This window comes from Onychostoma macrolepis, chromosome 01 (assembly GCF_012432095.1).
Source record: "Onychostoma macrolepis isolate SWU-2019 chromosome 01, ASM1243209v1, whole genome shotgun sequence".
NCBI lineage: Eukaryota > Metazoa > Chordata > Actinopteri > Cypriniformes > Cyprinidae > Onychostoma > Onychostoma macrolepis.
Genome location: NC_081155.1, coordinates 36,409,312 through 36,553,490, shown reverse-complemented (window position 1 = coordinate 36,553,490; position 144,179 = coordinate 36,409,312). Strand labels below are relative to the sequence as shown.

At 37.3% G+C, this 144,179-nt stretch overlaps 2 protein-coding genes, 1 long non-coding RNA gene and 1 other non-coding gene across 7 annotated transcripts; 3 read left to right on the top strand and 1 right to left on the bottom strand.

Moving 5' to 3' along the window:
• Window positions 1-90,569: 90,569 nt before the first annotated feature.
• On the top strand, window positions 90,570-102,107 carry LOC131542710 (uncharacterized). Its single transcript, XR_009271773.1, has 3 exons — window positions 90,570-90,799; window positions 92,044-92,080; window positions 101,782-102,107. It is a non-coding gene; the product is annotated as an uncharacterized LOC131542710 (long non-coding RNA).
• Window positions 102,108-104,594: 2,487 nt separating this feature from the next.
• Window positions 104,595-119,372, top strand: noctb (nocturnin b). 4 transcript variants are annotated; one of them, XM_058791337.1, is made up of 4 exons: window positions 108,095-108,212; window positions 108,424-108,694; window positions 115,846-116,118; window positions 117,145-119,369. In XM_058791337.1, the coding sequence occupies exons 3-4, from the start codon at window positions 115,854-115,856 to the stop codon at window positions 118,002-118,004; spliced, it is 1,125 nt and encodes a 374-aa protein (XP_058647320.1). In that variant the 5' UTR covers window positions 108,095-108,212; window positions 108,424-108,694; window positions 115,846-115,853; the 3' UTR covers window positions 118,005-119,369. The 4 variants fall into 4 exon arrangements, with proteins under 4 accessions (XP_058647346.1, XP_058647320.1, XP_058647337.1 ...); XM_058791363.1 differs by lacking the exons at window positions 108,095-108,212; window positions 108,424-108,694 and adding an exon at window positions 104,595-104,636 and having other exon boundaries at window positions 117,145-119,372; XM_058791354.1 differs by lacking the exons at window positions 108,095-108,212; window positions 108,424-108,694 and adding an exon at window positions 114,548-115,685 and having other exon boundaries at window positions 117,145-119,372.
• trnaa-agc (transfer RNA alanine (anticodon AGC)) lies at window positions 105,814-105,886 on the top strand. The gene has a single exon. It is a non-coding gene; the product is annotated as a tRNA-Ala (tRNA).
• A 1,705-nt stretch (window positions 119,373-121,077) lies between the features above and the next one.
• elf2b (E74-like factor 2b (ets domain transcription factor)) lies at window positions 121,078-143,455 on the bottom strand. The gene is given in 10 exon segments (XM_058776497.1): window positions 121,078-122,306; window positions 122,309-122,787; window positions 122,865-123,221; window positions 123,349-123,538; window positions 124,134-124,214; window positions 124,375-124,551; window positions 124,664-124,774; window positions 130,573-130,777; window positions 132,600-132,719; window positions 143,111-143,455. Coding segments are annotated over 9 exon segments (1,857 nt in total). The 5' UTR covers window positions 132,675-132,719; window positions 143,111-143,455; the 3' UTR covers window positions 121,078-122,124.
• Between the last annotated feature and the right edge of the window lie 724 nt (window positions 143,456-144,179).

Below are 144,179 nucleotides of genomic sequence, written 5' to 3'. Positions count from 1 at the left end.
GGGAGAGAAGCCTCTGGGGGGCTTGTGTCTTGACATTCTCCCATCGTCAGTGGTACTTTGGGTGGATTTAATTAATATAAGAACAAAGTCGAATGATTCCAACTCCCCTCTCTCTCTCTCTCCTTCACACAGATTCACATTTCTCTCTCCTCTCACTCTCTCTAGGTCCTCAGAGAGTGGGCTTCTATTTGATAGCTTCTCTACCCTCATTCCCACTCGCCGAGTCAGATCAGAGTTGCACAACTTTTCCACCAAATTGTGATTTGTTTTGTTTTTGTGATATACTTTTGGGTTTCTCTGCGCCCATCTGAGCTGGTCTGAAGTCAGATATAAGATGTGTCTTATTTTGGCATATCAGCCAAATAACCATTAATCCAATTTATTTGACCAAAAAAGTCTATATAATCAATTTTAATTTAATTTTAAATATGTGAATATCACAAAACTTGTCAGGAACCCATATGGGTCACCACAAAATCAAAAGAAATAAATGACATACATATTTTGTTTAAAATAAAAGATCTATCTATCTACCTATCATCTACCCACCTATCTACCTATGTATCTGTGTGGCACGTGAACTGGACATTTTTTCATGATATTCAGACCTATTCAACTTTTACAGTCAGGAGCAGGGTATTGACTTTTTGTTATATAGAGTATTTGCAGTCAGAGTGGTGCATTTGTCATTTTGAGTTAGTGTGGAAGGCTTGCTGGCACTGGTTTAGTATCACAGGAAAGCAACTAAAAATCTAAATATAACTTAGCAGGCTTTTAATTTATGATGTATCACATTTGTTATGATCCACAAGGTCAGGCCGAGCACTGACCGGACTCATAAAAAGAATTTGTTATATCAATCGCAGAAGGATTTGTGAGCTTCCATTTAAACCGCGCCACAGCACAGCCTAAGCGTACGTATGTGTGCGCGGTATAATCACTGGAGCTCAGAGCACTTCTGGTTAGTAGATTAGTTTGTGTCACCAGGGGTCCCTGCTTTCCTGAGGTGCCTCTGTTATTTCTGTCTGCTCTGTTTAGTTGTGTATTGGTTTCCTTGTTTATTATAGATGCTCCAGATTGTAAAAATGTTTTGAATATAAATGCCGCACAGACTTTTCAATATTCACCTCAGGTGAGGGGCGATAAAATTCGTTTCATTCGGCAGAATCTCTGAGACGCTGATTCTTAATCACCTAATATCATGCCACAATGAACAGATCTGAGAGTTGCGAGTCAAGACCGCCCAAGATGAAAAAGAGAGAAGGAGAGAGAGAAAGCAAAAAGTGTTGCTAATTTATAGCTAAATATGATGGAAGTAATTGGGGAGGACTTCAGCGAGACAGGGAGAGCAAACATTGGATGCTCCTCAGATGGAGCGTGATGGAACTTTTGTTCTGCCATAAGAATTCCAATATGCTTCCTCGTTTATGAGTTATGCCAGCTATTGTGTCTCTCATGGGATGCAATGTTGAAAAAACTAATTTTAAAGCCCCCTGCATTAGTCTAAAATGCCCAAACAAACTCCTACACTAAAATGTTGGCACTCTCAAGCCAAATGAACTAGTTGAAAGAGAAAAGAAGGTTAGAAATCGCCCCCACACACACTAAGGTTCAGCATTTTAACAATTGGACCTTAAGCACAGTAGCAAATATTGGTGTAGGATGATTTTGAGGGCCTACAGCACATTGAGTTGTAGAAAAACATGTTTCCGTCCTACTTAGGAACACATTCAGCTCGAGTTGAGAAGCTAAACCAGTCAGGACAGAGTGGGAGAGGAATCTGTGGCATTAGCTGGAACTACAGGCTTTAACTGGCATTTTCATGCAAATTCAGTTGGCACATAACGTAAAACTGTCTACCAATGGGCTTTGAAAAAGACATGAAGAATTTAAAGGTTTTTATGTTTCAATTCGATAAAGGCATAGACGTATTTCTTCATGCACAAAACAACCTTCAATTTCCAGCCATTCAAAGATTACAGTGAACACAAAAGGAACAAAACAGTGTGTTGTATAATAACCTGTAAACAAGAAAACCCTTTTGGACTATTGACCACCGCATGAATGGGGAGTAATCCCCAGAGCCAGAGTCTATCTGTCAATAATGTGTTGAGACAGACTCTTGATAGATTTTAACGGAGGGGAACAAGGAAGGTAAGGAGAACAAATCCACAAGCAGCATCATTTTGCAAAGGATTTATGGAAGACCTTGCCTTGAAACTTCACAAAGACACTCATTCATCCTGTGAACGCTGCCAGGTCCCCGAAGCACAATCCATCTACAGCTGCAGAAGTAAAGCCTCAGAACCACAACTGTGTCAGTTGACCCCCTCTGTATAACTCTGGCCTTTTTTTTTTTGACAAACAAACAGCCATTTTGGCTCAAACAGAATGTTGAAGAACAGTACACGATCCTTACGTATACAATCGATACAGAGCACTGGAGGGAAGATTCTCACACATCCTTTTATTGTGGAAAGCAGACAGACACACACAGTAGCAGGGCAACAAAGTTGCCAGATCTTATGAAAGAAATGACCCCGGGTCTAATCAGAACTAGCCGAAACCAGGCCAAAGTCAGAAAACAATATGTTTGCTAAAATTTTTACTTCAGGCATTTTTTAATAGAAATGCAGGTATGTAAAAAGGATATGTGGAAAAATCTATCTAAAGATCTGAGGGCTAGATTTCATCCATCAGGAATTGACTGGAATATGAAAAGACAAACAACTAAGGCAAAACATTATGAACAGTTTTTTTTTTTTTTTACTTGGAACAACATGCACTGATGAATAGTGTACAATAAGAGCAGGAATGTGTATTAACATGCACAATAATCAAATTCTGTCTAATGCTGATATTCATATTTTGAGATTAATATTTTTTATGCTATGGCCGATAGTCAATAAAATTATAAAATTTAAAAAAAAAAACTATTTTTTAATCTATCTTTTCTATTTTATGTTACATTAAAAATAAAACATTTAAAACCAAAATCAACTGAATGGAATGCTTCAAATAAATTCAGGCACCACAACATTATTACAACATATTCATTTAGAAATTTACCAATGATTAAAAAAGTAAACTATTATTCAGTATCTGCTGATAAAAATGCAAAATTAATTAATCAATCAATCAATCAATCAATCAAATACTGGCTGATAACAATATTGTTCTGACATATTACGCATAGCAGTACGAATGAAAACAAGTCATTAAACACTGCAGATATGGCTATTAAACCTAAAAATAAATATGTATATATTTAGAAATAATTAAACTTCAACATTTTCTAGATATTGCAACAAAAGTATGATAGAAAACAATGAGGCCAAAGAAAAAAGGTAACATTAGTTATATCAGATAAGCGGTGCCCTTCAAAACTGCATTTCATGTGTTTACTTCCCTTTACTACCTCTTTTGGTAATCACCGTTATGTGCCTTTCAGAGTGCTTCTATTGGAGTAACTCTTTATTATCAGACAAAAAGAAGCCGTATAAATGGACAGATACTGAAGCCAGGCAGAAGTGCTCATTGCCAGGTAAAGACAATGAGGTGTGGAGATGTGCATCCATTTGGCCACAGCCACAGAACTAACACACAAAAACAGGAGAAAAGAGGAGAGGGCTGGACAGATGAATAGGATATGTGAATAGGAAGATAAATATATATTTATGGCGCATAAATGGATGAAAATTGAACAGGAAAAAAAAAAAAAAGCTTAAAAAAATATGAAGAAACCAAAATCTGTTTAAGGAATACACTCAGGCTACTTTTTCTAAGTAAGGAAGATGAATTTGGCATTTACATGGCATATTCTTAATAACACATGGAAGTAGTGGTTCTCAACCTTTTTTACTCCAAGGCCCCTTATTCTCCACAACAATATTTGAAGGCCCTGTGATTCTTCCAGTTGTTCAAGTATTTTGTACTCAAAATTCCCTCATAAAATATCTTATAGCTTGCATAACTAGAAAAATACATATTCGTTATAAAAATGCCCATGTCATTTCACGATTCATTTACTTGAATAAGATTTCTAGACTTTTCAGGCCAAGAAATCACCCTTTTAAAATTAGGCTTCCTCAAATATCCATTTTTTTTTTCAAAATTGTTGTTGAGGGGGTGAATTAAAATAAGAACTATATTAATTTTTATGGTAACACTTTAGAATAGGGAATGCTTATTCACTATTAACTATGACTTTTCCTTCAATAAATTCCTAATTTGCTGCTTATTTAGTAAGGTAGTTGTTAAGTTTATGTATTGGGTAGGATTAGGGATGTAGAATAAGGTCATGTAGAATAAGGCATTAATATGTGCTTAATTAGTACTAATAAATGGATAATATTCTAGTAATATGCATGCTAATAAGCAACTAGTTAAGAGACCCTAAAATAAAGTGTTACCATTTTTATTTGTTTTAGCTTATTTTAATGCTTGTTTTGTCTTATTTATAATCAATTAAATTTAATCAATAAACACTACATGGGCAAAAGGATGTGATGGCAGCATCTTTACCATGCTATACGGTTTTTCTCAGTCGCTTTGGTGCATTTCTCGAATCGTCCTTAATATTTGCAAAAAAGTATTTGCACTTCTCAAAACAATTTGTACAAACAGCACCACACAATGGATTTCCTGCAAAAGCCAGTAACTTACTCAAAATCTTTAGTTCATCTCTCAAAAGTAAGCATTTATGTCAATGAACATATCAGTGCCATCAGAATGAAAAATCCTTGTATCTTTGTTCACAAACAAGATAGTCAAAATGCTTAGTCATGTTGTCAGTATAACAGTACACCCTGTTAGTATTACCTGATGTAAACTATGGCAATAGTTTAGATGACAGTTACTGTATTGAACTGCAGAAGGCTGCACTTCTTATGTATGCTATACATTATATCTATTTCAAAAGGACAAATTTACGTATTACTGTATGTTGGATATTAAGAGACTGTTTCAAAATGTTTGAATTATTGAGGATATGGTCGATTTCCCAATATTTAGCTGCACCCTTCAGCCATTGTAAGGTCATGATTGACAACATGGTCCATAATAATGGCCCTTATTTCATCTGACATGCGTCTATGTCCTTGGCCTCTTCTGCCTCTTCCTCTGTTTTGCCTCTGTATCCTTCCACCATGCATCTTTACTCCTCTTCTTCCTCTCGGCAGTTGACCCTGATCGTTTCCTGGATGTTCATCCATGGTCAGAATTTGTAACTCTTGTGTTGTCCTCTGTCTATATGCTTTCCAATTGAAGGTTCATGAGATGCACCTTTGAGCTATTTCAGAGAACTGGTTTATAATTGGTTGATCTATATTCTCTTCATTAGTGAAAGTCAAGATTCATGGCAAATTTACAAAAAGTCTAATGGAAATGTGTAGAAAATATGCTTGACAGTTTATGACAACTAGATCAACCATTTTGCATTTAATGACTTATACGATGAACTAATGACTAGATGTTTTGAGGGGTAAGACAATTGCACAGAGAACTATATAATACATTTTGAGCAACATGATATTAGCAACTGATAATGTAGGAAACCGCAGACAGATGTACATAATCAGTTGCATGAATGTACCAAAACAATCGCAACTTGTTCAAAAGAATGAGAAACTGCTTTTATGATGTGCACAAGTGACTAGATGATGTGGAGGTTGAACAAGGAGTTTTGAAAATTTTATTTCTGGTCTGAGAAATGCACCAAAGTGACTGAGAAAAACTGTAATAAAACCATGACATTCATATAACTAGAAGATCATATGAGAGCACCGATGTTGGCCAATTATAGCTAGTTTGTTGAGCTCACACATTCATCCAACATGTGGTTGATTGGGTTGAGGTCATGACTCCAATCAGGCCAGTCAAGCATTCCCTTGTTAATTTTAACTAACCATGTTCTGTAAAGACTTGTGAACTGATCGTTAACATGTTGAAAAAAAAAAAAAAAAAACGAAACGAAACCAAAAGGATTCTATGATGGAAACGTGAAAGGAAGCTAAAAGCCCTCCCTGACAACACAGAAAAAAAGTCCATTATTCATCATCAACAAAATCTGACAGTTGGCACACCACATTTGGGCAAGGAGCATCTACTGGTAATTGCCAAACCTTCATTTGCGTGCCAGAAAAGCATACTTTAGAGAATGACAGTGAGCTTTACAAACACTACAGCCAAAACTTTCTATGGTTTGTGGTGTTATTCCACTGGAAACCCATTTTGCAAAGCCGTGATTGGTCCGTTACATAAGCTAATGCGGCCTAACACTTCACAGCTGTTGCTGCTTGTAGATGTGTCCAATTCTCAATAACAGCACTTACGGTTGACCCAGGCAGCTCTGGCAAGGCAGAAATTTAACAAAATTACTCGTTGGAAAAGTGGCATACCATGGAGGTGCCATGCTGAAAGTCATTTAGCTCTTCTGTATAGGTTATTGTCTTGGCAGTGGGATAGCCGACACCGCTAATTAGAAAGAGTGTCCATTTGGCATTAGCATTAAGAAACAGACAGATGAATAACATCCAATGGCATCCCAAATGCTTGTGCACATGAACATGTCTTTCCCTGCATTTCATACTACTACCTCAAATCAGAATTATGAATAAATGAAAATGAAAGCAGGATTCTTAAGTCCCTGAGCAAAGCTCTGTTTCGTTCTTTGTTTAGGGATAAAAAGAAGTTTGAAATACCTTTGCAACAGTATACGAACATCCCAACGACGTCACGGCAGTTCGCTCTTTGATTTCACTTGAGGTATATTGAGGCCTTTACACCTGCTGTAACATACATGCAACTTTTCAACAGATATTTAAAGATGGCATAACTCGCATAACTTCTATTGAGTCTTGACTCAGAGGAACGTATCAGAATAGAACAGCTTAGAAGTGTTAATCAGTTGTACATGTTTTTTTTTTTCACCACAGATGGGTGTTAAAATTCCTCCTGCTACTTTCTTTTACATTGTTTAAGGTGTACAATTCATAAGATCCTATAGAGTGAGAGAACGAAAAGGCTGCTGGGATTTCAGTGAAAAGAGATGATACACATTATGCCCCTGAGCCGCCTTAAAGAGAGTCGGAGAGAGGAAACAGAGGGAGAAATTTTTGACATTTACCGTTTCAATTAGCACCAGAAGAGCTGTGTGTATGAGTGTATGCGTTTGAGGTGGGAGGACAGGTGCACAAACCTGAGGGCATTGACTTTGCCTGTTGCAGATCTCACTTGTAGTGTGACAGTTGTGCTGTAATCAATCACACCTCATTTATTTTTTTTGGATCCCCATTAGCTTCCACAGAGTGGTTGCTAGTCTTCCTGGGGTCCTCAACTCAATCCAAAACAGACAATCGTACAAATAGATAAAAATTAAATTAAAAAATTGACATCACATCACAACCTATACATCTCAGCAGAAGCAGCACTTAAAAATATACATCTACATATTTATAAGCATATCTTCACATTTTCTTCGAAATACATATGTACAGTTACTCTTTCTTATATTTATGGGAACCATATTCCAAGCAACAGAACCTCGATAAAGTACAGTCTTTTTCATCAAATTTGTTTGTGGACATGGTAAAAAAAGTTGATCCCTACTCACTTGACATGTTTTATAATCATGTCTAAGTCCCACATAAACAAGATTTTCAAAGAAAAAACAAGGAGTATGATACTTGAATACCTTATAAAAACATACTATTTTTGTTACTAAAAACAATACATTTTTTTTTCTAAATTTAAAATCAATTTCTTAATTCGAACCCACTTCGTAATTGTTAACAACTCATCACTTCAATTTTCCTGAAGCTCAGTTAATGTATGTGCCGCAGAAAACATTGTAGAATCATCTGCATAAATAACCATATTTGCCTTATCAACAACAACATCACTGTGAGATGAAGACAGTCTCAAACATCAGTGGTTCAGAAAGCCAGTTCTTTTTTTCTTTTTTTTTGTAGATTTATTTAAAGTCATTTTAAAAATAATCATTGATTTTTACAAAACTGCTATATATGTTAGAGGTCATGAGGTATTATTTTTGTTTGTGCGTGTTTTCACATGATCACAACTTTAATCTTGACATACAGTAACAAAAGTTGTTTTTCTCAGAGTCTCGACTTTATTTTCTCACAAGAAATGTGCATCTGCATTAGAAAAGCATAACTTTGTTATGCTGAGATCACAAAAAGGTTAAGCTGTGATCATGACAAAAAAAGAAAAAACAAAATTAATAATGCATGGCCTCTTGAAGGACTTGTGTAGCTGTCTTTGTTATTGATGATAATTCATAATTCATTTACAGCCTGCATATCAAAATATAAATCTTTTTTTTTTTTTTTTTTTACAAGAGACAATTAAGTTCAACATTTACAGATTCATCATTACATTCAGCAACAAATTGTGATCAAAATGTCCATCTTTTTTTAAAAAGAAGAAAAAAAACCTTTCATTTAATCTTCAGATATGCTGCATTGAGGTTTCTGTTTAAATGTCTGCCTTTTAACTTTTCTAACATAAAATTTTACTACGTCTTATCTTGAGAAATGGTAGGCAGTTAATTTGATATAATGGATAGAATCTGTTCGCATGTATGTTTACTGTGTGTCACAAAGTGTCAGAATATATTGTCTCAGAATTCACTGGTAAAAGCTTTTTCATTGCACAATGATACCTTGTGCGATAAGAAACACATTGTACCTCTCATAACCCTGAGGGAAAAACAGCCTGTTAGATGGTCTGGACTTGTTTTAGAGGCATTTTGGAAACTTTTCAAGAGGTCAGACTGGGAGACCAGTTAAATCGCCTTAAACCAGTCCAGCAAACCACCTTAGACTGTAATAAAGTGTACCTTTCAGCTGACCTGTTTCCCATCTGCTACACTCTCAGAAATAAAGGTACAAAAGCTGTCACTGAGGCGGTATCTTTTCAAAAGGTACACTTTTGTACCTATTAGGTTCAAATATGTACACTTTAAGTACTAATATGTACTTTTAAAGTACCAAAATGGACCCTTTAGGTACAAACATGTACCTTTTGAAAAGGTACTGCCCCAGTGACAGCTTTTGTACCTTTATTTCTGAGAGTGTAAAATGACTGAGAAACAGCATTTACACTTACTGTGGGTTATATATATATTTTACTGGATAATTATTTGATCCTGGAAAGTCCAATTGCAAATGTCTTCCAACATGAACTGGAACTGGTTTGAAGATGTATTTTGAGTGTAAATTAATTTAGTTTGTTGATACATAAACTAATGTTACCATACAAAAATTTGTGAGCCCCACAATCCACACATGAGTGCACAATGGATGAAACACACGGATGGAGCAACCATGAAACTGATCATTAATTGCCATATGGGGAGAAGAAAGCAACAGACAATTCCACTGCCTGCCATTACCATCATCACGGAAGGGAATGATTCCCTATTCCCTGATCTAAACAAAGAGAAAAACAAACAAAATCCACTTCAATATTTACTGTGTAAAAAAAAAAATAATATTATTAATTATTACTTTTTTGAAAACCTGCAGTTGGGGTGTCATTTTTTAATGTTGATGAAAATTTCCAGGGAATTTTTCCCCCTAAAAGTTGGTGCAGTTGTTAGCTAAGGTAAAAGCAGTGAAGGTCATGCTTGAGATAAAGGTAAATATCACAGAACATCTTTTAAAAAGTGTCATTTTTTAACAAAATACAGTAAAAACAGGAATATTGTGAAACATTATTACATTTTATAATAATTGTTTTCTTTGTAGCTGTAATTGAAATGATGAAACTGTAATTTCTCAAGTTCCTTTAATGAATAAAAAGTTCAAAAGGACAGCATTTATTGGATTTTTATTATTTAATTTTTTTATTTTTTGTATTAATGTAGATGTCTTTTGCTGTCACTGTTGATCACTTTAATGCACCTTTGCTGAATGAAAGTATTATTTTCTTACCTAAAAAAAAAAACAAAAAAACATCTTAGACTTTTGAATGGTACATAAACTGCTAACAATGTCAATAAATGTAATTTTCATCAAAGTTGAGATTTCAAATGACAGATATTCTCCTGTGATATATGCATATACTCAGTCTGTAGGACATTGTTAGAGGACATATTAAACAAACTAGTAAGAGTGTGAAGAGTGTTTTAAAAGGCTTCGTTTTCCAGAAGTCCTCAGGGTGCAAAAGTGCCCATAGTCGAAGAAACACCCACGTATGACTCAAAAACAACACTGGTGATTAAACACCATCCAAACAACGATTTCACTCTCAAACTATTACCTAAAGCCCACTCATTCCCCAGACATGATGAATGACACAGGTGGAGAGTCATTTAGCCAAGTGCAACACCAACTGATATTCAGGTTTTAAACTTCACAGTGATTTACTAATCTTGTTAATTATGATAACACACATACACAACACACTTAGTCCTGGACAAATTAGAAATTTTAACTAGTTTGTATTACCCCCATGTGAAGATATTTATAAACATCATTTGTCTGTTCACATTTTTAAGAGCGCCATCATTAAGCATGTCCAGCTTTTATTTGGGTTTGCTCTGAAGTGTATTGCGCTCTAACAAACGATCAGCTAGAAACACTCAATAATTTTTCAGTTATTTATGAGTTCATTACAACTGCTTTCACCTGTTCCCAATAAACTCCTGTGCATGCGTGTGCTTATAAACATGAAATATCATGTCACAGTCAATGGGTCAAGCATAGATGAATTAATCAGAGCAGAGCAAATATGATCACATCAAATAATCACAGCAGAAAGTGGGGCGATCGAAGGGAAAAAGAGAGAGTTCTAGATTCAGGGTTATTATGTGTGTACTGGACATATGCGTACATTTAAATATGTGTGCTAATTTAAATCAAAGCTATACATGGTCCATAATATGTAATATGTAAATGAGAAAGTGAGTGCAGTTACATCTATATTGTGCTTTGATCCAGAAAGCTGGTATTATAGCAGGGGGCCACCCAAAAACACTGGACAGTCAATCATAATGTAAAGCATACCTCATCTATACAGTATATTCTGACCAATCAGAATTAACATCAAAGTTGTAACCGCTTGTATAAATTACATTTGCACATGTAACATATTACATTATAAAAATCTGCTTCACACATTTATCCATCTTGGTAAATCAGTGCAGGTCCTCACTATGCGAAAGGTACACAGGTAGGTCACCCTGAACTGTCGTGGCCTCCTTGCTCTTAAAGACGATTTAATGACTAGGGCTGTGCAATTAACCAAATTTTTATTTAGTTTTTATTTGTTTTGTTTTTACTTCCAACGATTATGAAAACATAACATAGCGTTTCATTCCTTTCCTTTATAGAGGTGCACTGTCGCCCTTCCTACATAATATCCAATTCAGAAAAATCTCATAATATATAATATAGTGTCCTGCCAGATGTGCTTGATACTAAAAGACTAAAGAAGACAATAAAAAAAAAAAAAAAAAAAAGAGTTAAAATTTAAAAGAACATAAACAGTTGGGAAAGTAATCAAATGCTTGTCAGTATATTAAATATGTGAATTCAGTCTTAAAGTGACAGCAGCCATACACTGGGGATGGTATGATTCCCCAATTCACATCAGTGCATCGGCATAAAAGTTAACGATGTGACGCATCGATTTAAAAAAGTGTGCATTGGATACAAGATGCATTGTGATGCATCGTTTCGAACAAATATGTATCGGTGAAAATGGATTAATTTATATATAATTTTTGGTAGATGCGCTATACTTTTATTATTTAAAAAGTGACCAATAATTTGTGACCAATATTTTATATGTAGATTGATTTCTCCTCTCTAAACTGCACGTTCTCTCATCACCACTGCTGCTACGTGAAAAATGTTGTATCACAACACTACGTAGGCCGAGGCGTTAGAAGTCAGAAGGCACTTAAAGGGGTCATATGATGTTGCTAAAAAGAACATTATTTGGTGTATTTGGTGTAATGCAATATGTTTACGTGGTTCGAGGTTCAAAAAACACATTATTTTCCACATACTGTACACTACTGTTGCTCGGCTCCACCTTTCTGAAACGCGACGATTTTTACAAAGCTCATCGTTCTGAAAAGCAAGGTATGCTCTGATTGGCCAGCTATCCAGTGCATTGTGATTGGCCGAATACCTCAAGCGTGTGACGGAAATGTTACTCCCCTTACCATGTTACTCCCTGCACACACTTGAATATTTGCGTTGTACTGTTCTGGAACAGTGTTGTAAATATAACTTAACCACTGATTTCTAGTTGTGTACTCATTTGGAAGGCCTAACAAAGTACTTTTGCTTTCACAACAAAACACACAGCGTCTCCATGACATGGCGGCAGCAACAACAAAACTACAGTGAGAATAAAAGTTATGCCTTCTTCCATTGCATATACATATGGGTGGTGTTATGCAAATCGTCCCACACCGTGACGTAGACATGTGGGGGCGTGTTTGAATGAGCCGTTTTAGGAAGGCGTGGCAGAGTCTTAACTTTTATAAAGAATATATCTTTGGGTTTGAGATTTTAATCTTTGCAACTTTACAGATCTTATATATGCACAAACAGCTTGTAACACTCCAAAGACAAAGGAAAACATGAAATTGCATCATATGACCCCTTTAAGTTAATTCATGATTTGATGTCTGTCTGAACCAAAGAAAGAAAAGTGAGCTGTATCTGTACCATATTGAATTGCATGGAATTTTATTTTTTCCATTACATCGTATTGCATTGAATCGCATAGTTGAATCGAATCAAAATCAAATCGCACTGCATCATAATAGGGGTGAATCGTATCGCATCTGATAGGTAGCTGCTTCATTTGTATCTTTAATGTATCATATCATTGGCTATGTATCGAGATGCATATCGCATCAGCCTCAGTTATGGAGATGCACATACCTAACATACACACAAACAAACAAAGTATATTTGTCAAAATGTGAAACAAATGATTAAAATCTGGACCTGCATATCATGACCTTGCTCAAGGCTACTACCTATGTTTCAGCATAACACCTTTAAAAATGTTTAGAAAAGCGGTGCTGTTGAGATGGTCCTACAGATCAAGCTTTGAAATCATGGGGTGGGAGTGGGGGTTTATTTAGAGATGTTCAAAGTCTGTTATACTTTCAAGTCTGACATCTTGACTTTAACCATCACTTCTCAACCCGGCAGCCAGAGATGCAAAGAAGATAGAGAAAGAAAGAGAGACAGAGAGTCTAAATCAAAGTCAGAAATCTCCTCCCACCTGTTATCACCCGTGTGGGTGGAGTACACACACACACACACACACATGTGCAGAAGCTCTCAGTCTCCAGGGTTGGAACTTGTAATTCTGTTTAATCAAATGCCAAAAAACTCTGACTCAGAGAGAATGAGGAGGAGAGAGAGTGACTAGCAAGGGAAACAGAGGGAGAGACAGGCGGTTAATATTCGTGCGGATGCCCATAAGGCAGTAAACTTTGTGTTCTGAGGTCAATGCACTGAACAGCGGGTAAATTTATCATATATTTCCACTATAAACTACATTTTTTTTCCCCATATTTACATGATTATTCAAACATATCATATGTAATTTATCTGCCAAGTGATTTTGCATTTAATCTGCCCCCTGACTTGTATGTAAATTCAGTATTTATATATGTGATTATTTGCAGTTAATGTACCATTTACATTTTGTGGATAATTAGCTACCATGTAATTGATGTTATTAAAATTTGTAAACAAATATATACAATTTTATACACTATATTGCCAAAAGTATAGGGACACCCCCTTCTAATGAACAGGTTTGACTACTTTAGTAATTTCCAAATCTTAATGTTTAAGCATTTAATAATATTCTAGGGAATTGTGTGCTTCTAATTTTATTGCAACAGTTTGGACAGAACCCTTTTCTATTCTAACATGACAATGCCACTTGAGTATAAGAAAAGGTTCAAAAAGAAATGATTGATTGAGTCAGTGTGGAAAAACTTGACTGGTCTACATAAAGCCAAGTCCTAATCCCAGCTGAACACCGCTGATGTGACTTTAAATGCAGACCTTGAGCCTAAAACTCATATATGTGTGTGCTATGACTTAATGATAAAAAAGACAAATCACCTTTTTCATTCCTAAAAGCATCGATATTTTTGAACAAATTGGATGACTAAACGATCCAATAACTTTCTCAGTCATTCAGTCAGTCACTACCTGCCATATCAATGTAACCTGCAGGAGTCATTATTCCTTAATTAGTTGCTAAATTGCCATTTTGTTCACCAGAAAACTTCAAGCAAGCTCTACAAAACATAAACCAGCATGGAATTTAAGTAGTTTAAGTAAGAATTTTAGGTCCCACTTTATATTAGGTGGCCTTAAAGGGTTACTCCACCCCAAAATGAAAATTTTGTCTTTAATCACTTACCCTCATGTCGTTTCAAACCCGTAAAAGCTTCGTTTGTCTTTGGAACATAGTTTAAGATATTTTAGATGAAAACCGGGAGGCTTGCGACTGTCCCATTGACTGCCAAGTAAATTTCACTGTCAAGGCCCAGAAAAGTATGAAAAACATCGTCAAAATAGTCCATCTGCCATCAGTGGTTCAATCTGACTGTTATGAAGCGATGAGAATACTTTTTGTATGCAAAGAAAATAAAAATAACGACTTTATTCAACAATTCATCTCCTCTGCATCAGCTTAGTGCCATTTTGGAGAATATCCACTGGACGCAAATAGAGTAATCTGTGTCAGCCACATCACAAGGATACGCTGTCTTCGTTCAAATCAAAGCGTAGAAAACAGTAAAGGTGCAGCTGACACAGAACAGCATATGCTATTTGCGTCATACCTTTCAGAAAATATAATTTGCATCTTAATTTTGCAATGAAAACGTATTTAACAGTAATTCACTGTTAAAAAATATATATATATTTTTTTTGTAAATTGAACTTAAAACTTTAAGGTAACCAGCTTCAGCAGATTTTTGAGTTTTCTCAACTTATTTTTTAGGAGATTTTTGAATAAAATCTCTTTTTTTGTATAAACTTAAAACAACAAGTTGAGAAAACCCAAAAATCTGCTGTAGCTGGTTGCACAGTGCTGTAAAAAAAAATCAAACATTGAGAGAACTTAACTTGTTGTTTTAAGTTTATAAAACTTAAAAGTTGAGAAAACTCAAAAATCTGCTGAAGCTGGTTGCCTTTTTGTTTTGTTTTTTACAGTGTTTTTTTTAAATATCTTATGGTTTATGCTTTGAATAATGGCCCATAATTTTCTAAAAAAAAAAAAAAAAAGAAGTGTGGGAGCTCAGCTAATATGTTTCTAATTAAGTGACTACTATTTATGATATGACATAAAGCGAATGGGAAATTAAAACCAACATTTTTGAGTATTGTGAGGGTTGAAAGGCACTCTATGGTGATATACCCTTATTTTATTTTCCCTTTTTTTTTTGTCCTATAAATACATATGTTGTATGTATATAGCATACAACATATTTTTTAGCCAGGTGCTGACCAAAAAAGTTGAATCCCAAAGCTGCTGGAAACAGTAAGGTAGTCAATGGAAGGTTTCTAATATCCAGTCAAATTCTGCTACATCACAGTTGTTTCCTTAAGCGAAGCAGAGAAAATGCCCTTTAACTGCCCTACCGCAAATCACTTTGGATAACAGTGTGTGCTAAATGACTAAATCCACAATGCACTCACTTATCAGCACAAATGGTATGGCTTCTTTCAGACAGTGGCTTGACAGTGATCTCTACAGCCTCCAAGCAGTGTCACTGGAGCTGAGAGGTGCTTTCGGCTATCATTAAAAGAGCTAAATCATGAATATGTCAATTCTATGCTTATTAAGATGTTTAAGGAGAAATGAGACATTAAAAAGAATCCATCTTCTTTAGGGTCATGAGCATTTTGTTGAAGTTTTCTCTCCAGCATCTCAAAGTTCAAAGATTATTTTATGCATGGGATGATTAGTGGTGCTTGCTAATATAAATCATTATTACAGCTGTTTATAGGATTGGTGTTTGAACAAAAATTTAACTTTGGTGTGTAAGGGATGACGATGAGAAAATCATATAGACTTTGATGGTAACCATCTTATCTTGTCTTACCTTACCTAGACTCAATTATATGCTCCATGCACCCTTTGTGATTTTGTCAACATTGGGAGTCTCACTTTGGGAGTTTTAGTTTGCTTAAAAAGAGTTTATATTCGGCTGTAGTTATACCTTGACTCAGCAGGAGTATTTCATTTGCAACCGTTCAAGACTTTGGCTGAGATGAAGTTCAGTTTTCTATTTGTGCCAAGTGATGGATGATACGTTTATGTCAGAAAACATGAGGATTGATACAAGACCTTTTGTAATGTAAATATGGAAATCTTCAGCTGCAGGAATAAATGTATTCATTTTATTAATCTCTCTTTTTCCTGGTTTCTTTCGGACCCCCCCTAAAAATGGCTGCTAATGCAAATGTCACAACCAGCTGCCAAAAGCTTTGCAAACCTGCATTCCAGATTCTTTCATCTCGCCTTCCCTTTTCTCCCCCTTTCTGCTCGCTTCTCATCTCATCTCATCCTCTCTCCTCTGGTTTTGGCTGCTGTTTAATAAACCTCTGATTCATTCTGCAAGCTCTCAGACGGCCCCAAAACACCTGCAGCACACCCCTTCCACAGCAAAAGTGCATGCATCTGAAAGAGAGACGGTGAGAGGCAGAGAAAAAGAGAGTGCTGATACAAATACCACTTAACATAATTACCACTGTCCATGGGAATTCAAAATTCGTGGCCAGAGCCAAATTCTGTGAATCTAAAAGAGGTTTCGCATTCAAAGAGAATACGTTCAGAGTGTCCAAACTATCGTTTCCCTCAGGACTCCTGAAGGAACAGAGTGAGACACATCTACACACAAAATAAGATGTTTCAAATGAGTTTCACTCCCCTTTGTGGCATCCAGTGTTTTGTTGGCCAGCACCGAGAGGCTCTTGAGACCGCATAAATGTAACCAGTCTGTGGTGGTTTGAGACCACGGATGCATGTTTGGCAGTTGAGCACTCTAATTTTGAGCCTAAAAGCAGCAGTGCTTTCAGGCAGCAGAAGAGCGTATTATCCAGTATCTGAGAGCACTCCTCTACCTCCACACACACAGCGCAGACTGGACAGTGTGGCTAACTGATGATAGACTTCAGCTCCGCAGCCTCAAATCCATATGTAGTGCCACAGCCGGTCAGCCAAGGCTGAAATTGCAATTAAACAGTAAATTGCAAGTAGAGTTGCTGTAGTTTGTGTGAGGTTTTAACTTTACTGTAACTTTGAACTAAAACTTTGTAGTAACCTTCAAAAGCGACATGTGGGACAATCCGGGGCAAACTTTAGTCCACAATTTCTGTGTTAATGCAAAGGGTACACAGACTGAAGATACCCCATTTATCAATGAACAAGAAAGCACAAAGCCTATTTGGAAAATGAAACAGGAAAAAAAGGAAACCTTCAGCAAGAAATTTGGTTTCTCCTTGAGAAAACATATTGCAGCTGAATTATTCAAAGGGTTGAGGTACAAGCAGTCACCAGAGTGTCACTGTTGATAAAACATTGCATAAAGTGTATTTGCACGACTAATATGCATGCACATTGTTCAGAAACTTTGAAGTGACAATCAGAAAGATTAAGAAAAAATTAGGTTTTGATAGCTTTCTAGCAAGCACATTTGTATGCAAATTGATGCTTCAATATGTTTAAAGGCAATAAGTGCAAGTTTGTGAGTAAGAGTGTTTCTTAATCTATTTCAGGTGGTGTGCGAGGGAGATTTGTATTGATTATATCAATTGACAGGCCTGTGGAAAACTAATGAGAAAATGTAAGCAAGTAATACGTTTATATTAAATTTGGTTAAGTCATGATATTAATTTATAATTATTTTATTCTAATGACTGCTATAGTTTTCATCAGTTTTATACATTTTACAGTACTCTTAATATTGGGTAATTTTAATTAAAATATTAAATTTTATTTCATTTAATATATGGATTTAATATTTTTTTAATACTAATACTACTAATGATATTTTTCTTTTAAATGAATTATTATTTATTATTATTTAATTCATTTTTAATAAAGAATTTAATTTAATTTAAAGGGATAGTTCCCCCAAAATGAAAATTCTGTCATTAATCACTCCCCTCATGTCGTTCCAAACCTGTAAGAACTTTGTTCATCTTCTGAACACAAATTAATATATTTTCGATTAATTCCGAGAGCTCTCTGTCCCTCACATATACAGCAAGGATCCTACCACGATCAAGGTGGATATTCCAGCTAACACGATCATCAACTATTCGTCTCCTCCGTGTCACTCTATAGCACCATTTTGGAGAGTATCACATACATAAATAACGTATGCAACGTATGTACGCGGATTCATTTTCATTTGTATCATTTACGTATTTGATACTCTCCACAATGGCGCTATACGGTGATACGGTGGAGACGAACTGTTGAATAAAGTTGTTGTTTTTTTCTCGTAAAATTACGGTTGAACCACTGATGTCAGATGGATTATTTTAATGATGCCCTTGCTACGTTTCTGAGCCTTGATCGTGTTAGGATCCTTGCTGTCTATGGGAGGGTCAGAGAGCTTTTAGATTCCATCAAAAATATCTTAATTTGTGTTCTGAAGATAAACGAAGGTCTTACAGGTTTGGAACAACTTGAGGGTGAGTAATTAATGACAGAATTTTCATTTTTGGGTGAACTATCCCTTTAAATATTAAATTAGTAAATATTTTCCAGAAAACATGTTAATATTTTTCACATATTTGTAATGCTTCTTTCATAATATAAATGGGACTTTATATATGAAAATACATAGCAACTTAATTTTTAGGAAGGAGGTCCCTTGCAAGGGAATCATCCTGTTTGGGGGTCCATTGTATCCAAAAAAATTTGATGCCACAGCCCTCATGTCAACAGTCAACATAAAGTGGCTTACACTGCTTGTCAAAAAAAAAATGTGATGCAAGATTTTCAGATTTGAATTAAGCACTGAAATATCTCAAATTTTGTGACTTAATGTATTTAAACTGTATGACTGTCTGATTGAAAGTAAAAAAAAAAAAAAAAAACTGAAATAATTATGTACATTGTTTAACACTGTAGCCTCAGGCAACCCATAATACTTTACGGTAATATGTCCAATACGAGGAAGATATGTGTTTATTATTCATTCATCCCACCATGATTAATAAATGGAGAGCTCCTGTTGAGCTCCTGTACTGGAGACGCAAAGAGAAACATCGCATGTCTTTATGGGTGAAAATGCAAAACAAACTAAATTCTTAATTACGACTGCTACTATGGGTACAAATTTGGACATTCACCTTGGATGTTACTGACAGTAAAAAAGCGGCTTAAAGACACAATCCCCATCTTGTTTGAAGAAGTACGAATGATAGCATATATAGTTAGTAGTTTGTAATAGAGTGTACATTTGATATCTGTATGAAAATTAGGACATTATAATAATAATAAGTTTTCCTCAAGAGATATGATACTAATGCATGCTGACTCGACCTGCTGTGATTATGAACTATCCGTATGATAACCCACAGTTATGGCTCAAATCTACTTGGGGAACAGCAAACAGTCACCATATTGGCCAGTGTCTAGGGACTTCAGAGTGGCATGACTCAATAAGATATGCACACAGACGCACGTCCACGCAGACACATGCATATTGAGATATCATGTACATATTTCATGAGGAACATGCTGTATTTGTCCTTCCTGCGCTCGATAAATGTTACATGAGATCTCAGGGCTCCCTAATCAGAGCCTGGGCTCCATACATATTCATACCGGGAGAGAAATTTACATGACCTGGAATCACATGCAGAAAAACGTTATTGTGTTTGCACACAAGCTCTCTGTTGTAAACAATTCCCTCACTGTGGTTCTACAGAATCGCAGATAAGATCCACATGCGTACTTTGGCAGTTAAAGCACTCTTGACGCTGTTGAGGGGATAATCTGATGCCGGAGACATGGCTGATGAGAGGATCCATTAATCTGCTAGAGTTAGTTGTGAGATGCCGGAGGCGCTATTCCTCTATCAGGTTTTCTGCATTTTAACACATAACTATTTGACAGAAGTCCATTATCATTCTTCTAAGGAGACTTAAGAGAGCTCAGCAGATGCACAATGTGAAATCAAACAATGGAGAAATTAGGAAAAATTCTTACTGTACTATATACTGTAATTTATATATAATACTAAGCTATACTAACATACTAATAAAATACACTATTGTTTACAATTATTCCATATTATTCTAAGTTACATTATGTGATACTATGCTTAAGTAGACTATACTTTATACGATGCTATGTTAAAGAGATAGCTCACCCAAAAATAAAAATGCTGTCATCCTTTACTCATGTTGTTGACAGTAAACAGTTGACAGTAGCCACTGACTTCAATAGCAGCAACCCCATATTATGGATGTCAATGGCTACCATCAACTGTTTAGTTTCCCACATTCTTCAAAGTATCTTCTTTTGTGCCCAACAGAATAAAGAGACTCATATAGGTTTGGAAAAACATGAGGATGAGTAAATTATTTCATTTTTGGGTGAACTATCCCTTTAAGCTACATTATGATATGCTATAATATACTGTGATAATCTAATACACTAGCCTACTGTACATTATGCTCTATGCTATACACTGTGGTTTATTATTCTACTATATATATATTATTCTAAGTTCTATTATGTTATACTTTTCTAAGCTACAGTGTACCATAATATGCTAAGATATACAATAATAGGCTAAGCAAGACAACACTTTACTGTACAATATTCTAAAATTCAATTGTGTTTCTTCAAATGTTTGACTTGTCAAACTAATCTAATCACCCAGAAGTACATCTTTTTAGAGACACGCACATTTATAAAGGAATGGACAGATATTCCAGCTTTTAAGTCAGATTTCCAGAAAACTGAATATTGGCTAAATCTGGTTATTCAAGCTGCATTTATATAGTACTGGTAATATAACCCAATTCTGATTTACTATACAGGAATGTTCCTTGCATGTAAACACAGTCTAAGCAGGAGCTCTTTTTAGTACAAGCAGTGCAGTGTGAGTTTTTAGTTTTTTCTTTGTATTCTGCTCCCGTAGTGTGAATAAGACAACAAACATTGGCCTCGCAATCTGGTCACTTTGTTTTAAAGAACAATATCTCATGAATTATTCCACCGGACTACACCCCCCTAATCCTCATTCACATCTCTGTTCCAGTCTGTTTTCACAGGCATTTGAAAACTTAATTGTTCTTCATGTTCCTTCACTTCTCATCCCTAGGAGCATTCTTTACTGCCAGAATGTTTCTAACGTAGGGAAACACAACAGACCAGAGACCTCAAATATACAGAAGCCATTTTGAACTATCCACCAATGTTTAAAGCAACAGTTTGAAGGTAAAAAGTCTTATTGATGGATTTGTTTCTTATAAACACAGCTTTTTTTCTTCACAAGAAATTAATTGTCGAACTGGAGTTGTGTGGATTACTTGTAATGTTTTGAATTCTCATTCTGACGGCACCCATTCACAGCAGAGAATCCATTGGTAAGAAAGTTATGTATTGCAAAATTTCTCCAAATCTGTTCCGATAAAGAAACAAACTCATCTACATTTTGGGTGGCTTGAGGTTGAGTACATTTTCAGCAAATTTACATTTCTGGGTGACCTATTCCTATAAAGCAGAGACTTACAGAAGATAAGAGATATGTTTTAAAAAAACACTGTTTCTTTCTCTTTTAAGACCAGTGCAGAATTACTACAAGAGAGACAACTGAAATTAATAAATGTCAATAAAAAGCAGAAAAAAAGGGATACAGAGGGACAAGAAGAAAAAAAACATATTTCATTAGCTGGGTCAGGGTGTAATGCTGCTCTCTCTGTCTCTGTCTTGTCCACAGCAGCTGCCTCAGGCAGAGGCACAATTGCACATTCATTTGATATCTGAGAGTCGCCTCCTCGAAATCACTTTCTCCTCAGCAAGCTTTCGCCTGGTCCTTCCCCAAGACACCATCCCTCCATCCTGTCATCCTCCTGTGGCATCCATTACATATGCAAGCATACGAACATCATTGCACACCAAACCAGTGGGAGATTGCTTGCCACAGCGAAGAGTAGGATGCATATTCCCCAGAATGAGCTGGGGTCTCTTTAACCACAGCCACAATTTAATGTTTCATTTCGTTCAACCCCTACCCAATCTCTAGCTTTCCTTTCCCTCCTCTTTCTGCATCTCTTCTGCTTTTATTTTGCCCGTGTCTTGCTATCTCCCTTGCCAATGTTTTGTTTTCTGTTTTGTGACATGTTTTTGCTTTCTCTAATATACCTGGGCGTTATCATGGCATCATCCACAGATATAAAGAAAAGCAAGAGAGAATGATTGTGTGAGAGAATATGGGAAGGAAGCAAAGAAGGCAAAAGAATGAGGGGAAAAAAAATATCCTCTGTCTGGGGGGGGGGGGGTCTGGGGTATCCGTTTTGCAGAATGTTCATGCTGCTCTTCCATACAATGAAAGTAAACAAATCCAAGGGGCATTAAAAAACACAATAAAAAAACACATAAAACTAAATAAAATAAAAAAAAGCATTCTATACACCTCAAGTCTTCAGACAACCCACAGTAGCTTGTTTTCTTGACAGCCATTGTCGCCATTTACTTTTATTGTAGAGAAAGAACAGCTTGCAAAGAATGTCATGCAGGTTTTCAAACACATGAGAGAAATAAATGATGACAGAATTTTTATTTAATATATAGGCTATACACTATTGTTCAAATGTCTGGGTTCAGCCTTTTTTTTTAAATGTATCAATGTTTTTAAATGTATTTAAATGTAACCAATTGTGGTTTACACAACAATTTTAAGGAACACAACTGATTTCAATACTGATAATAAGAACACTCTAAAAAATGCTGGGTTGAATACAATAACCCAGGGGGTATCTGGTGTGACCACCATTTGCCACACGCAGTGCAACACATCTCCTTCTCATAGAGTTGATCAGGTTGTTGATTGTGGCCTGTGGAATGTTGGTCCCACTCCTCTTCATTGGCTGTGCGAAGTTGCTGGATATTGGCAGGAACTGGAACACGCTGTCGTATACGCCAATTCAGAGCACCCCAAACATGCTCAATGGGTGACATGTTCGGTGAGTATGCTGGCCATGCAAGAACTGGGATGTTTTCAGCTTCCAGGAATTGTGTACAGATCCTTGTGTAGCATTTGGACCAATCAGACACACAATTTTGCATTTGATTTAACAAATCAATTAGTTATTAGATTAACAAATAGTCACAGCCCGCTCACCCAATACACATACCCAGTGCCAGTAGGACTGTCAAGGACTTCAGGCCCCCGGTCCCATGGCAACCCATCAGATAACACCAGTTTTATTGCTCAAAGGAATGCAAATGCAGAGCATCTCACTACCTCTTTCCTATAGTAATGACATTATGCCATAAAAATGGACTCTTCTCTAATTCATTCATAGAAAAACCTTTCTTTGAACGAACACACATATCATTCAGGTCACTGTGTATATTATTACTGTTCTTGTATATGTTTTTGTGTATTATATACTGTTTTATGCATGCTTATGATAGATCACTAGTTAATATCACTCTAACTGTAACATGTCTGGTCTCTATCAATTCGTCTTCGGATGATCTAATTGAGAGTGAATATTACATATTGATACCTATGCAACATATTAATGTCCTAAGAATCTTTAATAGTTTGTATACCAACTTCCAATCCAACCCCTTCACAAATTACTATGCTCTCAGACAAAGGGTCATAAAACCCCCCAATATTTCCAAACTCCCGCTTGGAAATTCAGCCTTTCTCATTGGTCAAGCCCATTCTGAGAGGCGTGACTCTTCGCAGACCTTAAAGGGCTCACGCACAGTTCCGCGCGCTCTTCTTCTGCAAAAGCTCTACTGCTAAATCTCCGGATTGCTGCCCGTGTGGAGAGCCTGAGCCGGTACCGGCGTGCCCGGTGGGCTCCAACATATCTCAGTTTTGCGGTTCTGTTAGATCCTAGAAGGATGTGAGCTAGAACTCTTCTGAAACTTTAAGTTTTGCGCCAGACCTTGTGGCCTTGACTTTCCATTCAACCAAAGCTCCTCAGACCTCAGAACCAGAATAACATCTTTGGAATTCATCTCTCTTCAACCCGGAAGAACGTGATCGCGAGTCCAAAACCTTGAAACCATCAAGACTTTTCATCCGAGACTGCATTCCAGACACACGCCAACAGCCATGGAAGTGCAAGTATGGTACATCTAACTAAACTAAACAGAGGTTTAGTATAAGTTATAGACCCCGTTATAAACGGCGCTGATGGTTTTACTCAGGTGGTTAACTGACTCTTTCCATAACTGCATTCTGTTTTCTCTAATGGCTTCATTTATCCACTTTAGCTCCCCTTTTGTATATACGCGTGAGTGTATGTGTGGCGAGGGGGGCGTGGTTCAGCGAGGACTGCAGCGGGAGAGAGAGTGAGACCGACGGAAGGAAGGGAAGGAAGCAGGATGGACGCTGCCATCATGCAGACTCCAACAAGCACGCCGTTTGCAGACGTCATCTCATCCCTTGCGGTCCTCCACCAAGAACAACATCAGGCGCTGCTGGATATGTGGACTGACCAGGAGCACCGCTTCCAGGCCATTATCCGGGCGCAACAGGAGGACTGCGAGACGTTCCGGAGCTGGATGGACCGGGAGGTTCGGGCAGAAACAGCAGCGCGGCTGACCCCACCCCCCCACCTGCTGCTAAACAAGATGGGGGCTCAGGATGACCCCGAAGCCTTCTTAGATCTCTTTGAGAAAACAGCGGAAACCAGGGGGTGGCCACGAGAGCAATGGCCGGTGCGTCTGATACCGCTGTTGTCAGGGGAAGCGCAGATGGCTGCTCAGCAACTGCCCGTGCCGAACCTCCTGGTCTTTGACGATCTAAAAAGAGCCATCTTCCAGCGGGTTGGCCGAAGCCCAGAGCAACATCGCCAGCAGTTCCGTTCGCTGGTCCTGGGCGAGAGCGGTCGGCCCTTTGTGATGGCACAACAGCTCCAGGACTCATGCCGCAAATGGCTGCTGGCTGAAGGAGGCGACGTCGAGCACATCATCGACCGGGTGGTACTGGAGCAGTTCATCACTCGTCTGCCAAGGAAAACTGCAGAGTGGGTCCAGTGCCACCGACCGACGTCACTGGACTCAGCCATCCAACTGGCGGAGGATCAGATGGTGGCGTGCCCCGGGGTCGGCGAACCCCTCCCAGCTGTCTCTCTCTCTTCGCCTTTAATGTCCGCTGTCATCCAATTTAGGGGACAAAATCATAGTGTAAAGGTCGCAGTTAACCCACACCTCCGACATCCGCTGATTCTGGGAACTAATTGGCCTGCTTTTAGTGAATTGTTGGGATGTTTATGTGCAGATGTCTCTTGGGGAAAGGAAAAGCAGGGAAGGGGGGGCTCTCGTACAGGTGGGAGAGGTTGAACGGGGACCACTGAGTTCTGAACCAGGGGAACAGAGTGAAATCGAGAGGCTGATCCTCTCGGAGCGATTTTCCTCTGGAACAGACTCAGGATGAGTCATTAAAACATGCTTTTGAACAGGTCCGTTATATCGACGGTCAACCGCTCCAACCTGCTCATCCGCTCTCCTATCCATATTTTGCAATTGTAAAAGATTGGTTGTATCGAGTGACCCAAGACGCTCAGACAAAGGAAGATACAACACAGTTATTAGTGCCTCATTGTAATCCCATGGCTGGACATTTAGGCCAAACAACAACATTAAATCGTCTCATGACCCAATTTTTTTGGCCGGGCATTCACGAGAACGTGGTGGTGCGCGTATTGTCGAGAATGTCAGCTGGTAAACCCACCGGCCTCCCCAAAAGCGCCTTTGCGCCCTCTACCGTTAATGCAGGTCCCCTTCGAAAGAATTGGGATGGACCTCATTGGGCCATTAGAGCGATCAGCGAGAGGGCATCGCTTTGCATTAGTTCTGGTGGACTATGCAACCCGATACCTCGAGGCAGTGCCACTCCGCAGCATTTCTGCCAAGAGTGTTGCGGATACGCTGTTTCGCTTAATCTCCCGAGTGGGGATCCCGAAAGAGATCCTCACTGATCAAGGCACGGCGTTTATGTCACATACGTTACGCGAACTGTACGAATTATTGGGCATTAAATCAATTCGCACCAGCGTCTATCACCCACAAACGGACGGACTGGTGGAACGATTTAATCGCACGTTAAAAACCATGATTCGTAAGTTTGTTCACGAAGACGCCAAAAATTGGGATAAGTGGTTTTCCCCCTTCGAGCTTCTTTATGGATGTCAGCCCCGAGGGGTTCTTGATGTCCTGAGAGAAACTTGGGAATTCAACAGTGATTGGGCGAGCCCGATAGTCTTAGTTCCTAAAACGGACGGCTCGGTCCAATTCTGTGTGGATTACCGCAAAGTAAATGCTGTGTCGAAATTTGACGCGTATCCAATGTCGCAAGTTGACAAATTGCTTGATCGGCTCGGCACAGCTCATTTTTATTCGACACTGGATTTGACAAAAGGATATTGGCAGATCCCCTTATCGCCGGTATCTAAAGAAAAGACAGCCTTCACAATGCCGTTTGGATTACACCAATTCGTTACGCTTCCGTTCGGCTTGTTCGGGGCGCCGGCTACTTTTCAGCGACTCATGGACCGTATTCTCCGGCCCCATGCTGCATATACCGCTGCCTACCTGGATGATATCATCATCTATAGCAATGACTGGCGGCGACATATGGAGCATGTGAGGGCTGTCTTGAGAGTGCTGACCCTCCGATACAACCCGAGGAAGTGTGCGGTTGGGCGTGTGGAGGTCAGGTATCTGGGCTTCCACTTGGGTCATGGACAAGTGCGTCCCCAAATTAATAAGACTGCAGCCGTTGCAACTTGTCCGAGACCTAAGACCAAAAAGGCTGTATTTGATTCAAAGACAATGAACTGAGATTTCACCAGTCTGCAGTTTCTGAACGTCTGAGCCAGTTCTGTGCAAAAATAATGCCTCCGTCCAAGAATAAAACTGGAAAACTAAAGCAAGACAAGTGCTTCAAAGTCAAATAAAAACACCCATTAAGATGAAACAACTCGCTCAATAGAGTAATCAACACTTTATTCTGTTATCAAAACCTTCACACAACCACGGGGAACATGTTAACAGAAGGCCACAAATTCAACTGCACAGTCTGCACTGTTCAGCACTTCAGTCTGTGGAGATAACTGAAAGTTGGCCGAAACATATTCAGTCATATAACATAAAATAAAAACAAGCAAAATATATTCTATTCTATTCTATTCAATATCCTAAGACCAACAAGGAGGTGAGACAGTTCCTGGGGCTGGTGGGATACTATAGAAGGTTTGTGCCTAATTATTTGGACCTCACCAGCCCGCTGACTGATCTCACTAAAAAGGAAGCACCCGATCTGGTCCAGTGAACGGAGCTGTGTCAGCAGGCTTTTACCCAGGTAAAGGCTGCTCTGTGTGGCGGAGCGCTATTACATTCTCCTGACTTTTCTCTCCCCTTCTTGTTGCAGACTGACACATCGGACAGGGGGCTGGGTGCAGTCCTGTCCCAGGAGATAGAGGGGGAGGAACGGCCGGTGCTGTACATTAGTCGCAAGCTCTCGAAGAGAGAGACTAAGTACAGCACCATAGAGAAGGAGTGTTTGGCCATCAGGTGGGCCGTCCTCACCCTCCGATACTATCTCCTGGGACGGGAATTCACTCTCTGTTCGGACCACGCCCCTCTGCAGTGGCTCCACTGCATGAAGGATACCAATGTGCGGATCACTCGTTGGTATCTGGCTTTACAGCCTTTTAAGTTCCAGGTGGTCCACAGACCGGGTGTACAGATGGCTGTGGCTGATTTCCTCTCCAGAAATGGAGGGGGGGGGGGGGGGTTGGGCTGCAGGCCGGACAGCTCCCCGGCCTGAGTCGGGCGGTGGGGGTATGTGGTAAGGGGGGCATGGTTCAGCGAGGTCTGCAGCGGGAGAGAGAGTTGGGAGACGAGCGGTGAGTAAGTGGGTCAAGTGCCAATGACAAACACCTGTGTCTTGTTCCAGTAAGTGGCACGGGGAGACCGCATAAAGGCACCTGGGAACGACAGAGAGGGGAGAGAGAGACCGACTGTTGACTGGTGGCTGGAGATTGTGCGGGCTTGGAACCCCTTCATTGCTCAGGAGAGCCCAACTTTATATTGCGTATGGATTGTGTTATATTGAGCGCTGGTAGCGCAACTTTTTGTTTTGTGAGAAAAGCTAAATAAACACCAGCAACAGTCAAGCCGCCCTCGTCCTCTTCCTTCCTGATCATTGACTTTGTTACAGTATGCATGTTTGTTTGTTTGTTTAGATTAGTTATGGGTGTTAGCGTTTAGTTAATAAAAGTTGTGTGCACAAATTACATGAGTTTCTGGTTCTGCCTTGCAAATTAATGTCCCTTTACTATTTCGATACTTACTACATGCTCTAATGCATTAATACTTAGGAAAGTATTTTCACTAAAATATCCTTTCTTATAGTTGATATGAACTTACACTGAATGGTCGCTGGACGAACAGATCAGTTGATGGCAATTTAATTCTGCTGTCAGCCGATATAAATAATTGTAATTAATCATAATTAATTGTAATTATTTATATACGATAAGCTATTAAGCTAATTTGCTACGCTTGCAACATGGGGCCGTGCATTATCATGCTGCAACATGAGGTGATGGTCTTGGATGAACAATGGGCCTCAGGATCTCGTCACGGTATCTCTGTGCATTCAAAATGGCATCAATAAAATGCACCTGTGTTCATTGTCCATAACATACGCCTGCCCATACCATAAGCCCACCGCCACCATGGGCCACTCGATCCACAACGTTGACATCAGCAAACCGCTCACCCACACGACGCCATACACGCTGTCTGCTATCTGCCCTGTACAGTGAAAACCGGGATTCATCCGTGAAGAGAACACCTCTCCAAAGTGCCAGATGCCATCGAATGTGAGCATTTGCCCACTCAAGACGGTTACGACGACAAACTGCAGTCAGGTCGAGACCCCAATGAGGACGACGAGCATGCAGATAAGCTTCCCTGAGACGGTTTCTGACAGTTTGTGCAGAAATTCTTTGGTTATGCAAACCGATTGTTGCAGCAGCTGTCCGGGTGGCTGGTCTCAGACGATCTTGGAGGTGAAGATGCTGGATGTGGAGGTCTTGGGCTGGTGTGGTTACACATGGTCTGCGGTTGTGAGGCCGGTTGGATGTACTGCCAAATTCTCTGAAACTGGCTTATGGTCGAGAAATGAACATTCAATTCACAGGCAACAGCTCTGGTGGACATTCATGCAGTCAGCATGCCAATTGCACGCTCCCTCAAAACTTGCGACATCTGTGGCATTGTGCTGTTTGATAAAACTGCACATTTTAGAGTGGCCTTTTATTGTGGCCAGCCTAAGGCACACCTTTGCAATAATCATGCTGTCTAATCAGCATCTTGATATGCAACACCTGTGAGGTGGATGGAGTATCTCGGCAAAGGAGAAGTGCTCACTAACACAGATTTAGACAGATTTGTGAACAATATTTGAGAGAAATAGGCCTTTTGTGTACATAGAAAAAGTCTTAGATCTTTGAATTCAGCTCATGAAAAATGGGGGCAAAAACAAAAGTGATGCGTTTATAATTTTGCTCAGTGTAAACAATTTTTTATATAGTTTATATTTTATATAGCAAAATTAGACTGGTGGAACAAGGAATTCTTGCTAGTTAGTTTAGCCAAAGCAGAACACAAGCATCCAAGACAGACCATCTGCTGGTCTTCTCAGCAGAGACGCTTACCATTATGCAGCTTTGTGCAGGTGGGTCAGAAAGACAAAGTAAGAAATACAGAAAATAAGAGGGAGAGAGCATTACAAAGACTGCTGTGATGATTTTGAGAAAGGTCACCTGGAGATCGCAGTCACACAGGCCCGAGCGCAAACTCACACAAAGGCACGTTAATTAAGAATTGTTTAGGGGACCGCTGCTCTCTCTGCATGCGGGCTGCAGTGTTTCCTGTGTCGTCCCTTTTCTCTATGTGGGATTGATGAAGCTCCCCTGAGCGACTAGTGATGTCTGTTTTTGTGGCACAGTGGGAAACATTATGTGGGCTTGAAGCAGTGTGTATGTGTGCACGTCTGCGCTAGTGAAGGGAACAGTGGGGAGCTGAATGTCACTGTAATTATAATTTCATATGATGCTCTGTTGATCAGAGTTTGATAAAGAGGAAGAAAAAGAAGATCCCTAAGCGTGTTTGTCTGCAGACACATACACACACATATTCACAAGAGACAAACAGATGTTTTATGCATGTGTATATGCGCAGAGGGTGTGTTAACTATAAGGAAGATCTGCTAAGTGGGTCAGGGTGTCTTGCCCTGCTGTGCCAGTACATGAACATATGCATGTGTTTGTGACGTGTGGCTTCAAACACAACAACTGGAAAGAGCGCTCACACTGAAGCCTTGAAGTCTACTCCAGGCAAATATGCGGAAATAAGCAAGAAATTGCTCACAGATTCATTAGGGAGGTCTGAGGCGTTAGTTCACTCTCACTGGCAAAGTGAGAAGATGGAAATGTAACAAGATGGAACTACAGCACAATAGGAAAAAAGAAAACTAAATTACTCTCTCTCACATTCGCTCATTCACTCGCACTAAAAAAGCGCTACGCAAAGGTACAAAGAGGCTGTATTTGATTCAAAGACAATGAACTGAGATTTCACCACTCTGCAGTTTCTGAACGTCTGAGCCAGCTCTGTGCAAAAATAATGCCTCCGTCCAAGAATAAAACTGGAAAACTAAAGCAACACAAGTGCTTCAAAGTCAAATAAAAACACCCATTAAGATGAAACAACTCGCTCAATAGAGTAATCAACGCTTTATTCTGTTATCAAAACCTTCACACAACCACGGGGAACATGTTAACAGAAGGCCACAAATTCAACTGCACAGTCTGCACTGTTCAGCACTTCAGTCTGTGGAGATAACTGAAAGTTGGCCAAAACATATTCAGTCATATAACATAAAATAAAAACAAGCAAAATATATTTTATTCTATTCTATTAAAAACCAATAAAAAACGTTTTAACAAATATATTTAATATCTAATACTCTGACAATTATAAGGTGTTAAATCTTTCTAAGAAATCCTCCAGGCAAATGATTCACGCTGTGTAAAGGGCAATTCCCAGTGAGAGAAAACCCAATGCTTTTGTGTAAACTTTTTCACACCAAGGATGAAATTTGCTCAATAACAAAGGACGTTTTTTTTTTGTCCTGCAGGTCAATTTATTTATTGACTGCAGGATATCCTTGCTCTCCAGGGGCAAGTAATATATAAATATATAAAGCTCTACAGGTAACAAACAAGTGTGTTTGATGAATATTTATACTGAAGTTACAAAAAGTAGTGCTAAAAGTAGTGGTACACTGTTTTATTGTCATTATACCTTGATATATTCCCATATCACACTATCACTATATCACAGCATTAAATTGTCAGATAGATTGTGTTTTGTTGGAATGAAATCATTAGTACACTGTGAGGTTATTTTGTTTTGAAGTGAGCAAAATCAGTTTTTTGTCAAACATCATCTTATTAGTATTCCCACATGTACAGCATGTTTATATTTTCATAAATTAGGATAGACACTGAAACAATATCACTGTATGTATCAACTATAGAGAAGAACAAATGTTTATGAATCTAAAGTTGTTTATGCGTAAAAGGGTTTAAGTTTTCCATGCTGCTATACATTGATTTTGTACACTTTACATATAAATACTTAGAAATGCAAATGAGAGCACCCTGTTTTGTTAGATGTGTTTTGTTTCACATTAAACCAAGTTATACCTTTATCATTCAGAAATTTGCTTTGCTTATTCTTCTCGTTCTGAACAGGCCTTGACAGCTACTTCAACCCATCCAGGCCAAACACTTTCATAAAAGGAATATCTTGAAATGTTCATGCACATGCAAATTTTGCTACTTACTTATACTGACTGCCTTTATACAGGAAAATTGGCCTTGATAAGATATGATAAATGAGAGTGCTTAAAAGAGTCAAGATGACCTAAATTCAGATACTTCTTGTCTAAAAAGCATTTGCACATCAAGCCCATCTACGTGAAATGTCCCTAAAAAAGAATGAAACAGAAGACAAAAGAAAGGTAAAAGAAAAAGAAATAGTAGATAAACTTGTCCTTAAGTGATAAAAGATAACGAAAACCAGGAGACCAAATACCTCTTTTCATAAATGTGAAGAAAACAGGAAGCGAGAGGTAAGAGGAAGAGACAGCTACTCAAGAGTCCTTGAAGGAACAACAGCACTTTAGTTTACACGAATATGTGCACACAGAAAAACCTTGTCACTTTGAACCTAGATGCATCTTACTGAAAAACTCTCCATTAAAGGAACTTCTCTCCTCATGGACGCTGGAAGATATATTTGATTTATTTGAGAATACATGAGCATTAGAACAACCCTATTAGTTCAACACAGGCACAGGAGCTAATATCAGTGCGGATATCTCTGGTCAGAGTATTTCATGGTGCTGTGAGGACTTCAGCGCAAGCCAGGGGTCATATGGGATTGCAGAGCTTTTTAGAGTTTATCTCAGATAACATCTGCAGGATTTCTATGGAAACAAATGACCTTTACAAAATAATATTCCTATAATTACCATCAGCTGCAACATCTGCTGCAGCATCCAGGGATTGCTTGCAACAATAGGTGGTGATCCAACATGTCCTCAATTATTTATAGACAGAAAGCAAAAATGAAGAGTTACAGGATGTTATCCAGAAGTATAAACAAGGTGTTTCAAAACACACAAGCCCCAGAATGCATGTACGTCATATGGCTTTTTTAATAGAAAATAAATAAATGGTATCACCACATTTATTTTTTCTTCTAGCTGGACTTTCTTTTGCTTATTTGTTGGTTGCTTGTGTTTCAGAAAGCCAGAGGGAGAATTTCCTCAGAAAAAAAAAAAGAAAATAAATGATTCGATCTCTCCTGTTGCTTCCAGCCAAAATCATGCTTATTTCCCCCATCCTTCTATATTTCATCGCCATGGGGGAAGAAAGGGAGAGGAAGGGTTATGTAAATAATGGAAAAGGGTAATGGGCCTTTAAATACATTATTGAACTACAGGTGTCTGTGAGAACACACAGACACGCAGATAAGGACACACACACAAATACACATTTTTAGAGGCTTTCTGACTCTCTAGCCCAAAGCTTCTCAGATCTTCAATATCTCTTTATTGTGCTGTTTTCATTTTCTTAGTGGATCTATCTCCAAACAGTCTATTTCCCACAAACATTGTGAGTAAAGGACAATAATAATTTTAATAGCCTCAGTTATTCCCTCAGATGACTTGAAGTAATATTGTGTTGCTATGAATACCAAGTTTTAAAAAACGCAACATGTAATAAATTTCATCATGTATAATGTATTTAGCACTCAACGAATGAACTAACATTAGTTCAATGTTATTTTAGTAATATTTATATAGTATTATTACATTTATTATTATTTTGAATTAGCTTTTTTATTTTTAGTTTTCATTTTATTTTAGTTGAATCTTTATCTGTATAGTACAGTGCCCGCGAGGTGACATGGTCGGTTCACTTAGTTTTGTCGTGGCCACAACATCATAACTCGTGGGAACATGATAATATGTTGTGGCCACGAGATATTAATTTGTGGGAACGTCATATTAACTCATGGGAACGTGATATTATGTCGTGGCCATGAGATCATTTTGTCGAGGTAACGACATCCATTTCTCGTGGCCACGACTTCTTATGTTGAGGGAACGACATATTTTTCTCGTGGCCACGGGTTCAATGCGTAAACAAACCTGCATGATCATATCAACCCGGGATTATCAGATATTATCATAAAACATTTTTATTAACATTAAACATTTGATTTAATATTTGTATAGGCTATTATTATTATTATTATTACATTATTAACTTATAGGGTTATATTTTTTTATTTGTTATATATGCTTATTTCCCTTTTCAATTTGTGAATTGCTTTACCTAGTTAACATTTTGTGTAATTATGCTATATTTGCTAGCCTACCATATATTTTGCAAATACTGTGAACGCTTGACAATTATGCCAATAAAGTTTTGACTTTATGATTGTATTTACGCCCATGTTTGATGATAAATGAGCATGTTGTGTTTTCATTCACAAATGAAATTACGTGTATGATTAATTCCTCAATGAAACACTATATAGTATTTGTAATTATAGTCTATTACCTAGCAGAAATAAAATGAAATATAGCCTATGTTAAATTTAAACTGCATTCCAGTAAAAATTCCAGTCAGCATAATCAAAGCTTTATTGCATGTCGAGCATTTACAGTAGGCTGTTATTTACAATTCAGAACATAAAGTAAAAAGATCGAAATGAAGGGAAAAAACAAATATAAACGAATATCAAAATATAACCAATAATAATAGGCTAATAATAATAATAATATACAAATATTACGGGAAAAAGACGATCAGTTAATGGATTTACAAGACTGGGATGGATAAAAATGTTTTCTTGTGGACCTATTTTATTTTATGCACTTTATGTAACATTTCATGATAAACTTCATTTGAATGCTGACTATGGCACGTAATACAGTCCGGAAGCCATGGTAATAATTTAATAATATAATTTCTATAATAATTTCTTAATTCTAAATAAAATATTAATGAATCCATCTCTGATAATCCACGACATAATATCATGTTCCCACGAGTTAATATGACATTCCCACAAATTATATCTCGTGGCCACGACATATTATCACGTTCCCATGAGTTATGATGTCGTGGCCACGACAAAACTAAGTGAACCCGACCATGTCACCTCATGGGCACCGTAGTATAGCTTTATTTCATTTTTATTTCACTTTTGGTAATTTTAGTAGGTACTTCAACTCATTTCGGTTAGTTGCAACATTTCTAATTTTTAAGTTTAGGTATTTCATCTAATATTTGTTTTATTATAATTTTTTTCAATTACCAAAAATTATTTTTAATACCTTTAGTTTTTGTTAGCAATAATAACACTGATCATGACTCAGTTGCATTTGGGTGTGCATCTCCTAACCAGCCCAAATGAATGAGCTTTGACAGCTACAGCAGAGGGCAACATGTGGATGCAATTTAAATTTTGCTGGGTTAAATGGCTTCAGAAGACTTGAAATATATAATACACAAGTCATATGGACCACTTTTATGGTGCTTTTCTCTCCACTGTCTGTTTTTGTAAATTAGCAGCGTGTAAGTTATATAGGTTTGGAATAACATTAGGATGAGTAAATGATGACAGATTTTGAATTTTTAGATGAACTATCCCTTTACATAATGCATTTTCACTATGCTTTCTGCAGACACACCTGTTTTTGTGTTTCACGGGTAGAGCTGTGATTTGGGCTGCTGTTGATGAATCATGGCCTGTGGATGACCTTGACTCTTCACTCAGGTGGAGAGGGGACTTTCCAAGCATCTCTGTTCAACACCCTCAGACAAGTTCTTCACATCACTCCATCCCTCAGGGGCGCAAGAGATTGTTTTTCCATGTTTCCCGTTTTCCACGTCTTTCCACTTCTCGCTTCCTCTTGCTTTCCTCCTTCAATTAATCCCACTGAGACTACCAAAGAGAAGAAGGAGAGGAGAGAGAAACAGAATGAGGAGAGAAATAACAAATGATGATCTTCCACGACATGGTACCACTCAAGTGGCCATTAGTGCAACTCGCTCAATCTCTTTAATGAACTGATCAGACCTAATGACTCCCAAACACACCCTCCCTTTACGCAGACAGATGTAGTGGTGGCATATACAGATTAAAGACATGTGATTGGTGGAGAGGAATGGAGAGGAATGGACAGGTCTGAGCGATATAGAATAGCGGTTTTGTTTTTCATTTTTGAACCTATCCCCCAAGCAAGGTTCACTTGGATAGTTTGTTTTCATATTCAAGCCAGAGCTGCTCTAATGGAGGTTAATTAGTTTCAAATAATCAATTCCCTCATAATTACCCATGAATCATGGCTAAATATGAGAATGGATATAATAAAAAGAGAGCAAACGGCTCAAAGCTGGCCATTTGTCCAAATCTAGTACATCATTACAGCACATAAGACAGAACAAACCATTTCTCCCACTGTCTATCTGTCTCACTCACTACCAAATCATACTTATTGGATGAAGTTTGACAGTAAACAGTCTTGGTATTAGGATGGATGCTGTCGAAAGTCAATTTCCAGCCTCTCTCTACCACACCTCTGCAATTTCCATCTTCTCTTTGGCCTGCGTATGCAGCTCAGGTTGGTATTCCAGGTGTGGCGGTCATCATCTTTCTTTGGTAAAGAGGATGATGTCACCTTTCTGGGATGGGACTTTTTTTTTGTTGTCCTTTTTCAGGTGCCATTGTAGCAGAATACAACCCGACACTGATTACTCAGCGGCATAGATTATGACAGGCCAATTTCTGTGAGAAATAACAAGAAGACATCACAGTCAGGGTTAAGAGAGGGAGAGACAGAGAGAGAAGAAGATGGAAAAATGCAAAAGGATGGAGCTGAGAAGATTAAGAGGGAGAAGGAGAGAAATTAGAAGATGGAAATGAAATAAACACTAAAGAAAAAAATTATATCCAAGTGAAGTGAAGACGAGAACACAGAGAGGTCACATAAAGGTGATGGAGGAAGAGAGTCAGAAAAGAGTGAAAGAGGTGGTTATTAAAAGACAGGGACAGACATTTCATGAATTACAAGAGATATAAGAGAGATGTTAAAATGCAAATACTACTACAACAGCATTAACATTAAACTGAGACTGCAAGAAGGTGCACTAAGTAATTTTTTGTATTCATGCCACCCTGGACAGAATGTCAGTCATCATGGAAATCCAGCCATGTCAGCCATGATTATTCCATAAACAAAAAGGTAAAAAAAAAAAAAAAAAAAAAAAAATTACTTTAAAATCAGAGTGGAATAAAATCAGAATTTACTCTGCAAAAATACAGTGCCTCTCCTTCACATACACACACACACACGTAATCAGCAGTCCCACATTCTCTGTCTGGACCAATGACTTCATCATCATCTTCATTAACACAGTAGGGAGCTCACAGCAGGACAACTGTGTGTACACTGATGTGGAATTGAAATAAGTAGTGAAAATACCTTTTTTCCAGCATCCTGACTCTTACCTCTCATCTTTTCCTTCCTATCCCTCATCAGTCAATCATTCTCCGTTCATACACACACCGAAACACACATCCTCCTCTCTTCTCCTCTCCTCATCAACCCCCTTCCATCACCTCTAACTGCCCTTAACTATTGTCTCCCCACGTGTTCATCGCCTCGTCTCTCAGCTACGCTTATCTCTGTCCAACCGGTTGGCGTTTCTCCCTCCGCTGCTGTCTCCTCCGGTCCCCGGCTCCATTCATACATCCGGGCTGTGGCAGGCTTTTGGCCCCCAGCAAAGCGGTTTCAGAGCACTCTCATTTTCCCCCTGTCCTATCAGCGCTGATCTGCTGTCAGTTAACCGGGCCCAGGCCGAACTCTCGGGCTGTTCTCGCTGATCTCCTGTCAGTCATCTGGACCTTCCTTTAGCTTCCTGACCATTCCCAGCTGCTTGTTATTCCGCGCAGGGAGCAATCTGTAGAATGCTCAAAATAGCAGAGTAATGGATTCCTGGCGTCACTGAGGCACTTTAATGCCCATAAGCCTGCTGGTGTAGAGAACTCTGGTCATGTACACTGCTGGGGGACACAGTGGATCTCATTTAGCAAGACTGCATAGTTTAAACTCCCAAGGTGGCCAAAAATCGGGATTTTAGAGCCAACTTAAACCTGGAATGAAGATTTCTGCATACGGAACATACAGCCGGCTCATACTTGCGGGTAATTGTTGCGCACGTTTATCGGTCGACTGGTCTAGCTAGTTAAAAATGAATGTAAAAGGCATGAAATGAGAAGAAGTGATGAATTTTAGATAGGTAAGACCTGGCCATGGGCTTAGAGGGCTAATTTAAAACTCTAGAAATCTTTATGGACTAAAGGAACACTTGGCTGTCAGTCATCACCATGACAACGAGTCGCCCCGCCCACTCTTTAAACCTCAATGAGCGAGCAAACGAGACAGCGAGTGAGTAAATAGATGTCAAAGTTCACAAGTTTACAGCCCACGGGGAGCTGTCGGACTCTGACACCTGAGCCTCCTACAGACATTTTGCACACGCCTACCACATCTATCATCTCTCTCTCCATCTCGCTCTCTATCCGTTCACCACGCAGCCTTTAAATCTCCTCAATCACTCATCTGGCTGAGCATAGCCCCCTTTCCCGCTGTCCCATGGGGCTACTTTACATATAGAGCTACGGATTGAAACGGCAACTGTTACGGCACCCCATCAGACGAGCTGGACCCAGACAAGCCTTCCTAATATTTAACATTCCACACTTTTTCCATTTAAACCACCTATTTCCATTTTAACCAACATAATTCCATCAGGACCCATGCAAGCTTTGAGTGCAAAGCTGTAAGGTGTAAAACAATGTAACTCCACTGCAAGAGAATGACAGGATACCAAAAAAAAAACATAATTCTCCAGTAAGTCTCAATACACGAGGTGAAAGAATAATTAAGTAATTAAGGAACTAAAGGGATAGTTAGTAGGTATTCCACCCAAACTTGTCATCATTTAAACACTCTAAGTATGACTGGAAGATCAAGCTGACATTTTGATTAAACAGGTCAAAAGGTCAACAATTTTTTTTAAAAACATTGAAAAGTATACACAGATTAATTGTTCACAATAGATCTATACATTTACAAAATACTGCTGGAACCACAAGAGAAGTGTGTGTTCACTGTTTTACTCCATTAGGTTTTCCTACTTACCAATAGTATACAGTTTCAAGAAGTGAATCTCATAAGCACCACTATCTGCACTTCCATTGGTAGTCACCACAAAACTCACAAACTTGCAGTTTATACTGCTTCATTGATTATAACAGGAGTGCTCCAATTTTGATGCATCACATCGCTCGCTTCCAGTTTGGACGGAGGTTTTTTTGTATTAAAACGAGTTGTGCACTCCAGTCGCGAGAGGTGCTTGTGTAATACTGTAATCCAATTCAGTGAATTAAAAGCACTGGGAAGTTTTCTCTCAGCGCGGCGATAAGAGCTGTGGATTAATCTGCCGAGTGTTTCTGACAGGCAATTTGATAAACAGCCACTTATCTCTGGGGCAGCTGCACAGGAAGAGAACAAATAAATCATCAGAGAGGGAAAGAGAGAGAGAGACTGTATGAAATAGGCTTTGTGTCTATGCTTCAGATGAATGACCATGAACATGTATATTCAATTAAGTATGTAGCACAGGAGCTACCTACAGTTCCTACATTACTACTTAGCCTACTATAGAATTTGTGTGATGAACTGGGGTGTTTGTGATGTATGGGCCACATTCACACTGAAGAGTGTAATTTTTCGATATTAAAATACATTCTCCTATCCCAGCTGAGGCAGCTATAAGTAAGCCAATCTTAAGTCGATTTAACTAAAACTGTAAACACTGTGTCTCTGTGGAGCTTTCAAGATTTCTGTTTGTTTGAGCAAAGGAAGTCTTTATTGCATCCTAGACTCATTTTCAAAATCGTGCCTCTATATATTTTTTGCAAAACACCTCTACAGGGTCAGATTACTGATTAATAAAGACTTATTTTCTTACAGTTAATTTCACAATACTACATTTTGAGCTCAAAACGCACACAAACAATAGTGCATAATTTGTAAACTCATATTTTTACAACCCGAATTCCGGAAATGATGAGACGTTTTTTAAATTTGAATAAAATGAAAACTAAAAGACTTTCAAATCACATGAGCCAATATTTTATTCACAATAGAACATATAAAAAATGTTTAAACTGAGAAATTTTACACTTTTATCCACTAAATGAGCTCATTTAAAATTTGATGCCTGCTACAGGTCTCAAAAAAGTTGGCACGGGGGCAACAAAGGGCTGAAAAAGCAAGACATTTTGAAAATATTCAGCTGGGAGAACATCTAGCAACTAATTAAGTTAATTGACATCAGGTCTGTAACATGATTAGGCATAAAATTAGCTATATCTTGTACTGCAGTTATATTTGCTCAAATGCACATTATTATTCTTTAGCTTGGGTTAAACAAATAATTTTTGCTTGGATGGAACAGCAGCTATGCTAATTATGTCTCTATTTGTTTCTCTGTTTCTGCCACGGGATTAACAGAAGCTTCAGTCTGGATCCAACCCTTAAATGAACTGAGATGACCAAACACCTGAGAAGAGATGATGCCAACCTCTCAGAGGACCTTAGAGGATGCCAACCCTCAGCTAACCCACAATATACAGAATTACCAAATTTTGCCATAAGTTAAATATAGTAAGTTTTTACAATATATAAATATATTGTAGAAACTTAATTTCCTGTAAAGCTGCTTTGAAATGATTTGTATCGTAAAATGCGCTAAACAAATAAACTTGAATTTAATTGAATTGAATAAAAGGGATGTCTTAGAGAGGCAGAGTTTCTCAGAAGTAAAGATGGGCAGAGGCTCTCTAATCTGTGAAAGAGTGTGTAAAAAGATTGTGGAATACATTGCAATTTGACGTTGAGGAACGTTGTTTTTAAAGGCTTTGCAAATCTCATCATCTACAGTGCATAATATCATCAAAAGATTCAGAGAAACTGGAGAAATCTCTGTGGGTAAGGGACAAGGCAGAGGACTTATGATGGATGCCCATGGTCTTCGGGCCCTCAGACAACACTGCATCACTCATCAGCATGATTCTGTCATTGACATTACTAAATGGGCCCAGGAATACTTCCAGAAACCACTGTCGGTAAACACAATCCGCCGTGCCATCTGCAGATGCCAACTAAAGCTCTATCATGCAAAAAGTAAGCCATATGTGAACATGGTCCAGAACCGGCGTCGTGTCCTGTGGGCCAAGGCTCATTTAAAATGGACCGTTTCAAAGTGGAAAAGTGTTCTATGGTCAGACGAGTCCAAATTTGACATTCTTTTTGGAAATCACAGACACCGTATCCTCCGGACTAAAGAGGAGGGAGACCTTCCAGCGCACTATGGCACTATGAATGCTGAAAGTTACATAAAGGTTTTAGAGCAACATATGCTCCCCTCCAGATGACGTCTATTTCAGGGAAGGCCTTGTGTATTTCAGCAGGACAATGCAAAACCACATACTGCAGCTATTACAACAGCATGGCTTCGTAGTAGAAGAGTCGGGGTGCTGAATTGGCCTGCCTGCAGTCCAGATCTTTCAACTATAGAGAACATTTGGTGCATCATTAAACGAAAAATACGTCAAAGATGACCACAAACTCTTCAGCAGGCAAGAATGGGACCAAATTCCAACACCAAAACTCCAGAAACTCATAACCTTGATGCCCAGATGTCTTCAAACTGGGCAAGACAAAAGAAGAGGAGATGCTACACCATGGTAAACATGCCACCGTCCCAACTATTTTGACATCTGTAGCAGGCATCAAATATGAAATGAGCTCATTTTGTGCATAGAATTGTAAACTTTCTCAGTTTAAACATTTGTTATGTTCTCTATGTTCTACTCTGAATAGAATATTGGCTCATGTGATTTTTAATTATTTTAGTTTTCATTTTCACGTTCCAACATTTCCAGAATTCGGGTTGTACATTTACATCCCAAAATCAGCTCAGTGTCTATGGCTTTTCTAACATGGTAAACTTGCTCGGTAGCTCACCTTGGTACACCATTGCATTTGCTGATAAAATATGGTAAAAGAGCTCAAAAAATTGTAGTTTTAGGTTTAAGGAAGGCTTTAGTGTAGGTGGTATGTTATTTTCAATTCGCTAAAGCATTGAACTTTAAGCAACACATTTCCTTTCCAAACTGCTAGCGATATCTACAAGAACCAATGCAATAAAATGTTGCCAGATTCACATTAATTTGTTTAAAATAATAACTGAATGCGCATTTAGAGCTACTCTATAGACACTTTTACTTTGAAAGTGTCAAAAAGCAACAGTATATTTTAAAGAAATGTCACCACAGTCATGTTTTATCAATGAACTTGGGTTGCTGTAAGAAATATGGCACTAAGCTTGTATATGTTCAGGAATATCAAGTTTACAGGATGAGTTATTATGGGAATTCCCCTCTTCTTTTCATTATTCTTCTTTGCTTATTATTGGTTACTATAGTAAATCATTATATAACCTGCATGACTGTATAAGACTGAAAACAGGATGTTATGCAGAAAGCTTGGAGAATCCTTGCCAGACAGAATCTGTTGTTTTTTCAGAAGTTATAATTATCACTACATATATTATCTCTATAATGATGTAATATTTGTTCTTATTGGATGGTTATTACACTGCACGCTGTTTTTTGTTTATTAAAGAAGTATATGAGCTGACGTTTGCACAATAAACTTAAAAGAAGTTTGAACCTAGAAACATTGTCTCTGTGGCCATCCCTCTTCCCATGACTATGCATTCTAGACTGAAGGGGCTGAGAGCATTTTATGGCACTGAGAGATAAGGAAAATAATCTAACAGTTGCTTTAATACCTAAAGGAAGCTAACCGTTAGTGCTTCCATTCATCTCAATGGTCGATGTACGCACACACTTGCAAGCCCTGCACTAGCGACTATCCTGAGCTGTACAGTAACTGCAGTTCATTTCACACTTTTAAGAGCCTTCAAAAAAAACTAACTGGTAAAACACAACATATACAAAAATATGAAATGCACACACAAAATTATTTTGTCAGAATAAATGAATAATTTTTTTAAAAATTGTTTTTGGGCAAACATGGTTTAGTTACACCATTTACCACCAGGGGATAAATTAATCGTGCAAACCAGCCAAACACTGACCACTTTGTCAGTCTGGTTAACTAATGGTGTTTTTATTAGGTGGAATTTTCCGTTTTTTTCCAAAGAATGGCAGATAAGGGCATGTTTGACAAAACTTGTTTGAAAACAGACATTATTTTTGCTGGCACTAATTAGATGACACTGGTTGCATTATGTAATTTCTGTGGTATTCAACAGAATTTGCAAAAATAATATAAAAACTTAAAAGATTAGTTCACTTCCAGAATAAAAATTTCCTGATAATTTACTCATCCCCAAATCATACAAGATGTTCATGTCTTTCTTTCTTCAGTTGAAAAGAAATTAAGGAAAACATTTTTGAGGAAAACATTCCAGGATTTTTCTCTATATAGTAGACTTCAATGGGACGCAACATGTTGAAGGTCATGTATTATGTAGTATTATGTAGAGCCTTTTCTCCCATTGAAGTCCACTAAATGGAGAAAAATCCTGGAATGTTTTCCTCAAAAACCTTAATTTCTCATCGACTGAAGAAAGACAGACATGAACATCTTGGATGACATGGGGGCAGAGGTGTAAAGAGTACCTGAAAACCATACTTGAGTAAAAGTACAGATACCTTACAGTGAAAATGACTCCACTACAAGTTACCAATTCCAAAACAACTTGAGTAAAAGTATTAGAGTATCTGATTTTAACAGTACTTAAGTATTTTATTTATACTAAATATAGGCTCAAAGATGCACTAGTCAAAGAGACGTGCCAGTCAAAAACTGTAATGTTGTGGAGAAGCTGGGGAAACAGGCAGAGGCAAGGATTTATGTGCAGATATTTCATGGAAAAGCTAGAACAAACAATAAGCCAAAAACCAAAGCGAACAAAGAACAGAATGACAGGCAAACAGATAACCATTACATTCAACAACTCACAAAGAACTAAGGAAACACTAGGGCTATATATACACAGGGGGCTAACAAGCTTAACAAGATAAGATACAAAGTGACTACAAACACCACGAGAGACCGGAAGTGACATAAAAATCCAAGACAAGGCACAGAAAATGCAACAAAAAAAATCAAGAAAGAGCTGATTTGTGAGGAGACCAATCATGCTTATTTTCTGAAACTAAAATAAAACTGAACACTTCAAAATTGCAAAAACAAAACAAAAAAACAATATCCTTCAAAACGGTCTCTTCAGTATAACGGATAAATAAAATAATGTTAAAATAAGTCAAATTAAAGTAAAATTAAAATAAAGTAAAATTAAAAAGTCAAAGTATTCTTGCACTGGATGTGCTGGTTTCGGCATCATTGCCAGCTGCAGTCATGTCCTCATCTCATATACTTTCCTGTAGCTCAAATAGTAGAGCATGGCGCTAGCAAGAAAAAAAGAGCTGGTAAAATGTAAAAACTGTAACTTGAATGCAATGTAAGTCGCTTTGGATAAAGCGTCTGCTAAATGCATAAATGTAAATATATAAAACACCTGTGATTCACAACTACTGGCTAAGGATCTCATATTCATGTAAAGTAGCCTTGTTGACAAGTTTGGGTGAGTAAGGGAAAAATGCACAAGATATAGTACATTCAGTGCCCTGTAGTTGGCGATATCACATCTTTTATAGCAGAAATAAACTGCTGCAGAAAAGCTAGGTGTCATGAAAAATGTAATGTGTAACTGCAACACTCATTTCAAATGTAGTTGATTAAAGAGTACAGATACTCATTCAAAAATGCAATGTTGCTAAGTTGCTAATGTCTTACTCAGTAAAACTACAAAGTACTCAAAAAGATACTTAAGTACAGTAATTAGTTACATTTACTTAAGTACTTTACACCTCTGCATGGGGGTGAGTAAATTATCAGGAAATTTTTATTCTGCAAGTGAACTAATCCTTTAAAACACTGTCCCAATTATTCAGTAAGGTAGTCCCACTCCAAAATCATCTCATTGGACGAGCTCATGTTGCAGTGTCCGCTCACTCAAACAAACAGATTGCAATTCCTTTTGGAGCATTGGTGAAAATAAGAAAATACACATATCTCACAACATTATCATAAACATGATGATGCTTAAAGCTGTTACTGTAGATGACTTCATGACTCATTTGAGGACAGAACAAAAGAGGCGTTTTCTGGGGAGGGTCAATATGGCAGCATACATCACCACAGTTTCTTATTTTACGTCAGAGACATGGTCTTCTCAGATTAGTTATCTCTCCCAGAACAGTTTGAAGTTCCCCATAAACAAGGCAGGTAGACAGTACGAGAGAAGTAGATGGACAGATAGTGAGAAAAGGAAAAGAAAGAGAGAGAGAGCTAAGTGACTATGAAAGAGTTCACCAGGCTGACAGAAACCAGCTGCCTTAAATTTTCCCAGACAACCCCTCACCTTGCTCCAGCCACTAAACTCACCAATTAAATCACACAAATTGGAAAGGAACTGAAAAAGAGAGGGAGGGAGGGACAGAGAGAGGGGAGAACAGAAGATGATGAGGCAGGAAAGAACGACAGAGAGGGGGAGAGAGGGGAGGTACTGGTCATTTTGAAATATGATGGTGTTTGTTCTGACAGCGTAGAGTTAACAGAACCTCAGTGTGTGTGTGTGTGTGTGTGTGTGTTAACCTGTCACAGGGCCTAACCCAAGGCTAAAGCAGCAATTTCTTTTCACACTCCAGCTCTGGACAGCACAGGGAGAGGCGAGACAGAGCGAGAGCGAGAAAACCTATCATCAGGCAACTACAGCACAGTGGCCGGATGACCGTCATAACCCATGAGGAGATTTGTGGTATGGTTATTGTAAGGCAGGGGAGGGTTGGCCGCATGTTTTTCAATCGCTAAGCCTTAACTCTCTTTTCAATTATACCCGACAAGAGATTTTTTCTGAGGTTCAGAACTGCCATGGCAATGTGATTTGAAGAGGAGGACAGTTACACTACAAAAATTGGTTTCTTTGTCAGTATTTTTTACTTGCTGTAATTAAAATATCTAAACATCAACAAGGTGCATTTAATTTCTTAGATTTTTTTGGCCAGTGTTGTTTTTTTGTTGGGTTTTTTTCCTGCTTAAACTCTCTACATTTTGTTAGATATATGTTTAAAATCTGCATGAAATCAAAATTAATCCTTTACTTTGTTAGCACAAATTACTATTCGTACGCCTTAAGTATACTCAGGGTTTTTTATGCATACGTTATTGTGTGCGTACAGTACAAATTACACAAATTTCATCATCAAGAAATTTTTATTGGTCATAACTTCTGGAGAGAAGTATTACGGTAACACTTTGGAATAGGGAAGACTTTTTCACTATACAACTTTTCCCTCAATAAATTCCTAATTTGCTGCTTATTAATAGTTAGTGAGGTAGTTGTTAAGTTTAGGTATTGGGTAGGGTTAGGGATGTAGAATTAGGTCATGCAGAATAAGGCATTAATATGTGCTTAATTAGTACTAATAAATGGCTAATATTCTAGTAATATGCATGCTAATAAACAACTAGTTAAGAGACCCTAAAATAAAGTGTTACCAATATTACAGACACTGAAATAGGTTGAAACATGTCTAGAGCCTGTGTTTTTACACACTTTGAAAGACTGCTCATTCAGCTGCATGCATATGCTAGTATCAAAACTGATACTATGGGCTTTCTTAATCTGTATTCAAAATCTATAAATTTCCTTCACATCTAGAATGGAGTTCCCTCTCTGATTGGGCAAGACAACCCTTAACCACTAACCTGCAACCGCTAGTCACTTTATTTTTTCTCTTTCAATATTCTGTTTCACTCAGAAATATGTCAGAGTCCTTAAGTTAGTCACAAATTCTGTTCACACAGCCTTTAAAGCAAACAAGCAAAGCCTTCTGATTTTGATGCTTGACATTAGCATGTTTTTAAGCTAATGCACACTACAAGACAGAAGCCGCCTTTTCTATTATCTCCAACATTCGCGATTCGATTCATACGACTGTCGCATTTTGCCCACTAGTGGCAAACCCAAAGAACTTTCGAATTTGTCGTGAAGCAAAGATTACCCTCTGTTTATTCACCACGGTAAAAAGAATGAATAATGAATGTATGAATAGTTCCAGCTGTTTGAAAGAAAAGCATAGGATTTCTAGAGCTAATCAAGGTAAACAATTGTGTAATATTTATAAAATAATTATTTCTGACATAGTTATTCATTATTAATTATTCATTTTACAAAAAAAAAAAAAAAAAGAGTTTAAAGCAGGGCTTGAAAATATGAAAAAAAAATATATATATTTTAACGTTTCTGTTCCTGCGTTCCTCTGTATTATTATCATTCCGAAACCACTTTAGCTAAAAAAAAATACTGGTTAATAACGTTATTTTTAAACTTTTTATTTGCCAATAATAATAATAAAAAAGTACAGCGTTTTTTTACTCAAAAAAGGAAAAAGAAAAAAGTTGTGTAGGCTCACGTCGCATTTTATTATTAGGCTACATTCAGAAATAATGTGCTAAAATGCCAGTAACGCAAAATGTTTACACACATTATAAACACCATATACAGTATTGTAGCATTTGGACCAATCAGACACACAATTATTAGTTATACTTAACACATAATCTCTAATGCCCCCTCACCCAACCAAAGGGCCAACTATGAGGGTCTGTGGACCCTTCCCCCGAAATGCATCTAACACCTCAGAAAGGCACAACAGGCCTCTGGTTCCATGGCAACCAATCTGATAACACTAGTTTTATTGCTCAAAGGAACTCGGTCAGAGCTCACTCCATTTCCCCTTAGGAAAGACACATAATGCCCATAAAATGGACTCTTCTCTAATTAATTCATAAGAAAACCTTTCTTTGAATGAACAAACATATCCTTCAGGTCATTGTGTATATTGTTATTGTTCTTGTATATTGTCTTTTGTATTGCATACTGTTTTATGTATGCTTATGATAGAACCACTCGTTCATGTAACCTTAGCTATACCATGTTTGGTCTCTATCAATTTGTCTTTGGATGATCTAATTGACAGTGTATATTATATGTTGATACCTATGCAACATATTAGTGTTCTAAGAATCTTGTAACATCCGATCCAGTTACATATGCAAATTATCATGCTTGGAGATAAAGAGTCGTAAACTTTCCCTCCAAAAGTTCAAGACACCATTGGCTCTTTGACACCCCGAAAGGAGTGACCTCTATAGCAGATAAAGCTCTCACATCAGTGACCCGCCTCCTGGTCTGCGGTTCTGTTAGATGCTGAGAAGATGAGTATGTGAGCTAGAACTCCTCTGGAAGCCTTAGTTTTTTGTGCCAGACTTTTGGCCTTGCCTTTCCATTCAACCAAAGATCCTCGGATCTCAGCTGATGTCTCTCTTAGCTCTTTTTCACTTTCTACCTGGGAAGAAACTCCCAATCACCACAGAGCCAGAATAACATCTTTTGGAGTTCATTGCCCTTCAAACCATCAGAACTTTCATTCGAGACTGCATCCGGACACTTGTTCAATGACCAAGGCAATGCAAGTATCGTACATTTAACTAAGCGGTTTTTAACTCAGGTGGTTCTGACTCATTTTCCATAACTGCATTCTCTGGTTTCTCTATTGGCTTCATTCATCCACTTTAGCTCCCCTTTTGTATGTAGTACGCGTGAGTGTATGTATGTTTGTTTGTTTGTTTGTTAGACTAGTTGGTGTTAGTGTTTAGTTAATAAAACTCTTGTGCACAAATTACATGAGTTTCTGATTCTGCTTGTAGATAATGTCCCTTTACAATTTTGATCCTTACTACATGCTCTAATGCATTCATACTTAGGAAAGTATTTTCTGTGGCCACGAAGCGCTGCAGGTGCGTGTGATCTGTTGAATCCATCTTACACTATCCTCGGATAAACTCTTCCTCTAATGCACTGCCATTGCGACTTACCGCGGGCATTTCACTCATTGGATGCATCAGCCTTACATTTGCATAGGCCATACTACTTGAATTCATGATTGGTTGACAGCAAATATTAAATGGAAAGATAAAATAATGTTATTAACCGGTTAATGGCCATTTCAAATTTTCGCTTCTGTTCAGAACTATAAAATTTGATTTTGTTTCTGTTTCTGGTTATTTTCCTGTCAAAATTTCATTTGTTTCCAGTTTTCATTCCTTGAACCGGTTCAGAGCCTTGGTTTAAAGAATAACATTTTAGGGCAAAAGTGTTGGTAATTCTGACTTCACACACATAGATTTGATTAGACTATATAACACATTATATTCTAGCCACAAAAGTTCAAATATTTCAACACACTCAAAGCTTAAATCAGATCTGATAATTCCCTATACGCATATATTGTACTACTTCCCTCTTTTAGAAATAAATGACTTCTCAGCATGTCTAGAACATGTGACAACTTTGATGTTGACCAGTAATTCAAACTCAGTGGCATTTAAAGGAGTGGATTAGCTCTCTGTCAAACACATATACACTAACACAAAGCAAACTCTCACCTGGTCATCTATTGTCCCCTCACAGCATGAGAAAAAAAAAAAAAAGAAAGCAGAGGAGAGAGACCAGAAGAGAGTCTTTCCTCCCCCTGGCTAGAGAAAAGAAAGCAATCAAAGAGGTTTGGTGCCACAACAGACCACGCAATCACAGACACTCATGTGTAAGCCACAAGCTGTGCCACCGTTTTCGGCGAAAAACAGCAGAGTGAAAGAACAAATGACAGACAGTATAAAGAACAACAACAACTGGGCTGCGGTTTCCCTACTGCTGTGCAACCCTCAAAAAGAATAAGCAAAAATATACAGACACCACGAAAACACCAGACGTGTTTTCAGTCCCTCAGTACGAATCAAATAAGTTGTTTGTCCATGGAGGAGGTTCACAGAAGAATGGATGGTGTTGAACAAATGTGTGCATGTGTGTGTGAGAAAGAGAAAGAGAGGTTTTTCAAAGCACTGAGGAAATTTCCCCCTAAACTATAGCACAAAAAATATTTGTGGAAATCTGTGGAAAACTATTAAACATAAGCATTTCATATTTGATCAATTTAATGCATCCTTGCTGAATGTGATTGGCTGCGAATTGAGCCATAAAACAAGTCTGTGTCTTCGTTTAGATGTAAGTAAATGTGTATGTATGTGTGTGTCTCTTTGAGCCATATTGTTGGAGTGTTTTGTTGGAGTGTTTGCAGCAATCATGTCCTCTGTTTCTTATCAGTGACGCTGCAGTCTCTTGGTGTTGGAATGCTGCTTTTAGGTAACACTTGAAATCAAATGAACTCTTATCTTCAATGGTTTCTTGTGAATAGCTTTACATTGCCTCCTGGCTTTCGCCCAAACTCTCCATGAGTCCATCACCTCCTCCAGGCAACAAGTGTGTCTTCACTTAAGCAACGAGCAAATGACTGGGCTACTCAAATCCCTTGTCTGTGGAAAGATGATAGAACATTTACATTTATCCATTTGACAGATTCTTTCATCCAAAGAGTCTAAAATTAAAGGTTCACCTACAAGTACGTTCCACAGGAACTGAACTGATTCCCTAATACCTTGTAACCAGACAACATGAAACATCATTTGCAGTGCATTCATATGGGTTAGGAACAACATGAAGGTATGTAAATGATGACAGAATTATTCCTTTATGACAGCGGTTTTTAACCTGGGTTATGGGGACCCCTAAGGGACCACAAGAGTCTGCAAGGCAGTCCATGGAAAATTTTCTGGGAAAAAAAAGTTTTACGAGGGCTGTATTTATAAGTGTTATCATTTCAATACATTTTACACAATAATTTTTATACTTAGCAATAATATTGATACACTGTAAAAAAATGACCGTGATTTTAACGGTAAAAAACTGTGAAAATGCTACAGTAAAAACCTGTTAAATGGTTAACGGTAAGTTCCTCTAATATATACGGTGAAAAACTGTAATAGACATCTCAGACAATTTTACGGTGAAATACCATTTTTGGAAGTGAAAAAGAATGTAAAATTTACAGAGAAAAAAACGTAAATTGACGTTCCCAGAATTCCCTGCATTGCATTTCAAATTGGATGTTTTTTCTTTGAAATAACTGTTTCTTCTTTTTTTTTTCTTATCAGTTATGTTTATTATTGCATATTTCAGTTTAATGAGTCTCACTGTGATGGTGTTTAGTGTTTGTGTGAATGACACTGTGCACCAGCTACATAAAAGCTGCTTGTGATGGACTTTGGTTCAGCATGTGATTTTCAAACCTGCATTTGGTGGTTATCAGTGCATTACAAAGGTACAAAACAGATCTCAGTACTTCAATAGGTTGGTATATTAACATTATATCAGTTAATGAAATAACGGTATTTAACTGTAAATTTAAGTTAAAACCATAAAAAACCTAAACAGAAATATAAAAAATAATAATAATAATAATAATAATACATAAATGACAAAATTAGACAAAACCAAATGTTAATAAACTATTAAATAACAGCTAATTCAAAACATAAAAAGATACTATAACATCATATAAATAATAACACCCATCATATACATAAAAATACATGGTAACAATTTAGTATAGGAACCAATTCTCACTATTGTTTATTAGCATGCCTATTTTTAACATATTGGCTGCTTGTTTGTACTTATAAAGCACATATTCTGTATGCTTTTACATCCCTAAACCTACCCAATACCTAAACTTAACAACTACTTTACTAACTATTAATAAGCAGCAAATTAGGAGTTTATTGAGGCAAAAGTCATAGTTAATGGTTTGCTAATGGCAAGAATTTGAACTTAAAATAAAGTGTCACCAAATATATTGCTTTCCCTGAGAGAGGTCCCTTGCAAAAAGATCAAATTTGGGGTCCTTGGCATTAAAAAGTTTGAAAAACTCTGATTTGTTGTTGCTTTAAAGTCTCTGCACATGTTTATGTGCTGCTTGATTAAACACTCCAAATAGTGTTATTATTTAAGCTTTTGGCCTATTTGCAGCAGTTATAGCAATTAGCTGCTGATTAGGAAGTAATTTTTAAAGTGGCTGTTTAGACTGAAGGCATCCATTTTCAACATGTCAGTCTTTCAGCAGGTCAGTGTCTTAACTGACTGAATTCAGAGCCTCTTCCATACATTACAAAACATGATTAAAAGCCCTTTGATGGCATGGAGTTGGCTCTTCAACAAAATAGCTGTCCTCCAGCTCAGGTGAACAGTAAATAAAAGGCTATAAAAGCTGACTTCAGGTCAGTCTGAAGATGCTATGTGGAGTGCATAAAAGGCCATTAAGTTTGATTTGATGTCATGTGTGGGAAGATGTTAGAACTTGAGAGAAATAAAGATTGTTAAACTGATTTGAGGTTAGCTGGGGAAACCTCTTACATTGAGATGGGACAATCAAGCTGATTTGAAGCCTGCTGAATGGCGGACAAAAAAAAAAAAAAAATACACACTCACACCTGTGGCTCACAGACCATCTTCTTGTTTGATAGGAGCTGAATGAAAGTGAATGACTAGCTGAGAATAAAGCTGCAACACAATAACGTCTGTTTCTCAAAGGAAGTAAGGACAAGCTCAAGTCGATGATGGATATTGTGCTACTCAAGTGCTCTTAAATAGCTCATTAGTTTTATTCTGAAACGTATGGTTTGGAGCTTGCATAAGGTGACTGAGGACTCTTTAACTTAACAACGAAGACTGCAAGACCATTAAAAGCCCCATTATGCAACTACTTGAAAAGCATTAAGGTTTGTGAATGTACCTTTAAAAGTCATTATTTTATTCTATTGTAAGATGTCTATTCATAATGTACAGAACTTACAACTGTGGCATATTAATATTAAACAGCAGTGCTGTTCCATTAATATAAGCTGTGAATTAGGCACTCTACTCCTAAAAGTATGGCAATGCCAAAAACCAACAGAAGGTGTGCAGGTGAGTAATGCTTGATTACATGTTGGAGACAAATTTCAAGGATCATATTAGATCATATTAGTGTCAGAAGTCCTGCAGCATGACTGCTTCTACAATGGCCGTCCGAAGGAAAACAAACTGAAGTACAGAAAATATTATTAGAATAGCCCTGAGTTGCCCAGATAACTTCCTCCAGACACTACAACTTTTTCAGGTAAAACATTACTAGCAGCAGAACCAGTACCAGCTGATCATTATTTAAATGCCACAGCCTATCTGAGTATTGTTGCTGACCATGCCCATCCCTTCATGGCCAAGTGTACCCGTCTTATGATGGCATTTTGATACAAAACAACTTAGGAGAACCATTGACTTCCACTTTAAGGACAGCAAATAAGGTAACACTTTAATATGGGACCAATTCTCACTATTAACTAATTGCTTATTAGCATGCGTATTATTAACATATTGGCTGTTTATTAGTACTTATAAAGCACATATTCTGCATGAGCATATTCTACATCTCTAATCCTACCCAGGATTTTTTTCAACTCCTTACACAGAAAATCTTTACTTGTCTCACAATTTCTGAAACCTGACACTCAAGACACGAGAACCACACACCAAATCTGCAAAACCATACACTAATTCTTTTAACTTTCTGCAAAACAAAATGTAACACACAAAAATGTAACAGGAAGTATCTCGATTTCCTTTTTCAAACAAAACCAATCAAAATGGCACACTAATTCATCAACTCCTCACATGTGCTTTACTGAACACCAACCAATCATGGCTTTAGAATAGGCCTATAAATACACATCTACACAACTACACATGCTTGATGTATTTCTTTTCTTTCGTATATGTGCAATACTGTATTCACAACCACAAATGCTTACAGTAAAACAAAAAAAAAAAGTTTGCTTTCAATGCTTTCGTGTTTACTGTGAATTTTTCAACATCTCTCTGCCAATAACTTTCAGTTTTGTACAGAAATGTGCATAGGAACAAAACATAGTTTTGAATAGCTATGTTTATATCCATATTATGGCAAAGGTGTTTGAAACGCATGACAAATATTTGCTTTTGAGATGTGTTTGTGATATTTTGAATACAGTGCTTCATTTTGAAAGAGATGTGAGGCATTTTGTATTTTGTGTGTGCAATTCTTGGATTTGTGTGTAAAGTTTTGAAAAATGTAAGCACTTGAAAAAAACTGGAATAAGCAGCAAATTAATAGTTTATTGAGGCAGAAGTTAATGGTTTATTAATAGCGAGAATTTGACCTTAAAATAAAGTGTGCCCAGAATACAATGGAAGCCATTGCGAACTGTTTAAAGGTCCCATGACATGCTGCTTTTTGGATGCTTTTATATAGGCCTAAGTGGTCCCTAGTACTGAATCTGAAGTCTCTTTCCCGAAATTCAGCCTTAGTACAGAATTTCAGCCACTACGAGCCAGTCCCACAATGAGCTTTCCTTAGGACGTGCCATTCTGTGTCTGTAGCTTTAAATGCTGATGAGGAGGAGAGAGGCGGGGCAAGGTGGAAGGTGGGTGTGTGGCCTTAACCAGCTTTTCAAAATCGAAACAGTGCGGGTGTTTTTATATCACTGTATTTCTGAAGGAAACCGACTGTTTTCAGAAAATTTGGGATGTCATTTTCATTTCATTTTGCATGCCATGTCTGATAAAGCAGCATTTGTGAGCAGAGCTCTGCTTTGTGTACAGCGTTACCGCGGAAACCGCTATCTCCGCGCTCTAAAAGCACCTCCCGCTGGCAGAGAATGAATTTGCATATAAGCCGCCACAAATAGAGTCCAATTCTGTTGGAAACACTGTACACATATTTCAGTGTTCATTTGTACATCCAAACACTGAGCAACTGCCATGCTTCACTCGTTTACAAGCCATGATGTCTCTCGAGAAAAATATATATATATTGCTCTCGCCTCGCACGGTAGTAGCTCATTTTCTCATGGGCGGGCAAAGCAGAGAAAGGGGAGGTAACCTTTCCCCGTATGACGACATAAAGGGAGGATTCCAGATTGGGCATCTGAGCTTTCATTTTCTCAAAGGCGAAGCAGGATACCCAGGGCTCGGTTTACACCTATCGCCATTTCTAGCCACTGGGGGACCATAGGCAGGCTAGGGGAACTCATATTAATGTTAAAAAACCTCATAAAGTGAAATTTTCATGCCATGGGACCTTTAAGTAATCAACATTCTTCAAAATATTGTCTTTTTTTTGTTCAGCAGAGAATGAAATGCGTACAGGTTTGAAATGACCTGAGGGAGAAGAAATTATGACAATTTTCATTTTTGGGTGGATTATCCCTTTAGTTCAAATAGTTCAGAAACAAAACAGGAAACGATGGGGAGAAAAATACTTGAATTTGTCCATTGTTAAACTTACAAGATGAGATACTTGCTGAAATAATTCATGCATGTCAGTATTCTATTCATTTAATGTATTCACTGACAAATACAACTGCAAACCTCTGACTTCCTTATAAAGTAGTCACACAGATTTGGAAAAACACTTCAAATTTAACACCTGCAAGCCAAACATACAGCTGTCATTGTGGAAGAGAAAGAGCTCTGGTCTGCTGCTGGTGGGGGGGGGGAAATCATTCCAAAGAGCTAGTTTACTTTTTTTTTTCTTTTTTTATGTAATTATTCAGATTTAATAAGAGTAATGCAATAATTCACCGAGTGTAACATTGCCTCTCTAGCCACAGTGACACCAGACAGAGCCGCCACCAGAATTTTAAATGCTATTTTTAAAATACTCCAGAAACTGGAGGTGCCGTTGTATCTTCATGGGAATGTCTTTGGTGTTTAGGGTCTGGGGAAGGACAATTTCAAATCTGCAGCCCATGTAACCCCAGGCAGTTCGCAGTCTCCGCTGTGGCCCCATTAGTGATGATTAGGGTGGAGAATCTGTCTGGGTGCACTGGAGTCGAAAATGAGTTTTTCTTATTGACATTCAGGACCATGTTATTGTTGTGACACCATTCGGTCACATCTGCCTCCATATTCTTGTCTGTGCATTCATCTTCGCTGTTGATCGGTCAAATTAATCTGATGTGTTGCTGAATACAGTGAACGAGTTATTCAACTCTATTAAAATTCCTCCCAGAATTAATATGAAGTTTTAAAAGTTGAGTATGTTTTTTTTTTAAAGTATCATATTTCTCCTCTGAGGATGCAACCACTAAACACACTGCTACACACTAATTGGCAGAATGTTCAAAAGCATATTTTGCAACTGTTAAACCAAACACCCACAGAAAATAATCGTATAATAGTGCATGTGTGTACGTGTGCGCACGAGTATGAATATAACAGTGTATATAACAAACTCCTACATGTGTGATATTTGGTCTGAAAAGCAGGCTATTCCTCAAGAGATGAGGATGCCATCTGAAACAGTAAGGCCATTAGTGTTGTACATGAACAAACACCTTCAGCAATAGCATATAGCCGTATGAATGATGAATATTCTAAAACAAAGCTTTGATTTTGTCTTCAGAGATAATCCCTGTTGTACCAGAACCCTTCCAGCAATTACACACAGTAATTATAAAGTATAAAGGCATTTCTGGACCCACCTGGTGGCACTTCCTGACGCAACATTGCCTTGAACCAAATGCACATGTTAATCATTTCCGCATGGCAGTTGCTACATACTTTGTACATTTTTTTTTTATTTTATTTTATTTTTATATTAGTTTTAATTTTCTTATTACAATATTACAATTCAAGGTCAATTTTAAATAACTTTACTACTGTTGTTTACTTGCATGCTGTTTAAATTTACATTTATTGATTTAGCATTTTAATAATTGTCATTGGATTTTGTGCAATAACAATATAAAAGACAATTTAATAACATGTTGGCCATATAATTTCTATCTTATTTTTCTCACACAGTATAAAGAGGTCTTAAAATCATATGAATATTGTAACTGATAACTGAAATAAGAAATAAAAAACAGATATTAAATAAAATGAATTAATGCCTTGGCAAAAAAAAAACTGAATTGAAATACTAAATCTAATAAAATGACAATAAAATGATTAAACATTAAAATTAAAAAGAAAACTGAAAATGTAAATATAAAAGCTAATTCAAAATATTATTTCATTAATGACATCATCCACCAGGAAATGACATAATTTTTGGAAAAGCAAAAGCATTAACATGAACAAGTTTTAGCAATGGATTCTGTGTATTACCTGGTTTGTTTCACACTTTGTGATGTTAGATAAAATGATCTGTGTCAATCGGTGTAATAATCTATTTCAAAACATGGTTTAAAAAATATTACATTTTATTATATTAAATTACATTGACATGCTCATGTACACTACACTGTAGAACTATTTTCAGTTGTAAATTTTAAAAAAGGTCATTGGAGTAAATTTTACATTCTACTTCAAAATTTCATGTTTAACTTTAAGTGTTATTTGCTGTTTCTTTGTAATTATTTAGGAAATTGACCAGCAATTTATGAATGAAAATAGTTTAAAACAAACAGACTATTAGAGTAGGTTTTACAATAAAATACCATTTCAGGTTTTCTACTTCAGAATTTCACATTTAAATTCAATATGTTACTCGCTGTTTCTTTATGATTGTGAAATTAAATATTAAATATCATCGAGTGAAAATTGTTTCTACACCATTTTTTCAGTGTAGCTGTCAATGCCACAAAACAATACTGTGTAAATAATTAAGATTTAATTAATCCAGTTATAGCTCCAGTTTTTCTATAACAGGAATAACCCAATTTGAGTCTCAGCAGGCAATGAATTACACAGGCACAACTGTTCATACTGGTTGGAATAACATACGACTAGCTCAGGAACAATAAAGTTGACTACTGTTTGAATGCATGCTGAAAGATGCATAAAAAATAATTAAATCTTAAGTGACCGCATAATTAAAGTGTAAAGAGATTTTACCACATCTTCAAATGTACAACCACTCGTGACCACCTGTGTTCACTGAACACTGCCAAAACCCTCAGCCCTAAAATTGACCATGGTCACTTCCAATCTTAATGAAGTCACATCAATTTACTTCAGCTCCTGTAATTATAATGCTTGTTACTGATATGTATAAACACTTGTACTTACACAGATGTTCTTTTAAGGGTTTCTCATTTACACTTGCTAAATTTGCATTTTAACTTCCAAACTGTCAGTGGTTCTAATCAGCTTGTCCAGCCACCTGTTCTATATCTCTATTCCTCTTATAGTCACTTTCATTCTGACAAACACACATTCAGACATATACACACACACACACACACACACACACACTCAAATGTAAGCAGATGGAGCCACAATATTAGCTTTTATGAACAAGTTTCTATGCATGTTTGTGAGAAAGACTTATGAACTGGCATACTACTACAGTGAAGCAAAATCATTGAGTTGTTTTGTGTAGGGCTGTTAGAACGCTTTCTAATACACCTGTTACCCTGTTAATTATTAATGACTTAAATTATGTCTTGCACAAATAATGAGCTGATAATTGGCTGAACACCATAACAAGCCAATATCCAGTCTGATTTATTGTATAACACACAGCTGCTGTTCAGTGCCTAAATGTGTTGTGTGTAAATTAGGTTGGATAACAACACCCTTTGTGCATTTCAATGATTGAAAAACATATCAATATAGGTTATGTTTATAAGTTGTATGTTTATAAGTTATAAATTGTTTGGATTATAAGTTGTTTGGATAAAAGCAACTGCTAAATAATAATAAAAAAAAAATGTAAAATGAACATTTTAGTAATGCAGACTGTTTATTTATTTATTTTTTACATTGCTAAACAATGTAATGGTGTTTTTGACAGAAAACCTGTCCATAAATAAATAAATAATTCACAAAAGCAATGTGGGGGCATAAGATGTCTGAACAGTTTGTCTCACATTCTATCATGTTATCATGACATCAACTGATGAATGACATAATCTATGTAATAATTTCAAAACATGGTTTAAAAAAATGAATTAACAATTTTGTAAATAAAACAAAGATTATTTGAGTACAGTTTACAAGAAAGAACTATGCTAAATTACTAGCCTTTCTACTTCAAAATTTCATATTTAATTCAATGTGATACTTGCCATTTCTTTGTAAAAATCTGTTAAATATACTAGCAATTTCTAAGCGAAATTTTTTTTGTGTAGCTGTCAGTTTGTCACAGAACAATGGATATTATGTAAATAATCAAACTTTAATTATTAACGTAGCTAAGCTTTGATATAGCCTTTGATAGAATTTCTTCCTTAAATTACAAAACAGTCACTTTTTTTTCTAAAACAGGAACAACCCAATTCAAATCTCAGAAGGCAATTACACCGCTTGTGCTTTTCAATGGCTGTAAATAAAGGCATAAAAAATATTATGATAAAAGAAAAATATTATGACAAAAGAAAGTAATAAGTTATATGAAGTTGATTAGATAAAAGCAACTGCTGAATTAAATAGAAATGCAAATGTACATTTTAATGCAGTATTATTTTTAATTTTGAAGATGAATGAACAATGTAATGCTGTTTTTGACAGAAAACCTGTCCAATAAATAAATAAAAATTCACAAAAACAATGTGGGGGCAGGAACAAAACAAATCTGAACATCAAAATAATGTATTTTAGCAACAGCATGAATCACCGTTAAAAACAAAACAAACAAAAAAATCATCATGAAGATCACAAACAATGTCAGCATATCATATGAAGTGGGAAGCTGCATGTTTGGATGTTAAAATTGGCTATGCTAATGTTGCAAAGATGCAGAAAACCTGTCAAAACTAAAAATTCACAAACATAATATAACATGTAAATGAGTTTTTGCTGTTTGCACCCTGTCTTTGAGCAAACCAACATGGTTTTTAGAGAAGAGACGCTGGGGATCTGACCTATAGAGTACGTCACATTATAAAAGCATTAAAGTGAAAGTGTGTGTGTGTACTGCATGAAGTAAAAGATCGGGAGAGAGAGAGAGCATTACCGCTCCCTCATGGCCTGAAAGAACAAATCCATCCATTAAAGAAAAGAGACAGCCAAGGTCAACACCCATATAAGGGCAATCATAGCACAACACTGCAAAGAATAAAGGTTCACTCTATCAATGAGGACTAATGGCTGTTCGACACGCTCACGAGTGAGTGAGTGAGTGAGTGAGTGTGTGTGTGTGCGTGCACGTGTGTGTGTGCGCGTGTGTGTACGCATTTGCAACGCTCTGTCAAAGCTGAACTAATAAATGCTGATATTTTCTATCAGAAGCACTGTACTTTACAACTTATATTACAGGAAATCAGCCAACAATTGTCATGCTATTGCCAATAAGCAGCAAATGACAGATATTATGGTTATGTAATGTATTGTCCTCACTATTGTTCACATGCTTGTGGTTGTTAATTTTTTTTTTAAATATTTTTGAAAGAGGTCTCTTATGCTCACCAAGGCTGCATTTATATGATCAAAATACAGCAAAAAAAAAATTACATTTAAATGCAATTTATTGCTGCGATGCAAAGCTGAATTTTCAGCAGCCTTTATTCCAGTCCTTCAGAAACCATTCTAATATCCTGAGACTCTGCTCAAGAGACACAACAATGACAAAATTTGTGCTGCTTAACAGTTTTGTAAAAAGTTTTTTTTTTTTTAGATTCTTTGATTAATAAAAAGTTCAAAAGGACAGATTTTTTTATTTATATATTTTATATATATATATATATATATATATATATATATATATATATATACATATATATATAAACTTTTTTTTTTTTACATTATAAATGCCTTTACTGTGACTTTTGATCAGTCAAATGCATCCTTGCTGAATAAAAGTAAAAAATGGCATAAATAAATTAAAAAATAACACACACATACATACTATATGGACCATGTTAACTAACCACATCTTGGTCCCTGGTTTTGCCACGATGTGACATAAAATGAAGTCTATTGGCTATTTTTTTTTTAACTCTTCAATATTCCTAACCCCCAGTAATAATAAGAAACAACAACAGAAACAAAATTGTCTTTATCACACCATTGCATTTGCACTTTAAACGCACAAAAATAACAGCTTTAACCACCCGATGAAAAACATTAATAGCTTGTACAAGAGCTGAATCATAAACATTTCACCACTGACAGCCTCATCAGTTGACTGATGGTAGGGATACACTTGCATTTAACTGTTATACACTGTCATTAGACTCACTCATTCTCCCATCAGGGTTTTCTTTAAAAGAGGCAGTACAAAAAGTGCAAAAATAAATAAAAAATAACATCAAATAAAACATCTAAAACATCATTTTACCAGCAGATGAAGTTTCAGGGGGAGTTCTCATCCATGTTGGCATGATTGGCTGATCATGCAGTCAACAGCGTAACGTGCAAATCAGACTGAATGTGTCAAACTGGTGAAAACGGACAGACTAATTACAAAGTAAACAACTCACCCACTCAGACATCACCACTTTTAAGTCAATGATTTTCACATGATCAGAAGTCGAAATGATCTCTGAATTTGAAGGTGCACCTCCATACCTGCCACCCTCCAAACACTTGCAATATGTATGAAGGATGACTAATGAACTGAAAAGAAGGTGGATATTAATAATAATTGATGAGCAACAGTCTGTGGTAATACATTTCGCAGAAGTACACTACTGTTCAAAAGTTTGGGGTTGTTATGTTATGTTTTTTGTTTTTTTTGTTTGTTTGTATTTTGTCCCCTTCATTGTTTTTGAAAGGTCTCTTATGCTCAGCAATGCTGCATTTATTTGGTTGAAAAAAATAAAAGTTAAAGTTATATTGTGAAATATTATTACAATTCAAAATAACATTTCAAATTTAATATATTTTTTAAAACGTTTGACGAACCTAAATTTTCCATGTCTTCAGTGTCGCATTATCCTTCAGAAATCATTCCAATATGCTTATGTTGTGTTTAGAAAAACAAATATTTTTGTGGATACAGTGAAACATGTTATTTAGCATTCTTTGATAATTAATTTATTTGAGATAGACATCTTTTGTAACTTGGCTTTTCTATCACTTTTGATCAATTTAATGTATCCTTGCTGAAAGAAAAAAATCAATAATAACAAAAGCTGTCTCAATTCAGAAGACCACCACATGCCACTGTCTCTCACGTGTTGCTCTCAATGTCATTTCTTCTCATGGAACTATTTGTGCTATTCACATTCTTCTCACTTGAGCAACTGCTGCATTGCCTATAATTATTTTGTCATCATATAGGAATAAAGGTCCTGTTCATCACTGCATGAAAGTCATGTGATTCTTTGTCCTTGCCACATTGTCAATTGTCTTCCACTGAGGACCAAAAAACAAGATGTCTAACTATAAAAATAATACGCTGTAGCAATGTACTGTACGTCACAAAAACGTTTTCATGATGACTGCACACAATGTTAGCACTGGCTATGCTTGGGTCTACGTAAATACTTGCGTAAATACGTGTGTACTGCCTACTATGTATGTACTGCACAATGTACTGTATAGATAAGTTTGTCAAGGTTTTTTTTTTTTTTTATTATTATTATTATTTATTTATTTATTTTTTGGCATTTTTGCCTTTATTATTAGAACAGTATAGAGATGACAGGAAGCGAAGTGGGAGAGAAAGAAAGGGGCAGGATCGGGAAAAGTCCTCAAGCCAGGATTCGAACTCAGGACGGCCATAACACAAACAGCGCCATATGACGACGTGCTGCACACAAGGCTATTGTCACACCCCTGGACGTTCTGGGCGTGTGTTTTTCTCCCCATGTGCTCCCTGTGACCTAGTTTTCCCTCCTGTTTGATTGTTTCATTCTGTTCACCTGTGTTCTATTAATTATCGTCTTTAGTTCTCCTTACTTAACCCTTGTGTTTCCTTTGTCCAGAGTTTGGTGTCATCAATGTTAGTGGTTGTGTTTTCCCACTTCTCTGAGTTTCTGTATTAGAGTTAAAAATAAATGTGGTTTCCTTATCCTGCTCCTGCATCGTTAATTTTAGTTAATTTTATATTTTCAACATGTTCTTGGATGACAAAAAAACGCAGTTTTGAATGTATTATTACACTGTGCACAATTACTGCACCAATAATTTCCCTTCTGTTTAAGGCTCAATAAAGTCTGTGATGTAGGAGAGACCGCACTCTGAAAACGGGCATGTACCAGACGATCTCTTAAGTTTTTGGAACGTTATTTACAATCATCGGGGGATATCGAAAAAGATGACTCAACTCAGGGTCCGAGGACAGCAAATGCCAATGTTTTTTAAAAATGTTTCTTATCTGATAAGATGTTGACGAATATGTAGTGATAAAAGTAAACTAATGTTTTTTTGTCCACTTATTTAACAACTCTGTACGTGCTTTTTTTTTAAAGCTATATATCAAAAGCATAATTAACCAATTTTATAGGATATCCTCTGTCCAAAAATTTATTTTTCATAATCAATGACTTTTCAATAAAATCAGAATCTGAATGGCAAATCCTTCTTAATCTGTAGAACTGACTCTTGGGTAAACCCCTTTTCAAAGAAGTATGGAAACTCGTAGCTAATAAAAGAGTGTTACGATCAGTTTCTTTGGTATACAAAGTGGTTATCAACTTTCCTTCGTGCTAAAGCAATAAACTTTAAGGGGGCTCACTTCAGAGGAAAATTCCAATTCCTCTACAAAAGTATTCAAAACAGTCACAAACTCATAAGCCTCCTCTAAGCCTCCAAAAAAAAAAAAAAAAAAAGATTCAATCGATATATCTATACCATTTCATTATTCGAGAATAAAACTGATTAACATCACAATTGTAAACATAGCGGTGCTCGAAATAACCCATGAATAAGTTTGCATAATTCGGGGCAAAAATCGAACCCATTGCCATGCCATTCACTTGAAGGTAAAAGTCCTTTTCAAAGTTAAAATAGTTGTATTTTAGAACATTTTAGGCATTCAGTCCATTTTCATAAGTGATGTTAGTATACAAACTAGATATATCCAAAGTTAATAACAACACCATAAATCTTGTAAAGGTAATTTCTGTACAAATGGTTTAATAAAGTAATCCACATATTGGGATAAAGGAGATAACAGAGAGGTGGTTTGTGCTACTATAGGGCAGCCAGGAGGATCAACCAATCTTTTGTGGATTTTCGGAAGAGTATAAAAGACAGGCATAATTGGATGCTTACAGTATAAAAAAAAATCTAATTCTGATTGTGATATCCAGCCATTAGTTTTGGCATTATTTAGAAAAATATTTCCGATTGATAAATTCTAGCGGGATCATGAGATAATTTAACATAGAACCTCGTATTTTGTAACTGAGAAAGGACCTCTTGTTTATATTTACACGTGTCTTGTACCACAATTGCTCCCCCTTTGTCAGCAGGTTTTATAATCAGGTCCGAATCAGACATAAGTTCATTTAGAGCAATTCTCTCATTCAAAGACAAATTCTGCACACAATTCGTATTCGAAACACAGGATTTTAAAACATATTGTTCCACCACCCGACAGAAAGTATGAATCATGCGATTAGACACTGTCGGACAAAAGATACTTCTAGACCTAAACGGAGTCTTAGGTAAAGAGCGGAAAGCTGATTTAGAAAAGAAGTAACGTAAGTTTAACTGTCTAAAACATTTAAACAGATCCACTTTAAGGCACGGCACAAATGACAGTCCTTTAGACAACACACCAATTTGATCATTGGACAGTTCTTTAGAAGAAATATTAATTACCGCTTCTTTGAGAAGCTCCGAGTCAATGGACGTGGCTGATCTCTTTGATGTCCTAATGCCCCGTCGATATTATTCAATGTAATGTTGTAGAGTGTTTTTATTGTATTGTATTTTTGAGTGTCTATTTGACTGTGAAGAGATGATACTGTAACTTTGTTTAGATATGAATTGTCTGACATTGTGACTTTACAAACCATATATTTGTTTCTAAATAATGGAACATTGTTTATTGGTAATATTGAAAAGTATCTTTTATTGGATATTTGAGTCCTTGTTAGTCACGATGTATGAGTTGGTGATTGGTCCACATGTGTCGATTACATTCATTGGTGGTGACTGCTTTTAAATGTCTTGTCTGTAATAGTATACATATGCTTGATGAAGGTCAATAGACCGAAAGGTTGCCGTTTCCTGTAATACATTTCTATATTTAGCATGGACTGATAGTGTGCAGGACTTTACTTTTTATTAATTGGATTTGATATTGTTGTTGGAATATTTCTCCTACGCACCTATCAATTTCTCAGGTGTGCTGAGTTTGTGTTGATTGAGCAATGGTTATATCTCATAAAATGATATTTTCAAAAACTAAAAACTATACACTTTTTAAAAATGTATTCCGTGGTCAAAAATTACCTGAAGCCTTGTAAGGGAACACACCAAAGTTTAAAGGAAGACCTTTACACAAATTATTATTATTTTTTTTAATGAATATCGAGAGCTCTCTGACCCTGCATATACAGCAACGCAACTGCAATGTTCCTAGGTCCAGAAACGTAGCAAGGACATCGGTAAAATAGTCCATGTGACATAAGTGGCTCAACTTCAATTTTGTGAAACTACGAGGATACTTTTTGTGCGCAAAGAAAACAAATTGCGTTGATTACGTTCAGGGAAAAGTGCATACATGTGTCGTGGTACTCTCCAAAATGGCAGAAGACGGTAACTCAGGGAGAAGAATTGTTAAATAAACTATGTTATTTTTGTTTTCTTTGCGCACAAAAAGTATTCTCGTAGCTTCGCAAAATTGAAGTTGGAAAATTCACACTGATGGCACATGGACGGTTTTACCAAAGTCCTTGCTACATTTCTGGGTCTGGGAACATTTCAGTTGCGCTGCTGTCTATGCAGGATCAGAGAGCTATCTCTGGAACTATCTGCTCTGCAAAGCAGTCAAATCAAACCAAATCAAAATATTACACCATTTCAAAAATATCCACCATCCGGAGATTGTCACTGGATTTGAGGTTTAATTGGAAGGTAGAGCAGTTCAGCTAAAGCTAAGACATGTTGGGTTCAGATGTTGAGTGCAGGGTTAACACTGCTGGTGGCCTTCTTCAGTGGTCTCAAGTGCAACACAATAACGCCTTTAACAACCTGCTGAAAAACATTAATGGCTTTGGCAAGAGCTGTGACTGTTACATCGACTCTCCTAGTCTTTTTCACTCTCTTATCTTTCTGTCCTCTTCCTCATTACTGCTTTCATTCTCTTTTTCTCATTCCCAGTACCTTCTGTGCCATTTCTTTCGTGAAGAATGAATTGGAGAGATGGGAATGAGAGTAATTTCTCTCTCTAAACCTTGCATGCTGTGTTTCCATGGTTTCTTAATGCACTCTTTTACTCCCAATTCCATAACTCCTTACTTTTTTATAGTCCGTCACAAAAGACTACACGAGGCTACACTTTCTCATTTCCATGCTGTCTTTATTTCTTTCCAGATTCCTTAATTTTCTGCTTAATCAGACAATCCATTTTTCTTTCTGCTCTGGAGCTTGCATTCTAAGATATTTCACATTGAATATGATGAATAGCTTCCCATGAATGAGTGAATGTGCAAGCATTTCAAAGTTATTACCACACTTACCACTTTTATATTAATTTTAAAAAACTGAGAAATTCTTCAAAATTTCAAATTATACATGAACCTAATGCAAAGCAAATCAATCAGTTGGTATAGCACAGTGTTGGGTGTAACGCGTTACTAAGTAACTAAGCCGCGTTCAAATGCACGCAATAGGCTGAAGCTTGCCGCAAAGCCCCAGAAAACATAACCATGAATGTTTCCGCGGGAAATAGTAAGGAGATATTTGAATTATTTAATAAACTAGTGTTTTCCTTGCTTCATCGCAAGGATGAAGTTGCTGATACTGACTCGCCGTCTCTTCGTTAGACGCACCTTTAGAGAGAAATGCATCTTTATTGATTATGATTAAGATTATAATGAAAAAGTTTTTGTTTTCGATTTTTTTTTATTTCGTTAATGATAATTTAAAGCTTTCCATAGATATATTTATAATGTCTGTGAGGCATGTATTCGCTCAGCTTCGGTTCGTTTTTGTGAAGCGCTCCTGTTGAAGACAAGACGGCAGAAAGCGCATCATGTTTGTTTTCTTTGTTTTATAAAAGCACAATGTTTTGCTGATATTGTGAGTGCACACAAATAAAAGTAGACCCTATACAGTTCCGAATTATGTATTACTCTTACCTTTATCAGAAAAAAAATTAAGGCGTAGGCTATTTTAGCCTAAGTTGTTTCCACTGAAAAAAATGCAAGTGTTTGAGCTGGTGCCTCCATGTCCTGCAGAGCGCGCTTTAGCTTCCACTCTCCACACAAACTTGGATATAGGCTAGCACACATCATTATTATAGCACAGGTTTAACGTTTAAACATTGTGTGACGGATTGGTGGCCCTCCCCCTCATCATCATCACCACCCCGTCCCTTATTCGTCGCCCTTCACCAGGCTCCCGACTGGAGTGGGTGGATGAGAGGAGGGGCGTGGGATCAACGTGGGCTGGCGGCGTGTGATGAGGCACAGCTGGACTAAATGAAGCCTCATCACCGCCGCCGTTAAATGCCGAGCGCGCCTCTCCTCGAGAGACCGGTCTCTTCCCCCGTGCATGCACGCTGGTGTCCTCGTGGGTCCAGGAAGGGTGTGTTGAGGGACTCGCGCCACCCAAGATGTGAGCTGCCGAACATGTGAGCGCGCCACCCAAGATGTGAGCTGCTGAGCCCGTGAGCCGGATGAGAGCCGCACCCGTACGCGGTCGTCGGACCAGAGATGTCAGGCCGTAGAAGTCCTGCCTAAGGCCGAGCAGGTGAAGAGGAAGAGCCGCCGCTTAAAGAGAAGCCGCTGCCCCTCGTGTCCCGGCCAGAGTGGGAGCGCGTGCGGCCACCGGACTCCGCCCCTTCCTTGGACCCCTTCCCTTCCGGAACACTGCCCTCTTGCACAATCCCCGGCGCACGATGAGGACACCAGATCCCCCTGTGTGGTTGGACACTTTTCCCCCTGGACACTTTATTTTAGTATTTTTGTTTAATAAAAGCCTCTCCGAGGCCTGAAGCCACACCCACTGTGTCTGCCGTTGGCTCCTCCCGTCACAATTGTTATATGCTTGAACTGTTTTAGTATATCTATAGATTTTATGAAAGTCGTGATGATTTGAGAAGGCTAAATTGATCAAACATAGGCTATGATCAGCTCACTGTCTGCCGCTGGCCGCTTGGTCGTTACTTTAAAAAACAAAAACTTATATTTAACGTACAAAAATACTCCAAACGTTTTTCTAAATTAACTTAATAAATAAATAAATTTTAAAAAAAACGAAACGAAATCTAATCATTTTGCCATTACATACAAAACTGAACTATTTTTATAGCCGAAACAGTAGTACAAGCTGTTTTGGGAGAAGGGGGGAAAAAAAGTCCATCATCCAGCCGTGCAAGAGACGTGGTCAGTAAGAAGTCTTTCACTATTGTAATGTTGTTAAATAGAGAAAAACATTTTATATTTAAGTAACTAATTAGCATAATAGCAAAATAGCATAATTCTTAACTTTATTCTTGAAACACAAAATGACCAATAAAAAGTTGTCAAGCACCAAAAGCAGCCCATATTAAATCCACAAGTTGTCTTTAATTGGAAAATATGCATTGTGCGTGTGTGTGTGTGTGTGTGTGTGTGTGTGTGTGTGTGTATACAATAACACTCACCCAACGCAAACGCACACACCTAGATAAATTTATTTAAAAAATAAATAAATAAATAAAAAAATGAATAAAAAATAAAGATTCATCTCATTTTCATCATTTTTGAAAGAAGACCTGCTATGAGGAATTTACCTCATAAGAACAACGCGATCTGACATGGCTTTATTCAGCAGAGAAGATCATTTCTGTAATTTATTCTTACCTACATTAGTTAACCTGTCATTTTTACATAAACCTGTATGGATTTTACTAGTTGGGCTTTTCCTGAACATCTTGCCAAACTGAAATGTTTCAGTAATTCAGTAATATTCAGTAATTTATATTTGTTAACCAAAGAAGGTTAAAAATTTTTATTAAAAAATGTTTAAGTATTACAGTTGTTTTAAAGCTAAAAGGCTAAACTATTTTATGTTTGACTCAAATTGAAAGAATAAACAGTTTAATTTCTATTAAGGTTTATAGGGATTTTAAGATGAAGCCTAATTAGCGATTTGAATAATTAAGTTACTTAAGTTACTTTTCAGACAGAGTAATTAGTAAAGTAATTTAAATACAATATTGTTGATGTAATTAGTAACTGTAATTAATTACTTTTTGAAAGTAACTTACCCAACACTGGTATAGCATCACATGTAAAGCCACCGCTGACCCAGAACACAAAGAGTGTTACATATTTTTTAAGTAGGTATAGCTGAAGAAACAAGCTTGGTAAAAGAATAAACTGTGCATTTATTCAAATTTTGTGCATGAAGATAAGACAGGTTTGATATCAATGCACAGTTTGAGAACTGAGAGCGAGATTTGAGTTCCTCTCATCACATGGCTTTAGTCAACTGGACTACTTTTATGGTGATTGATTGATTGATTATTTATTTATTTATCATTTGACTGCCACAGTTACTACTTTTGCTTTGTGGAAAAGAACAGCTTGGATTCTGCACAATATCTCCTTTTATGTCCTATGGAAGAGAAAAAAAACAACAAAAAAAACATTAGGTTTTCAAATGACATCAGGATGAGTAAATGATGACAGAATTTTCAGTTTTGGGTGAACTATCCCTTTAAGACTTCATTAATAGGAATGTTAACCAACCATCTTGCTTCTATAAACCTCAGAAGCAGAACCAAATACGTGTACTACCAAAAGCCACTGAGCTTTAGCTGCTTCTTTTGTCACTGTGAAATAATTATTACTCTCTCCATCTCATAATTACACTCCATGTGACTCGTTACGTTATGCAATACCATCAGAGGAGCATTATGGGATACAATGAACATCTGCTTGTCTTGCTGGCACATATTTTAACACAACACCTGTAATTATGCAAATGATACAGCGTGTGATTACCCTGTGTAACAATGACATGGGGTAATGATTACAGTGGGTTTAATCACTAACCCACTCGCACGTATAGACGAAATATATGTACACAAACACTGTGCAGACCATTACACACACAGCTAACTATGTAACTGCAATTGCATACTAATAAGTCAGTGCTCATCTAAACAACCTCTTCTTCTATAAGCTTTGAAGTGTTTATCTTACATTTCCTCCCTTAAAGGGAAATGTCACTTAGTTCTTTATGGGATTTTGCCTTTATTTGACAGCATATCAGAGAGATGGGAGAATGTGGCACAGGCCAAACTTAAACGTACATCTCTGGGAATACTGTGACTCTTATGTGTCACCATCACAAGCGCCACTGCTGCTCTACAGCGAAGGAAAATGTCTTTTTTGGATGAATTGTGACACTATATTCTGTATTTTAAAAAACAAAAGCCAATTGTTGAGACCAGTATTATTGTTTTGCATTGTGACAGAAAATTAAGAATGTTTAAAAAATATTATTTATAATGTTGTAAAGTATAATGTTATTCTCGCCCCAAACTCGCCCCAAATTTGAACTCTTTATGGGATATCATCATTTATAACTGACGCTAAGAAAATTGCATGTAAAACACAATATTAATGTTCAACCAACAAAATGTTATTTTAGTGATGTCAAATGACATCCCCTTCAACAAGTAAAATTAAAATGTATTAGCCATGTGCTTCACATTTTTGGTAACAAAGTAGTAAAGAAGGCATTAGCACATGTTAGGTCACATGTTCTCAAGGCTCCATATTGAGGTCATTTTAGACTAGAAAATACATATAAATTCAAGTTATAAAAATATAATTGTACATCCAAATGTGTTTTATATATATATACACATATATATATATATATATATATATATATATATACATATATATATATATATATATATATATATATTTTTTTTTTTTTTTTTTTCATTTTCAGTGTACTTTTATGAGAACAATAACTCAGAGACCAAAAAATCTGAGCGTCATGCATAACTGATAAAGTCCTATTATGGGATTTTATGCATATTTGCTGTAGCTGGCACTATTGACCAGCATTAGCAGGCAGTATAATAGCCTTTATGCATGTGTTTTAGGTTCATTTTTGGAAGATGGAGAGACAAATCTGAACTTATTTCAGAAGGTATTGATGATAGTAATAGGAGTGCATCAGAAAATCAGGTTGTAGTAATACAAGAAGTTGTTAAGGGCTAAGGAGGATAGAAGCAATGAGGGTGAGGGCAGTGATGAAGAATAGATTGTTATGGAAGTCAGGCATTTGGGTACATTATTGTATGCCAGATTAAAAGGTCAGGAAAGATGCCAATGTCTATTGGCATTACTACACTGACAGGCAGCGATGCTCAAGTCAACATCTACTTACATGTGGGATGTGTAGGGTACGCTGAAAAAGAAGAGTCTTGTTGACTTTCACTTGCGCTAAGATAATTGATTTGAAATTCCAAAATGAAACACAATGTTACAGATGTTTTAATACTTATGAATGACTAAGACATGGTTTTCAGGCAGTGAAATTTCGAATTCCGAATTTGTCAAGCTTTAGACATTTTCACACGCGAGTTCCAAATCAAATATAGCAGCACAAGAAAAAAAAAAGAAAAAAGAAAACGTTTTTTTTTAAACAGTAAGATCTTTTCACTTCTTTTCAGGTAGCGAAAAAGCATTTGATTGTGTGTGAAGTTTCAGACAATTTGCCAAAAATAATTTACCCCAATGGGACAAAGTCAGTTATAAAAGACGGAACCCTAAAAAGAAGGTCAAATGTACAAATGAAAATGATTTTACACCCAAATATATGTAAAATATAAAGTCAATTATTTTTCAAGCTGTTAATTCACAATTAGTCCCATAGAGGAAAAATAAAAACTGTAATAGAACATAAATAATACTAAAATAACATTGTGATGTACACACCATCCACAAAAACAAGCTGTTGCATGGGCAGATCAACACTCTCTTACTGATTTGAGAGTGAGATTCAGGAAGACACAGGACTGGGATTGAGAATCTGGAATGATGGATGACAACAGGAGGAGGCAGATAGAAAGACAGAGACATAGAGACAGAGGGTTGGAACTGACAAGTGTTTGTGGGACATTGAAAAAGAACGAGACACAGAGAAGACAAGCAAAGATGAGAAAGGATGGGTCGGGACGAGAATGCAAAAACGAACAGGACCCAAGTAGAAGGAAGCCAGTGACAGAGCAAGTGAGAAAGAGAGAACAAGCGAGAGAGGAGTCCAGGAAGACAGCGAGAGCAGGCGTCAGGCTTCTGGGTAATCTGTGTTATGAAGAGAGACAGCACAGACAGCGGAATCAATGGACCTGTCTGTGTAGGAGAGAATGGAGCCCTGGTTCTATGCCTAGCTAGCCCCAGTCGTCCTGGAGCTCAGTAAACCAGACAGAGCACGCAAACTCATCTCCTCCCCGAGACCAGGGCTACTCACAGGGGGCATCAGAAGGTGGAGAGGAGGTCCCACGGAACAGTAAATCAGCCAGAGCTGTCGCTAACGCTTAGCACGGCAATATGTTCCAATACATCCCAGTCAAGGGCACAGAGGCGAGCTGACCCGTTGAAGTGGGGTGGAGAAAGAGAGAGCTCTGACAAACGGGAGCAATTGAACCAGGAGGGGGAAAATGCAAGAATAAGAATCACAGTGCGAGATAGTGAGTGAACGTTGGTGTTAAAGGAGAAAATGAGGCAAAATGGAGCAGGATTGCCAGAATTCTCCATACTGCAGCGGAGCAACTATTATGGCACAAATGGGAAACGCTTTGGTGTTTTTAAAGCATTAGAGGCACTAAAAAATATAAAAATAAACTATATTATATATAACATAACTAACTTAGGGACTAGCTTTAAACACTTTGAATGTAGTCAGTACAAAGCAAGCATTTAAATACAATATCAGTCTGATCAGTTGACCTGTATGAATTACAGTGATTTAATCTTTAAAAAGCTAATGGCTTAAGAACCTTTTTTCCTCAGAAGCAGAGTAATTTATTTTAAAAAGCACATGTTGCAAATTCAATACAAGAAAAAGAAAAATTAATTTCTTTCTTTTTTTTTTTTTTTTTTTTTAAAGAAATTAACTTTTATTCAGCAGGGACAAATCAGATTGTTCAAAAGTGTCAGTAAATACATTTATAATGTTACAAAAGATTTCTATTTTAAATAAATGATTTTCTTTTGAATTTTTTATACATCAATGAACCTTGAAAAAGAAAAGGCTGTCACAAAAATATTAAGCAACACATTGATAAAAGTAAAAAATGTTTTTGCCCACCAGATCAGCATATATTAGAATGATTTCTGAAGGATCATGTGACACTGAAGACTGGAGTAATGGCTGCTGAAAATTCAGCTTTGCCATCAAAGTAATAAATTACAAAATAGTTATTTTAAACTGCAATAATAGAACTGTTAACTGTTAACTGCAAAAATTAACTGTTTTTACTGTATTTTTAATCAAATAAATGCAGCCTTCTTTCAAAAAATTTTTTACAAAAAATTACCAACCCCAAACTTCTGAAAAGTAGTACATCTTCAAACTGATTCGGTCAGAAATCCATTGGACTTCTAATTGTTAGCCGTCTTGCCACTCTAATTGAAGTGTCATATACATTCTGAAAAAAAAAAAAAAAAAATGCACTTTGTAATTTAGCACAGTGTCACATGCTCAAAATCTGAAAAACAAAGCACACTGTATCCTGTCGGTCACGGGAGCTCTTATTAGGCTGTAGTTATTAACGTAACTGGAGTCTTCATCTCAAACACTTTTCAACATTTTTTCAAAAGATAGCAGCTCTCTCTGCCCATCAGAATGTTCTCCCTTTGCAAGCTCAAGATATTTCAGATTCAAAAACAATATGTCTGTTAAAAACAGAATTATACAACAGGGAGACGATGAAAAATGACAAAGGCAATATGTATCACTATGTATTATTCCATAAGGGGAGCCACTTGTAAGCCAACAACCTGCGGCACTGAGAAGTCATTCAGGAGAGCCGACCAACCCGTTCTCTGTAACATATAATACACCAGCTAATTCTCACTCTTCCTCTCAAATTGCCTTTCTTCATCTGTCACAGATTCAAATGTATCAACGGAATCATCAAGAGTCGATTCAGTTCTCTAATTGGACACAGGAGAGCAACGCCTTTGTGCCAGAGCTTAACACTTCAAACTTAACACCTAAAGCGCTTCCACTCTCACACACGCATAACACACCCCAATGTATTCCATACCTAAGCCCAGTGCCCAACTCATTCCTCAAACATATTGGAATAATTTCTAAACCCTCTGGTGGGAGAGAGATTGTGAAAAGTGGATTGCTCAGCTGTGTTAGGTGGAAGTGTGACATTTTATATAAGCAGAAAGAATATGTTATGTGTGGAAATGAGACAGAAATAGATGAATGTGCCTGTGGAGAACGGTGGGTACAGCATGTACGCCTGTGTTGACATGCCGCACGCTAAACTCAATCTATACGGCCACCAAAGCCCAAAAGAAAACACAAAAGCCCAAATGACATGCACATTCACAAATCATAAAGCTGCTGAATCTGTGAGGCTTAGAGGCAAAGCAAAGAGGTCAACTTTATGGGATTGAAGCATCCTGACATATCCAAACTATCCACATGCACGCGGTCTTTAAGCTCTCTAAGAGCAAGAGACAAACAGCGAGGAGAAAAAAGTGGTAGCGAAATCCCACCACCCTTGTTAATAAAGCCCCAGAGCTCTGAATATGTATGAATTATGTATGTGTGTCTTCAGGCATGTCTTACTTTACAACTCATAAACACTCACACATACACAAACCCACTCACATAGATAAGATAAGTCAAGTGTCTCTGGAGCCTCCGCTAAGTGTGAGAATATGTTCTGCTGTTCATCTGATTAATCCAAAATAACTTCATAAATTGGTCATATGCTCATACACACACACACACACACACACACAAACACTTACTGTAGGCTGGGTATTTACATTTTCTTTAATGTTCTCAGCTCTGAATCAAAAGAAAACACAACACAAAACTGAGTTTAGTTCCAGTACTTACAAGTACTAACAAGAACACTATTTGCTGTGTTAAAAATGTTTATTCAAGTAGAAATGGTCAAGGATGTAATTTAGTTTTTATGTAGTACAGAAGAATTAAAAAAAAAAAAACTGAAAACACATTTATAGAACAAGCTCTCTGGCTCTGAAATCTGATTGGATAGCCAAGTTTGAAGCCACTTTTGTTGTGAACGTATACCTTTGACTTTACATCAATAATTATATTTTATTGTGCCAAATATTTGTTTCACAGAATGATCTTTGATAATTACAGCGCATGGCAACTGTACACAGTTACAGTAGGCGCATGGTCTGTATTGGCAGAAGAATTGTTTATTTATCATTATTAATGAATGTAATTATTTATTGAACATTGGTGTCTTTTATCATTTTGCTGTTGGCACAGTTAAAAGAATGTTCTGGGTTCAATACTAATTAAGCTCTTGATTTGTGCCTCAGTAAAACAAAAACAAAGGGGAAATGCATACGGTAATGAAAGTCTATGAGGAAAGGTGTTGCAAGGAGTCTTAAAAGTAAAACATTATTAACATTATTAAACATTATGGGCCAGATTTACTAAACAGGGCAACTTAGCATTAGAGCGCAATTCCATAAAAGCACCAATGGGAGGGGAAAAATTCTGTGGGTGACTGACAATGCGAAAAAATGAGGAACATAGACACAGCCAGATCATTTCCATAATGACCAGCACAAACTAACAAGAGCAGTGCAAATTACCGCCTTCTTTAAGACATGCTTTTTTTGGGGCGTTAAATAATGGCACAAATACCAGTAATTTGACAAGCGCAAACATTAGTAAATCTCATTGCGTGATTCATTTTAATACTCTCCTCCCATAAATTTTGCATCTGAATGGGAAAGTCCTACAAATGCATATTCAATAAGAACAGGCGCAAAAAAAAAAAAAAGTGTCCACGCCTTTTCAGCACTAATTCTTCACTGTGCGTCTTTAGTAAATTCTGACAGTACTATTTTAACGCCAAAAGAAGTTTGCTCTGGTGCAAACTGTTAGAAGGCTACATCTGGCCCTATGTGTTAACATGAGACAAGTATGATAAAATGGCTTGTCAGTACAACGTTTTATCCAATCTTTTAAGTCCTGTTCAACATTGATGCAATGTTTTTTGAGCATTAACTGAATCAATGAAACCTGGAAACCTGAAAATTCAGCTTTACCATCACAGAAATAAATTACATTTTAAAATACATTACAATAGAAAAAAAAGAGTGTGAGTTGAGTTTGAGTGTGAGTTGCACATTCCTTCCAGAATGCCTTACCCTAAACTTCCATTGTAAGTAAATTAAAGGAATAGTTCACCCAAAATTAAATTTCTATCATTATTTACTCACCCTCATGTCAAATAAAACACAAAAGGAGAATTTTGAAAAATCTTCACATAGAACCTTTCTATATAACAAGCAACAGACTGGGGGGGGGGGGGGGACTTTAACACTTTTAAGACACCTCCAGAGAGAATTGGTCACTGGTAAAACACTTACTGTAAGATATAATGAAATTTTAGAAAAATTTATGAAACCCAAACAAAATGCATTCCGTCAAAATACTGGGCATCAAAGGAGCAAACATGCTCTTTACTGCCAGATGGTGAAGTTACAACTTCTAGCGGCAGGGGCTAACAGGGCCACGTTAACCAGCCAAACCCTGCCCTCTCAGTTCAGACTACAAAGAATGAAATAGATTTAAGTGGGATAAGCCAAAAAACGGATTTCTGCTGCCGGTCTGAACAAAGCCTATGTGACCTCTCTTTCTCTGGGGATATTAATGTGAACGGAGTCCTCCTCCATCTCTCACTTAGACTTCAACTTTTGGATTTAGTAGCTGCATGAGGACCTAAACTTCCTCTGTCCATGAGTGTCCAACTGTTTTACACATTTGTGAAGTTTCATGGTGCTGTGGCAGCACTTTGCCTTCAGCAGCTGGAACACCTCTACTTCAGCCTCTCCAGGGATTTCCACCCTCTTTAATTATTTTAAACCTCTCCAGTCCTCTTCCTCTCCCTTCACGCTCTATCTCCCTCTCTTTCTTGTCTCCCCACAATCCTTCTCTCTCTCCCTTGTCGAAACATCTGTTGTTTATCAGTTCTCCTCATCTCTATCGCTCTGTCCCGATGTGAGGGATGGGGGGTCCCGTCCTGGGGGGCTCCTGTCACTCACTGATCACCTGCTCCAGGGTCTGGGAGACAGTAGTCTGTCCCTACGGCAAGCGCACACCGGTCAACACCATGACAACAGAGCTAATGTATGCAGGGGAGATGAAAGATGACGATGGGTTATCCCAGTGGAGGTAAGACCCAGTCAGCAGCAGAAAGAGAGAGAGAGAGAGAGAGAGAGAGAAGCCCTCAAGACAAAAGTAGAGAGGGTAAATTTGGGAAAGGCAGACAGAAGCTATGTTCAAACCTAGCTATCTGCCTCACATGGGTAACTGCTTTCTAAGACAGCAGTGAAACGGCAGTGAAATTTCACAAACAAAAAAGGCACACTGTCAATAGAGTTGAGATACATGATGACTGCTGACACAGGTTTTCATTGGTCAATGTGGTGAATTCATGTGACCAACTTGAAAACGAGTAAAACCTGTGTGAGGAAGTTTTCACCCTCATGGAAAACTCCTGATTGCAAGGATTCCTATTGGAATGACTGGATTTTGCGTGCAAAATTTTGCAGAGCAACAGCAAATGTGATCACAGCGACTTTAATGGATTTCTCACTTATGTATCATTTAACTATTGACTTTGTCTCAGATGCTCAAATTCAAAATAACAGACAGAAATGACACAATTATTACAAGTATAAAGCTAAAGAATTAATGCGGATATCACAAACCAGATCATTTGAGAGATTTAATGAGAAATATTTGAGTTTTTTATTGAAATAATCTTGCAGACTTCTCTGAGCACAGTTTTAGATCTGTTCTGAAACTTTTCTTATGAATTACTGAGGTCTTTTTTTTTTTTTCTTATTACATCTCATTTCTGTCTAGGTGACAGCTGAGTTACTGGAGATATCTGTGATTTTCCTTTTCTCTGGGTATTTATAATAGACGTTTTTTTCTTTTAAATTAACTTATTGCAATGCATTCTAGGACTGACGTCTTTATGAATGGTATATGTGACTGGCGGATGGAGAAAATGTACAAAAAGTTTTTAAAAGGTGGAAAAACACTATTCAGCTATAATGCATAAATTGATAAAAAGATAAAGGCAAGATGTTATGAAAGATTTCTTTTCAAACAAGTGCTGTTCTTTTGACATTTCTATTCATCCATGAATCCTGAAAAAAAAAAGTATAATTTTTTCCACAAAAAAAAAATTTAATATACCATTTAAAATACCATTTTAATAGTCTTGAGCACCAAATCAGCATATTGTAATGATTTCTGAAGGGCTGACACTGAAGACTAATGGCTATGCCATCACATGAATTTTACATTTTAAACACTATTCCACAATATTACAGATTTATTGTATTTCTGAGCAAGAAAAATTACACTTCTTTCAAAACAATTAAAAAAAAAATTATAATAATTCCCAATCCCAATTATACTTTTATTTTATTTATAAATGAACAAATATAATAAATAAGCCAGTCTCCATTTGAGCATATTTTAAGACATTCTTGCTTTGGTCACATTCTGTAAAATTACACATCCTATACAAACTTCCAATGGTAAATTTTGACAACAGAAGAAATGAAGATATTTGCTGTAGCAGACTGTATGTCACTTATACCAGCAAGGGTCAAATTATAGTGTTTCAAAACATGTTTTACATTGCAGTTCCTAGTACAGTAATCAAGCAACTGCCAAAAGTTTTGGATTCTGAATGCCTTGCTGCCTCTCTGATCTTAGGAGTCATCATAAATATGCATGCCTACCTTTTGGAACAGCCTTTAAATTGAGAGTGCATCTATGATGCCTTAAAACACTGTCTAGAAGGGCAGCTCAATGGGATTTTGAAAAGAACTACAGAAAGAAGAGTAAAAAAGAGAGTTTGGAATGAAGATCAAGAAAGTGACAGCAAAGGTAAAAACATTAAAGCCAACACGCACACATAAATATCCTTCATGTTTTGAAAAGCATCATCTCTGAATGGTCCGATGGCTACAGTTTTATTCTTGAAAGCTCACATTATCGATCTTTCCATCTAAGACTAATTGACGCTGTGATGTTGACATCTGCTGCCAATGTCCACTTGACGCTTCCTGATGTCTATGTCAGTCCAAATTCTCTCCGAAAGAAGCCAATATTCTTAAATGGTTCCTCTATTCACTCTATTGATTTTTCCACCATTCTACAAAACCTAAAGGCAGCTTGTAGACTGTAGAAGAGCTGTATTAGGCTTGTTTTGGTCAGCACTTGAAGAAGGTCTAGCAGAGAACGGTGATCTTCCTCTTTTAGTTGTGAGACAACAAAAATAATCAATCCAGTCTCAGAGAGGAAAAAAAAGCACACAGCCACTTTGTGCTCTATTGCACTACCCCATTTGATCTTTCAATCTTTGCCTCGCAGGCAAGAGCTTGACCCAGTGAAGAGCAGGTGTGAATGTGTGTGGTGTGATCAAAATCTCAAAAACTTAAAGCACTTATTTTACCCTTTAGCACCTTTGGGCCTATTAGAATCAACGGTGGTTGGGCAAATTGAGGCCCAGTGCTCTGCATTTACCTCTAAAAGATTCAAGCACTCCTGCTCCAATCTGAAGAACTTAAAAGGAACCGCGGGCAGATGCACAAAATTGCCCCTGATTACTAGGCCCGGGATGCCTGGAAGAGATAGCAATTTGGAGATGACTTATCTTAGTGTAGATAACAGCCACCAACAGGTTAAGCAGCAGAGCCCCATTAACTCTGCGAAACTGCAGGCGCCATCTTCATCTGGCTTCAATTTAAAAGTTCAAATGCTTTAACATGCCCATTTTCCAACCTAAATTTCATTCTCACTCTCTCGCAGCCTAATGCTGAAACAACCCAAGTTTTCATAGGCAACGAAAAGGCGTGAAAATGATTACTAGGGAATGATGTGACATTTGAGCTTTGCTCCAGTCCCAAATACCAAGTTGGATTTGGTCCCACCAGCATTTTCTGATGCCCAGTGCTACTCGCAAAAAGGTCAGCTAGCTTGCTTGCAAGACAGACACATTCAAATGCTCTGTTTTGAAAGTAATCTACATAAAGTTTGAACAAAGTGACTGGCTTCGGTTGATGATGACGTATAACGTATAATGGCGATACTGAAATTAAACTAATACTAACAATATTTGGCTATATGTGTATTAAAGGAGCTACCGTACAGTACATGGCCAAGGACTCCAAAGTTCACTCCGAAAGACTCCTAAAAGCCTTAAACAAAAAGTATTCGTCATTCACCTCAATAGAATACACGCTTAGTAGAACAGAAAAAAATCAGAACAGTAGGAAACAAGTATAGGTTCTCATTGAGCCTCACCTTTGCAAGGGCGTTACATAACTTACACATAGTGTTCCTCTAATGCTGCTGAATAAAATGCGACAAGGTCCTGAGAAATGCAGTCACTTTTTCTCTCGTTATTAGAGCTGAAATACAATGCACTGGTGCAGCAGTACAACAGTGGATTGTGAAATCCACATCTACCTTTAAGCAAGAAACACAGTCTGGAATCATTGAGCAACTGCTCCCGATGGGTTTCTGAACTAATATAAGGCCAAGCCATTCACTGTTGCAGTGGTAAGGAAGGAAAAACATATCACATTAGCTTAGCCTGAAGAAATAGATAAGGCCACGGGAAAGAAACTGGCTGGGGTACATGATTGGCAAGCTGCAGGGTGCTCTGACTGACAGTAGATTTTGGAGTGCTTTATTTTTAGCACCTAAAAACACTTCATCTAGTGGGTAGAAAACCATACACTGAGACCGAACAAGAAGTGAGAGGCAAGAGGAAGGGGGGAAAGTGTGAGAGAGAGGGAAAAAAATGTGTGAAAGAGAGACTGTAAATGAACGTTGGTGTGCTGCAACTTTATCATTAGCTTGAGAAGAAGCCATCCAGGCTTAATTATCCTCGTCCTTGGCCACGAGGACAGGAATCGCGTTCGCATACAGACCCATGGAGGAAGAAAACGCGGATCGCTTTCTCCTCATTGGAAACCCCAGCAGACCTGTGCATCTTAGCGCAACGCATCTCGCCCGAAACACGACTGATGCGTATGATGAGCTGGACTGGGCCGGGAGAATTGGATCTTTTAATCTTGCAAAGTGGGAGAGGAACTCACCAGGCAGAACTGATTGAATTTTTGCTCCTTTTTTCTTCTCTGAGCAAGTCCAGAATTGGGGCAATAAAGTTATAACAGCATTCATTACTTTTCGCTGAGTGCTGGGACATTAGTGTCTTCTCACGTCTTTCCTTTTGCCTTTTTCTCCATCATCCCCACATCAGAGGGCCAGATGAAATTCAGGTTGCTTTGATTGGGACCATTTCCACATAGAGACATTCATCCACTTCAGTGCTAACCTACCACTGCAGGCTACCGCTGAGTACAGTTATCCATATACCCCTGATAGTGCTATATATATATATATATATATATATATATATATATGAGAGCTGAGATAACTTTCTGTCCAATATGTGTACAACTGCTGACATAAACATTGATACTTCATATTACAATAATTTCTTTAGAATCATGTGACACTGAAGCCTAATGGATGTCTAAAATTCAGAAATAAATTAATAAATATTAATAAATTATAAATATTAATAAATAAATACTATTTCACAATATTACTGTTTTACTATAGTTTTGTTCAAATAAATGCAGCTTTGTTAAACATAAGAGACTTCTAAAAGTTATTAAAAATTAATAAATCTAACCAACCACAATCTTCTGAACAGTTTTGTATATAACAAAATGTTTGCTTAAAACAATTAAAAAAATGCCTGTAGGCATTTAAATCTTTAATATTACCCTTACATTCTCTTAAAACAAATCTTTTTTTATTATTTATTTATTTTTTAATTGTATACCATATTCCTCTCAAGTAAATTTATCTAATTTACACTATATGGACAAAAGTGTTGGGACACCCCCTTCTTTAGAACAGAAAAGGGCACTTCCAAAACTGAGATGGAAACATAATTCCTGTATTTAAATATTCTATTTCCATCTCTCTTGCAACGGTTTTGGAAGTGTCTAAAATGACTGTATCCATATGTACAAATAATTTGTTTGGTGATGAGTTCTAGGCTCAAGGTCTGCATTTAAAGTCACACCAGAGGTGTTCAGCAGGGATTAGGACTTGGTTTTCTGCAGACCAGTCAAGTTCTTCCACACTGACTCAATTAATCATTTCTTTTTGAACCTTGCCTTATGCACAGCGGTATTGTCATGTTAGAAGAGAAAAGGGTCCTCTCCAAACTGTTGCTATTAAGTTAGAAGCACACAGTTCCCTAGAATATCATTATATGCTTAAACATTTAGATTTGTACTCATGGAAATTACTAACGTAGTCAAACCTGTTCATTAGAAGGGGGTGACCCAATACTTTGTCCATATTGTGTATCTTGTTTAAATATTATTCCTAAAATAGCCCAAAAGCGACCAAAAATACAGATTAATACAATTATTTTTACAGTGCCTTTATGCCTATGTAGACAGAAGACAAAAAGGCAACTCACTAGGTTTTGGAACAGAGCTCGTTTTAAAAAGTATATGTATAGCAAGTCTAAAATCATATGACAAATGCAATGGTTGGTCTGACAACACACACACACACACACACACACACACACACACTAAAGATGAGATCAGGCAACATTCACTGTGTCTGGACAATTCACAAAATGGCAATTACAAGACACAACACTGGGTATTATGAGAGATAGTACATCTAATATATATATATATATATATATATATATATATATATATATATATATATATATATTCCATCCAGCTCAATTTTACAAGTGTAACAAACTCATACAGAGAAAGAATGAGAGAGTGCACTTCACACCAAGCTAGACTGAACTAAAGCAGTTCAAAGATTAAATCCCTTATATATAACCATGTACATTGACAAACTGTGCAAAGTTACTTAACATTAACTGTATGTAAATTACAGCAATAACTGTTGATCCAATAAAAAAAGAAAGTTTGCTAATTTTATTGTTGCTTAATTGGATATGCTAAGATATTGATTTGCTCATTGCCATTTGAAGTACTTGAGTCTACACCACTGAACTTACATAAACATATGATTCTTCTCCAGAGAGAGAGTTGGAGGCGGATTGTTTGGTTTTTCATCTGTCATTTCATCCATGCAAATCAGATTGGTGAATCTCCGTCAGTGAGGCAGCCGGAAGTTCACATTTCTCAGAAGAAGACAGATTGAAACGTGTCTTCTCTGGTTTACCTAAATATACTCTTCTTTGCTTAATAGGGTCAGAAGCTTTTGTTAAAACATCTGCCAAGTACAGACTGTAACATTAGGCAAGGTTACACACTGTTACACCCCTGTCATGACAATTTTCAATATCCATTTTGACTCTCTTCTTCTCATGAATAAGACTGTGTTAATGGAATACTAGCATACTGCATACTGTGCTGTATAGAGTGTATACCACAGACTATTTTTTAAAATAGTATGTCAACACTGCAAAAAATGCTTTTCTTACTTAGATTTTTAGTCTTGTTTCCAGCCAAAATATCTAAAAATTCTTAAATTAAGAAGGATTTTCTAGAGAAGTAAAAATTATTGTCTTGTTTTGAGAAAAAAACATGTCAAAATTAAGTGAGTTTTTGCTTGAAACAAGCAAAATAATCTGCCAATGGGGTAAGAAAAATAATTTTATGTCAAACAGAAAACAAGATTATTTTTCTTACCCCACTGGCAGATTATTTTGCTTGTTTCAAGCAAAAACTCGCTTAATTTTGACGTTTTTTGACATGAATTTTTAGATATTTTGGCTGGACACAAGACTAAAAATCTAAGTAAGAAAAGCATTTTTTGCAGTGAAACAGTATGCAAAATGCAAAAAGTAACAGGTATATTCTGCATACTACTGATACTGCATAACTAAATACTATTTTTTTTTTTTAAAAAACAACAATACGCACTAATAATGGCTAGATACTGCATACAGTTTACTAGTTAGACCTTATCCTATTATAATAAGGTATGTAACAATAAATATAGGCTACTGTATACTATTTTTTCCAAATAGCAAAAAATAAACATTGTTATCACACAATGTCATCACATTTCATGTTTAATTCAGTGAGTACCTTTCAGTTAAAAATCATCTAAAAATAATAAATATGTTTTTTTTTAGGCAATTATGAGAAAAAAAGATGCATTAGCTGTTGACAGGAGATCATAAAAATCTTAGTTAACATTACTTCCTGTTCATTAATCACACTGGAAATAGAAAGTTCAATTGAAACCATTGCACTTTAGTATACATTATTCAGCACTGTGCTTTGGATATATGCATTTTGGCAAATGTAGAACGTATTGGTATTCTATGCATTGAACATTTGCATACCGTGCACAGCATGCATTCTGCATACTACTATCTGTCAATAATAGTAACTGGCATGCCATTCTGAATATACTCTGAGTCTTAATTTGTTTTCAGGAAGTCACAGTGGAGCTCTTGATGGTTGGAATTAATACGAGGTGTGCATATTGCACAGAGTCACAGCTTGTGGGAAAGAACCCAACAGGTAACTGTAGTCAATTTGGTAGGTAAATTATCAGCAGGCTCTTGTAGGTATTAGCCCATTGTGGCCAAGCCTGTCTGTCAGCTGCAGTGCAATACTGTAATTAAGTGCCTGGATCTACAGAGCATGTAATCTCCTGCTACGCACCAGTGATGCGTTGCACTCTGGGAGTTGTAGTCAGCGAAAGGATTGATGGCTGCCATATGTAGTCCATTTATCACTGGAATTGTTTGAATTCCCTTTAAAATGAGACAGGAGCAGCAGAGGGGATGGGCAGAAACACACACACACACACACACACACAAATACCTGCATTAAAATTGAAAGAAAGCATGTGTGTGCGTCGACTATCAATCTTTCCATCCTATAGACAGAACGATAAATGGACATGCATAGAACCATTAATCAACAGACAGAATGGCAGAAAATGACAGACAGACAAAAGCATATAGAATGACAGAAAGACAGATAGAATGATAGACAGACAGACAAAAAGAACAACAGCTACAATGATAGACAAGAAGAGAGATAAAGTGACAGAACAACAGACAGAATGACAGACAGGCAGAACCATAGGTAAAATGACAGACAGACAAAGAACAGACAGATATAAGGATATACAGAAGGACAGAAAGATGGATAAAATGACAGATAGAATGTCAGAATGACAGACAAAGAACAACAGGTAGATTGACAAGCAGACAGACATGTAGATAGAATAGATAGAACATGAGACTGAAAGACAGACAGAACCATAGGTAAAATTACAGACAGACAAAGAACAGATTTAAGGATAAACAGAAGGACAGATAGATGAATAAAATGACAGATAGAATGACATACAGAGAACAACAGGTAGATTGACAAGCAGACAGACATGTAGATAGAATAGATAGAACATGTGTCTGAAAGACAGAAAGACAGACTGAACTTCAGACAGATTGATAGGTAGAACAACAGGCAAATATAAGGTTAGACAGAATGACAGACAGACAGAATGACAGATACAGCTGCAGACTGATAGAATGACAGAACGACAGAGAATAATAGGCAGAATGATAGAAAGACAGACAGAACAACAGACAGAAGGATAGATAGACCACCAGACAAACAGAGAGAGATAGAACAATGGATGGAACTACAGACAGAAAGAATGACAGAACGAAATACAGACAGACAGAATAATAGAGAGTGACAGAAAGACAGACAGATACAACAATATATAGAATAACAGACAGACAGACAGAACGATAGATAGAACAACAGACAGAGAGACAGAACAACGGATATAACTACAGACAGAAAGAATGACAGAACGAAATACAGACAGACAGAATAATAGAGAGTGACAGAAAGACAGACAGATACAACAATATATAGAATAACAGACAGACAGACAGAACGATAGATAGAACAACAGACAGAATGACAGACAGACAGAACGATAGATAGAACAACAGACAGAAAGAATGACAGAACGAAAGACAGACAGAACAATAGAGAGAATGACAGAAAGACAGATAGAACAACAGACAGAACGATAGATGGAACAACAGACAGAAAGAATGACAGAACGAAAGACAGACAGACAGACCAATAGAGAGAACGACAAACAGACTGAACAATAGATAGAACAACAGACAGCGAGAGAGAATGATAGATAGAACAATGGATAGAACTACAGACAGAAAGAATGACAGAACTAAAGACAGACAGACTGAACAATAGAATGACAGACAGATAGACAACGAGACAGACATTCGCAACGTAAATTAGGTCTAGATAACTCCTATATTAGAAACCCAATGCATCAATGAACTGGTGAAAACTTTTTAAGGAACTTGATGCTGTTCATTGGTGGCCTCATGTTTCTAATGTGAGTGTGGGTGTTTTGGGGGGGTTTGGCTGGTGTTTATCTGTGCAGTTGCTGTACGTGGGGGTTCTGTAATGATTTGCCCACACACTGAGAAAGAATTGTCTTGTTATAGCCGACTGACCACTAACCACAAACATACACACACAGCACAGGAGACTCTCTTTCTCTCTGACACAAACAAACTCTCAAATCACAGACTCAATTGTTCTTACTCTTATATCGAAGAGAAATGGCCACAGACATGTATCCGTTTTTGCCCTCTTTCTCTCTCTTGACCTGTCTTCCTCCCTCTTCTGTATCCCTCCCGCATGCACACCCAGAGCAAAAGGCTGTGAACAACACCCAGACCGTTCTCTAAAGCCGCTGCATACGAAACCTCTCCGATAAGGGAGGGTGTCTTCTTTCAAAACAGCTTTTAGCACTCATTTCTTGGAAGTGCCTCTTGCTTTCCTTCTCTCTCTCTTTCTCTCTCTCCCTCTCGCGCTCGCTCGCTCACTGGCACCATTTCACGTATCAAGAGCTCCTCCTGCTGGCCGGAAACTGTGCCTGTGGCTCATCTCGCTTCCTTGTTAACCGGATTCAAATGACTTATGAATTTTTCTTAAATTATTTATCGACTAATTTCCATGATGTTTACCCGGAGTTTATTAAGGGAAGCTGCCCTAACACGGCCTTGTCAGAATCCATCACTTCCTATTTAAAAGTCCCTCTCAGCCAATCATTTCAGAGAAGAGACTCTTCATCCAAACGATTGACTCAAATAAATGATATTTGCTCAGGTTTTGTCATCTGATTAGTCAGCTATTAAGTGCGATCGCAAACATTCGACTGCTTACAAGATGGGGTTACTGGCTTCTATTCTGGTCTTCCAAAATAAACCTCCAGCAGTTCTCGACTCCAGAGTTTCCAAGTGTGCCTGTGCCTGCGACAGATATGAAAAGGACTCTGATAACAGCACGTTATTCATGTTTCTGAATAGATGTATTATGGCAGTAGGAGAGAAAGGGACTGTTGGTGCGTCTATGTAGTCGGCCGCCTCTTTCCTCTCTAGACTGTTAATCCTATTTGGTGTGTGCAGTGAAAATGGCTGTCAATAGTTTAAGCTGATAAGCGAGAGAGGCAAAGGGTTTAACCACAGACCTCCAAACAGAGTCTGGTCTCCACAGAGAAGGGATAGAGTACTTTCATTTCCCCCTTTTTTCCCTTTTTCCTCTCTCTCTCTCTCTCTCTCTCTCTCTCACTTACTGTCTCATTCCTCCTGCTCTCCGAATCATTCCAGCATTGCAAAGAAGCTCAGGGTGAACAGAAAATCTCGTTTTTGTAAGTCATTTTATTCACTTCTCCCTTAACACTCTACACTCACACCCACTCACTAAGATGAACGCATCGCTTTTGATAAGGTCAGACTGTATGCTGAACAGTTCTTAAAAACAGAAATAGTGCATATATGCTATATCTCAAGAGTTAATACTGGAGGTTAAAGAGATCTGGGTCAGGAGAAAGCCTTGGACTGTTAAATAAAGAATGTGAATATAGCATATATGAAATGAATAATACTGCAATAAAACGCGCTCCGGTTGCTCGAGCTCACCTTTCTGATGGACAACTTAGTATTAGCATGCCATGTAGTGCTTAACGTAACTTATAGCACTCATTAATATGTTACTCGCTTTGAAAAGCCACATGTGGAGGTCTGGGTTACTGCGTGTAGCTAATGTTACTTTGCTCTGCTGTCAGGATAGATGATATCTGTTAAAGGCACGTTTCAATCCTCTGGATGTTGTGTGGAGTACAGAACACAATAGTGGGTTGAGTTGGAAAGCACTGATCTTGAATCTGACCCCTGCTGGAGGACAGGGGTTGGATTTCCATTTGAGAAAATAGAAAGACTAAGACGTTGAGATATGGAGGTACTTTATTCTGTTCGGCACTTTGATAGGTTGAGAAACTGGCTGGGATTTTTTTTTTATACTTGGAAAAGGTTAAGATTTTTAATTCAAATACATGGACCAATCCACATGTTTATCAAAAGCCTATGTATTACCATTCAAAAGTTTGGGGTTAGTAAGATTTATTTTATTTGTTTAATATTACTTTTATTCATTAAGGATGCATTAAATTGATGCACTATGACAGTAAAGACATTTTTAATATGAACATAAAATCAGCATATTAGAATGATTTCTGAAGGAGCATGTGACACTGAAGACTGGAATGGCTGCTAAAAACTGCTAAATGTAAATGTACAGAAATAGTTTAACCAAAAAATTTTAAAAAAAATCATTATTTACTCACCCTCATGTCAATATTTTTTGTGGAACACAAAATACAAATTTTGAAGAATCTTGAAATACAGTAGAATGTTTCTTTGAAATGCATAGAAAAAATTTCCGTTGCAAAAAGGAAAAAGTAACCACCATAAAACTCTTCTTGAAAATTACGTTACTTATAATCACTGATAATCTTACGTTGTCAAATTAAACATGACATCTGGACACCATTGAGGTTTCATAAAACGGCACCTGCAATCCGTAAAACTTTTTTGAGGTCCATTTCAGCGGTTTGGTGGAGGGGAAGATTGAACAACATTTTGTGGAAGTACACATGAATAAGTAAATGCTTCTTTAAATATTTATCTATTCTTCACATGAAATGATCATATCTCTTCAAAAGTTCTATGTAAGTCATATTGAATACTTTTATGGTGCTTACAGACTTTGAGGAGCATTAGGGCGAGAACATGAACAACTTACAGTATATTTGTGCGAACTATCCCTCGAAAGATGGAAACACAAGTCTGTTTTTCTCTCTGGCAGTAATAAAGGCATTTTCGAGAGGGCACAAGCAGCAAAGCTGAGGGGGTCGGCATTCGAGGGCGATTTTTTTCTTTGTGAAGTTGGCGTGATTGAAGTGTGGAACTGGAGCAGGAGCGCCAGAGAAAGCGGCAAAAATTGCAGACACCCGAGAGAACAGAGACCAGAATATCACACACACGCAAACAAAAACACCACAGTCATCAATAAATAACTGTGAGCGACTTGTTTGCTCTTCTTAGGGGTGTATATTTGTAGACGTTACTTGCCCTTTAGGCTGTTAGAGAAGAGGGTGACGCAAAAATATCAGTCGAAAAGAGAATATTATAATATGACAGAGAGAGGCTAAGAACAAAAGAGTGAGAGAGTCAGCTAGAGAGCGTGATATTATGTTATCATTAGGCTCAAATGTGGTCTCATAGGGCCTTAGTTAACGACTCTGTGTCTGTGCTCGGAGTGTGTGTGATCATTTGAGACAACACCTCTTCATTTCTATATTCCCCATACACTACCTCATTACTGTATCTCAGCCATCAGACCAACACTTAATTACCGCTCCCTCTGTAGAGCTCTCTTTCAGTGCGAAAGCATTCGCAGAGCAATAATACTCACTTCTCTTCTGGAGTTTCTCGGCGCAGAGTGATCATGTGTGTCTGCTAAAGCACCTTGACAGGAAAATGCATCATCTATAGTCCGGGTTCCCATCAGTCCCTACCATGTGCATTCTTGCGGTTTCTCTCGCACATAGAAGGCTCACGGGAAGCCTGCACACTAAAGCAGAGAAAGGACCGGCGAGCGGGAGAGAAAGGGAAGCGAGGGACAAATCTGTTTCTCTGGTCTCTATCCAGGTGACTGTGGCGCTCCGAGACCGTGTGAGCGGGATGATCCGCGCTTGGGCTAAACTGTCCTTGGGAACTACGCCACATTCCCCATCAGCCAGCACCGACAGAGCTGGCAGAGCTCCGCATGGGTGGCACTTTGGAGAGTCGGCTTCGAGAGGAAAGCGGAAAACGGAGAGAAGGGATGAAAAACAAGAAAGAAAGCATAAAATAAGATCAAGTCTTCATGTTTGTCGGAGCGGTCGGGATGTAGAGGCTAATTAAGAGATGGATAACAAAGATTAGAAAGAGTGAGTGAAAGAAAGACGCCATCGCAAATGGATTCAGGATGGATTAGGTACCAACACACAAGGATGTGTTATGTTCACGCACACACAATGCACAAAGCCTTTGGAAGTTTTTGCCTTCCACATGCATTGCATTAGAACACAGCACAGGTTGGCAAATATCCTAATATTGTCTAATTCACAATTTAGCAGAGACTTTTATTTGAAGGTATTTGCAACAGGCAAACTGAATTAATAGATAAGCAACTGTCTTTGTCAAGCGCAACTGAAAAATAGCAGTGTATTCATCCCTCAAAACCTTCGGGTTAAACCTCCAACCTAAATACTGAAACCTCAAGGTACTATAGTTACTTCTATTGTGATATTTCAAAGCATTTACAATATGGAAGCCTGTTCCCACCTCAGAGTAAAAAATAAGTTAATTGTGATGTATCTGAAAGTCACAGTCTTGAGATATAATGTTGCAATTACTGTTTTTCACTATAAATTACAGAGTAATTCATTGTTTTTACTTGCAAAAACCAAGAGTTTTACAGTAAAAAATGTAATGCATTGTCAATCCATTTAAAGTTTTTCCACTGTATATGGTAAGGTTACTTACATTTAACAAATTAACAGATTGTTCTGTAGCATTTTATATATATATTTTTGATATATTATATTATGATATCCTGTGCATTATTACAACACCTTTGATATTTCATGTCAATTGCATTGTTGATTTCAAATAATTCATTCAATTCAAGTCTTTCTCATAATGGACAGCATACTTTTATTTGGCTAGATGAAGAAAATGCCCTTATATAAAAGATGTGCCAGAAAATCAATTCCAGGGCACAAATATTGACACTTAATAGTTTATTTCTGACCCTGGTCAGGTCTAATTTAGTATTGGTTCCTCACACTGCTCTTTTAAAAGTGCTCTCAAATCTCTAACAAGCTATCAGCTCTATGTATATCCACGTCTGTGCAACTGCTCACATTAATTCATATCTGCTGCAGACGGAGAGATCGGCTTGTTCCATTTCACAGGAGCGTGGAAAATGCCATGCTTGACAGAGAGCGCATGTTGTCTATGTCCCTGTAGTGTCTAAGGAAAGCATCACAATTACTATTGCTCAGACTAAGGGTTTGCTATTTGGGAAAAACCCTTAAAGAAAAGACATTGCACCCAAAAAACAGTTATTTCCAACAATGCTGGTAACCAAACAGTTTTGGATACAGTTTACTTCCACTGTACGAAAAATAAAAACAATGACACATTTCTCAAAATACCTTTTCTTATGTTCCCCAGAAGAAAGCAATTCATGCAGGTTTGGAGTGACATGAGGGTAAGTATCATTTCTGGATGAACTATACCTTTACCCTAAGAATTAACATTTAGCGTGCATGAAAATTTATTTCATCTACATGAACAAATGATGCATTAAACCATGTGGCCTGTTGAGGAGACGTGTGATCAGCAGTGTTTTTTTGGACAGTGGGTGAAAATATTCAATAAATTTACTTTGAAGGAAAGACTCAGATTTTTGAGTTTGGGACAGCACACTAAAACCCACATAGAACACCTTAGCAACTGTATTGCAGTGTCCTTTCAATTATTCAGACAAGGTTTGCAAAGACACTAACATTCTTAAGAAAATGTAAAAATTGAGTTTTTCTTGCATTCTATTTCATGTAAGTAAGAATCTGTGAGCGCACACTCATGCAGTGCTTGTGTTTAGCTCTGTAACAGCATTTCTCCATTTATAGAAGATGTCACACATAGACAGAAACAACATGCTATAGTGCCACAGGAATGAGTTCTACAACGCACTTCCAGTTCTATCGTCCCAATGTCAGTGAGGTTTTTTGAATGCATTTTTGGTTAAATGTCTGAAACAATGTCTGCGGTTAACACAAGCTCAAAATAATTTCACATTTTATTCTATGGCATTACAAACATCATTGATACCTCACTCGTGATTTTTGTAACTTTGACATGTCTTGAAAAAGGTGATTGCTAACAAGTGGCTAAATGAGAGTATACAGAAACTGCTGGGGGCATTAAATGTCATCACGCTGAACAGTTCTACTCCCTAGTACACATTTACAGCCTTGCTTACTTGCAAACTATTCTAACTACTCTTACTTTTTTAGATTTTAAATAGTTGTGGGAAGCTTAGTGGTGGTAATGATGTAGCCGTGCAATCGCAGAGTAGGTCTTTAATAAAGACTCTTTATAGTCTATCTTTAGCTTTTTACATCTGGTCATTGTATTCAGACTTCAAAATTTAAAAAAGTTGCATTCGTTTGTGAAGATTATCATGATAAACAAAACACATAAGAATCATAAAAGCTTATTAAGTGCAATAATCCAAAAGTCAAATAAAAAAAAAATCAGTCACACTTTAGTTTGCGGACCAATTATTACTATTACATAACTATTAACTATGACTTTTGCCTTTGCTGTTAAATAGTTAGTAAGGTAGTTGTTAAGTTTAGGAATGGAGTAGGATTAAAGGATCCAAAATATATCATGCAGAATAAGGTATTAATATGTGCTTTATAAGTACCAATAAACACCCAATATGCTCGATAATAGTGAAAATTGGTCCCAAAACTAAAGTGTTTCCAAAAAGGCCTATTGGATTAAGATTAAGGAATCAGTGTGATGCTAGTTGGCTTCCAAAATTACATACTTCCTGCAACAAATTTCGTAAAATCTTAAGAATGGAAATAAATAAATAAACAGAGTATAGAATAGAATATGTTTAATAGAGTAGAACCTGATTCATGAAATCTATAAAGACATTCAAAGTGTTGCATCATGAAAAAGGTTGACTGCAAAGAAGTGTGGTGTTGAAGAGGGTAATAGCGGGAAAACCATATAAAGGTAATTAACCATCTGCATCAATAACAATAACATCTCACCTAGAGACCAATTACAAAGAAAAGCAACAGCTACTACAGACAAAACAACAATGACAAACACTCATGTGAGAGCGTGTGGTGTGTGTGTCCCAACCAAGCGTGAAAACGATGGTGTTTTAGGTGACAAAGAAAAGAGAAATCCGAGAGGAAAGGATCTGTAGCCTAAGGCAGAGTAGTTGGAGCCACAGATTCTCACTGAACTGCTTGCAGTGGCACAACACACACACAGACACAAAAGCCTTAGTCTTATTTGGGGAGCTCAAAAGCAGATGGTTGGGTCACTGTGTGTTTGTTTGTATGCCTCCACCTAACACCACCAACCTACACCATCCACCAACACCCCAGCCACCTCCATCTTCCACCACAGAGAATAAACACACATACACACACACACACACACACACACACAAAGGCAAACAGGTTCCCACACACACTTCTACATACAAACGGCTATGAGCATATTCCTCAGAGAGCCAAACAAAAATCCTTCCACTCTGTCTCTCTCACACACACATTTTTAGACTGCCAAAAGCCTCGCTGAGATGTTGGCACAGATGCCGCGTCACAAAACACTTCCATAAATGAATTCTGTCAAGACACACACACAGACACATGCTCGCCAAGCGGCCCAGGCATTTGCTAATTTGTTGGCAGAGCGAAGCTTCTTCAAGTAGACTCTCAGGAGAAGTTCTTGTTTGCTAACAGCACAGCAACAAAGCGTTGACAGATATGACTCTGGCCTGCTGATACAAAACCCGTTTTTAGTGCCTCGAACGTGTTTTTTTTACAAAGCCGACTGATCCTTGATCGGTTGGCTGCGTATCATATCACAAACCTGTAGCTGGCTGCTGATCACTCTTGTTTAATTCACACCTGTGATGCTTGAGCGCTGATACGCTTTTAATCATGAAAGATCGTGTGAAGAGGCTGAGTTATCAGTGAAGATGATATTTTAAAAGGAGGTTTTTCAAACTTTTTAATAGCAGGGGCCCCCAAACATGAGTCTTCCTTCTGTAGAATGCAAAGGCAGATATAGATTTTCATACATAAAGATGCATTTAAACTGTTTGAGAAAAAAAATTAATATGAATTGTTATATTATAACGTTATGAATGTATGTAGTTTATTTATTACTGTGGCAAATAGGGCTGCTGATTCTGATTTGACAGTAATGAGATCAAATTCAGAGTTAAATTATACATACATACATACAGTCATGGCCAAAAATATCGGCACCCTTGCTATTCTGTCAGAAAATGCAACCCTTCTCTCAGAAAATTGTTGCAGTTGCAAATGTTTTGGTACTCACGTTTATTATTATTATTTTATATTTTTTTGCATTGGAACAACACAAAAAAAGCAGAGAAGAAAAGTCAAATCTGATACAATTCTGATACAATGATAAAAAAAATGCACTGGACAAAATTATTGGCACCCTAAACTTAATATTTGGTAGCACCCCCTTTGTAAAAATAACTGAAATCAATCGCTTCCTGTAACCATGTTTCTTACATCTCTCTACTGGAATTTTGGACCACTCTTCTTTTGCAAACTGCTCCAGGTCATTCAGATTTGAAGGATGCCTTCTCCCAACTGCTGTTTTGAGATCTCTCCACAGGTGTTCTATGGGATTCAGATCTGGACTCATTGCTGGCCGTTTCAGAACTCTCGAGCGCTTTGTTTGTAACCATTTCTGAGAGCTTTTTGAAGTGTGTTTCAGGTCATTGTCCTGCTGGAAGACCCATGACCTCTGGTGGAGACACAGCTTTCTGACACTGGCCACTACGTTGCGCCCCAAAATTCTTTGGTAATCATCAGATTTCATGATACCGTTCACACAGTCAAGGCATCCAGTGCCAGAAGCAGCAAAGCAACCCCAAAACATCTTTGAACCTCCACCATGTTTGACTGCAGGGACTGTGTTCTTTTCTTTGAAGGCCTCATTTCTTTTTCTGTAAACAGTGCTGTGCCTTTACCAAAAATCATCTGTCCACAGTTCGTTCTCCCAGAAGGATTGTGGTTTTGTCACATAAGTTTTGGCAAACTCCAGTCTTGCTTTTTTATGGCTCTGTGTCAGCAGTGGTGTCCTCCTGGGTCTCCTACCATAGCATCCCTTTTCATTCAGATGGCGACGGATAGTGCGAGCTGACACTGTTGTACCCTGTGTCTGCAGATCAGCTTGAATTTGTTTGGAAGTTAATCAGGGTTCTTAATCCACCATTCTAACAATCCTTTGTTGTAATTTTTCATGAATTTTGCTCTTCTGTCCACATCCAGGGAGGTTGGCTACAGTGCCATGGGCTGTAAACCTCTTGATGATATTGCGCACAGTGGACACAGGAACATTAAGATCTCTGGAGATGGACTTGTAGCCTTGAGACTGTCCATGTTTTTCCACAATTTCTTTTTTCTCAAATCCACAGACAACTCTTTACACTTCTTTCTTTTCTCCATGCTCAGTGTGACACACAACACAAAGGTTGAGTCAACTTTTCTCCATTTTAACTGGTTGTAAGTGTGATTACTATATTGTCCACACCTGTTATTGCCACAGGTGTGTCTAAATACAAATTACAGGAGCATCACATGCTTGAAAAGCAATTATTTCTTACAATTTTGACAAGGTGCCAATAATTTTGTCCAGTCCATTTTTGAGTTCTGTGTGAAATTTTAATCAAGTTTGACTTTTCTTCTCTGTTTGCAGTGCAAACAAAAACAATAAGCACGTGAATACCAAAACATTTGCAATTGAAACAATTTTCTGTGAGAATTGCAAGGGTGCCGATATTTTTGGCCATGACTGTATATATATATATATATATATATATATATATATATATTTATTATATAGATAGATAGATAGATAGATAGATAGATAGATAGAACATAGAAGAGATAGAAGTTTTCATTTTAATTATGTGTAAGCAATTTTATATGCTTTTGAAATTTTGATTTAAATATTTTTCATTTATTTTTATTTTTGTTTTAGTACTTTAATAAAAAAAAATAATAATAATTAATTTAAATTTTTTTCATCTAGTATTTATATTTTATTCCAGTTTTATTTCAGTTAATGAAAATGATCTTTAATAGACTTAGTTCACAATAACATTGTTCCTGGACAGTAATGTGTTTAAATACAGATAAAATTGTCCTGTGACCAAATTTGTATCTTCTGAAACAGTAATCTCACACGTTTCTTTTAGAGTTTCAGATTGTGCCCACATTTAAAAAGACACTAAAAATCAATATTGAGAGATCTCAAGCATCATACATCTAAGAGCAAATTATCTGATCTGAGCTGTGCTTATCCTCATTCATTTTATAGCTCAAAACACTTACAGTTTGACAAATTGTCTTATTTGTTTCTATTTTTATTTCTCTTAAGAAATTTTAGGAGACACATATGAAACAAACTTTGACAGCTAAGAAAGAGCAACCTCTAAGCAATAACATTTCAGAACTGTCGCAGAGTGAAAAGCTGCCAACCTCAGAAATGACCAGCTCTGAGCAGAGAGAAAGAGAGCGAGAAGGAGAAAAGTGTGTGTGTGCGTGCATGCGTATGCGCGCGTGTCTGTGTCTGTGCGTGTGTGTGTGTGTGTGTGTGTGTGTTTGTATGTGTACACGCCAGCTGTCAGTCCTGGGATCAGACCCAGAGTCTGTCCTCAGCAATACACATGCTGGCACACAAGAAATGACCAATCAGAAGCCGGCCCCGTCCTCTCACTCTCAAAATACTTTCCATCCAAACATCAAAATGTCAGAGATTAAATCACAGGCTGGGAAAATCTTAATCTGTACTGCCTAACTGCTTCGCTTTCACCATATCCATCTACTTTGCAACCAAAGCAAACACACACACACACACACGTTGTTTCAGTGAATTGTGGGGACTTTCCATAGACTTCTGTTTTTATACTGACCAAATTATAATTTTTATCCCCTAACCCTAAACCAACCCCTTACAGAAAACCTGTTTGCATTATTACACTTTCAGATAAACATCATTTACTATTTTTAATATTTTTTTTCCCCCTCATGGGGACTGCAGGCCGATTGTCAAAATTTCAGGTTTTAATATCCTTGTTTATCCTATAATGTAGCATAAACAAGTACACACACACACACACACCTCAGAAAAGATTAAAATGTAATCACTTAAATAACCTGCATTATGAATCAAGACGTGGAAAAAGAAAAATCTACTACCAAGCACATAAATCTCTCAAATCCCTAACCTTTGTGTGTTTTATATTATATAATTATACATATACACTTAACCCTAATAACAAACATGTTTGATAAAAAAAAATCAGTAAAAACAGTAATAATATGAAATATTATTACAACTTAAAAGAAGAGTTTGTATTTTAAATATTTTCATATGTAATTTATTCCTGTGATAATTTTGGTTTGGTTTAATATGCTGATTTGGTGCTTATTATTATTATTATTATTATTAATGTTGAAACAGTTGTTTTGCTTAATATTTTTGTGGAAACTGTGAGACATTTTCAGGATTCTTTGATGAAGAGAAACTTCAAAATAACAGCATTTATTTAAAATAAGAATATCATTTACTCACCCTCATTTTGTTCCAAACCTGAATGAGTTTCTTTAGTATGGGAAAAAAATGCTATGGAAGTCAATGGGGATGTTTGGTTATTCTTCAAAATATCTTCTTTTGTGTTCACTAGAAGACAGAAATTCAGCTTTGAAACAATTGGAGGGTGAGTAAATGATGACAGAATTGTCATTTTTGGGTGAACTATCCCTTTAATCATAAATACACAATGTGTTATGAACAACTAGTGCTATTTTTTTTTTTTAAACAGTCAGTAAGCATCACATACATGTGCATTAAAGGAGAGACCTAAACCACATCTCGAGGGGTCAGAATTGATCAGAATGTAAGCAAACAAGGAAGGAAACAACTTCTGCACTGTAATCAGCACTTACATTTTCTTCAGAAAACATCAAATTAAACCATTTAAATGTATTTGTATTATTCGTCCAAATGGTCTAAACCAGACAAACCCAGTATAAGGGAAAAGCCACATTAAAGCCTGACAAACATGTGAGAGAAAACAAACTGACAGAGAAGTACATCAAAAAGCTGGCTAGAAAGAGGTCATGGGGGTTAGATAGGGGACACAGAGAAAGAACAAGAGAAAATGGGGCAGAAAAAGAGAGAATGACACAGCCAACTGCTTTGAAGGTGGAAGCCGAGATGACATAGGGCAGAAGAGACGGTGTAAAGTTTTAATGACAGAGAGAAGAGTGAGGAGAAGGAGAGGCCGGGTATAAGAGAAAGAGAGAGATGAAAGATGTAAGGGTCATTCAGACACTGCAATAAGGCTTACAGAACTGAATAAATTACAGAGAAAGAGTAGTTAATGAGAGAGGAAGAGGAGGAGGAAAAAAAACCCGGGAGATTGCACAGGTAGGACATGATTAGGTTTAGACTCTTTGTAAGCCTGTAGTGCCCTCTATAGGAAGAAAGAAAAAATGCATTACGAAAAGCAGTTGGGTGCATCTCTGTCAAAAATAAATAAATATATAATACATTGACAAAAGAGCGAAAAGATCTAAGCCTTTTTTCATTACAGGATGGCTGTTTTTAATGAAAAGTTAAAAAGAAAACAATCCCCGACAGATTTCACCACCCTGCGGTTTCATTTCACACTGATTCCAAAGCAACGCAAGCAGTGACTGATTTGGAAATAAAAGCTTTTGGGCTCCACACAAAAGGCTTTTGGAATCAAGACCGAACAATGCAAAACTAATTACACGACGTGCAATAATGGAAAAGAGCATTTATTTGAACGCATTTATTTTTCTGCAGCTTATATCAGCTCGTTTAGCAGATGAAAAGAATGAGGAAAAGGGCAGGGGAGGGGGGCGTGGAGATGTCTTAGCCGGTATACAACTTAGTTAAGCACTAGATCACTCCTTTCAGCTTGTCTTTTAAATGTCGGACAAATTAAACATCCAGTTTATCAAAACCTCTAATCCGGCCTGAGGGCCTGTCTGCGCGCGTATGTGCGTCGGTATGGAATGGCAGCTGGCCTCAGGCAAGAAAATGCCAAAACATGAGCGGCCGAATTTGAAAATAAAAGGCTTGTCATTCAATAGCGCGAAAGAGAAATGAAGTGTGCGTTTGTGCGCGTGCTTGTACCCCAGTCAATTACTGCATCCTTGAGAGAAGGACAAGGGTTTAACTAGTGACATGAGGAAGTCAAAACAGCGTTGCCTACACACACACAAACACAAACACATTCATGGTCTTATTTAGAAGCTCGGCTGTTATTGCCAGTGGCAACAGCATCATATATTGATTTCCACCCAGAGGAATTACAATGCTGATATGGAGAGGAAAGAAATGCGAGAGAGGGAAACTTTTGATTGGCATGCAATGGATAAAGTGAACTACTTATAATGCAGTGCCAGTAGACAAGAGGAACTTGACTTAACCAGCATGGACAGAGTAAAAAAAAAAAGAGAGATGGAGAGCTACGAGTGCTGTCTAAGGGTGTGCGTATGAGGTGGAGGTAATCTGTGATCTTTCGTTTCCGTCCTCCCTGATCTACTGTTGCTAAATCTGGATGACCAGATGGCCCCCACGCCTTCTTTCATCCAAGCAGCAAGAAGAGAGAGCGATGCTGAGACTAGAAAGGAGGGGGACAACGATGAAAGACGACTTCTTTTACTTGAGGACAGAGAGAGAAACTGCAAAGTGTGCGAAGATACTTTTTAGTAAAAAAGGAGAAAGAAAAAATATCGAACTGAGAGTGAACTCGCTCTCTCCGCACAGCCTGCTCCGTTTCAAGTGATGATTTCACTCTACCCTGATTCGGAAATGATCGATATGAGTGAAAAAAAAATGATCAGAAATGTTTCAGGCCTGGGAACTGCTTTTGGCGAGATCAAAACGGGGGATCTATAGACTCCGACTGCGGATGTTGTACATTTAATTGAGATGAATGTAGAACCGGCTGGTGCGGCTGTGGTTCATGAGCTTCAAAACCTTGCTGGTTTTGTGCTGGTAGACCTATCATAGCCATTCTATGGGTAGATCAAGAGGATATTAGCACACCAGGATCCAAATGATAACATTTGCTGGTGACCAGTTGTGGTCTTTGCTGCAGGGGTTATCGAATCAATAGCTCTTAGTTTCGACTCTAGACTCGTCTCTCTTTGCTGCTTTCTTCAACTGAATATTTAAATAAAAGCGGTCAGATCTTAAAGAATAAGAATGTTCTTGATCTTCAGAGATAAAAGTGTTCAATGCACTGTGAAAACATATTTTACATGTAACTTTCAGAGCCAAAACATCCTCTCCAATCCAAAAACAACACTATTGAAACTAAAGGCTGGGATACACTATGCAAATTTTTGTTCGCTGATTGGAGGAGGCGATATCTGGCGAAAGTCAGAGCTAGTCTGGAAATTTCAGGTAGTCGAAATTGACAGATTTCACAGAAGAAAAAAAAAGTGTAGTGAATGATGGGCACAGACTGTGATTTCTTCCACTCGGAGGATATTAAACATGTTTGATATTTTGAGTCGATTTTAGAACATACTGTTTTAAATTTTCATGTATCCCCCAGCAGTGAGACACATGTTTCTGCATGAGTTTGTTGTGTTCAGAATGACTTTAAAGTCTGGTGGAGTGCAATCTTCAGTCATTTAATTTCCTCTGTAACCAGTTACAAAGTTTGCAAGTGTATGATGTCCAGCATTTAATAATCTGTTCAGATTTTAAAAGTCACGTAGTGTATTCCAGCTTTAAGCCGCAAAAATGGTTCTGAAATTGTTGAAAACATACATATACAACAAATGTGGCATATTAAAAGGATTGTTCACTCAAAAACTAACATTTACTAACATAAACATTAATTTACTTTAGGAATACTATATTTACTGTATAGTACTCCAAAGAATACGATGGTATTTACCATCATGGTAGTGTCCAAACATGGAATTACTGTGGTACAATGTCCAAAAACTACTATATGTTACTTAAGAACTTTCAAAAATTTCTTGTATTTGTGTATTATTGAGACAGTATGTCTCTCTGTTATTCATGGCTAAAAAACAACCTCTCCTCTCTCCTCAGTTTCCTTGTCACCTGTGTCCATAGAAAAGGATTACGGATGAAACAGAACAGGAATGGAGGGAGTGTGAAAGAGAAGAGAGAATGGACGGGCCGGCAAAAAAGTCATGTCCCAGCAACCAACCCGCCTCAGGCATTACTCATTAGCCTAGCAAAAAGCTAAATCCGCAAACAGTGATGACCTGAGGGGGGGATCAAACCAGAGAGCAGATTCACCACATTTATGAAATTTTACCATGATCTTCTACTAAATTCAAGCTGAGAGCCTCAAGTTAGCCATGAATAATGACAACCTTGAGCTGTCCTGAGTTTAAAATGAGTCAGCATGATCCGGGTCACTGAAGTGGAAACCTTTCAAAAACAAGACAAATATCTGAACCTCCAAATGCCACATAAAATTGCTTACCTCAAAGATGAAAACTAAACTCAGAAAGACTCTATGAGAGGCAGCTCTTTAAAGGAGAAAAGTCAATTTCGTGCAATCAAGAAAGATCATAAGATGACAAGATTAAGTTGTATAATAACCCCTTTTTGGGTACCAATTAAATTCCTTTTAATTTCAATCTGCCTTTTGGCTTTTTAGAACAGCATGAACACGCACTGCTCTCAATGGGCTCCATTCATTGACAAATGCGTTGAAGTGTTCTTATGTGCGCAGAGAAGGTTCTCAGAAAAAAAACAGGTGCATACCGAGGAAGTCTATAATACCTGAAGTCATCTGTTAGCATTCACACTCATCTCAAAGTCCCAAGCCCTTCACTAGCAACTTTCCTGAGCTGTGACATGAAAGGCAGGGGAAAGACAGGGGGAAAGTCTATTTCACGCTTTTAAAACCCCTCCAAAAACAGATGGGGCATTGCTGAACCATTTACTACTGTATACTATTATGAAACAACTGTGATTGATATGTTGCTATAGGATAAAAGAGATTGCTACATTTTATGGCCATCAGAAAAGTGTTTTTCCAAATTTCTTCCATTTGAAACATGTAGTTCCAATTATTATTATTATTATTATTATTATTATTATAGTGTTAGAGGGTAATTTTTTATAATAAATAAAAGAAAATAACAAATCCCAATTTAACACCTGTTCACAGGTATGCATATAACAAAAAAAAAATCAGCTTAGCCATCACAAAAATAAAATACATTAATTAAAACTGTAATAATATTTCACAATTATGGTAAATAGCCTAAATGCAGCCTTGATGGCCATAACAGACATCTTTTTTTTTCTTTATTAATTCACGCATTTATCTTTCTCATTCCCTCACTACAGTAAATGATGCTTTAGGTAGCCTAATGTGTTATCATTTATGATGACCCTCATTGTTCTTACAAATCTGGCTCCATCTTGCATTTATGCTTCATTAAACCTCATACAGGCTCTACAGGCACATTTGAATCCAAAGAGAAGTTAGACCCAACCGGTGAAAACATGTCAGATTGGTCTTTTCCTAATGTACAGTAACTGAGAGATGTATAGATCGCTGCTGATATGCAATATGTAATAATCATGGGTCTCATTCATGAAACACAAGCAGAAAGGATATCTGTGAAAAATGCATCTGTACTTCCTCTGTCCTATTGAACTGAACACAACAATTTGCAGCAAATGGATTTATGAACGATTCACACAGAAATTCGCTCTGCTCGTGTTTCATGAATAAGGCCCCATGTGTATGCCCACGGGAGTTGAAGGAAGATCAGATCAACCTAACACTGGGTTTTATCAGCATTTAGCACCACCTGCTCCCATGACTGTAGGTGTCAATATTTTGTTTCATCCTCACCGAAAGCCACAAGATGTTAGGAAGAGCAACTGGGGCATTTGATATTATAATGGCGATCATATATCAAATCCCATACAATTATGCTCATATAGATTACAAAACCACTACTACAACAACAAGGCTTCTTCTTTAATGGCCTACTGCACTTAAACCTAAAAGTAATCCTACAAAGTTGCGTAAGGCATAAATACCTAAAGATGGTCAAAATATGCCACAGGGTCCTACATGTGCAAGGATTAAGCCAGTTTTTTGTCTCTAATTTGACAGGTCTAATTCTTTTTTTTTTTAAGAATTACATTAATATACAAAATTATTAAAATGAGCAGGAACATGAAATTAAATGTACAGGACACAGGTGGCAGTTTAATCATTACGCATATGAACTATTGGTTTAAGATTTTGTTAAATCACGTAAAAATTGCCATGTAATGCAAAAATTCATGTAATGTTTAATGCTAATTATATTTGTTTTTTTTATGGGCTGAATCATGGCTGCAACAAAATGAACTGAGACACAAGTAAACAATCTTAGCAAGAAAAAAAACATGACAAAATATAAGAGAAATACATAAAGTCAAGAGAAATGCAAATATATCATTAACTTAGAGTGTTTCAGAGTTCACATACTAGCATAATGGTGTAAAATTTGACATCATGGTGTAAAATAATATCTGAAATGAATCCGTTCTTGAACCTATTCTTTGAACTGTTTAAAAGAACCGGTTTGTGGTAATAAGTAAGTCCAATTTCAGATAGGAAGTGTTGTCAAATGTAACCTGTAACTTTTCTCAGAGCTCAGATAGTAATGTTTGTATTAGGGGTGTCGCGATATACAGGTATTGACGATAACCGTGATATTCAAAGCAACAATTATCGATATCGTGTTAATTTAGATAACAGCAATATTTAAAATGAACAGGATTGATAACACCACATGTAAATACTCCAGCGCCAGTACCTGGTTGACCTCCAGGTGGCAGTATTGCGCCTTAACCCTGACACCTGTCAAACAAGAAGAAGAAGCAGCGCTTGCAGCTATCCGAGAAGAGCCGTGTTCATCAGAGTAAGTTGCCATTATTTTACTAGTCATTAGAATGGGAAATGTTACATTAACCTGTTAACAGAGGTTTTCTGTGTTCATATATTTAAGTAAAAGGTGATTATTTTAATAAGTACCGTGTTTTCTTTACTCGTCTTATTTTTGTATTTACAATCAATACAGCCTGTGCTTAGTAACACTTCATTTCTTTGTTCAAATCTGTTAACAGTTACACGATTAAAACTGATCTTGAAAAACTGAGCGACCACATTGCTACATTAAACTCTGTAAAATGTTCAGCTGGTCGCAGTGCCATGCACTTAATGCCTCATCTGCAGTCGTTCTAGATGCACGTTAAAACTGAATTAGCAGCGCTCTTACTGCATGACTTCAGTGGCGCCGGCGCAACTATAGGTTAAAGAGATTAAAATACGGGTTAAAGTATCAGTTTAGATGTTAATATGGCAACACTTTACAATAAGGTTCATTAGTTAACATTAGTTAATTGCATTAGTTAACATGAAATGAGAATGAACAATACTTCCACAGCATTTATTAATCTTAGTTAATGTTAATTTCAGCATTTACTAATGCATTATTAAAATCACAAGTTGTGTTTGTAAATTTTAATGCACTGTGAACTAACATGAACAATGAACGACTGCATTTTTATTAACATTAACAAAGAATAATAAATTGTGTAATAAATATATTGTTAGTTAATACATTAATGTTATCAAATGACATCTTATTGTAATGTGTTACCATTAATATTTATTCATCATACTGTTGAACTTGACAGCATTTTCTCTCTTGTTATTTCATAGGAGCTGAAATACCCCCCCCACACACACACACACACACACACACACACTTTAAAAAAAATGTAAGTAAAGGTAAGTTTTATTGACACAAATGTAGATTTACAGAAATGTAGTCCTTAAACACCTCGAGATACTGTCAAAGGCAAACGAATGAAAGTTGGCCTCTGAATTGATTGACTGAAATGGGGCTGGACCTAACATGAAGAGGGATCTTAGGGAGGACAGCTGTCACGGTTAAAAGCACAATCTCTCAGTTATTTCTACAACTAAATAATGGCCAGTGCAAAGGTGCCAGCACAGAGGAGAGATGGCCCTTTTCTTCAAGCCCATTATAATAGCAGTCTTTTGGAGCGACGGACAGTGCTCCATCACAGCCAGGGGAATTAGCTCAAATGGTAGAGCGCTCGCTTAGCATGCGAGAGGTAGCGGGATCGATGCCCGCATTCTCCAGCAGGCTCCTGCCCTTTTATGGTCTCTATAAGGAGACAGACTACGCTTTGACGCAATGAAGTGACGCTCCCTACATGAGCTTTTCGGGCCGGGTCCTGCGCTCATTCATGGAAAAAGCAGATCCCACCAAGATTTGAACTCAGATCGTTGGATTCAGAATCCAGAGTGCTAACCATTACACCATGGAACCTTGACAGGAACAGCTGTTGCTCACATGGCTGTAAAGACTAGAATCGCTTACAGACTCGCCAGCAGCACCACCAAACTTTTTCTTTTCCTGCCACAAGAAAGCATGCAGATTTGAGCTCGGATCGCTAGATTCAAAGCCCAGAGTGTTAACCATTATACCATGGAACCACCACTGCTTCATTGGTGGCCATCTGGGGGGCAGATAGCGCTGTGGCTGTGGAGAAGCAGTTAGACAGAGGGAATTTTGGTCACTGGCCCACTCGACCAAAAGGCAAAGACAGGGAACATCTGCCGAAACCCAGGATCTAACCAGGAACCTTTAGATCTTCAGTCGGTCTCTCCCAACTGAGCTATTTGGGCCACCACTGCTAGCCGTTTAGCCAGCAGGGATTTCCGAGAGACCACCGGTCACTTTGCCAGAAGAGCAGAGCTGAGCTCCCAGAGAACAAAAGAGGCTGGCCCGTATGGCGATCGAGCCCACAACCTTGGTGTTATTAGCACCATGCTCTAACCAACTGAGTTAACAGGCTAACATGGAAGAAATTATTTCCAAAAGCAGTGGGAAAAAAGGAATGCCTTAAAACTCTCTACATAACTTGCAGTATATACTGATCAACACCCAGTTGAAAATATGCTTTTATACTTTTTTTTTTGTTTTTTTTTTATGCTGCTTGGACAACAACTGGGTTGTAATACAAGCATATTACAACCCAGTAGTAATATGTTTTTATACTTTATGCTGCTTGGATTTATTGTTTGTTATTTGAAGAAGTTTAATAAAGGTTATTAAAAAAAAGTTTCTCAAAGCTGTTCATGATGGAATAACGGAGTAAAAAAAGATAAATAAAAAAATAATAGGGAGACTGCTGGAATAAATTTATATTTGTATCTCGGTTACTAATGCTTGAAATTAACATTTAAATTGCTTTCTAGAATCTAGTGTATCTACAGTGGAGAACAAAATTAGATAACAATTTATAAACATTTCCGAAATAATGTAATCTTCATCGTTCAAAATTTGAAGGAATTTTAGTTGTGGCTATACCATTAGTTAGCAGAACAGTGTTTTACAAAATAACAGTGACCAAGGGTTTTCCAGAGATTTTCCAATCAGGACTCTGGCCTGGCCATTTCATTATTTCAGTGTTTTCAGCTTCAAGGAAATGCTTTACCCGTTTTGCTGTGTGTCAGGGATATTGTCCTGCATGAAAATTGCTGGCTGATTGGGCGATAAACACAGGGAAGGAAGCACATGTTGCCGCAGGAGGTTCTGAAAAGCATTTGCATTCACTGCCATGAAGCTGTATAAGAGGCCCAACTCCTGCTGCAGAAAACATCCCTCAAACCACGACACTTCCTCCTAAACCTTTCACTGACTTCTTTACGCACTCAGGTTCAGTTTTTCCCCAGTTTGACGATAAACAATGTTTCCCGTTAAACCCAAATAAATTAAACTTGCTTTTATCACTGAAGTGAAGTTTGGACCAGTTCCCCTCTGTCTACACAACATGCTCCTCAACAAAAGTTAATGTAGCCTTTTGATTCTTTCTGCTGATGAGAAGGAGAGGGCTTTCAGTCCAAATTCTCTTAAAGGTCGAGACACTGAATGGAGAGACAAATCCTTACTCTGTTCAGCGATGAACTGGCGAGCAATTACAGCTGCGGTGTTGAACCGATTGCCCGTTGAGATTCTCCGCAATATCCTGTCCTCTCGTGCATTTGTCTTTTGTGGATGACCAGCCTTTTTGGCGGGCTTGAATGAGTGAGTGATATTGTAAAGATGCAATATTCTAGAAATCAAAGATTTGGAACGGCCAACTTCTCTTGCAATGGCTAGACGGGTCATCCTTTAGGTCAGGGGTGTCAAACTCAGTTCCTGGAGGGCCACAGCCCTGCACAGTTTAGATGCAACCCTAATTAAACACACCTGATCCAGCTATTCAAGTCATTAAGGCTTATTTGAAAACTACACAGTATGTGAGTTGGAGAAAGGTTGGAACTAAACTCTGCAAGGCTGCGGCCATCCAGGAACTGAGTTTGACACCCCTGCTTTAGGCCTTCATCTGGACAAGCTGCTAGAGGGTTTCGGTCACTTTAGAATGGATGCGCATCTTGCAAAGCCAGTGAAAACTAGAATGTTAGGCTGCCAGTTAAATAGGGTTCATCAGATAATCAAGGAAATTAGTTTTTTATACCGTGCTTCAGAATATATTTAACTCATGAAATATGCTTAAACTGTGCTTTTACTCATGTTATGATAACTGTAAATAGGATTAAGCAGTGACCTCGAAATTTGGGAAATTGCAGGTTATTCAATAATTTTGATCTCCACTGTATGTCTCTTATAGGACACCAAACCCTACAGAGACTTGAATGCAGGCGCCCCCTTGAGGACGAATCCTGTGTTTGTACATGCATTACCACCTCAATCCAGCAGAGAGCAGTGTAACACCGTTCTTCAGGAAACACTGGTCCTATGACCTTGCGTTAGTTTACAGCTGTTTTTGTGCCGTGTGTATGCTCGAGGAGGTCACTTCTGTTTCCAGAAGGAGACAGATCGCATCGACACACGCAATAACCGAGCTACAAGAGGAATATTCAGTGTTTGAATCCAATCTGGTGAGTGACCAAATCGGCTACGCATAGCCACGCTTACCTCTAATATATACGCTCTGTCGTCCTTTATGTCTTCTCTGCATGTTTCCTTCTGTTTCATCGATGATCGGTCGGCGCAGCGCACATTATTGATTTCACACCACTCTCCAAACTACCTCCATGAACTGTAAAGTAGGCAAAGTTCTTGAATTACAAATCATGTTAAAGTGTTGCATGTCCTCCACTAGCTCTTGTGATGGTCTCTGTTTAAGAAAGATACTCTAATGCGTTCAACTCAGTTCACTTGTTGATAAACGTATCATTCACATAAACATAACGGTATTCAAGAAACAATAGGCTAACGTACATCAAAATTTGAGCCTACTACGAATAACTAAATGATGCAGTTAGTGGTGCTTCAATGTGAAAATTGTCCCATGATTATTTTATGAACAGTTACGCAGTATCTACCAAGTAAGAGATGTAGGCTAGATCTAAATATCAGCATGGATATGATCTTCTCGTAAGCACGAGGCCGCAGGTGTTCATAATCATATCAGCACTAAGAGTGATATTGATTTTATAAAACAGTTCAATGAAGATAATACTAAGTAACTTGCACGTTTAGACACAATATAATATTGCCAGTTCCAAACCATGCCAAAGCAGGATAAATGGTTAGTGTCGCTGTGAAACACACAGCAATGGCGTGTCAGTTCTCGAATGAATATTGGTTACTTTAAAGGTGTCATAGAATGGAAAACTGTATTTAACCTTGGCATAGTTGAATAATAAGAGTTCTGTACATGGGAATGGCATACCTTGAGCCTCAAACACCATTGTTTCCTCCTCCTCATGTAAATCTTGTGAATAAAAAAAGACCACTGAAAAATAGGCGAATGAGAACATAACACCGACTGTGACGTAACAGTCGGGATCACTAATAGTTGCGCCCCAACATTTGCATAAACCCGCCCATGTTGGAGGCCAGCCGCCAGCCGAACCATTAGAAGTTCTCGCGTGGACAACGGCGAAAATGGCAGATCATGGAAATAAATGTTATGTTCCAGGCTGTGCAGGGATGGGTTGTTGTCTGTATTCAGGAAGGCACTGAAAGCAAATAACGCGTTCTAATAAAATAACGCGAGCCACTAAAGGGACATGGTTAGCTCCTTACTAGCAGTAGCCTGTTACATTACAGTACATAAGATTTCACTTACCACGTAAACAGTAAGGAGAGATGACTGAGGATGATGGCGAATGATTTACAGATCCTGAGCACTGCTGCTCCATAGTATAAACAGAGTATGTGCGAAAGTAAAAAGCGATTGTGCATTTGAAAGCAGTTTCAGTCCCCCACATATTAATAGTGGCTCCCCGATGCCCGCATTTTCTATACAGTATAATTACCCTACGTTATAACTGCGAGAGAAAGTATTGAATTATATATTTTCCTCCCTGTGTTTCCTTCCTGCTGTGAGCTACTGAAATGAGCTGCACTGTGAAACAGCCAATCAGAGCAGAGCTCAACATTATTATTCATGACCCTTCCAAATAAGCTAATAACAGACCCTTGAAAAAGGTGGTTGTAAATGCACATGTAAAACCGTTTCTGGAGAATTTTTGCCCTTACCTAAGCCACATACCTTCTATGCAGATATCAGAGAACAATTTAAAATTGTATTTAAAGGAACACTCCTTTGAAATAGGCTCATTCTCCAACTCCCCCAGAGTTAATAAGTTGAGTTTTACCATTTTTGAATCCATTCAGCCGATCTCCGGGTGTGGCGATAGCACTTTTAGCATAGCTTAGCATAGATCATTGAATCCGATTAGACCAGTAGCATCGCGTTCAAAATGACCAAAGAGTTTCGATAGTTTTCCTATTTAAAACTTGACTCTTCTGTAGTTATATCGTGTACTAAGACCGGCGGAAAATGAAAAGTTGCGATTTTCTAGTCCGATTTTGCTAGGAACTATACTCTCATTCCGGCGTAATAATCAAGGAACTTTGACGCGGCAGCAGGCGCAGTGATATTACGCAGCGCCTGAAAGTAGTCCCCAGCTATATTATAACTAGGTACCTGGCTGGGGACTACTTTCAGGCGCTGCGTAATATCACTGCGCCTGCTGCGGCCATGTTACGGCAGCAAAGTTCCTTGATTATTACGCCGGAATGAGAAACTCTTTGGTCATTTTTGAACGCGATGCTACTGGTCTAATAGGATTCAATGATCTATGCTAAAAGTGCTATCGCCACACCCGGAGATCGGCTGAATGGATTCAAAAACGGTAAAACTCAACTTATTAACTCTGGGGGAGTTGGAGAATGAGCCTGTTCCTTTAAAAGTATTAATGATTCAATGACTTGTTCTTTATACATTTTTCGCCACCTACTGTCGTATCGACGTAACAAACATTCCTATCATTCCCATGTCATTGTTTACTCGCCCTCATGTTGTTCCAAACCTGTATTATCTTTTTCCTGTAGAACATAAATGGAAATATTTTGAAGAATGTTGTCCCGGAGAGCCGGGACTAACTGTTACATGAAGGTCCATTCACACCAACTATCAGATATATGTACATTTTATTAGCCTAGTTGGTGTCCTCAGATTTGATTGGTCAAGCATTGATTCAGCATTGTTGTGTTGATATTAAAGGGATAGTTCACCCAAAAATGAAAACCACCCCATGATTTACTCACACTCAAGCCATCCTAGGTATGTGATGTTCTTCTTTCAGATGAATGCAGTCAGAGTTACGTTAAAAAAATGTCTTGGTTCTTCAACATTCAATAGTTCAACAGAAGTCCAATAAAGTGCGTTCATCCATCATAAAAAAAAAAAAGTACTCCGCACAGCTCCGGCCGGGTGGTTAATAAAGGCCTCCTGAGGTGAATCGATGTGTTTGTGTAAGAAAAATATCCATATTTAAAACTTTATAAATGGTTATCTCTAGCTTCCGCTAACTGTTGTACGCATGTTAACGAGAGAGTGTATTTTACGTGTATTGTAGCGTTCCAGAGGATGAAGGATGCATTTTTGGGTGAAGTATCCCTTTATAATTGCTTTTGTGTAGTTTTCGTTCACTAGTAAACAGGAACAGGAGTGGAGCGGACACATGTTGTGTCAGATCAGTGTTTGGTCTTCACATCGCATGATGATGCAAAGATTGATGTTATTTTCATTGACCTTTTTTGTCTGAAACATAATTTAAGTGATAATATTGGTTTAAGCAATAGTACACTTGCAATTGTGTTACTGTTTAAATAAATGAAACTGATTCAGATTAGAACATCTTTTGAGGGTATTTACACCTTAATGCATTTTGAGTGATTGGATTGGTATCTGTAATTGTCAGCTTTTGAAGTGGATCAAAACCTTTCATCAAAGTTGTCCTAAAACCAAAATGCTTTCTTGTCTTAGGACAACTTTGAGTAACTTTTTTGATCCACTTCAAATGTTGCCTACTGTAGTTGAGTTCACATTCCATCTACACTTACTTTGCGGCAGTTAAAAGGTATGTTTCTATATATAATTACGAAAGTGTGTCGTAGGTGTGTAATGTTGATGTACTACATTCATCATGTTCTCATTGTCACTACACTGACATTCAGAACTCCTTTCCTGTGGCCTCATGGGATTGTAAAGCGACTAATCAGATGCACACTTCACAATCGTACTGGAATTTGTAGCTCCTCCAGGCACGTTTCACCTACTGTTTTATGAATACTTTGAATTCTGACATACTACTCTTTCCCATACTGTTTTTCACCTACTGTATAGTTAGGTATGCAGCCATAGTCTTTTCGTGACTTTATGAAAGTGAATACGCATGAAGTACAGACAGGTACTTCATGTACTCTGAAACACAAATGCCATTATATCTTCTCGTATGATTTCTCATGACCGCTTCAGCTGTCACTTACAATTAACAGCTTCTTTTATGGCACAGATAAGCAGGTTAACTAGGAGTCAAACTGCAGGAGATCTGATTAATCTCATGAATGAAGCTAGAAGGAGATAAGAGACGATATCTTAATTTATTACAACATGCATGGGGTGGACCTTTTTCTTACAGTGCCATGTTAACCCTTTAGTAGAGTCGTATCGATCTAGCCCTTCATCTGTAATAATAGTGTTGCTGTACTTCCCCACATTCTGTTTGTGTGGATGAAGCTATTTTTGATCGGTGACTTTTAAGCATGACCTCAAACTTAATGTTGAGTGACACTGAGGTGTATTAGCACAATATTGTGCAGAAAGATATGATACTCCCTTACATTCTGGCAGTACCATGGTGGAGTGATGGTGTTAAATTGCAGTGTTGTGGTAATTTGATATACTGAATCCATATAGGACCATATTCACATACCATTCTATTTCCATTCCAAAAAAACTGTTTAAAGGTTATGTTTAAGAAAAAAATCCAGCCATTCTGGCTGTACAACTACAAAAATGTGTTCACTATGTAATGTCTGTGACTTTTAAATATTTTATTAGGCTAATTTCCATGGCTTTTCCAGGCCTGTAAATCACAACTCTTAAATTTGTTTAGGCCTATATTTCTACTTTTCCCATGGGAACCAGAATACAAAAAACAAAAAGGCCATTGAAACGTTTGGGGTCAGTAAGCTTTTTAAATATTTTTGAAAGAAGTCTATTATGCTCACCAAGACTGCATTTATTTGGTGGGGGGAAAAATACAGTAAAACCAATAGTGAGAAATACTATTACAATTTTTACTTTTGATACATTTTGGAGGACTCTATGATGAATAGAAATGTAACGCAACATTCATTTTTCATTCTTTTGTAGCATTATCAATGTCTTTACTGTCACCTTTCAATCAGTTCAATGTGTCCTTGCTGAATAAAAGTAAAAAAATAAATAAATGAAATGCTTATACTGACCTCAAACATTTATTCAACCATGGTACATTATGTCAGAGATTTGAAATGATCCCTTTTAAGCAACATGTGGCAAAAATGTGATAAACACATTAGAATGATTAAATCAACATTGTGTTTTTTTTTTTTTTCTTTTTAAGCATATCATAATCACATGCTGATGTAGTAAAATCAAATGCGTGCCAAAAGTTAGGTGACTGTTGCTACAGATTATTGAATGTACAAACCGCTAACGCTGTAACATTGCCCAACTTCCTGAATACCAAATCACACTCGCCATCAAACGAATTACACCATATGTTATCACACTTTTGCAAGAAAAATATTGAAGTCAGCATTTTGCTTTGGTACTAAATGCGTATGTGGTGACATGGTTGCTTTATGTACCCTGGGCCACCCTTCTGACCTGTGTACTCTGTGTGTGTGTGTGTGCGTCCATATGGTCTTCTGACGTCTCAAGTCTGTAATCTCATTCTGTTAGAAGCAGTTTAATACACGCAGCCAGTTGTGCATTTCTGCTGAACATCGCTCACACAACCTTACAACTAAACACACACGCTGCTGTAATACAGACTCGAAATCCAGACCTGAAATCATGGAGGTTGTTGGTAAGATTCCTCTAGTTCTAATGATAAATGTCATTTTTATTGGTTAGTTAGATCATTTTAATGTTTAGCTTTCTATCTGTGCCACTTGGCTTTAACTCCAGTTGTGTTTTGAGGACTTGAGGTGAACCCAAAATAATATATTAAAGTCATAAGTGGACAATTTTTAGATTAGAAGTGAATAGTGTTATTTAAAACTGTGTGTAGCCTACTTTACAAACAAGTACTATGTTGATACCATGATGCAGTGATGGTATCAAATAGCAATACCATGGTACGTTGACACACACACACACTACTGTTGAATTGTTTGGGATCAGTAAAATTTTTAATGTTTTTATTTTAATTTTTTTTTTTTTTTTTTTTTTAAGAAGGGTCTCATGCTCATTAAGGCTGCATGTATTTCATGATCAAAAATGCAATAATATTGTGAAGTGTTATTACAATTTAAAATAATGGCTTTCGATTTTAATATACTTTAAATATAATTTATTCCTGTGGTGGCAAAGCTGAATTTTCATTAGCCACTACTACAGTCTTCAGTATCACATGATCTTTTAGAAATCATTCTAATATGCTGATTTATTATTAATGTTGGAAACGGTTGTGCAGTGTGTTTTTTTTTTCTTCTCAGGATTCTATGATGAATAAAAAATTCAAAAAAACAGAATTTATTCAAAATGGAAATCTTTTTAACAACATACATCTTTATCAATTTAACGTATCCTTTCTAAATAAAAAATATGAATTTCTTATCATACTGACCCTAAACTTTTGAACAGTAGAACAACATGACATGAAGACTCCAGTAAAAGCTGCTTTATTTTACATGGAGCAGGTTGCACTGTGAAGGCCGTCATGTTGATATCTAATTTCTACAATGGTGTTCTTAACAGATGCTACATTTGTGCTGATGAGTGTCAGCGCAAAAGAATAACTAAAATAATTGAAAGAATAAAAGTGATTTATAATAAAAAAATATATATATTTATCATTAAAATCATTCATTATTTTGTACAATTACTATAGCAATTATTTTATTAATTTTATTTAGTCACACATTGGGATGTATTCAAGTGCCATTAAAGATTATGATATGGTTAAATTGGCTCATTTAGCAACATTGAGCAGCAACCCCCCCAATCAAGGCATGTTTAGTTGTTTAAGGTCAAGATGGATTACCAGGAACCTACAGACCAACAGAAAGCTCTGGTGTAGCCAACCAGGACATTCATTTGAAGTGAAGAAGTCTACACCTGTGAACTTTTATGTTGCCGAGACCTTGAGATCAATGGAGCTATTACATGCATGAATGCCTCTCAGCTCTGGGTGTGACGTGCTTTATACAACTCCCGTCTGGCCGGTCCTACTTGCTGCTCTCAGTATAAATGAATTAACCATGTGTTTGCTTGTCCCATTTGAAGAAGAAACGGGATAGAATGTTAAAGTGGAAATAGGTGGCAAACCCTGATTTAGTTCAGCACAACTCATTGAAAAGGTGTGTTCACACTGACTGCTATTTGCAGCAACGCGACAGGTGTTGTTCTTTATTTTATTATATTTTTAAAGAGAGTTGGTGATTAGAATTCTGGAGAAAAAAAAAAATCTAAAAAGATCCTGAAAGATCCTGATCCTGGTTGTTGGTTTGTTTCTTTCAGCATGTTCCATGGGCAGCAGCACTAGCAGTCTCTACAGTGCCCTGGCTAAGACTGTCAGCAGACCTGCTCTCCCTCACCCGTGTGACTCCACTTACAATCCAAGTAACGATCTGGATCTGGATCAAGACCCGGCGGACCCTTTGGAGCTGTTGCGGGAATGTAGAGATGTTTTGAGAAACCGGCCAGCCCAGCTGCAGAGAGCTTTCGTTCAGACTGGGCATGGAGACGGCAGGCAGACGATCAGAGTTATGCAGTGGAATGTACTTGCACAAGGTATAAATCTTCATCTTCATAAAGAAATGACACTGAATGGCGTATGACTTATATTTAAAATCATACACTACTATGAAAAAATGTAAGGTACTTTCCTGGTTAAATAAATAAATAAAAAAGGTCTATTGTTAGACTTTTTGAAAAGGAGTCTCTTATGCTTAACAAGGCTGCATTTATTTGATCAAAAATACAGTAAAAATAGTAAAATTGTGAAATAATAAAAATTTTAATTACCGTTTTCTATTTTAATATATTTTAAAATGTAATTTATTCCTGTGATTGCAAAGCTGAGAATTCAGCAGCCATTACTCCGGTCTTCAGGGTCCCATGATTCTTCAGAAATCATTCTGATATACTGATTTGGAACTCAAGAAAAAAAAAATCATATCATTATAAATGTCGAGAACAATAATGTGCTTTTTTTTTTTTTGTGGAAACTGTTACTTTCAGGATTCTTTGATTTTAATACTAAGTTCAAAGGAGCAGAATTGATGTGATTTTTGTTAAAAAAAATGTTTGTTTTTTTGTCACTTTGATAAATTTATATTATCCTTTATGAATTAAGGCAGGGTTATTATAGTTAACTCAAACTAAACCATTTTTAAAAATGGTTAGTTACACAAATTGTAACTAAAAATAAAATATTTATTAAAAAACAAGGCAGATTTCTCTCATTTTCGTTTTGTTTAAAATATAAAAATATAACTAAAACTAAAAAACTTAGTCTTTATGAAACGTTGTTGTTAAAAATAATTAAACAATTACTAAAACTTTAAATTGAAAACAGAAGATATTAAAACTTATTCAATAAATATTGATAAAACTAAGAATATTTCAATGATATTTAAAAACTGTCACAAGATGATTTTTTTTTCACAAATTGTAAAAGAAAAGGTTACTTTAAGTTCTAAATGTTTGGAATTTCTTCAGTTGGGATGATTTACAGTCATTTTTATTTAAACCATTTTTTTAAAATAAATAAAAAAATAAACAATTTTTTCTCAACTTCTCTCTGTCCTATTGCAGCATTAGGTGAAGGCATGGACAGTTTTGTGCAGTGTCCCATGGATGCTCTAAACTGGTCTGAAAGGAAGTATTTGATCCTGCAGGAGATCCTAACCTACAGACCTGACATCATTTGCCTACAGGAAGTTGATCACTACTTTGACATGTTTCAGCCTGTCTTGGCAAGTTTGGGTTACCAGAGCAGTTTCTGCCCCAAACCGTGGTCTCCATGTTTGGATGTGGAGAACAACAATGGTCCAGACGGCTGTGCTCTGTTTTTCAATCACAAACGCTTCCAGTCACTAAACACAACACACCTACGACTGTCCGCCATGATGTTGAAGACCAATCAGGTGGCGATCATCGCAACTCTACGCTGCCGAGCAACAGAACATGCCTTTTGTGTTGCGGTGACGCACCTGAAGGCACGGAGTGGTTGGGAGGTCCTACGCAGCGCGCAGGGCTCGGATCTGCTACGGAACCTACAAAATGTTGCACAGAGAATCGAGACCGAAGAAAAAACAGACACCGACGTTCCTCTGATCGTATGTGGCGATTTTAATGCCGAGCCGTCAGAAGACGTCTATAGGAATTTCGCAACATCTAGTCTGGGATTGGACAGTGCATATAAGCATTTGAGTACAGATGGGAAAACCGAGCCTCCTTACACAACGTGGAAGATCCGGCCCAGTGGCGAGAGCTGCCACACGCTGGATTATGTGTGGTATTCGCACAGAGCGTTTGATGTTAATGCGGTTCTGGACTTGCCTACAGCCGAACAAATTGGACCCAATAGGCTTCCTTCCTATAACTACGCTTCAGATCACCTCTCGCTCGTCTGTGACTTCAGCTTTAAGGAGCCAACGCTTGTTCCCCAATAATTACAGACGTGCTAGTTATTTCCCAAAAGACAATTACCACAAGTCGAGACTTGTGTTGGCACAGTATTTCAACATATTTTGCATTGTTCATGACCTAATTAATGGTTCAGTCAGTTTATTCCGAAAGGAACACAGAAATGAAAATGCTGTCTTCATTTACTCACCTCTGTTTCACTTTCTTTAAAGATTTATTTTCATCTTCATAGACAATCCAGTGCAATAAAACCTTCACGAAGCATGCAAATCACTGTCACAGTAGTCTGTACAGTACAAAGTACAGTTTGTTCATACAATACGACAGCTTTGTGTGAAATCCAAAGTGTTGCCTCAAGACTTGTCACATCAGGTTTGACATTAATAGACTTTAGGGAGCTACAATGGATGGATTATTTTCAAGAAGTAACTTAAATAGCAGTCTGTTCTTCACACAAAGCTATAGCATGGCTTAAGAAATATAATCATACTAGAGCTGCACGATTAATCATTAAAAGATCGCGATCTCGATTCAAACACCCATGCAATCCAATTTTTAAATGACAGAAATTCACCCGTGTCTGTTAAACCTTTGAAAAAAATCATACTGGATCATTCAGATCTGTGTGATTTAAATCTTCGCTGCAGAGCAATAATATTTTGTCACATTATTTTGTTTAGTTCAGAATCGTGGGAGGATCGTGAACTCTATTTGAGACAAAAAATCGTGGTTCTCAATTTATCCAGAATCTTGCAGCTCTAAATCATACTATAGTCATGTGGACTATTCCTGTGGAGCTCACCGTCGTTGTTTTATGGAAAAGAGCAGCTTGGACATTAGCTTAAATATCTCCTTTAGTGTTCCACAGAGGAAAGTAAGTCATAAAGGTTTGGAAAGACATAAGGGTGAGTAAATGCTAGCACAATATTCAGTTTTGTGTGATGTTATTCCTTTTAAGCTCTTGTATGTTCCTGACTTTGAGAATGTATGTTTAAAAGCAAAATGTTACTTTTTTTTATTCCTAATATATGACAAAAAAAAAAAAATCATGCTGGGAATATTTTTTTGTTCTCATTGTTGGTAATATCATGACCGTGTGCACAAATAAAACTGTTGCATTGTGGTATTTCATATTGATGAAAATAAAGCATGTTTGGGAGGGTATCAAATTCTGCATATAATGTAACAGTCTTTTTTCACTTCTCTTATTAATGAATCATTTCCTTTGTGGAACATCCTCACAATGGTCATTTCACAGCTAGTTTCACCAGAGTCTACATAATTAATTTCAGACAGTTAAACTATCAGTACCTGTCACCTGAGCTCTTAATTGTATAGTCATGCATTATTACTTCCTGTAGGGTTAAACAATTTTATGAGCTAATTATAAATTGCCTTTTTCTTTTTTTTCTTTCCTTCCTTTTTTTTTTTTTTTGGTAGCTGTAAAGACCATTACAGAAAGAGGTTGCAACTCCATCCCTTATTGGCAACTTAAAATAAGTTTAGAAAATTATATTTTATTTGAACATGAATTTTATTCTAAGTAACGATAATGGTTTTAATGGGTTTAGTTTTAGTTAACTATTAAAATCCAAGAGTGAAACCTGAACGGTATGTCTTGAGGAGCTTTAAGAGATTGTGGTGTAGCGTGTCTGTGTGGAAAGGTCAAGTTTCTCACCAGGGGCGACAAATTTACCAAATAAGCCAGGTTTATTTCAGTTAGTCTGATTTATTTTCAGTTGATTTAGTCCAAAATAAATTGGACTAACTGAAACAAGCCTGGCTTATTTGGTAAACTTGTTTTATGAAACAGGCCCCAGATCACACAACAAATGTAACCTTAAACACATCTAGTAAACACACTACCCCCTCGTGGCTGAATATATAACTGCAACTACACAGCCAAGAAATACAGCTTCTAGCTGCAGACTGTAGCAGTAGCCCCTCACTGCAGAACACAAGATCCAGGGGGCGTGGTTGGATCCACATCTGGTGGTGGGTTTAGGGATCAGGGGGTGGAGACAGGTAGGTTTAGGTATATGTAAGTTGGGAGGAGTTGGATCCGGATCCAACCATGCCCCCTTGATTCTTGTGTTCTGCAGTGAGGACCATCTCAACTGTAGCACAATGACGTAATGACTAGATTTCCATTTAAATCTCTTGCTAGAATGCAAAACCAGTAAAGCATGTGCTCATATTTTGTGTGGGTGTATGAAGTGAAGTGTTGCTCTGTTTCTGCCTCATTTTCGGTGCCCTCGGAGCCTAACTTGCCGCCTTTTGCTGGCAAGGACTATCTGGCTTTAGGCTGTTCACACTAGATCTGGCTGTTTTTAGTCTGGTCAGATTTTCTGCCGGTTTGATTTTTACTGTGCAGTTGTTTTTTCTGTCCTGTTTTTATAATTTTCTTGTGCTTCAGTTTGTTTTATTTTGTCTCTTTGACTCTGCTGGCATTTTAAGAATTAGATTTTTATTATCAGTGGTATTATATGTTGTTTTTCCTAGTTTCTATCTCCTAGGATAAAAAAGGTCAGCTGTAAGTCCCCTAAAGCCATATTTTTCTCTGACATTTGGATAGGATTGTTTCATTTTAGCACCTAGTGGCCAGTTGCATAAAATGGTTAGGCTAATCTTATTAGCAAGTCAGTTAATTTGTAATACTTAGACTGGTCTAATTTGAATACAAAAAGTAAGACTGCTGAATAACTGCTAGTTAGTCAGCACTAAAAACACAGTCTTAACAGTTTATGCAACCAGCCCGGAACTTAAAAAATTGGTTGTGAAGCAGCAGTTAGCCTCCATTTATTGTAAAATTGATATATGAATATGCACATAAACATTACACAGTTTTCAAAGAATAATGTTTTAGTGGAAAAATATTGGTAATTCCCCGTTTTTAATCTAGTTTAGATTAGAATAAATCACATTTAGCCTGGCGGTTGCAAGCGGTCTAGCAGTAAATGTTCAAATATTTCAATGCATCTAAAGCTCAAATCTTTCTAAGTTGTCATTTGTTGGCGATCATGAAATAGCGACCTAAGATGCAACAAACAAAACAGCTCTGCAGCTGACACAGATGTATCAAAAACAACACCACTCAAATTCAGGAATATTTTTGTATTTGAGTAAAATCTACTTGAGTACACTTTGAAACAAGAGTACAACAAAATAGAATATACTTCAAATGTTGAATATACAAACTAGATTATTCTGAACACAAACATCTTGTTCTCCCTCTTTAAGGACTAATAAAATCAAAAGAAAAATGCGCAACAAATGTATTTGACGTGAGAATGCATGCTGATGATTGACCTTTTTGGGGGGGGGGATTGGCATCATTCCAGGATTTGGATCCAGATTTACTTACACCTAATCAGTATGGTCTTTTTTTTTTTCATCTGGTTGATTGAGACGAGAATGCAAAAATGCTTTGCAGTTTGCTTGCCAATAATACTGTGCTTGGTACAATGTGTGAGGGAAAAGAAAAACATCAAACAAAACATGAGCATAACACAAAAGCTTAATAAGCTTGACTTAAAAGAATAACGACAAAAACAAAACTGTTCTAAGGCTGCATTGTTTAAAAATTCAGTAAACTGTATAATTCATATATACAAAGTCCATTTCTTCCCTTAGTAGAGGAGGAGGGAGAATCGACCCGTTCCTGTGAAACACAGGCAGAAGCATGCGCTCACAGTGATCGTCAAAAGAAACTGCTGGTTTTGCCTTGCAATTTAAATGTTAAAGAAAAAAAGTTATAAAAAGTTGAATTTATCCTCCCTCAAAGGTTCACATACTTGACTACTTCAACTACTCACTCCTTAGTGTTCTGCTTAGATGTTATTAGTGTCAAAGTTAGATTTAAAAAAAAAAGTTTTAAAAAATGAGAAATGTAGTGTCCTTTACATTGGTCCCCTTAACAACTCAATTGAAATGATGGACATCCATATTTAATCCACATGATGTGAGAATTGTGGTCTTCGCCTGATTTTTTTTTTTTTTTTAATATATAAAATGAAACCACAATTGAATTCCAAAACTGTACAAGTCAACAAATCTCCAGTTTGTACTCTCAGAATGTGACTGAATGGTATCTGGGGAATATAAGTTCATTTATTATTGTTCATGACTGACTAAAGGCATCACTCTTCAGCTCTCTGCTTCAGACTGTGGATTTGAACCTTCCTCTACAACCACTGCTGCTGCTTCCTGTGTGGGATTGTCCTGCTCAGGCTGTTCTGCTGAAGTGCTGTCAGGTTTCGACTCTGGGCTTTTTGCTTTCGGAGAAAGCTGGCTCTGATGAATCTGGATCTGAACTGGAACTGACACGGAGTAGATGTCGTCTGAACGGAGATTGGGACTTGAGTTTGCGTCTGGATTGAAACGGGGACCTGCGTCTTCACCTGAGCTGGACTCTGCTGGGCTGGAACTGCCAATCTGACCACCTGCGCCCCTGACGCCATAGACATGGGTGCAAGGGCTCGGACGGCGAGGGGGGTGCCCATCAGATTGATGCCTGTTGGGGTGCCCGGTTTGGCCTGTAGCTGGCACTGCGTGAGCTGGGTTGCGGGGATGGTGATTATCTTAGCGAGCTGGACTGTGATCTTGTCACCGTTCTCAGCCGTGGCGGGAACCATCGTTGGCATGGTTTGGATTAGGACTTTGGGTGCGTTCGCACCAGTTGCTGAGCCGGTGTTGGTGGGTGCTGTAGTGAAGATTGAAGAGTTCGCTGACTGCACAGCCACCGTGGAGATCTTCTGTCCCAAGGAGTTTGTCATTACGACCGGCACTTGCATAGCAACCCGCACAGTCCTGGACACAAGATAATGTTTTAAAACATAACAGTCGAAAAAAATTTTTTTTTTTTACACAAATTTAAGACTGGTTACCTGGGGGCATTGGGGATAATGGTGGCATGGGACGGCTGCGATGGATCCATTGACGTAGAGACCGTTACAATGCGCTGAACAGGAGTTGCAGTGAGCGCAGCTTTAGCTTTTGGGGAACCGGGATGGATCATAGTCCTACCGCCCCCTCTCAAGATGGCAGGGGTTTTGGAGAGGTCAGTTGCTAATAGAGTGTCAGATGAGGGAGGGACGCGCTCGTAGGTCTTTTCTCCGATTACGTCGTCGCCAGGGTCGCACTTATCGTCATCGATGACGACAATGTCTTTAGGCATTTCCTTAAACTGATACACCAACCTCTGACCCTCTACTTTAGCCAAGATGCCTCTCTGATAGTAATACCTGAGATAGAAACAAAGAAAAATACAACATTAGAAAAGTTAGTTCTAGTTATGGATACCAATGGCTAGCATTGCAAAACGTGTTGGAAAAAGTCGTCTTATGGTGTTTGCACACACAAGCTCCTCACCTGAGAGCTCTGCCCATGGTTTCATAGTTCATGTCTGGTTTGTTCTTGTGTTTGCCCCAAAGCTTTGACACAGCTTTGGAGTCCACTAGTTTGAAGATGCCCTTCTCCCTCTGTGTCCACTTAATGTATCTGGGACAGGTGTTCTTATCCTGCAGCAGGTCCAACAGGAACTCCCACAGGTATGTACTTCCTGTAAGAAAACAAATATCACAAAAGTTCAACTGATTAATACTTGCAAATAAACAGCCACTGACACTCCAACAAAACACAACAGATGTAAAAACTGAATTTAGGTATTATAACTTCATAGGTTCCATTTAAAAATAAAATAAATATTACCATGGATGTTACAAATACCTGTGTAGGTTCAGTAATTTCACTTTAATGGCAATGAATAGGTTATTTTCATTGCTATTAAAGTAAAAACAAAAAAAAACTGTGCATTCCAATAAATCTCAATCAAACTGCAGTTGAGTTATTTTGAGTAGGTTAAAAAAAAAAAAAAACTAAATAATACAGCTGACTAAGACAATAACATAAAAAAAACACTATTTTTGGAGTTATCTGTTTGCTCTCTAAAGTAATGATTACCCAAATTACCCAAAATTGAGTACAACAAATACTATGATGTATACAATGTACAACAGAAATACATCAAAGTAATGAGAAAAAGATTGGATTACAGTACATTTCCTTTATGATTTTGCAGTTAAATATGACCCAGATGTTTCTTCACCTACTGATTATGCACATCATGCATATAACACTGAATGTATGAGACATACCTTTCCCTTCTCTAGACTTCTTCTTGATGCCCAGGTCTGGAGATCCGTTTGAAATGTGGTGGGGTTTGGGTTTCCGCCCAGCTGAAAAGATTAGACAAACGACAGTTAAAAGTTTAACTTAAAAATTCAAATAAATGTATAAATAAATAAATATAAAGTTAACAGAATATATTCACAGACATCCCATTTAACTAAAAAAAAATAATCTGAATATTGCCTTTGCCAGTGTTCATGTTCTCACATTTCCTTCTTTTGGTGGGTTCCGTCTCCAGCATCTCCGGCTCCTGAAGAACCGTAACCACCTCCATGGGCTCCGAGTCCTCTGTGCTGACCTCCACCACTGTCTCTGTCAGCACATCAGGTCGCATGGCAGCATGCAGGAACTCCGAAGTGTTGACACATGGAGGCACAAATACCTCTACACAACAGAAAAAAAAAAAAATTTAAATCATGTTTTACCCACAGTGTGGCTATCTACAGTCTCATGTTTTTTGTGATGTGAAAGCTAGAAGTGAGAGAGCAGTGCTCACCTGGGCTCCGGTCTCCACGCAAGCTGGAGGGAGAGTCCATGTGTAGAAGAGCTTCAGCAGCCTCGATGGTTTTGTCAGAGCATTGAACAGAGCCATGAACTGATGCTTCCACTGCAACAGACAGAAGACACAAAAAACTTTTTAAAGACAAAAATACACTGTAATAATAGTTCACACTATTACTGTTTTTAATGTAAAAACAATGTTTTCAACATTAATGTACTCTAAAATGTCATTTATTCCTCTCAATGAAGAGATACATTTTCAGAAAAAGTCATCTTTTGTAAATTTATAAATGGTGTTACTTTTGATCAACTGAATGCACCATTGCCAAATAAAAGTTTTATTATTTTTTAATCTTCCCAACCTAAATTTTTGAACAGTAGTGTAATTATAAAATGCCCCATGCACTGGACTGCTGGTACATAAGCAACCTCATGTTTCAAATTGAATAGCTGTACACTTAACTGACAATAGAGGGTGCTAGTGGGTGGAAAATGTGCATTCATAGTTACTCAATACCATAACATAAAAAAAAAAAAGGAAGAGAAAAAAAAAGGGGGGGGGATCACAATCAATCCCCAGAGTGTGTGACATGTTTATGCATGGGTGACAAGAAAACTGGTCTAGCAATGGCTATAAAGAATAATAAAAAATGTTTTAAAAAAGTTCACTGACTTTTTTAATTAAATAGACATATATATATATATATATTTTTTTTTTTTTTTTTTTACTTTATGGTTGAACAAATTATTTTATTGACATCCATTTAGTATGGAAACTAAATCAAGTGTGTGATTGACACTTTAATATGGTACTTAAGAGCTTTAAAACGCTACTACAGTTAAAGAGTAGTTAACACTGAAACTATATTACTTCCAGTCACTTTGTCACTGCAAATAATCAGAAGTTAAAGAGTTGACATGAGTGACAGACAATGCAAGTTGAGCACTCTAACAAGGAATCACTAAATATAACCAACACAAATGGTTAAGAGAGAACATTATATGTAAATCCCATAAGGACCTATTAATACAAAAGTGCAACCTCTTAACTATAGCCTTCTTGAGATTCTGCCTTTGCGCCTAAATAGATCCAGGGGTGTCATACCTGCAATCAGTCTACTCAAAGCCCAATTAGTATGCTCTAAGACAGTTTGGATAAAAGCATCTGCTAACTGACAAGTCACTTCCTTGGACGCACTTATTTAGAAACAGGTGCGGAGAGGCTGATCTCAGACAAGCAGTTCATGCATACATAGGGCAGAACCTCCAGCCCTGCTCTCTTTGACGTTAACATCCAGAGCCATTAGCACCTGTGCCAGTCCATCCAAGCCATCACTCAACTCCCATTACAACCTGAGCCTGCCCATGTTTGGCTATGCGTGTCTATTGCTGCACACAGGGGCTATCTTTAGGCAGTCCCAGTAATAAACACATACACACACAGTGTCCTCTAGAATGGGTGACCCGGCATGCATTTACTTCCTGTATTCAGACAGATCTGCCCTTGGAGACAGGACACAAATCAAAGTGCAGATATTAAAACAAAAAAAACTTATGGTGTACATGATTACACACTGCAAAGTTAATATAAGGGGCCTGCTTTCAAACAATTACTATAAAACAGAAAAAAAAAAAAAAAAAGTATAACATTTGTTTTGAACCACAAGTGTTATATCTTTCAGTCCTCATGGATATAGATTTAAAATGATAGTTAACACACAAAATATATTACAGAATTTAATCACCCTCATGTTGTTCCATACCATAATTTTTGGAAGAACACGAGGATGATAACTGTTGACTATTTATGATTTAAATATTCCTTAAAGAGGCCAAACAACTTCTTCAGAAGTATGTTTTTATCCAAGAATAAACTAAAATAAAAACCTAAACACAAAAATGTTAAAACTCGAAAAAAAGTCAAAACAATACTAAAAGCTCTTTAAACAAATAAATTAATTTAAATTAATTTAAAAAAAAAAACTTCTGCCGATAAGAACAAGTAATGAAAATTCACATAACACTACAACAGCTGCTATAAATATCTAATAACGTCATTGCTGCTGTTCATATAATAATAAATACATTATTATTAGCAATAATTCGGCAAATCGTAAACAACCAGTACAGAAGACTTTATATTGTGGTACTATTTTTCTGTCACTAAAATAGCGGTCCACTAGAAAGTAGTGCTGTCCCTCCTCACTTCCGTGTTTACAGTCGTCAGAGCTTTCCCTCCAGTTCTTTCTGAAGACGCTCTCCGTGCTTCCTGCCACTCAATCCCCGCCCCGAATCTGATTGGCCTCTTCTCTGATCAACGCCCCAAGAAAACGGCAAGACGATTGGTCAGGTGTAGGATTTCGAACGCGACGCCAATACTATTGGACAACAAGCGCCGTCACTCAAAATGTAGACAGCCCAGTGGAATAACAATGCTTCCGCCATCAAATTAGCTCTAAAATCTAAACATTAAAAGGAAAAAAAGTCAAATATCCACTCGACACTTTTACAGCAACACCTTTCTGGTCCTAAAAAGACAGTGTGACATTTAAAGGAATAATTAAGCGATAAATGTTGCTCACTGAGCTTAACATTCAGCGCTGAAATGTGCAGAAAGCAGTGCGACCACGTTTAGATAACGGGACATCTGCGACATGAAGCAAACATGGATTTTATTACTCAAACTCAATGTTTTCGACATACGTCTTAACATTATTAATAAATTACAATGCGGTTATAATGTAGTTGCTCAGCGTGTGTTTTTTCACCCGATATGCCACATTTCCTTTGACGATGAGGCATCAAAATAAACCAATCGTTAAACGTAAAGCTCTCAGGCGCTATTTTATGAAATATATAATCCACTCAATAGATTAGCTAAAATTCACATTTTAGCAAACTGGATTTCAGAGTTAAAAATAAAACTCAGTGTCCTTCCGACTCCAGACAGCGTGGCAAAGACGTAGGAAAGACAACATCTCTCCCACTTCCTGGTTTCAGAGCAGCGCACCACCTCCAGAGAAACCCGTTATTCTAACACAGTCCATATTTAAAAACGCCCTCAGCGCAGGGCAAACTCAACACTGTGCACGCTGCTCACGCATAACAAAACACACACGCCTGCACGCTACTTTTCAGCACTCCAAGAAAGCAGATAAGAAAATTAGGCAACGCCATGCAGGTTGCCAACCAAGGTGATCACTTCCTGAAATGCCCTCCATTACTTTACAGCACAACTTCACGGATCTCAGCGCTGCGGCGCGAGCACCGCTCTGCTGCGCCCCAGACAAACCCACGCTGGCGAGGTTGAGCAAGCGCTTTGGTCGTTTTACCTGCTCGGATAAGCAGATCGAGCTGGTTAGCGGGTCCATCATGCAGCGACGTCGCCATGTTTCGTCCAGAGGTGCAGAATTCACATTGACTCGCATTGAAAGCGTTTAGAGACGCACGACTCGCGTATCACTCCGCCTCCACAGGAAATCTCCACAAACTCAACAGCGCGCACAGATCCTTCCGCGCCAAACACAGGAAATCCTCCGCGCGCTCTGCGTTACGTTCGATTTACGTCAACAAGCATTAACAAAAAAAAAAATACTTTTAAAATATTATTTAAAATAGCAGTTAAAATTACGCACATACGTATTGTAAGACACGGGAAATCTAAAATCCTCTACAAAGAAAATATATTGAAGTTAGTGAAAATAACTTCAGATTTTTTTTGTTTTGCTGTCCTAAACATTTTTTTTAAACTTTCAACTGTCATCTAAAGTATCTAAAACATAAATAATTGAAAAGAACTATTCTGAACAGAAAATATGTGCATTTCTTTTCCCATATTCTTTTATGCGTCTTATTTTGTATTTTATTAACAAGTGGCACATACCTGAAGTAAAAATATTCTTAAACATCTTGTCTTTTAAGCACTTTAAACTATGATCTCAAAGCATCTTATATCATATATATATATATATATATAAACTCTTCTAAATAGACACGAACGTGTGCATTTATTTCCCCTTTTTTGCATCGTATTTTGTATTTCATTCTTATCCAGAGGGACATTCTTTATAAGCATCTTCAAATTCAACATCTTAATGTTATTATGGCATTTTTGTAACTGTGATATCAAAGAATATAAAATATTTCTGGACGAATGATAAGGGGGCAGTGGTATTATGATGTCACGTGACACTTCAGTATTAAGTATTATAAGTATTGTTATAATACTTCCAAAAAGTATTATGAGACGAATAACCATATTCTGCGCAACACTTCAAAGAGTGCTCACAAGAGGGCAGTAGAGATTTATCATAAAACAGGGCCTTGGCAAATCTACACAATTTATACGCCCTCATCCTCATGTAGCTCCTAACCATTGTTACTTACTTTCTTTAGTGAAACACAGAAGGAGATGAGATAATAATAATTAAAAAAAAAAATACAAATAAAACAAAAAAAAACGTGTGACCATTTACTTGTTTTTTACCCATACAATGAAGGGGGTGAACTTTTTTTTACATTCTATATCTATAACAAGACAATTTTGATCAGAAATTGGTTGTAAAAATAGAAGCATAGCCCTGTGTTTGGCTGATAGTAACTGTAACCAAAACAAGAAAGCTATCTTTGGGCGACATGGTTGATTTTCTAGCAGAATCATGCTTAAGTGGTTACCCTCTGAAATGATGTATCACTAAATAGCCCATAAATCCTGGACCATAGGGATAGCATTCTATATACAACGTATAATAACAAATAGTCTGCAAGCACCAAAATAACCAGGGTACCTAACTATTAACATAACTGAGACACAAGAAAGCAATGTGCTGCTATTATAGTCTACTCTCCCTGTAGCGTTTAATGTCCATCAACATCCACCCATAAAGTATTTTCATTGAGCGATTCAGTTTTACAAATGCATAATGCTGGTTACAAGTCATATGTTCACAAACAGCAGCTTCATAAAGTTTCTCTGCCAACAGCAACTACTGGAAATCACAGGATTCAAAATATTTTAACATGCAATCAGGAATAGAGAGCATTTTGTTCAAGTGAACAAAAGCACATTAAGTAAGGCTGGTAGTTGTGGTAAAGTGTGTGCAAAGGGTTTTTCTGCCACTTTGATGGGGAATTCAATACAGATGTGTTTTGAATAGCTAGAAGTTTATGTATATCGAATTATGCAGACAACGTTTTTATTTGAAATGAAATGTGTGTCAATAATTAGAATGCATCTAAAATACAGGTCCTTTATAAAGGAATGTGACAAAAAAAAAAGAACCCTCCCAATTAATATGAGCATACAATACTACGGCTATACTACTATAATAATAAATTATTTTTAAAAGATATTATTCTAGTATCTTTCAAATGATAAGTCTATAGATACATTACTACTGCAAAATAATATCAAAAAACAAGTATTTAATGTAATAATAATGATAAAAATAATTTTATTTTACAACAGTAAAATTACATTACTAGTATTTATGTCTGTTGTAATTCCTTTCTAACATTACGCCAGAGCTTTTATTTTGGTGGAAAACTGCAGAGAGTCTATAAGCAACCCAAACTCGCAGCACATGCAGAGATGAGTATGGAACCCTGAAAACACTGAATCATGAGCTGCTTGCATCTAAATGAACAAAGTGCAGCGCTTTTGCTCTTTGATTCATTTAATTAAATCAAAGTCTTTCCGAGTTTATAACTGACTAAGCCTATGAGGTAGTGTAACAGAGCATTTATATTTAGGGTGCTTGCATTAAACATTGTGTATGTCTCCATGCAGTGATGTTGAAACACAAAAGGGTTTTATCTTCAAATTTCCTAGCCAGGTGTTTGTATAGGTTGAGTGAAAATCAGCTGAGAAAGACAGAATAGTAGTTGTTGTAACAGTGTTCTCACCTGTCTCTAGCACTTCAGTCTCCACCTCCTGCTCCTCAGCAACTCCCTGCATCAGGTAGGTCTCATCATCGTACACCAGCACCTGAGCAGCGAAGCCCTGCTCCAACCGTGCACTGGGCACCTGCTCCACAATCACCGCAGGGTACTCCACCTCTCCTTCCACCTCTCCCTCTATCTCTCCCTCAACCTCATACACACCCTCCTCCTAGACGGAGAACAGAGGTTGCATGAACAAGAAGAAACTTGAAATCTCAAAATAAACTTCCTAAACATTCATTCTAAAGAATTAAAATTTCTAAAGTTGCTGTAAAGTTTTAATACACTATAATGAACACGTTGGACAATTCTTTGAAACACTAAAGGGACTTTCACAGGATAACTACAAACATGGCTATAATGCTAACTATATTAGCATCCACACCAATGGACTATAACATTCTGTTTATTATAAGCACATGATGCAGATTGGCTTTCGTTGTTTTATTGTTCACCAGCTAGAAAAAAAATCTTTCTGAAAGTGATTCCAACGATATCGTTCTTGTGTCATTATCTTATAAATGTGACCCTGGACCACAAAACCAGTCATAAGGGTCCATTTTTCGAAATTGAGATTTATGCATCATCTGAAAGCCGAATAAATGAGCTGTCCATGGATGTATGGCTTGTTAGGATCTGACAATATTTGGCCGATATACAACTATTTGAAAATCTGGAATCTGAGGGTGCAAAAAGAAATATTGAGAAAATCACCTTTAAAGTTGTCCAAATTAAGTTCTTAATGCATATTACTAATCAAAAATTAAGTTGAGATATATTTACAGTAGGAAATTTACAAAAAATCTTCATGGAACAAGATCTTTACTTAATGTCCTAATGATTTTTGTCATAATAGAAAAATCAATAATTTTGATTAGTGTATTTTTGGCTATTGCTACAAATATACCCCAGGGACTTAAGACTGGTTTTGTGGTCCAGGGTCACAAATGTGGTGTATATTTCCCTGCTTAGGAAGATTATTGAAACCTTATAGTTATTAGTGATTTACTTATTAATAGTAATTAGTTATTTTTACTATTGGCATCACATGATCCACTTTGCAGCTTATTCTGAGCAAAACTGCCTACTTTTACAGGAAAAGATGTTCTGACCAACATGTAACTTGACCACAATACAAATAACAATTTTCTTTTTTTATGAGACACATGCTATCAGAATTCATTTACTCTGTTAGCGCACAAATAATTTTCAGTAACTGAAATAAAGGGGAAATAATATGAAATACAAATATTACATGAAAAACGTAAAATACTTGGCAACTAACTGAAATAACTTGAAATACTAAAATTACTAAAACTGACAAATGAATTAATAATAAAATTGAATTAATAAAAAGTCAAGATGATAAACTTAAACTAAAATTAAAACAGTAAATAGCCTATACAAATAGTCTAGTGGAGAACAATTCATCCATGCAATTTGCAGAAAAAAAAAAGTTTCTCTTCATAACCTTTAGTCAAAATCTGAAAATTTGCTTCCATTTTAGAATAGTGTTCCTTCTCTGATGATTAGATGCCAAGAAAGTGAGTTAAAAATCAAGACTCCATCGGTTTTCTCATTCAATATTCTGTTTAAAATGCATCATAATACTGAATTAAAGCTGGTAACAACTTTGGGTTCACCCAGATTTAAAAAAACAAAACCGGATATAACTCTCGGGAAAATGTTGAATAAATTGGTACACTGGCACACACTTTCTGATTCTGGCAAGCTCTAATCTTATTGGCTGATCTTCAGTAAGTTCCTGCCAGAACAATACAGTCAACAAACCTCAGGCCAATAGTCAAAAATATGACAGTGCAAGATTATGGTAATGTCAGCCAATCACATCGGAGCTTGCCATATTTGAGCACATCAGACTGTCAGGGAAAGAACACTGTGGATGTGCCATTTTAACGTGAGACTAGCAGCAAAGTAATATAAAGTGATAGATATGCTAAAAAATTATTTTGTAGTGGTAAAAATCTTACCGTAAAATGGTCGTCCTCTGCTGTAATATACTCCACCACGGCTCCTCCACTGTCTACAAGCACCACAGACGTCATGACTCATACCCCACACTCTACTGACCCCTGTGGCAAACTCCAGGACTGCAGTCAGACAGCAGAATAAGAGACAAAAGACAAAGTGAAAAAAAGATCAATAGCACTGCAAAAATAACATCTCAAACATTCATGAACCTCAAGTTCAGAGCCAAAGCAACCTGCTGCCCCGTTCTCCAAGTCTGGTTCAACAGGAAACTCACTCTTGCTAAGGAACAGAACACCAAAACAGGAAGCCTGCTTGTGAAACACTGAGGCCATGGCAACAGCCAACATACTTTGGTTTGTGGAGCTGAAATGACAACTACTGCTGCAAAAAAAAACCCTCACACATTAAAAGTCTCTCAAATCATCATCTTAAAAAAAAAAGAAAAAAAAAAAAAGAATGGGAGAGAAACAAGAAGCGTCAGCGGGACAGTCTAGCAGCTAAATTATTGAGTGACTGCAACCACACTCCAGACAGCTAAAGTGACAGAGCGACGCAATACAGTGGTGACATGCACATGCTCAAACCACTGAAAATGAAAGAAATGGTTCAACTAAAAATTAAGGCTCTCTCATTATCTATACACTGTCATGCTGTTCCAAATCTGTATAACATTCTTTTATCAATGAAAAGACGAGGTTGGGCAGAATGTTCTTGCCATTCTACAAAAAAAAAAAAAAGCACCATAAAAGAATGACATATGACTAGGAATGAATTATAATTCCAGTCACTGAGAATTATCAGCCTAAAGTGCCATTTCAGGTTTCCAGAAAGAGTAAATGTGAATGGAAACCATTACGTAGGTTAAATGTTTAAAAAACAACAACATGCAATTATGCATGAACTAACAGTGATGATTTTTTTTCTTCTTTTGTATTACAATGAGATTTCACATGCATTCTCCTATTTCTCAAAATTAGTGTTTTAGTTATCTGATGTTTAAGATTAAAAAAAATGTTAAAAGTTTAAATGTTAGTGAAATAATGCCAACTGAGGAAAAAACAAGTGTAATCACTAAGAAAACCTTAGAATAGGCTACTTTGCGTCCAATCAAATTTGAATGTTAAAATTTAATTATCCAAAATATCTGTTTTTGGCCAAGATATTTCATTTCATCACCATATACAACTTGTGTGCTATATTTCAAAGTTGTGCACCAAATGACAGTAGATAATATGCACTTAAACTGTACTATGTACTGTCTAGCACATGACATTTGAATGGCTAGTTTGTGTCAGAATCTGAAGCCTATTCCCTTCCTCTATGTAATTAAACATTCAACACTTAATGTTTTTTTTTTTTAATAAATAGATATATCATCTGGATATTTGAAGTGCACTTCTTGTTAACATTATTATTAGTGTAAACGCACTACTTGGATTATGTATACGGCAAACTGAGATGCACTTCAAGTCTTCTGTTGTCATACAGTTTGGTTTGGAACCAAAATTGGAGTTATTTCAAATCGTCCCCTCCACTGCAGCTCTCAAATCACATTCATGTTCATGTACACTTAAATAACGGCACGTATGGTGTAACCGCTCACATTGCAAGTCGCATGGGCTACATTTCTGGTGCTTTTTTGCAAATTTTTGGAGATTGCTTTAATCCGCTTTCATCATTATTGTATTCTCTGTTCATAGTAGAAAGTCATAAAAAATTAGAAATTTTCTGGAAAACGTCTTCATGGCAGCATGGATGTTTGTTATTCCTCTCATTAATCACAAAGAGTAAATAAAGACGCCATAGCAACAGACACTAAAGATTGTTAAAGTGCTCTAATAAATTCCCTGCCCAATTGCCACAGCAACACAATCACAAAGTCTGTGCAGGGGCATATAGGGGTGTGGCAACAACGTGACACACACACACACTTCCTCACAGATGCATCTGGATCATGTTATCTGCAAATCACAAAATGACAAGTTTCAGCTTCCCCATTAGAGCTTTCTCCATAACCGCTGCTAAAGAACAACTTATCTTGTATTTTCAGCTCCTTAAATAAACAGAAATCATACACACACATATATATATATATATATATATAGCCTTCAATAACTCATCATCTACACTTTCTGGCTGAATAGCTTCGTGAGTGTACTATTACTTGAAGGGTATGTTTCAATTCAGCACAAGCTATGTTATTAGATAGCATCAAGGAAATTCAAGCAGCAATTCATCTGTTTCCAACCTATTGTTCCTGGTGCAGCTGTGGAATTCCACAGTGTTCCCCTTCCATTCCAAGATGTATTCCAATTCCTTAGGAAACTTTCCTGGTCCACTTCAGCCATTGCTTCTTGTCCTTGCAAAATCTCCACATTCAAAACAAACTGACTCCGCAGAAGACAGCAACCTTCCCCACAGCACCATCAGGGAAACAGTGAGTAAGGACCAAATGAGAGAATTGCACGCAGTCTGCACCGTGGAGTTGTTGCACTCTATTGCTTTCATTTCCTGTTTTGTCGTCCACACCTGTTTCTCTACGTCTTCCTTCTTTAATGGCTCTGTATCTTTCCCTTCTCAGTCTTTTTATCTATCATGCTCGCATCTCAAGGGTGAGGCAGCGTTTGTAAGTTCGACTCAGCATTCTGTGAGGCAGGATCACATGGTCAGAGCTTTCCGAACAGGCATCACATGACCAGGGCACAACGCTGCTTTTGTGTCCTCAACAGACTCTCTAGTGATGCAACGTCCCACCTTTAGAAACACACACACGCAACGGACGCCAAAATTCAGCCTCCACCCAACAGCCCTCCAGATGCAACAAATTATTCCTTAATGAGAACCAACTGGCCTGAGCTTTCTGTCAAAACACGTCACCTAACTGACAAAAACCCACTTCTGTTTTTACTAGATTCAGTTCTGTAGCCGCCTTCTCCATTAAAGGGATACTTCACCAAATATATACAGGAAACATATAGCCATATATATGGCTTTCGATCATGGAACACATAAGGAGACATTTTAAAGAATATTTATGCTGCTCGTAACTAGAAAACACAAGCATACAGTGACAAAGGACTTTCAAACTTTACTAAAGTACTTGTGCACTATATTCAAAGTCTTCTAAAGCTTTTTTTGTGAGCAACACACTGTAGTTGTTTTATTTCAGAATTATCTAGTTCTTAATGAAAATTGTCACTAAAATACTGAATGATTTATATATTTATTTTTTTAAGTTATATTTATGTACTTTTTTGCCTTTATTTGATAGGACAGTTGAGAGCAAACAGGAAAGCACTGGGTGAAGAGAGGGGGGCGGGATTGGCAAAGGACCCCGAGACGGGAATTGAACTTGGGGTAGCCGCTATCGGTGCCGACTAGTGTCGTCAAAAGACCCGGTACTTCAATACCAAGTCGGTACTAAAAAATTTAAAACGTCACGTTACCAGGTTTTTTTTAAGTACCGGTGGTACCGAGTACCCGGTCAACCCGGTTCTTGACGCGTACAGCACTATGATTTCCGCGATGCAAAAAACGCGGACAGAATCTCGGAATCCAGTTATAAAAACGGAATTTACAGTTTAGCACAGAATGTCACGGAATTTGTCAAAGTTTGGATGAATTAATCAAAAGTAGGTCATTACACTTAATTCAAATCGCGACATGGACTAGTATCTGTAAATATTAAGCCACAAAAGTCGATTCAAATATGAATCCCCCATGTTCTGCGAGTCTCTGTGTGAATGAATGAATGAATGAATGGCAGAGATGCGCAGTTTTTTCTTTTTTTTTTACTACCAACTGAAGCGCGTGTGACGCTCGCGGTGATTTCATCATCTGCCGTCTCAATGAGGACATAAATACATAAACAACATCTACAGAACTGCTCTGAGAGTCCCTTCACGAGCATTTTACCGTTTCATTTGAATAAAACCAGCGTCATGTCATATAGCTACACACAGAAATTTAAAGGTATTCATGGCAACCAATCAAAATAAGTTTATCTTAAAGACATCGTGCCAGAAATACAGGTGCTGGTCATATAATTAGAATATCAAAAAGTTGATTTATTTCACTAATTCCATTCAAAAAGTGAAACTTGTATATTATATTCATTCATTACACACAGACTGATATATTTCAAATGTTTATTTCTTTTAATTTTGATGATTAGAGCTTACAGCTCATGAAAGTCAAAAATCAGTATCTCAAAATATTAGAATATTTACATTTGAGTTTGAATAAATGACCGTCCCTACAGTATAAATGCTGGGTATCTCTTGTTCTTTAAAACCACAATAATGGGGAAGACTGCGGACTTGGCAATGATCCAGAAGACGAACATTGACACCCTCCACAAAGAGGGTAAGTCACAGAAGGTCATTACTGAAAGGTGTGGCTGTTTACAGAGTGCTGTATCAAAGCATATTACATGCAAAGTTGACTGGAAGGAAGAATTTGGGTAGGAAAAGGTGCACAGTCAAGCAAAGCCAAACACTTGGGAGAGCTTCACAAGGAGAGAACTGAAGCTGGAGTCAGTGCATCAAGAGTCACCACGCTCAGACGTCTTCAGGAAAAGGGCTACCAAGCCACTTCTGAACCAGAGACAACGTCAGAAGCATCTTACCTGGGCTGTGGAGAAAAAGAACTGGACTGGTGCTCAGTGGTCCAAAGTCCTCTTTTCAGATGAAAGTAAATTTTACATTTCATTTGGAAATCAAGGTCCCAGAGTCTGAACGAAGAGTGGAGAGGCACAGAATCCATGTTGCTTGAAGTCCAGTGTGAAGTTTCCACAGTCTGTGATGATTTGGGCTGCCATGTCATCTGCTGGTGTTGGTCCACTGTGTTTTCTGAAGTCCACAGTCAACGCAGCCATCTACCAGGAAATTTTAGAGCACTTCATGCTTCCTTCTGTTGACAAGCTTTATGGAGATGCTGATTTCATTTTCCAGCAGGACTTGGCACCTGCCCACACTGCCAAAGGTACCAAAAGCTGGTTCAATGACCATAGTGTTACTGTGCTTGATTGGCCAGCAAACTCGCCTGACCTGAACCCCATAGAGAATCTATGGGGTATTGTCAAGAGGAAGATGAGAGACACCAGACCCAACAATGCAGATGAGCTGAAGGCCACTATCAGAGCAACCTGAGCTCTCATAACACCTGAGCAGTGCCACAGACTGATCGACTCCATGCCACGCTGCATTGCTGAAACCAAATACTGAAATTTTAGTACCGTGACAACACTAGTGCCGACAATACTGATTTTGCTATTATTAAAGAACAGAGCATTACATAGATCAACCATTTCAAATAAACAATGTAAAATATACAGATTGCTAATCTAACATCTCATACTGTAAATTTGTTATTCTGTAACAAATTATTGATCTAGTATCTCAATGTAAGATGATTGTTATTCAAGATATAAGCCATAATTTTCAAATAAATTCATATTTTATATTGCCCCATTGCGATTGGTTGTGAGATGCAAGGAACGGCATTTTGGCATCACTAATGTTAAACCTAGTGAAAGTTTCACAAACAAAGTATGAATAAGGACAAATCTAAATTCTATTTTGAAGTGGCGGGAGAAGGCAAGATGTTTAGTGAATGACAACTCAATATGACACAATGCTGGGGCATTTTGGAACTTTTTGATATGTTTTTGCAGCATGAAAAAAAAAACATTGTCTGAAACAGTGCAGCATGAACATTCTGCCCAATATCTCCTTTCACCTGTTTCTTATGTAAATCACAGTGGACATAACATACACAGTTTCTTCCAATCTCATGTTAATCTCAAGTACCTGTAGTATTGCAGTAAGAGTCACGACCATGCAAAGCTTTGGAGTAGTGATTGTCTGCAAGCTATGATATCAACATAAATAAAACAGAAACAAAAACTTTGAATTAGCCTAATTTACCAATGGCTAACGAATTAACAAATGAAGCATGTTGATGGGCATGCTCCTGTTCTCGCTTTGGTTGGTGTGTGTGTGTGCGCGCACGCTCTTCCTGGACAAGTGCCCATACAAGGAATTCCACCCTTTATGACATCATAGAGGGCCATACTTTAAAAAAAAATTTGAAACTTGTACGAACCCGGAAGGAGTGTTTTTGGCACAGAAATACTCCGTTATACATCCAACTAGTTTTTTGAGACTTTGGTCACATTTAGCATGAGAAGCCAACTATTTAAATATGTCAGAATTCAGATTTTAATGAATGAAATTGCATTAGACATCTCCTTAAGAACGGCACAGGGGTGAGCAAACTATGAAAGATTTTTTATTGTTGATTGAACTTCATTTAATATTCTCTAAATCTAGCAACACACTTCTCCTAGAACAAATATATATCAGTTTTACTAAAGGTGGTTCCTTTTTATATATAAATAATGAGTCAGCGTCACACAAAAGTGCAGATGGCAAACAGGGGAAACTGTGCATGAGTCAGTAGGGGTCAAATATTTGAGCCAAACACAGACCAAATGTTGACTGACCTTGTGCAAAATTGGTTCACAAAGCAGACAAATAGTCTTGCATTCAAACGCAGGTATTTGATGACTAAAAATAAAAATAGCAGGTTATGTTCAGTGAATGGTCACAAGTCACATTGCCTCCCACAGCCCCACCACAGCAGTGCACAGAATGCTTTGCAGTCATTTGGTAAGGGATGTGTGCGTTAGCGAATAAACTACAGTAATAATACAAAATATTCACCCCTTGGACTTTATCATGTTTTACATCACAGTGGGGTTAATTAGTCTGATCATCTGATTAATCAAAACATTATAATGTCACCTGACAACAGATCTAATATTATTTAAATAACAAATTAATATAACTTGGAGACATCCCTTGAAGTACAATTAAATCAATAATTAAGAAATGGCACAGCTGTATAACAATCTGTATAACAATCATGCCAATGACAACTCCAAGGGAGCAAAGGTTTTGCATTTAATAATTCCGGCTCCAAAGAGCACTGAACCACACCTTACTTATTTATCTTGCAGCATCTGAAAAAGCATGGAAACCCAGCTTGATCCAGTTATAATGAAGTCAACATGAAATCCATCCACCATGAAATCATGTGAAAAAAATCCATTTTTGTTATTATTTATGAGTTTATTATTCAAGTTGCTTCCATGACAACGTGATTTGTAATCTGCCGTGCCTATTTGTATTCAAACATCATCCTATGATAAAGTCCAAGTCAGTTTAGTGGAGCACTGAGATGTGGAATGCAAGAAAATAAATAATAAATAAATACAATTCAATGCAGGAATGAACATAAACTCACCCTACTCATGAGGATTCAATCTGCAACCCTGCAACATCTGCATGTGGGACTAATCCATCTCACACAGACGTGCTTTTAACACTCCACCCATATGAATTAATATCTGCTGCCTTTGACCTGTCCATGCATGCGCATTTGTCTCAATAACTTTTCGCTGCTTTAAGAACATTAATTATCATACTGTGATATGGAAGCAGACATGTTGGAGATGATCAGAAATGGAGTGAAGAAATCTATTCAAGGACCTGCACCTTTCGCAGACTTTATCGGTTGAAATCAGCAACTGCTGATAGGCAGATCAAAGTCCGCTGTTGTTGACTTCAGCTCTTCCCTCCACTTTCACTAGTCTGAATCAGGGGTTTTCAATCTTTTAAATGCCACTAATATGATCATCCTTGTGCGAGTGACATCCGTTCAAAAATTTAAAAGGCATCTATATACTTTCTTGTTTACAGATATCATTTATACAGTGTGTTTTTTTTTTTTTTTACAAAACATTAATTAAATATTTAGTTATTATTAAAGGGTCAGTTCACCCAAAAATGGAAATTAGTCCATGTTTCACCATGGGGTGAATAAAGGCCTCCTGTAGCATATCGATGCGTTTTTGTAAAAAAAAAAAAAATCCATATTTAAAACGATATGAACAGTTTTGTGTAGGGCTGGGCAAAAAAACTGATTTTTCGATTAATCATTTTTTTTAAATTACGTCGATTCGAAATCGATTCTCAAAAGCCGTGAATCAATCTTTTCCGGTATTTATTTCAGCAAACATTTAAAACAAGATCTGATTAATGTTAATCTTATCATTAGTCTTCTCCACTAACGTTAGATGTCACCCGAATATCATCTCCAGCTGCTCTGAGAGTCACTTCATTAGCATTTTACCATTTAATTTGAGAAAATTACCGTCATATCACATACACAGCAGCTGCAAGTTCCCCACAGAAACCCGTCAAAATAAAAGTTTAATTTAACGTGCAGAAACTGTCATAAATATTACTATTTAGCAGTCTTACGACTCAATGTAACAACAATGCTACTACTACTACTACTAAATATTAATAAATCTTTATTTTTAAAGGAATAATCACATTTGTTTTCTTTTTCATTTTAACAGTAAACCTCTGTTGTGCAGCACTTTGTTTGCCAAAAAATAAAGGGGTTTAATTTTCATTTGATTAGGATAAATTAAATTAATATTTTATGCCTTCATCTGATTACCAGAAAAATTAAGACGAACATTTTATAGGGCCCTACTTTTGTTTTTAAAAAAGGACCCTACACAAAAAACAATTTTTTATTATTAATTCACCATTTGTAAACTGATGTTTACTGTTCATTTTTTTAGAAATATCAATAACATGTGTGTTAAAACTATATTCACTGAATGTAATTAAAAAAAAAAAATCGAGAATCGAATCAAGAATCAAATCGAGAGCTTGCGAATCGAAATCGAATCGAATCAGGGCATCTGAATCGATACCCAGCCCTAGTTTTGTGTAACTTCCGCTATCTGTCGTATGCACGTTCACGAGAGACAGCCTTTCCGGCGGATGACGTAGGACGCCGGCGCAGCGCATGCATGAGTCTCGCAAAAACCAACGTTTGTTTATAGGAGCAAAGTTTCCTTAATTTACCAAAGGAAAACCAATCTCCTCTTGGCTTATATCGAAATCCTGCTACATTTTTCTTTACAAATCCTCGTTTTGTGCTTCTAATTCGTGACCGGCGTTTTGTTTTTTTTCTCTCTCTGCACTCGTCACTAATCACGCAACGCCGATGTCATCCTCCGGAAGGGCTTCCACTTATGACAGTTAGATGAAGTGAGAGAGATGTGTTTATTATTACGTTTGAAATATGGATTTTTTTCTTACAAAAACGCATGGATTCGCAAGAAGAGGCCCCCCCCCCACCCCCGGAGTCATGTGAGGCACGTTTTTTTATGGATTCGTGAACTTTATGTTACGTGTTTTAACAGAAACGCCTGCTGACTGCAATGATAGAGCTTAGAAGAGCCAGGACAATTTTAATATAACTCCAATAGGATTCGTCTGAAAGAAGAAAGTAGGATGGTAAATAACAGGATAATTTTCATTTTGGGGTGAACTAACCCTTTAAGTTGCATTGTTACTTTTTACTATTCATCACAGTACTGTATTGATTTATTCATCTATTTACTCATTTATTTTAATCTATTTTAATTTTATTTATTTCATTAAATTTACTTACTCCTTTATTATAACCTATTGATTTTCGGTATTTATTCCTTTTTTAACCCCCGTTTCTGTAAACATTTCTATGGACCCCCAGCATTCTTTTGCAGCCCCCTGGGGGTCCTTGGGCCCCAGTTTAAAAACCCCTGGTCTAAATGTAAAGATCAGTGCCCTAGATAGACTAACACCATGCCTTGCCAAGGGAATTGATCAAACCCTATGAAAAAAACTCATGTTATCAACACTAAGTAATGCCTTGCATATAGGATCTTTTTAGAGGTGTGCACTTCGCTGTAACACTGTTACATGTCCTGACATTTACCCAGAAAGTGCGTGTAAAATCACTGTTTACACCACTAACTACAACAAAGCCCTGATCCTGCTGTACTCTCTCCAAATAAGTGGGCGTTACAATATAAACACTGAAGGAAATACCACACACCAATGTTATCTCGGTTCCTTAAAAGGAAAACCATCATTTAAAGTATTCCTTTGCTCTTTAAAGAGAATAAAACAGCTTTATTTGAGCATAAACCTTGTGAACAGTGAAGCATCACTGACATTAATGCAATAGTACCAAACCAGTGATACATTTCAAAGCTAAAACATGATATTCACATAAGCAAGTTTAATTTTTAAACACCTTACTTCCATAAAATCTCGATCTTCTCAGGAAAAAGGGAGATATGAACAGCGAATCGTAAATGCTTGTAGTTGTCAACTCTCTGCTAGCAGTTAGCTTAGCCAGACAGCAAATACGACACAGAGGAGCTCACAACAAAACAAATATTGAGGCTTCTAAACGTATAACGTTACACGATAAAACATGTGTCTACATATTGAAGTTACTCTATACTGTAAAGTGAAACTAAAAAGCACCGTAAAGTGTCTCATTAGCTTCGTTAAACAGAGCTAAGCTAATATAACCGCATAGTCCCTCCTAATGTTTCTTCAGAGTATGGAATACACAAAAGTAGATTTCTTACCTTGAAAAGCTGATTTTCCAAATGAAACCCACACTCTGTGATTGTTTGGTTTACACAGACATAAGAAACATTCAGAGTTTGGTGGCTGTGGCGGGTGAGAGTCCGTCACACTGTGGCCGTTAGCGGCTAGGCGCTAACACACCTGATCATCACATACACACATACACGGGTCTAAAGCGACACACTGAACTAACGTTACACTGACTGATGGGCCGCGAACACAAGACCACTGGTCCAAGTCAACTCAGTCCCTTACAACGATCGAGTAGAGAGGACATGGAGGGGTTGTGTTTGCAGACAGTAGATCCAGGTCAGAGTCATGATGTAGTGTGTGTGTGTGTGTGAGTGAGTGAGAGAGAGAGAGAGAGAGAGAGAGAGAGAGAGAGAGAGCTGCACTCCCTCAGAAGCTATTACCTTGATCTATATAGAATTGACTATTGAATAATACTAATGAATAATTCACTACTTAGCACCATACTTATTTCTTATTGTGTCGTATATTTCTTTTCCTTGTATGTACAATCGTGCCAATAAAGTAGGCTACTTTTTCAACTGAAATTGGAAACGGCCTAGAGAGGCCTAGACATCGTCGCAATTAAAAAAATTAATAAAATAAATTATATTTTTGTTGTATTGTTAGAATTCTAAAACGCGAAGGATGAGTTGGTGAGTTCTGAGTGCTGAGTCAAACAAAACAAAATTAAACATTTTATCAAAACTAGCCGAGACTGGAAAAACGAAAGTAAAAGTTAAAGTAACTGAGAATTTAAAAAGGCACAGACTGCCATATAGCAATAATACTTCAAAACGAAATCATGCCACATTTTCATATGTAGAAAATATATACCTGGATAAATGGTCTTGTTTGATATATACTGCACTGTATTATATACCGAATATAATCCATTTAAAATAAAAATTAAATCATTATTTACCAAAAAAAAAAAAGGGTTCACAGAATTGATGCCATACATAACTGGTAACAATTCTGTAACCATATTAATATTCATGTTCTCGTTTTATTGCACAAATAATGCCTTTCTGTTTGTTTTTGTGTAACGGAGGGGGG

Bases quoted from the DNA above. Each gene is read 5' to 3' on its own strand.
- noctb (XM_058791363.1), top strand. From the start codon at position 115,854: ATGGGCAGCAGCACTAGCAGTCTCTACAGTGCCCTGGCTAAGACTGTC. The intron at 116,119-117,144 runs GTATAAATCTTC...GTCCTATTGCAG, and splicing joins GTGGAATGTACTTGCACAAG to CATTAGGTGAAGGCATGGAC.